Consider the following 144179-nt stretch of genomic DNA (forward strand, 5'->3'; position numbering starts at 1 on the left):
AGGACGGAGAACAAAAAATGAATGTATGAGACATTAGTTAAGTTTTCTGTATTTGTATTTTGTTTTCTTACGATGATGTACTGTCTGTCAGGTACTGTGTGCTGTGGAGGGGGGCGAACTGGTGCTCAACTGGGAATGAAAAGAAAGTGGTAGGCATCAACAACATGCTTTTATTAATGTGCGGAGTAGGAGGAGTGTAAAGGGGGAGTAGTGGTGGTCTGATATATTTGTCTCTTTTTGTTATATTCTGAAAATTGGGCTTGTTTGTTATTTGACTGTGTATATTGTTAATATTTTCAATTTTTATGTTCACAATAAAGGTCTTTTTAAAAAAAAAATGCTCTAAACACCGAGCGACAAACACAGTACGTGGTAAGCCTGATCCTGCCAAGAACACCGTTACTTTACCCTTGGTTAGCTGTTTACCAGACGCAGCAGAGCAGCTACAGAGCTGTCCTTGTGCCGCTGCCATTAGAGGTGGCAAATTGCCCGCGATCCTGGTCACAACAGTATATGTATTTTCCCCAAATTTTTTTAATGAAATTTCCGTTATAACAAAATATTTTTATGGTGTCATGAATTATGTTACAACAGGATTCCACCTGCATTGTTAATTTTAATATTTTTTTGCATTCTGCGTTATTTATAAGTTTTGTGTATTGTTTCATCTCTGGGTGTCTGTGCTTGTTGTGTTTTGTGGGCGGGGCCACCTGTGCTCAGTTAAGGGACTGGGCGGGGCCTTCTCTAAGCTGTGGACACACTCAGTCCCTTGTGGTTCACTGAATGCGCTTGGTGGTGTTGGTGAGTTTTCTTGGGAATATTGTGTTTTGTTAATTCTCTGGATATTTTGCCCTCTATGATCTCGTTTTGACTTCACTTTCTGGATTTGGGTTTTTGGGACTTGTTTGTATCGGATTGCCTTCATTTTTTAGGCTGTTTCTTCTGGGTCCTTTGTGCTCCTTGAAGCGTCTTGTTCCGCAGAACATTTTGAAAATACATTTCTTTATAAAGATTCTCTGTCTGCCCTGTCCTTCCACTTGTGGGGCTTTAATGCAACAGTTTATGGGACTTTTGTGCTAAGGAGATCCTTGTTCTTGATACTTTGTCACCATTGGCCACAACACCTTGAGCCCACTGAAGCCAATGACTGACCTTTTCATAGCAGTGTATCCATTTGGAAAAATGAATGGAGAGAAGTGCATCTTAAGACTGGATGATCACTGCATTGCCTTTTTAGTGCCCGTGATTACCATCTTCATTAACGTGTTATGTTACAGTCTGGACGTATGTGTTTTCATATTTCCTGGCTTATTATTTTGTGTTATTGTACTGCATCTTTAAATGTTCTGCCAGTCTGTGTGTTCTGTGGAGACGTCACATCTGAAGGCCCGTCCTCTACCTTTATGTTCTGGTGAGTGAGATGATTTCCCTTGGGCTGCCATTGAGTGCTGTAGGAGTCCTGTACTGTAAGTGTTGGTTTTATTGGTTTTATGAATATTTTTTTTGTCTGTTCATAGGATTCTGATGCTGATTTTTGGATTTGATTGCCTTTCCAAGCCTACCCCTTTTCACATTGTCCCCTTATTTTCTTAATTTGTGCTCCTCTTGTGACTTTTTTGTAACAGATTCTTTATTTATAAAGATTCTTGTTTTGGACTTGTCTGTTCAAGCCAGAGGTTTCGTGGCTCCTCTCTCTTGAAGGGTATTTTTGTGCATTTTAAACATTTAAGCATTTTTTGAGCTCTTAAAACCAAATCCCCATTTTTTTTAGGCCTGAGTAGGCCAGCAGGACACAGTTGGGTGTTGACTGACTTGGGGTGAGCCTCTTCTGGGCTGCTTGCTACTTAGGTTCCTGGCCTGCTTTGTGGGTTATTTGGAGGCCTCACACACTCACACACGCACACACACACACACACACACACACACACACACATCGAAAGCTGAAAGGCTCCCATGCCCAAGCTGGAAAGGACCTTCAGGTAAGCCCTGTCACACAAATTGGTGATGGAACACCATGCAGTTTACTTTGGACTGGACGTCTGCCATTAACTACGCTATGCTTGATTGGCACTACAGGCGTGACAATGAATAAAAAACAGCACCCTCAGTCTGGGTGGGCATCTGTTATGGGCTCAGGGGATGCACACTCTTTGTCACACACGTTAGCCGTATTTATTGTCATCTTTAAAAAATGAGGAAAGATTTGATTGTGTGTGGAGATTACTTTTAGACTTTTCAGACGTGTCTCTAATCATCTCCAGTCATCTAAACTAACTGTGTGCAGTGGCCGAGGATTAGACCCCATCGTGGGTACCCTCATGGGCACCACACTTATCATATATGGCTGCCTTGTGCACATCTTTGGGGTACAGGAGGAAAACCAGAGGAACTCATGAAGAAGATGGAGAAGGTCAGCAGAAGTCAAAGGCAGCCTCCCAGAGCTGTGAGGTATCCGCCTTACCCACTGTGCCACCGTTCAGCCCTCCTTCTAGGAAGGCTCTTCTCACCATAGAAGGAGTTTATTTTTAAAAATGAGAGAAACGTCATTGTCACGAATTGAAAGCTGTGAGCTAAAGAAAGCCATTCTTAGTTTTAAATTGCTTTATTGACAAAAAATAAGTACCCCAAACTAAGGTATCCCACCCAAACTCTCAACCCTTGGGCGATTAAATGGTTGGAGACCACCCATACGAGTTGTCAAACAGTGAGAGTAAAGGATGAAATGTTAGTACAGACACATGGAAAAAAAAATCAGGAGGGCCGTAGCCTTGTGTATGGAGACAGAGGTGGGACCGAGACTGAAGCCCAAGAATTCTACAAAGCATCAGCATTTAGGACAAAAGTAGGGATTTACTAGTAACACTCAGACCTCCAGTCATCAGAGAAAGGTGGCTCATGTGAAACGCAGCATCCCATGTCACTGCATTGAGGCTCCAGCGGTGCCATACCATGTTGCCATAGTCCAGAAGCCCAACAACATGGTAGAGGAAGCCCACACCTCCAACTCTTTGGTCTTCTATGACCTTCTCTTGCACTCGGAGTGTCTGACTGGTGAATGAGATGGCAACATTCAGCTGACCTGTGCAATGTGCCTCACCGCTGCACCCACACAGGGCCTAAAGTCCAATTCTGTGGCCAAAGTGGCTCACTTGACCATTTCATGGGTCGTGTCATGAATAACACATGAGATTCTCTTGATTGTGACCAAGATGAAGGTCCAGTGGTTTGTGAATTTCTGGGTGATGTATGTAGATTGTGTCCATTATTCGCCCCACCCAACTCTGGAACTAAACAAATGCAATTATTCAAATATTAAATATGACCTGGAGGAAGTTAAAGCTGAAAGAAAGGTAGATCAATGACAGAAACTGAAACAAAAAATCTTTCAAGAGTTAAAGTGATGTTTATTAAGGTAAAATGACTACAGTTGGGTGTGATGATTGCTGCTGCTCTTTAAAGAACTCGCCGTCTTCACCGTGCATCTCTTCTCATCGGCCCACGTATCTCCATCGCTGTCAACAAGGGTGCCTGGCCCAGCCCCCAAGAACAGTATTTCCAGGAATCCCCATGTGATTGTCCAAGGGATTCCTGGGAAAACTGGACCCCGAGGGCAAGGTGACTGAAAACTTGAGGAGCTGGAGACCATCTGTGGAGAAGGTTGGGAGCTCAAAAATGTGGGGGATTTTGAAAGAAATTGAAAAAAAAGAAAGGAAGGAAATTTTTACTTCAGGAAAAAGAATGGGAATGAGCAAGAATTTCAATGGATAAGCGTGGCAAAGCTGGATTGGCAACCACAGTGAAGGCTATGCTGGATTTTGATCTTTTAATTTTAAAAGAAACGAGAAGGACCAGCTTAATAAGAATGTGCAAGCTGGTGACACTCAACTGTCACGTTGGGGGTGTGCTGAGTGGCGTCACGTCCAGGGTTAGTCTGTGCCTGACGTTAAAAGTGGCCAGAATGTCACACTCAGATGGGCCTTCATATCTGAGAAGGTTTTGTGCCAATAAGAGAGTAACATCTTCACTGCTGTGCTCTGTACCCACCTATGCCCTATTATGGGGACCTTAAATGGAGAAACTGGTGCTGCCCATTTTCAACATCAATGAGGACCTTATAACGCGAAGTTTCCAAAATAAAGAAGAAATTGAAAATCTGAGAGAAGATGATCCACCCATCCATCTCAAACCTGCACAACCCAACTCTGAATTTCAAGGGCACAGTGGTCTGTCAGTTATTATCCATATAGAGAATTGGTTTTGATAAGTTGCTTTAGGAAGACTTGGGGGGGAAACAAAAAGCAAATAAAGAGCAAAATCCATCATTGAGAACTGCTAAAGCGGAAACAACTGGATGGACAGACAATCAGTCCATTAAGGAAATGCCTATGGTATGAGTCCACAGGTCTATCTATCTATCTATCTATCTATCTATCTATCTATCTATCTATCTATCTATCTATCTATCGGCCAATAATAGAGAGCTAAAATAACTCTCTATATAATAAACTCACCTGGCACATTTACTTGCATGCAGACTGTTCCTTAATTGCTTCCATCAGACAGGGCGTCCTCCATGACCCCTCAGATGAGGTACCCCCTCCCGAGCTACAGTGCTTCATCTCAGACTCCCAACTGACCAGAGATGCAGCACTGCACCGTGGGCTGAGGAACAGGAGGGCCGCATGGCAGGAGGCATGTCAAGTGGGCATCACAGCTTGGTTTTTACTGGCATTTAAATAAAAAAGGAAAAAAAATCAGCTGCTCATTGTCCTTACCTATTTAGAGAGAGCGTGTGCCAGCTATACCAGGTACCAGGCAGGAGTCTGTCATGGATGTGCACCAGTCATCTCCGGGCATAGACGGGGCAATTCAGAATTACATGTGGGAGGAAACCTGAGTCACAGACAGAAAACCCACATGACTGTGGGGTGAAAAATCAACACAGGCAGGAGCCAACCTGAGTGGGGGTATCAGGCCATCATAATACCTGCATATACACCCGGCTGGCAGGCCATCTTGGAATGAACAGGGTCATCGTGTGTACAGGGCAGCAAGAGTCTTACTAATCAACAGGCAACACGCCTTTCACATCTATCTATCTAATTATATAGTGCCTTTCACATCTATCCATCCATCCATTATCCACCCCGCTATATCCTAACTACAGGGTCACGGGGGTGTGCTGGAGCCAATCCCAGCCATCACAGGGCGCAAGGCAGGAAAGAAACCCCGGGCAGGGCGCCAGCCCACCACAGCCTTTCATTTCTATCTATATATTGTATAGTGCCTTTCACTTTTTATCTATCTATCGTGACGTTCATATCTATCTATCTATCTATCTATCTAGCCTTTCATTTTTATCTATCTATCTATCTATCTATCTATCTATCTATTATTTATTATATAGTGCCTTTCACATCTATCTATCTATCTATCTATCTATCTATCTATCTACCCTTTCATTTTTATCTATCCATCTAATTATATAGTGCCTTTCAATTTCTATTTATCTATCTATCTAGCCTTTCATTTTTATCTATCCATCTAATTATATAGTGCCTTTCACTTTCTATCTATCTATGTGATATGAGATGCTGTTCACATTCCTCTTATCTTAGTATAGTGCCTTTCTTATCTGTCTCTTATGGGTTGCCTTTCGTGTCACTCTGGCCGTTACGTAGCACACAGAGTTCGGTGTAAATCTTGTGAGGACGTGCTGACATACAACGCGCCGCCACTCTTTACATTCGGATGTGAACGTCAAACCAAGCAGATGGCCAATCTCCAGACAATCAGCCGCCTATTTTCAGATTAAAATCCAGGACGCTGGAGCTGTGACACTGTGGCACTACCCACTGCACTACCCACTGCACTACCCACTGCACTACCCACTGCACCACTGGCCAGATAAAACAACACACAACAAATCTTTGAATAAATAGAAAGAAAATGAACTATTTCAAAGAAGAACTACCTGTATGTTTGTCAATATGCCGAACAGCCTAGCTGCTCTTTTCATGTGTACACCAACGCCAGAAGCACAATCCCCAGTTTCCCCCTCAGTTCTTTTTCTAATGCACGTCAAGTGTTCACCACTAGGGGCTCAGCAGAGCCTTTTTTGGGGGGTCTGTTGTTTGACCATTCAGTTGGAGGAGAGCAGGCCTTTCAGCCCAAGATGCTCGCCCGTCCAGTCCAGATGGGTTTTCGTCGTCTTTATTATCCATCAATCGCCATTTATGCGCAGTTAACCATTAATTCGCAGAGAACATTTGAATATTTTGAAGATAATAAACTGGTGGCAAAATGGCCGATGTTTGATGACTCAGAATGGTGACTTTGAAGCTTGTGCCGTGTGGCCCTGCCATGTGAAGTCCTCCATTAGAACTTAGTGCCACCAGGCTGCGGCTCACCTGAAGAGCTCAGGCCACTCTCTGCTACGCTGATTCAAGGACGGATTTTAAATTCAGCACACACAATGAAACAATAGCTGAACAATAGCTGAGTTGTCGTCTTCTTCTTTTCCTCCCTGCCTCTCCTTCTCATAATACAAATGGATGACTCACAGGTCCGCCAAGCTAACCTGGCTGTCCTGCGCCGAGTTCCTGTGCCACCCAGCAGTGCTTGGGCACCCATCTCAGAATCTGGAAGAGCTTCTCTTAGAAACTCAGGATGTGTCATGTCTGAAATGTCTGAAATGTCTGAAATGTAAAGTTCCTCGACTGCACCATCAAATCTGCTGTTGCAGTTCCTTTCACATATGCAGCATGCAAAGGCCCACACTAGTATTACGGTTTATTATTTGGCTGCCATCTTGACCCAAGGTAACTCACGACATCTGAGACACAAATGGTTACCGTTGTGTCGTTTTTCCGATTGGAGCGCAGTCAGGTGAAGTGACGTGCTCAGGGTCACATTGTAACGGCCGACCCCTTACCCAGTAGTGTCATTAGTGGGATTTGAAACCACAACTTCAGGGTCTCAAGCCTTAACCAGTACACCGCGGGGCCTACAATGGCGAGTGCCACGTGGTATTGCACATTACGGAGGTGGACTTGCATCGCTGACCCCATGTCTGCCTTTTTCAAACACCTTCGCTATGAAAGGCGCTCTATTTTCGTCTTGCTGCTCCTCACAAGTCTGCCTATCAATCGAGCCTTTTCTTTAATGGTTTGAGTTGCCTCTGTTTCAGTTTTTGCGTCCTCCTCTGCCAACAGTAATTCCTGTGACTGCGGCGCTGCTCCCCGATTTCTCCTCTGCGCTCCTAAGAAGCAGACCACCTTCATGTGTCAAACCTTTAAAAGACAAAAGAGAAAGAGAGAGGGGATTAAGTCTTAAACGCTGAGGGGAAAAGATCCCACGCAAATTAAAAAAGAAAGCCAGGATCATCCGTGAGGCTCACTGGGGAATTCAGCCGACATCTGCGTGTGTCAAGTCAGTTGGTTAAGCGATGGGTGTGTTTGCCAGGGGGCGCTGTGGTGCTCGGGCCTGGTCAGGCTTCTCTTCTGCTACGTCTCCTCTGACACACCACAAGGATGCATGTTGGGTTACCTGGTGATGCTAAACTGGCATTAAGGAGTGACTACTGGTCTGTGCCCGAGTGTGCCTTCTGATAGAATGGTGTCAAGTTGGTGCCTGCCTTGTGTCTGATGATGCCACACTCTGGACTAAGCAGTTGGAAAATGGAAATGGAAAACTAAACCAATGAATGAACAGCATGTATCATAGCAGGATTGGGGTAAAGGGTGGGAAATGCCCACTCAACAGGGCTGTCTGACCACCCAATGAAAAAATCAGCTTGTTTTAATATTTGTGCCTCCCTACATACCCAAATCCCAACGCCAAATGACATCCTAGTACCATCGCTGTTTCATAGTGAACACCACCATCATTACAACATTCTAGACGAGAACAGGACATTCAGCCCAGCAAAGCTCGCCAGTCCTATCCACTTGTTTCTTCCAAAAAATCATCAAGTCGAGTTTTGAAAGTCCCTAAAGTCTTACAGTCTACCACACTACTTGGTAGGTTATTCCAAGTGTCTATCGTTCTCTGTGTAAAGAAAAACTTCCTAATGTTTGTGCAAAATTTACCCTTAACAAGTTTCCAACTGTGGCCCCGTGTTCTTCATGAACTCATTTTAAAATGCAAGTCTCGATCCACTGGACTAATTCCCTTCATAATTTTAAACACTTCAGTCATGTCACCTCTTAATCTTCTTTTGCTTAAACTGTAAAGGCTCAGCTCTTTTAATCTTTCCTCATAATTCAACCCCTGTAGACCTGGAATCAGCCTAGTCGCTCTTCTTTGGACCTTTTCTAGCGCTGCTATGTCCTTTTTGTAGCCTGGAGACCAAAACTGCACACAGGACTCCAGATGAGGCCTCACCAGTGCATTATAAAGGTTGAGCAGAACCTCCTGTGACTTGTACTTCACACATCAAGGCGCTATATAACCTGACGTTCTGTTAGCCTTCTTAATGGCTTCTGAACATCATGGCGGTGCAAGTGGTCCGTGCTGATAGTGGTCCGTGCTGATAGCTCGCAGCTTCTGAAAATCAGGCTCAATACTCAACCTCCACCACTGTTGTGTAGTCTGAACGTTTGTGTCCGTCCAGGTTTTGTCGTGGCAGACGTCATCGTGCTACGGCTCTGCAGTCGTCTTTTTTTAATGGGTGTGTGGGGTGAGTGTCTCATTTTCTCCCCGTTTCTCTCCATTCTGGCCGTCCTCTCTAACTTGGCGTGTGCATCTATAAAGTCACATGAGGGCACTATGATTGTGTGACCCTTTACGACAAGCGTGTTAGACTCTGGTCCTGGTGGGCCGCAGTGGCTGCAGGTTTTCATTCTCACCCTCTTCTTAATCAGTGACCAGTTTTCACTGCTAATTATCTTCTTTTCCCTTCATTTTGATAGTCCTGATTTTAAGGATTCAGTCCTCTGAATTGATTTGTTTCTTCATTAAATGGCAGCCAAAACAGAAATGAGACGTGCAAACGTGGAGGCCAAGAAAACGGTCCACCTCTTCCAATCCATCTGTTAGGGAATCCCTCCTGTAGAAACGGTCGAACGTGCAAAGAAAAGTGACGAGGAGCCCCTGGATTCTCTACCAATCCTAATTGTTGAGGTGCCACATTTCTAAATAGCAATCACCATTAACAACAAAGAAGGGCCCTGAGACTCCCTGAACACGCCACACATTCACTTTGGGAGAATATCTTTAATGCTCAACAGACACGTGTGGATTTTCACTTCCCCAAATACGGCAAAAATGAAACTTCTATAAGACAAAAAGAAAAACAAGCTAGAAACATCAAGCTTTCTAATCGTTTTTACGAATTCTTTCTATCACATATAATTGAATTTTAAATTGCACACGAACTTTATGGGCACCGTACATGACTAAAATGATACTTTTATAAATAGGGTTATTCATCCATCCATCCATCCATCCATTATCCAGCCTGCTATATCCTAACTACAGGGTCACGGGGGTCTGCTGGAGCCAATCCCAGCCAACACAGGGTGCAAGGCAGGAGCTAATCCTGGGCAGGGTGCCAACCCACCACAGGACACACACAAACACACACCAGGACCAATTTAGAATCGCCAATCCACCTAACCTGCATGTCTTTGGACTGTGGGAGGAAACCCACGCAGACACGGGGAGAACATGCAAACTCCACGCAGGGCGGACCTGGGAAGCGAACCCAGGACTCAGGCTACCCACTGTGCCGCCCAATAGGGTTATCGAGTGTTTAAAAGTAGTTTAAACTAGTGTAATCAGTTCAATATGTCACTGTGCTCTGTACAAAAACTATTTTATAAATCCACCGACATGTACAGGTAACACAAGGCCAGATTTAGCACGCAGGAGTTCACCATATAAGAACTGCTAGGTAAGCATTTTAAAATGAGACTGCAAAATGGGCATTGTACTATTTCTGTGTGTCAGAGTCAGCATGGCATTGGATCTTCTCTTTGCCTTGTTTGGATTGGCATGATTTACCAAAGTGGGGGGCCTGCACATGAAGAATGAGCATAAAGCCATGGAACAATACCCGGCACACCTTTGAAGCCAACAGACAGACAGACAGACTGGAGATAACGTCATCCGATCCTGAAAATCCTTCCAGCACAGTAACGAAAATGGCAGACTCTACACATCAGGCCCCCACTCCCGAACTGGGTTCTTGTCATGGCTTCCTTCATCTGTTATGCGACGTAAGCTGTCATTAAAGAAAGCTAAGTTATTTCTCCTATGTGATTTCTTACCGCCGTGTCACTAAGGGAGGCGTATCGCCTTTTTATATCATATCTGTGTAGATTCGGGTTATGTAACACACCGCAATTACAAAAGAACTCATTCCAACAAGGGAGCTAACGCCCTGCTGGGTAGAACACGGCACTATTAAACATTTAAAAATCAAATAAGTGTCGTGAAAACAAGTTTTAGCATCAGCACTGCAAAAAACGAAATCTAAGCAAGTGAAAAGTACTTATAAATCTTTTTTTTCCTTATTGTAAGAATTTAAATTGTATTTACAATTATTTAGCATGTTTTGAGAAATCTTGTCAAATAAATTTTGTTTACCCCATTGGTAGATTTTTTTGCTAAATAAAAGTAAAACAACTCTCATTTAAAGTTTTTTTGTCTAGTTTTTGCACATGCATTTTTTGCAGTGAGGGCCTTATACACTAATTAAAATTAGGGCTTTATGTTTGCTGACTTTAAGATTAGGATTTAAGACAGAGGTAAGACATAAAAGGACAAGGGTTTAGGACAGTAGGGACCTGAGGGGAGACGTATTTTAACCTCAGGGCCCAGTTTTAAGGTAAGGGTAGGGGATAAGGGTCGGACAGATACAACAAAAATTAAAGTCAGATTTAACATAAGGGCTCGAAGTAAAATAATTTTTACCCTCAGGGCCCAGTTTGACTAATTTTAAGATAAGGGTCTGGGGTTAGGGCTGAACAGACCCCTAATGAAAAGAGTGCTCTACACCTCAGACTGGGACGAAGGTTCACCTTCCAACAGAACAATGACCCAAAGCACAAAGCAAAGACCACACAGGAGTGGCTCAGGGACAACTCTGGGGATGTCATTGAGCGGCCCAGCCAGAGCGTGGGCTTGAACCCAATCAAACATCTCTGGAGTGCCCTGAAACGTGCTGTCTATGGTCTGTCGGTCTCCATTCATCCTAACAGAGCTTGAGAAGATCTGCAGAGACGAACAACAGAAAACGCCCAAATCCAAGTCTGGGAGACTCCGAGCTGTCACCACTTGCAAACGAGCCTCAATGAAGGACCGAGTAAAGGGGTCCGAGTATGTGCGTCAGTGCATTCAGGGGCAACTGGGCGACAGACATCTTGGCAACATCCTTTACCAGTTAGGTAATAGTTAGGTTCAAAGTGATTTTTTAATGATATTTAAATGACAATGTAGGGTGCTGGAAAATCCACAGAACCACCTGCTTTATGAGAGTCCCAATACGTTGAGAGTAAAGATATTCCTTAAGCCGTACTCGCAGGCCACCTTTTGTATTCTAAATATCGTTATCATACGACTACAATTAATATAATTTATATAAAGGATTAGCTATTTTGGTTGCAGAAGATAATGTAAGATAGAGTTTATTCCATCTGCAGAGTAAAGTTCGTTCGTCAATTATATACATTTATTTTCAACATTTTATATCACGTTGTCATTTAAATATAATTAAAAAATCTCTTTGCATGGTGGCGCAGTGGTAGCGCTGCTGCCTCGCAGTTAGGAGACCTGGGTTCACTTCTCGGGTCCTCCCTGTGTGGAGTCTGCATGTTCTCCCCGTGTCTGCGTGGGTTTCCTCCCACAGTCCAAAGACATACAGGTTAGGTGCATTGGCGATCCTAAATTGTGGGTGTGCACCCTGCGGTGGGCTGGCGTCCTGCCCGGGCTTTGTTTCCTGTTAGGATGTAGTGGGTTGGATAATGGATGGATGGATCTTTGAACCTAACTATTACCTAACTGGTAAAGGATGTCGCAGACTTGTATTTCGCCGAGGTGACTGTCGCCCAGTTGCCACCGAACCGCATCAGTGGGATAAATTTGCACTTATTTCTAAACTCTGTTTTTTCACTTTGGGGTATTGAGTGTTGCTTGACGTGAGGGGAAAAAATTAACTTGAATTTAGCACAAGACGGCAAAATAACAAGATGTGGAGAAGCAAAGGGGTCTAAACATCTCGGAAGGCACTGAAGACGTCCCTAACATGTAGTCATCTTTGTTCGCTTAATGGGTGACTTTAACTTTGTTCATTACGGCTCGGCGTGAGTTTGGGTTTGTATGCACCTTTTGATACAACGGGGTCCCGTCCAGTGTTTGCCCCTCCCTTGTACTCAATTGCCACCATTGTGACTGAGATGTCTTACTGTAAAATCAGGTAGAACGTTTGCAGTGTAACCTAACGTCAAGCTGCCAAACCCGCTTAAACTCACTAATCGTGTTGATCAGCACAATGGCCAGTAAAAATTTCACTGTGTTCTGTATTCGAGATAATAAAGACCCTCTAAACCACGGGTGTCAAACTCCGGTCCTGGTGGGCCGCAGTGGCTGCAGGTTTTCATTCTAACCATCTTCTTAATTTGTGACCAGTTTTTGCTGCTAATTGCCTTCTTTTGCCTTCATTTTACTGACCTTGACTCAGGCCCGTTAGTTGTTTCCTTTTTCTTAATTAGCAGCCAATCAATAACGAGACACAAAACAAGAATCCATATGACCAGCTCACCTGTGCCCCTCACACAGTATGTGAAATATGAAGAAAGGTGGAGGTCTCAGTAAGGCTGATCTCTCAGCTCACCAAAACATTGTGACGGTGGCCTTAGAAAAAACAGAAAAATCAACAGTTCTGGAAATGTCTGCTGTGGCAGAACGAGAGCAGCAACAAGCCATGGAATGAAAGAACGAGTTTAATTAACAGCAAGAATCGGCTTCTCATTGTGAAACTGGTTGGAGTCTGAAGCCCCGGTTTAGCTGGTCATCTGTCGGCTCGTTTCAGGCCTCATTTCTGTTTGGCTGCCATTTAATGAAGAAAGGAATCAATTCAGAGGAGTGAATCCTTAAGAAGGGCAGCACGGTGGCGCAGTGGTAGCGCTGCTGCCTCGCAGTTAGGAGACCCGGGTTCGCTTCCCGGGTTCTCCCCGTGTCTGCGTGGGTTTCCTCCCACAGTCCAAAGACATGCAGTTTAGGTGGATTGGCGATTCTAAATTGGTCCTAGTGTGTGTTTGTGTGTGTCCTGTGGTGGGTTGGCACCCTGCCCAGGATTAGTTCCTAAGTTGTGCCCTGTGTTGGCTGGGATTGGCTCCAGCAGACCCCCGTGACCCTGTGTTTGGATTCAGCGGGTTGGATAATGGATGGATGGATGAATCCTTAAGAACAGGGCTATGAAAATGAAGGGAACAGGAGTCAATTAGCAGTGAAAACTGGTCACTGATTAGGAAAAGGGTCAGAATGAGAACCTGCAGCCACTGCGGCCCACTGGACACCCCTGCTGTAAACCGATTCACAGTCAGCATTAGGCACAAGGCAGGAGCCAACCCCACCCGTGCGCTGGCCTTCCAGACGTAGCTCACCAGCCCCAGACGCCCTCCTGCGCCTCACTCGTAAGCGAACAGACGGCATCGTAAATGTTTATCCAGGAGGAGATTTGCAGCACAAATAAACCTCCACGCCCCGTAATGTCAATGCCTTATCGTCTAATTGCCCTCAATAAACATCGGCCATATGGGATCACATTTATCGAGACAGTTAGTTGCTCACTTCCGAGCGTTTTTTATTTATTTATTTTCCTGTCTTTCTTGGCTTCATTTGTAAGAAGATGTGGGAGGACACGCATCAAAATGTGCTCGCCTAAACTCCTCGAGTCCTGAAGAATCTGAAGGGGCGTCTGTCTTGAAAAGAAAAAATCCTTCTGATGCAAGAACAGCGGGGGGTCCTGCATTCTGCATATTTAAGACTCTGTGTTGAAAAATGCTCACCTCGTGCACACTGCAAATTGGCTTTTTAGATCGTGACAGCCACGTCCTGTCTGTGCTCCGCGGGGCTTCACAGCAATAACTTTATTTGGGGGGATTCGTCTTTTTGGAAATTCAGACAGTAAACGAGTGCAATCGATTTTATTAAAAAGAGAACTAATCAGTCAGTCAGTCGTTATCCAGCCTGCTATATCCTAACTACAGGGTCACAGGGTCTGCTGGAGCCAATCCCAGCCAGCACAAGGCACAAGGCAGGAAACAAACCCCGGCAGGGTGCCAGCCCACCACAGGGCACACACACACCCACACCAAGCACAATTTAGAGTTGCCAATGCCCCTAACCTGCATGTCTTTGGACTGCGGGAGGAAACCCACATGCAAACTCCACACAGGGAGGACTCGAGTCTCCTAACTGCAGCGTTTCTCAACCTTTAAGTATTTGCGACCCGAGTTTTCATAACAGTTTTAATCGCGCCCCCCCCCTAACATTTTTTTGAAATGTAGATGCATATTTTATTATACCTACTTAACTTTTATCGACATTTATCTAACTCTATATTTATTGTTCTAGAACCAGAATGTAGTTTAAGTTAACTTGTTTTGGTTTCAACAGATGTTTTTTTCATATTTTTCATTCTTGTTTTCTTTTTTTCACATCTTCGCGCCCCCCTTTTTGTTACTTCATGCCCCCCTAGGGGGTCCACCCCACAGGTTGAGAACCACTGCCTTACTGAGAAGCAGCAGCGCTACCACTGCACCACCGTGCCGCCAAGACCTAATTAAAGACTGAATATTCATTCATTCTCTGAGCAGCCCTATTGGTCCATTATAGGGTGGGGTGGGGGGAGCTTGGGCCTATCCTGACAGCACTGGCCGGAGGCTGGGAGGTCACAATAACACTTAATCATACCTGGACAATCAGATGAGACACGCACAGAAGCCCTGGGAGAACAAGAAAGGATCACTGAGATGGCGTCTGCTGTGGAATTAAAAGCTGGGGGGCAGAAAGGGGGTGCATTGGAGGAGTGGAGGTGGCAGAGAAAGAGAGAAGGAGGAGGAAGAAGAAGACGACAACAAAGAAGTAGAAGAAGAAGAAAGAAGGGACTGAGCCCCACGAGAAATAAACGTGTGTGACTTTGGACTTGTACCTCTGTGCTCTCAATACGCTCTGGTATTTCACGATATGATCAAATGATGTAACACAATAGTGAGACCACCTTCTGGTCGCCATACTACAGGAAAGGACATGTTGCACTCCGACAGACTCCTGTTTAGTCCCGAGCAGATGAGACTGCATGGGGAGCTAATGAGGTCTTCAAAACCCTGAAAGGTTTCTATAAAGTTGATCCATCCGAATTCTTTCAACTTAACGGTGAATCGCGTACTCGAGGACATCGGTGGAAATGAAGGGGAAGTGCATTTAGGACTGAAGCCTGGAAGCTCTTCTTTAAGCAAAGCAATGAAACTACCAAGGCATGGAGATGAAGCAGAAACCTTTAAGAAGAACCTGGATTAAATATCAGGGGGCAGCTTAGCTATTAGTTAAACACAACGGGCTTGATGGACTGAATGGCCTCCTCTCGCTTGTCCAATTTCTTATTTTTCTTACAACTCCCAGTGGGCTGGGGATTTGAATTCGGGTCTCGAGAGCTGTGCAGCAGCAGCAGGGCTAAACATGACACCACTGGGCTACTTTTTATGGGTGAAAGTTTCAAGCATGTTTTTGTCAATTGGGTGTTAGTTAATCCTTCATGTAGTTGTTGCCTTTTGTAATTTCACGTTTACTCTGCTTTTCCTGGTGACGTTCATGGGTGACACAACAGGCCCACTTCTTCTATACGCCACAACTTCTTCTAGTCATTTCTAGGAAGTTCCCCATTGCTCCCAGACCAGTTGAGGAGTATCATCCCTAGGGGCCCAGCAGCCCAGCCTGGTTCAGCCCACAAGGTGAGGGTCATGAGCAATGGCAGTCATGTAGCAGGCGAGAGTGGGCCAACTGTAACTAACAAAGAAAACATTACTGAGAACAGGATTCTTCCCTTTCCTTAATGACTAATGAATGTAGAAGCGGAGTGTTTTAATGTTTACTCTGCACTTGCCTTAAGAGATCCTGTAAAGGAAACGATCCATGAAATACCGAGTGACCTTCTCAGCCCCTCCGTCCAGACCCTCACATGTGAAAGCTGATCGCCGGGAACGGAAATGGTGGCTGCCTGTAAACGCGTGTTATTCTTTCCAGTGCTGCTGCCCCGGGCGCTCAGGCTGCATTCCTTAGATTTGCTTTCCCACACTCCTTACAAGTTGCCAAGTCCGTTTAGAAACGGTCTCTCATCTTGAAGTGTACAAATACAAGACTGCAGGCCGCCAGCGTCTGTGACACCACAGCTGGTACTCTGCTCTGTCTGCTCTTAACTCTTTCACTGTTGGCCGACGTGTATTTAGACAGCGTTCATGAAAAAGATCGCAAATTCCGAATCATAATAGTAGGAATAAATATGCAAAAAACGGTATGAGGTTAAATAATAAAAACATAAAAACTGCATAGGGATTAAGGAATGGAAATTGCCAGAGACTAAATGGTACCTAAGCAGACGTCTTTTCGGAGCAGATGAATTCGTTCAACATTTGGGTGAGCCATCTGTCGGTCTGAACTGCTAAACGCCAGGACATAGCGTGCCATCAAATTACATTTCTTCAGAGTTTCACCGCGCGGCCAGGAGTGGAGTTGTTATTCTGGTGAGTTAAAGACGTGTTCTATTGTTGACAACAAAGCAGAGGTTTTTAAATTGAGGCTGCGATAAATACAGTTAATCTTCTTATATAATACACTCCTGTGGCTGTCCGATTGTCTGTCCAGGATTTTAAATCACCTGTCGCTCGCAAACCATTTGAAATATTGACTTGACATTTGGTACACATATACTACGTGACGTCTACGATCTGCTTTCGGGGTGATGATTTTTATTCCTCTTTTAATTTTTATTTTATTATATTGTAGAATCAACTCTCAGCAGTGGCCAGCAGGGTGGCGGTGTGGTGCATGCGTATGGGCGCCGTTCTCATTCCCAAACACCTTCGCCATCACTTCCCCTACCTCTCAATATCTTAAATCATTTGTGAGGCAGATTGAAGACTTATGTGCCAGCTTAAGTGAAGAATTAAAAGTACTAAGTAATTACAACACAAACACTGACTTAATCAGATTTAACGTGAAAAGATGCTGACGAAAGAAGGGAAGAAGTGGGCCGCTAGGGTGGAGAAAAGAAGAGCTGCTCAGGAAGCTTCAAGCGCATCAACCTCTGAGCAAACGAATGCTAAACGTACAGAGAAAGAGGATGAACACTAGGAATGGTCAAGTCAAGTGGATTCGTGCAGCGCGTCGTTACTGGTTAGGTAATAAAACGAAATGCCTGGCTGTGACTGTTTGATGGACGCCTCAGAATGATACATGCGATGAAGCTCATTGTATTCAGTCAGGCAGCTGGAGCAAGAGGGGTCAGAAGAAAGCTATGTTGTGTCATGGCGGTGCTACATAAATCAAAGCATATGCAGTTCATTCTTGGGGTCCGTAGGGGTTATGTTCCTGAAAATCCCCATGGATATGGAAACAGTGGATACTGAAGCGTTGATCTTAATTGGAAAAAATTGTGTTAGAGGTTTGGGAGGAGGACTGGTGGCAGGAGACATTCGGCTTGGTAATGTTCCTCCAGCAGGTTCACCTATGGAAACCGTGTTATGACTTTTACTTCCTCTACATTCAAGATTGATTGTCTTCTTGATGGTCCACCGGAGACTGAGAGTGTCTGCATCAGGGCCAATCCAAGGACCTCACTAAACGCAACTGATGGCAGCGATGGGCGGTGTGTACAAAGAGAAGGGACTTGATCAGTGACCCGCACTTACTGGAAATTCCTTGTTTGTGAGAAACAATTTCAGGCGCCATTACGAATCGGGTTCAACAGCTTACCCCTCCCCTCATGGCCACCTCAACAAAACGCAGGCTCGGCGCGGGACTCGTCTTTTCCCGTCGAATGTCGGTAACTTGCTTCAAGGAAAAAAACGGGCCACGTGAACTGTGGCAGCTCAAGTACGCAGCACATCAATCAAAAGTTTTTGTTGTGTCAATCGGAATTTTAATGATGAGTTAATTAAACTTGTCGCCGATTCGTTAAATGCGTAAGTCAAGTTTTCTTCTACCTACGAAGAAATTTTCTTTCATTTTTTTTTGACATTAAGGAAATTGTGAAAATTTTTAATTTTAAATACACTGGTTTAGAAAATGAGTGAAGGTATTATAGGGTGAGGGGGTGGCTGAAATTAAATGGCACAATGGCGGCTTCACCTCTAGAACCGGGCCTGGGTAGACACAGATTGGTTCATTCAGTGTAGGCCATATAGTGAAAAATATACACTGAATGCTGCTACTTCTGCAAAGAGACCACATGTGGTCAGTTATGGAAAACTCCATGGAACAGTTAAGTTCTGTTAAATACAGTGGTGTCATGGTCATCGCTCACATAGATATATATACAGTATATAAATATGGATGTTTGCTGACTGGCTGACCAACCACAAGTGTTACCCACAAGGTAACCATCCAAATAAATCAGATTGTCAAATATAATCTTCATCCTGTCAAATAAGCAAACCAACGGCAGAGGCTTCACCTCAGGTGCTGACGTCCAAGGTTCGATGGATGCAGAAGAGCGCACACCTGATGAGCCCCAGTAAGGGAGAAACACATGTCGGTGCTCTCTGCTTTATTTGGCAGATATTGTCTAACATATCTATGATCTTCTTCTCGCAACTGAGAGGACGAGGCGGATGTTGGCATATCTAGAGCTTCCAGTGTTTTTCTGGATTTCTAGAATGGTGACAAATCTTCTTCCCTTCAGTCTCAATTGTAATTTCGGCAACAAAAGGAAGTCACAGGGCATGAGATCTGGCCAATACTGGGGATGTGAAAAAGCATTGTTTTTGGACCAAAGCTCTTTGACTGACAATGTAGTGCGGTCAGGTGTATCATCATGGAGTTCAATGCAGTTTTGAGTACGTGGCTTCTTTGGATGTTTTTTCCTGATGCTTTGTCATAGACGCCTCAGGCGCTCCATGTAATGTAATGTCGCTGATTAACAGTCTGTCCACGGGGAACAAAGTCTTTATGACCGAGTCTGTTAATGTCGGAAAATGTGATCATCATTACCTGTTGAAAATCTGGCATGGTGGTTTGGAGTAAGAAAATAAATCACCAAGTCATGTACACGATTGAAGAATAAAGACTACAAATACGCCCTCGATCAACTCAGCAGACTGATTAGCCAGACTGTAGGCATGCGAAACCTAGCGGCATATTTGATAACTACACCCTACTCCTATGCTACCAACCAATACCGGGAGTTTTTAGGTCCCTTGTATGCCGGGACTTTTTGGGTATCTCATGCATGTATATATAGGGCAGCCCCCTTGATTTCCAGTGGGGTCATGGGTCATGAGCATGGTGGCCACCGCCAGGGGGCGTACGGACATTTTCAGGGCCCTATTTGGCCACACTTCCACCACACCCAGAAGTGTGGCCAGAAGAAACTTGTTGGGCATCTGGAGACCTATAAAAAGGAGCCAGTCTCCACCGTTCTTCAGCCAGAGTCGGGAGGAAGAGGACAAAGCCTGAGAAGGAGTGGAGGCAGAAGGACTGGCGGCAAGAAAAGATTGTGTTCTGCCCTGTGATTTGTGAACTGTATTCTGTAAATAAACTGTTTGTGTGTGGCAAACTGGTGTCCTGCCTGTCTGTGGTTGGGTTGGCTTCACAATATATATATATATATATATATATATTGTCACAGATGGCTGGGGTTCTTGTCCAGCTGGGATGCCTCTTCATTCTATGGTCAGGACAGTACCTCCCCCAGAACGCTAGATGGAAGCCCCCCTGGGCTGCTTTGGGGCCAAGGGCATGGGATTTTGGAACTCAAGCCTTTTGGGGTCCATGGCCACTACCAGGGGATGCTGTAGTGGTTCTTGAGCCCATGTGGGTGGTTCTTCCGGGTGGGCTATAAAAGTTGCCAGCAGCCACCACTCTGGGAGCCAGAGTCGGGAGGAGGGAGACAAAGTTTGCCGGAGAGGAGTGGAGGTTAAAGAGAAGAAAGTATTGTTGTGCCTGTGGGAATGGGGAAGGCGTTGCCCACAGGCGTAAGAAAAGAAAAATAAACCATTTATTTGTTTTATAAGTGTGCCTCCCGTGTCTGTCTGTCTGTGTTGGGTCAGGTGCTGGTATAGTGCCTTTGTCACAATATACATATACACACACACACTGTTATGCTACAATATTTGTTCGGCACACTTGTCACTTGTGGGTAGACGCTATCAATAAATCTACTGGTGTGAGTGGCTCCGGCCCCGTACACTGGACACTGCATGCTGCTACTTCTGCAAAGAGACCACATATGGTCAGCTATGGAAAAACCCCTTGGAACAGTTAAGTTCTGTTAAATATGGTGGTGCTATGGTCAAAAGAAACATGCCTAAATCTTCAAGAATGAGTGATCAAGACTGAATTTAGGAAGCATTAACATTTGCTTTTATGTACATTTTTATTTTTTGGTATCAATTAATCCATCTGTTTGTGTGGCCATCACGCCATCTGTCCTCAAACCTGCTTATTCAGAGTGTGGGCAGCCAAACCCGGCGGCTTGAGGTGCGAGGCAGGAAACAATCATGGACATGGCTCCGACCCACTTGAACGTTTGACAGCTAATTCGCTTCATACATTTTCTGCACTGCCTGTGTGTTTTCTTTGACTCTGAGCTGTGTTATACATGGGCACTGAGCAGCTGGGCATCATCAGCCATATTTAGCTTGTGAACGCGGCAGGCCGGTGGTGCTATGACGCTCATCAGTTATACACCATCTGCTTATTTTAGTCAGTAACTGTTAGAGTAAGTGCTATGAACAGAAAGAAAACATAAGGTATGAACTCAATGAGAGCAAAATGGTGATCAGAAATGACTTTTGCCTTTCTAAGGTAAAAAAAAAAAGTCTGATGTGTACATCCCATGACTTTCCTTATGCAAATGTGTGACTTTAGCAGTCAAACAGTGCATCTTCAAACTGCACGTCAGCCTCTGCAACCTAGAAATGACGTGATGTGGTCTGCTGCCTGTTGTGGCGGACTGTCCACTGCATAGTCACAGGCTCAGTCTCCACCGCTGTGTGACCCCCACACACGTCAGTCACACTGCCACTGTCGCTGTTGTAGAAAGACAGAGAAGCGTATTTTGTAAATGCCTACACTGGACAGATAAACATTTTTTTCTGTTTTAAATTGGGAATCACTATGTGTGAGCTAATCTTATATATAAAAGTCTATGCTTGGAAGTGCGTCTATCTGTCAGGTGGAGTTGGGGTAAGGGATACACAAGCGAGACGAGCATGCCGGCAAAACGAAACCTCCGAAGAAAGACCGTCGCTTAGCCACTAATACAGAAGTGATGGGAGCACGTCAGGAAACAAATCCTCCCCAGAGAGAGACGTCCAGAGTGGTTCCTTTCAATTACCTGACATCTCTACATTTCAATTTTTTTTCTGATGATTTCAACAGTTTCTAGGACTCCATATTTTATAAAGCACGGGCTGACACAGCTAGTTTATTATAATTTTACAATATAATCTACAGTATAGGGTGCTCCATGATGTGGCTCAGTCAGGTCAGAAGAACTGAATAAGCGTCGACTTTCTACTTGCAAAGTGGACTAGCTAGACACCTGAGCACAGGGAGGTAGACCTGGGCGAAAGACCCTCACTTCATTACCGTCATTGGCCCTGGTGTGTGCTTGTTTGTGTGTGTCCTGCAGTGGGTTGGCACCCTGCCCAGGATTGGTTCCTGCCTTGTGCCCTGTGTTGGCTGGGATTGGCTCCAGCAGACCCCCGTGACCCTGTGTTCGGGTTCGGCGAGTTGGAAAATGGATGGCTGGATAGAAGGCAGTGGAGAGACCAAAGAGGGCCTGCATTTATGCTTTTACATACAGCAGCGTCATGGCTGGACCAAACATTAGCAAACACCCAAGAAGCATTCAGCCAACGGTGGTCCTGTGGTCTGAAATATAATGTTAATGAAAGAGGCACACACAGTTTGTGTCAAGTTAAGGATGGGTAACAGTCCGTAAGCTATCGACTGCAGTGGTGCTGAATGTCAGATTGTAGAATCGTACAACGAGTGGGCATGTCTGCCAACGGCACAGCGGAGCTCCTCTTCTGTGAACAGGCTAAGGAACATAAACTGTTGAATATAAATTGAGGGATATTACTTAGACCATGTCATACACCAGTGAGACCAAATCTGGAATGTTGTGTGCAGTTCTGGTCACCACGGTATGAAAGGTACATAGCAGCACTTGAAGCTGTGCAGAGGAGAGCAACCAGATGCATCTCAGGACTTGAGGACATGTCCTACTGTGACAGACTCAGAGAATCAAACCTCCTTTGTCTCGAGCAGAGGAGACTGCGTCCGTGGTGACCTCATTCTGGTCTTCAAACTTCTCAAAGACACAATTCTTATAATGTAACGGTGAATCACGTACTCGAGGGCATCATTGGAAATTATGGTGAAGTGCATTTAGGACTCAACCAGGAAGCACTTCTTTATGTAAAGAATTGTGGGAATCTGAAACAAACTACCGAGACATAGAGCTCAAGAAGAAACCTTGACCACCTTTAAGAAGGGTCTGGATGAGATACTGGGACAGCTTAGCTATTAACTAACTAAAAGGATCATGATGGACTGAGTGGTCTCCTCTCTTCTGTCAGATTTCTTATGTTCTATAACTACTGGAGATTGGTGGACCATAAAGAGGTCATCAAACCCGCTGATTCACTGATAACAGAACACAATATGTTGGAAACCTCCTGACTCCATCTTGCCAAGGGTCAACAATACACGCTTGTGTCTGTCAATTTCAACAACCTACACATCTAATTAGGGTTTTGAACATCGAGGAATCCAAAAGGAACGTTAGTTTTCAAAAAGTGAAACATATACCGTTTTTGCCGTGATAAGATATTTGTTTTGCTAAAGGAGTAGTTTGCATCGGCCATTGGCACATAAGCTATCCCAGAATCCCCTGGGAATGTGCAGTGTAAGGTTGCCATTTCCAGAGTCTCAGAGACTTGGTGGTTTTATTAATGCAACAATTACTGCAATCAAAACTTTTCCCTGATTAGTGAACCAGCTTTCGACATGTAAATCGTTGATTTTTGGTTAGCATTTGAACGTTTTACAACAGTTGGGTAACAACTATGGCTTGATTTCTGGACTAGACCCTCTTCGAATAAAACTTCTCACTATTGCATTCGGAGTCAGTGCAGCTGGTGGTGATGAAGTGACCGTTTTTTTATGTCACATATTTTGTCCCCTCATATCATCAGTGTATTTGTCTATGAATTGCCAGCACTCCATTTCCCATTTCTCGGAAAGCTACAACAACAAATTCCCCTTAATGAGTGTGTCACCAATATGCAATGCTGTCTACTCGGTTTTATTTCCTTTCTCCCATTGTGGATTTTTGCTTGAGTTACTGAAATTGGTCTGTTTTTGTTTCTGTGTGCCGCTGACCTCCACTTGATCCATGGTAATGGTTTGGTTTTGCCTTATTTTCTTTGTAACTGTTTCTTCAGGGTATTTCCAATGTTTTGTATTTCATTCTCCAGCTGGCTGTTTACTTCAGTTTATGGTTTTCCGTTCAGATGCTAACATTTCAACAAATGAATTTTGCATAACAGAAACACATTTTGCACTTGTGATGCCTCACAGACCTGAAAATCAATGCTTGACTTGACATGAATAGGAGATGAAGAACTTTGTGGGCCGAGCGTCGATTTGGAGGACATTGGTGGATTATGTGAACACCGTCTGCCTTTAAACTTCGGCCGCTTGCTAACGCTGTGTTGTAGGTGTAAATTACAAATTGTGCTGCACACATTTTTGCTTTTTTGTTAAACCGGTTGCCTGTCTGTAATGAAAATCAGCTCTTTCTTCAGATGATTTATGCAGTGGATATCTGCTAGAACTCTAAAGCTCCAGTTTCATGTAATGGCATTAAAGATTTGGACATGACAAGGCTGAAAGTCAGCCGGCCATAATGACTCTTGAACTTCATCAACAAAGCAAATTGTGACTTTCTAGAGGTGCCGCCGAGTTTCCAGGTGTCATCCATCGTTCTTCTAAAGGACATTATAACTCATAATTGCTCTTATCAGTGTCTGTGCTGCCACCTTAAGTCTCAATTGTATCAGTTGCTCCAACTAAAATGTCACACTTTAAAAATCTTAAGCTGCCCACCTGCCACTCGATGAAGCCCAATAACTGCTAAAGCCCACCTCATGTTTCATATTAACATCTTCATGTGCCTGCATGAGTCCTTGTGAATTGAGTGACGACAACATTGGTGGCTCATAAATGAAGTCATATGCAGATGTAAGCAGGACAGACCGCAGCACAAGGTTGTCACCCCACTCAACACTGCCATGCCAGGCTACCCTCAATATTTCAGACTCAGAATTGGTGACTTTTTGTTTATCTGTTTCGCCCTTCATAAACATTGTATGTCTTGTTCCTCTGATAAAGTCACATCCGGCAGCCATAGGCTAGCCCAGGTATAAAATAGTAAAATATCGAGGCGAGATTGCCAGTCTGACCTGAAGTGTGACAAACCTGGTGGGATGCACTCTAATCTTCTTCTTCTTCTTCTTCTTCCTATAAACTCAAAGGCCATCCCAGCTCCTATGAAAATCCAAGAAAACAGATAAGGAAAATCTGAGAGATGTGCTCTTGTAAAGGTCTTTGACTTTATTTATTTATTTTTTTAAACACTGATACTTAGAAAGCATTTTGGGTATTTAACTTCACCATTCAATACACAGTTTCATTAATAAGATGTTTCACTCAGTTGAACTCACTTTGAGAATTTGCATTTTTGCAAGAAAAATATAAGATTCTTACAATAAAATCAGCAGATACAGTAATGGTGTGGAGTCAAAGCAGCATGAACACTGAGACAAAGGCATTTGAATCTTTTTCAAAGATACCGTATACACTTGCATTTAAGTTCTCCCGTGGATAAGTCGGGGCTTCATTTTATCATATAATTTCTGGTATTTTATAATGTTGGTCGTATAAGTTGAATACAGAAAACTCGTACTATTGGTCCAAGAGATTATGATATGCTAGCGCCCGCCTGAGAGAGTAACCACGGAGCACACGGCCTTTCTTTTCTATGTGAGAGCGGCGATGTGCTGTACCAGCGTGTGCTCCTAACCTCCCTCTCTGTCTCTCTATTGTGCCTACGTGACCACACGATATTACCCAAACTATTCCAAAGCAACGTTTGCACTAATTTGTGTTTTTTGTATCTCACACCCTCATACACCTTCAGCATAAGAGCATCCCTTATCTATGGAGTGTTCGATCAGAAGAAAATATGAAGCTGGGTTTAAATTAAACGCCATTGAAGTAGCGAAAGACATTGGTAACTGTGCTGCTGCAACAAAATTCGATGCGTCTGAGAAACTGGTGTGAGATTGAAGGAGGCAAGAAGATGTAAAAAAAAATTTAAAATATATAAGTGAATGGCCGTATAAGTCAGGGTCTGATTTTATGATTGATTTTTCGGTTTTTAAGACCCAACGTATATGTGATGATACAGTGCATCCAGAAAGTATTCACAGTGCATGACTTTTTCCACATTTTGTTATGTTACAGCCTTATTCCAAAATGGATTAAATTCATTTTTCCTCAGAATTCTACACACAACACCCCATAATGACAACGTGAAAAAAGTTTGCTTGAGGTTTTTGCAAATTTATTAAAAATAAAAAAATTGAGGAACTACTCTCCGGATACTTTCCGGATGCACTGTATACGGTAATTTAGATTTACCTAAAAGTATATGACAGTTATTTCATTTGGTCATAATCTCTGTTTTAATTCCACCAACCACACATCAAGTAACACTTAAGGCCACGTCACATTATGTCACTTTTCCCCGCGGAGGCAGTCGATGTCGCACTCACGTGAAGGCGAGTTGTGTAATTTGACACACCCAGTGACTCAGACCAACTAATCCAAGACTCGCTACGACAAAATCTAAAAAGGTCTGAGTTTGTCTTTTGTCGTAGGCCGGGCTCTGTCTGCAGGAGATCTGATGACCAATGAGTGCCCATCTGAAAGTACAACTCATATAACAAAGAGACGAGGAATCATCTGTCTGACGGCTCGTGTTTTAGATACTACAACAGAATGGAAAAAGCCAAAAAAAGGGCAGAGTCTGCAGCCGAACCCGCCATACCCTTTGTACAACACCCGCTCTGTCAGGCAGCACACTAAAGACTGGCACCTTACGTATTTTCTGGTTTGTCTTTTGCCTCTCTGTGGCATCCTCAATGTAAACCCCATCTTCACCCAAGCACCTTTATGAAAGTGGAAGGGAAAAAAAAAAGGGCACTTTGCAATGATTTGTGGGAAGCTGCCATGGCAACGGATGCTAGTTTACAGTTAAAGAGGAGCGTGAAAAGGCAGGAGAAAGAACGATACTCAGCACAAGCTTTGTGGTGGAGGATCCAAGTGGGGACCATCCAAGGCCAGACTGGAGATCGCCTCACTTAAAGGTCGAAGTTCTTTCCAGTTTGGAGGTGACCACCTCAAAGACTTTATCGGCCAACGTGCCACAGAAAGGGACAAGAATGGGACAGTCAAGATGGTCAAGACTGGGTGAGCTTTAAACAATCTTTATTGTCCTAGGAGAGAAAAAAAGACAATAATTTCAAATATGAAGTGACTGAATTGGGTGGACTTTGTGTCAGGTGTCAAAAATATTTTCCCTTTGTGCTATTTGTACGCTCTATGTGTTGGAGTGGTGGTAGTGGGTGCAGTTATGGATCCAATTGCTGCTATTTACATTTGTGTATTTATATAATTGACATTTGTTTTCCACTTTTTCTGTTGAGCTGGGTCATTTTCTTTATAATAATTTAATAATCTTATTTAATCCGTCTATATCATAGGAAGGGGTCCGAGGATGGTTTAGGGTTGACCTGCTATCTGGATCAAATACATCACTAAAAGCAATATTGTCCGTGAAGCGGTATAACTGATGTGAGAGGCATCACCTTGGGACTGCCATCCCATCTGGAGCCGAACTGGGATCCTTACCTGACTGGGACACCAGTGTCAATGGGAGGACAGGGTAAGGCAATGTACAATGCACACACTAGAGAACAGCATCCCTGGGTTATGGCACCCCTGAGGATACACATGGGGCATCATGGGAATTGTAGTTATATTAATTTACATTCATTTATTTGGCCAATGCTTTTATCCAAAGAGACTTACAACAGTTGAAATATATTTGGTGAAACAGATATACAATTGAAGCCCAGGCAGGTGAAGCGACTTACTCAGGGTCACACAGTTTCGACATTGGGATTTGAACCCACAAACTCAAGGTTTGAAGTCCAGAGCCCACACTGCTTGCGTAGTTCTTTGGGTCAGCATTGTTGGATTCCGGGGGTGCCACCAGGGGGTGCTGAGGGGATTAGTGAGCCCTACCTGGAAGTACTCCTATGCCCCAGTCTCGGGACACCAGAAGTGCTGGTGGGTTTTATATTAAAGGAGAAGCCTGCTTCAGGACACGGTGCCAGCATCAGGAGGAGGAAGACAAAGCTTACCTGGAAGAGGAGAAGAGAGACGCAAGGATTGCCGTGAGTTTAGTTGGTGAGTCTTGGAAACGTGTGTGTGTGTGTGTGTGTGTGTGTGAGAGAAAGTTTCGGTTGTGTAAGTTGACGTGGTGTGGCGATAAGAGGAGTAACTACAGTAGGCAAATCTGACATACCCTACAACTACAAACTAAATAATGTGTTGTTGGCTTAAGGAAAAACTGTAATGATTTAATAATAAAACCCTTGGACGTGGATTTTGGACACTGGAATTTTTAAAATACTATGTTATGTTGTATGTTCCTCTCTGGAAACTGTAGGAGCTCTACAAGATGGACAGGCATCCCAGCAGGAAGTTGAGAAGATCCCTTACCCAAATGGGAGGCCCTGAAAGTACATAAAGGCATCCTGGCCTAGAAAGGGAAGGAGGTTGTGCCTGGGCAAGGCTGCTCTTAGGGATAGAAGGACATCCCAACCATAGGGTGGGAAGCCCCAAATAAATGGGGACATGTACTAAATACCTTCCCTGGCTGGGATAAAAGAGGAGGACAGGGAAGTACTGTCACAGAAGGATATTTAATTCTCCCAGGCGCTAGATGGCAGCAACCCTCCATGACGGTGCCCTTTCGGGAACCAGCAGGGAATGCCAAGAGTTGTAGTCCGACAACACAGCCCTGCTGGTGTCCGTGGGGGCCGCAAGAGGACACTAGAGGGAGATGCGCTGCAGAGTACATGGGACTTCTGTTTGACCTGGAAATACCACCATTGGACAACAGCCCTGACACTGGAAGTACTGCCAGGTCCTCAATAAAGGGACCACTGGAAGGAAGGTAACACTCAACTGGAGGTGGGCAGTTGGGAGGAGAAGTGAATTGTGGAGAAAGAGATTACTTGTGCTTTTGTCAACCTTTTAGAGGTATCGTGTTCATAAATCATCCATTATTTGAACCTGGGACTGTGCTTGTGTGATCGTGTTGGGGTTTGGGGCTCGCTGATGGCCTGGTTCCATCACAGAACACTTTCTTTTTATTTGTACTACAGTGGGTCAATGCTCTGCACGCTTAACTTTGATAATAGGTGGTGCCCTGATGTTTCTAGTGTAGGCTCTGTCACCGTCCCCATGAAGATGACATTTTCTCTCTCCGTGTCTGCATGAGTTTTTCTCGTCTTCCACCCACAGCCCAAAGATGTATGCGCGAAGCTGCTCACTTACTCTAAACTGGCCCCATGGCGCTGTGAGTGGGAACGCGGCCTGCAGGTTGAGCTCAAAGCCATTAGCGAGTCTATACACGGAATACGGGGCTTGAAACTGCAACTCCCAGCAGTCCCTGCAGTGGCTCTGATTGGTCTTCTGCTGGGGGTGCAGGGGTTGTTGGGTCCAAGGAGGCCAGCACGGCATTTAAAAGGACCAAGAAAAAATAAAAACTTATTTTATGGTTCGTGTCTGAAGTTCTTGTCTGATGCCTGTGCCGTCTCATTTTTGTCTGGGGTCTGGACTGTCTGCCGTCTGCCTGTTATGTGAGGACTGAATGTGGATTCATGGCCATCCTGTGAAGAAAGGAGCGCTCCTGAACCCGTCCACCCATCTTCACCATTTCAGGGACTACCAGTAGGACTATCTTTACATTCCCCTTCAACATGCGGATCTCTGGACTATCTACCTTCATCTTTACATTACATCAGTTGCTGTTTTTTCATGGACTTTACTGTGTGTAGTTTTTGTTTGTGGTTTGTTGTATTTAATGTATAACCGCCGTAAGGGGGACTGGGGTGGGATCTTTGTTTTCATTATTAGTGTTAATACATTCTTTATTTGCGTTGGCTTTTTGTCTCTGTTTGTGAGTGCATGCGGGTCAGGCCAAGGCTGGGTGTGTCCCTGGAGTCTCCGCTAAAAAATAAATAAATCACCGTATCTTCAGCGGTGTGAATCTTAGCGACACAGGACCGCTACAGCGATGGTTGGAAATCGGATGAGCAATAGGGTACTTTGATAAATGGGGTAAAGAAGATACAATACCTTCTTGATATTTGCTTAAATAAAACATTTAATTCAGGTCCACCTTCACCCAGCTCATCAAAATGGTGTATGAACCATCATGTTAAGTAACCACACGCCGAGAAGAAGCTGCCACAGTGAGCCAACGCAGCCAGCCGAGCTCAGCAGGAGGCTCTTACAGTGCGTCTCTGCCAAACGGTCAGTCTATAAATCTGGACGTCAAGCTGTTTCACCGGCTACAACGCCGTCATATTTTAATTTGCTATTATCATCTGCTTAACTCCCCTTTGATCTGTTCGTTAGACGTCTGAATTTATTGTAAAGGCTGCTTATTTGGTTTTATAGACTAATTAAAGGAGAGTGCCAAACAAGCCCTTTCTTTTTTACCCTTCAGCTTTGTATGTTTGCTTGGTCAAAGTCCTGGTTGCCAAGGAGGGAAAAGACCAGTCTTGGTGCAAAGGTGGCAGATAATGTCAAATGCTATGGCTGAGATAACAAACACAGGTGGAATTGGCCCATAAGGAAGAAACTTCAAAGCAACAACAATCAATACGTTTGAAAATCCAAATGTGATAACAAAACATTGCAGATACAATAATACGTTCTGAAGATGACCAAGTTCAGCACCCACTTCCAGCCCACTCAGACAGCAAGAATATGTCAGGAGAGCCCCATCTAAAGTGCTTCTTCATATATCTTTATGTTTATTTGATTAGCAGACGCTTTTATCCATCCATCCATCCATTTTCCAACCCGCTGAATCTGAATACAGGGTCACGGGGGTCTGCCGGAGCCAATCCCAGCCAACACAGGGCACGAGGCAGGAACCAATCCTGAGCAGGGTGCCAACCCACCGCAGGACACACACAAACACAACCACACACTAGGGCCAATTTAGAATTGCCAATCCACCTAACCTGCATGTCTTTGGATTGTGGGAGGAAACCGCCCAGGAAACCCACGCAGACACGGGAGAACATGCAAACTCCACGCAGGGAGGACCCGGGAAGCGAACCTGGGTCTCCTAACTGCGAGGCAGCAGCGCTACCACTGCGCCACCGTGCCGCCGCTTTTATCCAAAGCAACTTATATAATCGAGTATACATCAGACTGCGGGACTGTTTGGGAACAAGAATGGCAGAACAAGGGTACAAAAATTAATCCTTACAAGTGAAGAAAACACAAGCGAGTTATGAAACCTAACAGCTAATATCAGCAAGACAGAAATTCACCGCATGCCACTTTTGTTTGAACACACTGAGGGAGTCAGAATCCTGAATGGAAATGGACAGTGTGCTCTACCAGCAAGGAGCTACACAAGGGAAGAGTCTGGAGTGAGATTTGATGCCACACAGAGGTGGCATCACTAGACGCCATTAATCAGCAGACCTAAGTGGTCGAAAAGAAACACAGGACCTCACAAGTGTCTCCATACATATGTAGGTGCTGAACAATTGACTACTCTGTAGGCAAACATCAAGGGTTTGAACTTAATGTGTGCTTTGCTTCTACAGGGAGCCCATGGAGCGATCTGAAAACAGGAGTGACCTGTGCCCACCTTGGCTTTTTGAACACCAGATGTGTTGCTGCATTTTGAATCATCTACAGCAGGTTGGTGGCATGTGCCGGTACTCCTGGCAGCAGAGAGCTACAGTAGTCCAGATGTGACAAGGCCAAAGAATGGATCAGGAGTTATGCTGCATGCTTTGTCAGATACAGTCTGATCTTGTGGAAGTTATATGGAGTGAATCTGCAAGACCGTGAGATTGTCAATGAAGGACAGCTGGTCAATGATCACCACCCCAAGGTTGCACACAGACATGGCGAGTGTTAATGATAGTGAGATGAGCTGAACAGAGATGGGGTGCCGAATGGACAGATGAGCTGGGATAACAAGAAGATCCATCTTTGCCAGGTTTATCTGAAGATGGTGCTCCTTCATCCAGGCTGCAATGTCAGTGAGACATGCAGAAATTTTAACTGAAACGGTGTGGTCCTCTGGAGTGAATGACAGGTACTGTTGAGTATCATCAGCATAACACTGATAGGCAAAGCCATAGAACTTGATGATAGGGCAGAGTGAGGAGTAGAGCAGAGGACCCAGCACCCATTTTTGGGCACGTCTAGCCCGGTGCACCATTGAAGTCTCTCCTTGCCAGGACACACGGAAGGATCTGTCTAAGAGGTACCACTTGAATGCAGTCTGAGTGATGCCAAGGTTAGAGATGTTAGCTAGGAGGATCTAGTGGTCATTCAGGATGAAAGCAGAGGAGAATATCATATCTTAAATCATTCTTGAGGCAGATTGAAGACTTATGTGCCAGCTTAAGTGAAAAATTAAGGAAAACATACTAAGCAATTGCAACACAAAAACTAACTTAATAAGTTTTAACCCGAAAAGAAAGAAGAGAAGAAGCGGGCGCTAGGGTGGAGAAAAGAAGAGCTGCTCAGGAGGTAGCAAGGGCATCAACATCTGAGCAAACAAATGGTAAACGTACAGAGAAAGAGGATGAAAACTAGGAATACTCAAGTCAAGTGTAACGTGCAGTGTGCCATCTTCTTCTTCTTCTTTCGGCTGCTCCCTTTAGGGGTTGCCACTGTGGATCATCTTCTTCCATGTCTTCCTGTCCTCTGCATCTTGTTCTGTTACACCCATCATCTGCATGTCCTCTCTCACCACATCTATAAATCTTCTCTTTGGCCTTCCTCTTCCCTGGCAGCTCTATCCTTAGCATCCTTCTCCCAATATACTCAGCATCTCTCCTCTTCACATGTCCAAACCAACGCAATCTCGCCTCTGCCTTTGTCTCCCAATCGTCCAACCTGAGCTGACCCTCTAATATCCTCATTTCTAATCCTGTTCATCCTTGTCACACCCAGTGCAAATCTTAGCATCTTTAACTGTGCCATCCTCCAGCTCTGTCTCTTGCTTTCTGGTCAGTACCACCGTCTCCAACCCATATAACATAGCTGGTCTCACTACCGTCCTGTGTACCTTCCCTTTCACTCTTACTGATACCCGTTTGTCACAAATTACTCCTGACACTCTTCTCCACCCATTCCACCCTGCCTGCACTCTCTTCTTCACCTCTCTTCTCCACCCATTCCACCCTGCCTGCACTCACTTTTTCACCTCTCTTCCACAATCCCCATTACTCTGTACTGTTGATCCCAAGTATTTAAACTCATCCACCTTCACCAACTCTACTCCTTGGATCCTCACCATTCCACTGACCTCCCTCTCATTCACACACATGTATTCTGTCTTGTTCTTACTGACCTTCATTCTTCTCTTCTCCAGAGCATATCTCCTCCTCTCCAGGGTCTCCTCAACCTGCTCCCTACTCTCGCTACAGATCACAATGTCATCAGCAAACATCATAGTCCACGAGGACTCCTGTCTAAACTCGTCTGTCAACCTGCCCGTCACCATTGCAAATAAGAAAGGGCTCAGAGCCGATCCCTGATGTAATCTCACTTCCACCTTGAATGCATCTGTCACTCCTACCTCCTCGTCTCCACCGTTCCCTTCATCAACATGCCCATTGAAATCCGCTCCAATCACCACTTTCTGTCCCTTGGGTACACTGTTCATCACTTCATCCAACTCACTCCAAAAATCTTCTTTCTCACCCATTGCACACCCAACCTGCGGTGCATATGCACTAACAACATTCATCATCACACCTACAATTCGCAGCTTCATAATCATTACTCTGTCTGACACTCTTTTCACCTCCAAAACACTCTTGACATACTGTTCCTTCAGAATAACCCCAACTCCATTTCTACTCCCATCCACACCATGATAGAACAATTTGAATCCCCCCTCCGATCCACCTGGCCTTACTCCCCTTCCATTTAGGTCTCTTGCACACACAATATATCAACCTTCCTTCTCTCCATCATATCTGCTAACTCTCTCCCCTTACCAGTCATACTGCCAACATTCAAAGTTCCTACCCTCAGTTCCACTCTCTTTACCCCTCTTTCCTCTGGACACGTCTCCCCCCTCTTCTTTTCCTTCTTTGGCCAACAGTAGCCCAATTTCCGCAAGCACCCTGTTGGCTAACAGTACTGGTGGCGGTCGTTGTTAACCCGGGGCTCGACCGATCTGGTATGGAAATTTGTATTGCTGTCTGCATATTGATTTGGCAAAATTTTACACCGGATGCCCTTCCTGATGTAACCCTCCCTATTTATCTGGGCTCGGGACTGGCATGAAGAAACACACTGGTTTGTGCATCCCCTGTGCAGTGCGCTGTCACTGGTCTGTAATAATACAAACGTAAAATGCATCTGCAATGAAAGAAGCGAGAGAGTTGGCATGGCAGTCAACACCACACAGATTAAGTGTGTAAGTAAATTACGATTCTGAATCATTAAAATGACATTTTTGGAAATATTATTGGCTTTAAAAGTGAACAAGTTTCCTTTGAATTGCTAGTGTTATACACTCACCTAAAGGATTATTAGGAACACCTGTTCAATTTCCCATTAATGCAATTATCTAATCAACCAATCACATGGCAGTTGCTTCAATGCATTTAGGGGTGTGGTCCTGGTCAAGACAATCTCCTGAACTCCAAACTGAATGTCAGAATGGGAAAGAAAGGTGATTTAAGCAATTCTGAGCGTGGCATGGTTGTTGGTGCCAGACGGGCCGGTCTGAGTATTTCACAATCTGCTCAGTTACTGGGATTTTCACGCACAACCATTTCTAGGGTTTACAAAGAATGGTGTGAAAAGGGAAAAACATCCAGTATGCGGCAGTCCTGTAAGCGAAAATGCCTTGTTGATGCTAGAGGTCAGAGGAGAATGGGCCGACTGATTCAAGCTGATAGAAGAGCAACTTTGACTGAAATAACCACTCGTTACAACCGAGGTATGCAGCAAAGCATTTGTGAAGCCACAACATGCACAACCTTGAGGCGGATGGGCTACAACAGCAGAAGACCCCACCGGGTACCACTCATCTCAACTACAAATAGGAAAAAGAGGCTACAATTTGCATGAGCTCACCAAAATTGGACAGTTGAAGACTGGAAAAATGTTGCCTGGTCTGATGAGTCTCGATTTCTGTTGAGACATTCGAATGGTAGAGTCAGAATTTGGCGTAAACAGAATGAGAACATGGATCCATCATGCCTTGTTACCACCGTGCAGGCTGCTGGTGGTGGTGTAATGGTGTGGGGGATGTTTTCTTGGCACACTTTAGGCCCCTTAGTGCCAATTGGGCATCGTTTAAATGCCACGGGCTACCTGAGCATTGTTTCTGACCATGTCCATCCCTTCATGACCATCATGTACTCATCCTCTAATGGCTACTTCCAGCAGGATAATGCACCGTGTCACAAAGCTCGAATCATTTCAAATTGGTTTCTTGAACATGACAATGAGTTCACTGTACTAAAATGGCCCCCACAGTCACCAGATCTCAACCCAATAGAGCATCTTTGGGATGTGGTGGAACGGGAGCTTCGTGCCCTGGATGTGCATCCCACAAATCTCCATCAACTGCAAGATACTATCCTATCAATATGGGCCAACATTTCTAAAGAATGCTTTCAGCACCTTGTTGAATCAATGCCACGTAGAATTAAGGCAGTTCTGAAGACGAAAGGGGGTCAAACACCGTATTAGTATGGTGGTCCTAATAATCCTTTAGGTGAGTGTACATTATCTGAAATTGGAATAAAGGATCTGTGCAAAACTTTTTCAAAATCTGGTAGGCTCTAATTAATAACATTTTAGAATCAGCTTTTAAATTGAGGTAAGCAGATTCTCTTCCCTTTTTTTTTTTTTTACTAAATTTATTTATTTTTCCTACTATTAAAGTTTTACTCTGCTGGCCTAGCTCTCTTTCGCATGGGTGGGATTTGATTCATTTCAAACCTAGTTTTGTAAAACTTGCTTGTATGGAATGTTATTTGATTTGAATAAATTCAATAAAATAATAACAAAATAAAACTTCCAAGTTAGTGAATGCTTAATATAGGCACTGGTCAAAAAAAATACAACCATAATGACGATTACAACCGAAAATGAGGCAACGTGAAAATGTACATGCGATACGCGGCCCAACGGAGACGGACAGTCAGACCGAGTGCAGCAGCAGGAGTCGGGCCGCCCGCTCTCCGGCTGCTTCATTAGAGGGCTCCAGTGTCACCGCAGTTATCTTTGGCGTGCGACTCAACCACAGTGCACTGTTACTTGGTTAACAGTTGGCCTATTTTGGTTTGGCATCTGCTCAGTCTGAAAAGCAGTGACCTGTGGGATTCTTTTTCTTTTCTAATGAAATGGGAAAAAATGAGCTTAACTTTATAACTTATGATGTGGTGTACCAGAAGCTGATATTTTCTAATTATTCTTGTAGTGAATACCTGAGAAGGATTGGTATTTGAAAACTTACTATTGAACGGTGGAGAAAACCAGGAGATGAAAAACACCAAGTCAGGGGACAAGTGAGTAATTCAAAACTCTCCCCCAAAAATGGCCTAAGGAAGACCCAGAGAGGTTCCAGCACTTTGTTGAAGACCCTAGAGGATGTTTTGGAGTGAAGAGTGGGTCTCACCTGGGACAAAGTGACCAGTTACAGTGTGTCGACACACTTACTGCACATCATTACTGTGACATGTACAGAGTACAGCGGCATTCTGATTATTCAACATGCAACACGTCTCCACTCCCTGACGCCGCCATCAGCCATGTCATGTCCACACACACAGGCCTGGTCTCACAGGAGCACATCGATTGAGTTAAAGTTGCTGCCATCATTGCGAAACCCAACACCTCAAACACGTAACACTTCTGGCTACAGCGGATTCAGAAAGGCTTCAGAGCCCCTCACTTTATGATGCTGCAGATTTCATTTTAAATAGAAACATTTGCCACTTTCACGCCTCGATCCACACTCCATCATGCATCTCTCACTTTGACGTGGCAGCAGTAAACACATTTTATTTGTTTTTTTTGTTTTACAAAGGCTGACAAAATCCACGCCAAAGGGCTCGGAGCGGCTTGTCACAAATATTTCATTGTTAGAGCTACTCCATTATTTTTAGATTCTGCTTTATTAATAACATTTGGAAAATTGTGAAAATACATCTGTTGGACGTGACCTAAATATGAGATTTTAACCAGATGTCCCCTTAAGGGTAAATTTATTTTTGTGTTTTATCAGCAAATGCTAATATAGTGCATTTTTTTTTCCTTTTCCTGATGATTTGCCGACCGTACCTTCATTATTTGTCTGATTACTGCTTCTGTGTTTAGACAGCTGGAGTTGTAGCAGCAGCAGCAGCATGCAGAAGTCACTCACGCCTTAGCCACCATGTCAGAGAAATTCACATTTTTTTTAAATCTGCTTTCTTTTCCCAGTACGCAGTCATGGGAGGCCAGAGTGTGACCCCAGGACAATGACTACAGAAGAGAGGGTCCCCGTGGAGGGGCTTGCAGTGCATTGCAATCGCCAGTCCAGCCCTGAATTACTGAAGCACTCTAACGTCCAAAGATGGAGGCCTGGCTCCCTCGATGCTTGTCTGCTGAGCAGTCGGTGGGTCGGCACTCACTTATCTGAAGACGCCCGAGTGGTCCAGTGCTCTTCCTCGTTGCCCACTCAGGTCTGCTGCTGCCACCTCACTCCGGACTCTTTCCATGGAACGAGCTGCCCACCTCCACTCTGATTGCCTCTCTTGCTGGGTGACGATCTGTCGCTCTCATAATGGCTATTAGGTTTTAGTAACTTAGGAAATGTGACGTTTCTCTTCCAAGCTCTTCAATTTTCTCGCCGTGTCCTGTCACTTTTGTTCCCAGACTGTCCCCCCTGCTCGGTTATGTTGACCTCTTTTGTAAGTAAAAGAAGCTTTCAGGTCAACACAAAGTCTTTTTTTTAAAAATCTCAACTTACGAAAATCAGCGGACCCCCCCCACTTGTAATAATAAAACAAAAGAAATCTAATTTGAGTTGTTTACTTATATTGGTAACAAATTTAAAAGAAAAATAACCAAAGCAATATAAATGCATTCAGTTTAGTCAATGTGCACAACTAGAGACGTTCAGGGACTATCATGGCGGACTTCTGCCTTCTGGTTTGTCTGAGCGCAGATCGGCACGACAAGAGACGCGTTTAGTTTGACTTCAACATCCACTCCACTCATTGATCGCTGCTAAGGGGTGGGCAGCGTCGGTCCTGGAGGTCCTCAGTGGCCGCAGGCTTTTGTTCCAACCCAGTTTCTTACTGAGAGGTCAGTTATTGCTGGTGAAGCACCTTCTGTTCAAGTGGCATTTTAGTGGTCTCGCTTGTTAAAGTTCCCCACCCTTAACTGCTTATTTCAGTCTTAATCAGCTGCTTTCACTATTTTAATGGCTCCTTATTAGCAATAAGATGCAAACGACAAAGGAGCCAGCAGTTCTTCATCTAACTCACGGATGTCGAACTTCAGTCCTGGAGGGCCGCAGTGGCTGCAGGTTTTCATTCTAAGCACCTTCTTCATTAGTGACCAGCTTTTGCTGCTAATTAACTTCTTTGGCCTTAGTTTTAATTAACTTGACTCAGACCCCTTAGTTGTTTCTTTTTCCTTAATTACCGGCCAAACAATAACAAGACACAAAACGAGCACCACATGACCAGCTCACCTGTGCCCAGCACACAATATCAGAAAATAAAGAAAGGTGAGGGTCTCGGTAAGGCTGATCTCTCAGGTCACCAAAACATTTTGATGAATCAACAGCTTTGGAAATGTCTGCTGTGGCAGAATGAGAGCGGCAACAAGTCATAGAATTAAAGAACGGGGTTTAATTAACAGCAAGAATCGGCTTCTTATTAAGAAATTGGTTGGAGTTTAAAATCCCAGTTTAGCTGGTCATCTGTTGGCTCGCTTCACATCTGTTTGGCTGCCATTTAATGAAGAAAGAAATATACTGAAACCTTAAAAACATCCATCCATCCATCCATTATCCAACCTGCTATATCCTAGCTACAGGGTCACAGGGGTCTGTTGGAGCCAAACCCAGCCAACACAGGGAGCAAGGCAGGAAACAAACCCTGGGCGGGGCGCCAGCACACTGCAGGGCACACACACACACCAAGCACAATTTAGGATCGCCAATGCACCTAAACTACATGTCTTTGGACTGTGGAGCAGACACGGGGAGAACATGCAAACTCCATGCAGGGAGGACCCGGGAAGCGAACCCAGCAGCAGCGCTACCCACTACACCACCATGCCTCCGCCTTAAAAACATGGCCATTGAAATGAAGGGAAAGGAAGTTAATTAGCAGTGAGAACTGGTCACTGATTAGGAAAAGGGTTAGAATGAAAACCTGCAGCCACAGCGGCCCTCCAGGCCCAGAGTGCGACACCCTTGATCTAACTTGTCTCCATTTACACCACTTGTGTGTTCATCCTGCACCATTTAGTTTAATAAAACACTTAAGAGAAGAATGTGACAGACTAAAAATGATCCGTTTTAGGGTTCAGATTATTTGGATGATATCCTTGGAAACCTAACATTGCAGGCTAACAAGCCATAAAATTAAATACAGTCTAAGATTGGCTTCTAATTAAGACACCAAAAACCTGCAGCCACTGCGGCCCTCCAGCACTGACGTTGCCCACCACTGTTCTAGTAGCTACAACTCACACAAGGCATCATGACTTATGGCTCACAGAACCCCCAGAAAACAATTTAAGAAACAACACCCTTCACAAAGTATCAACTGATGTTTCACAAAGATGTAAAGAAACCTAAAACACACGCACGCCATGTTGGGTTCCCGTCGATTCACACGTCAATGCTGCCTACCGATTCTATTAACCTTTTCCCCTCCGTTTTGTTTAATGTCACACCGTATTCCAGAGAGTAGTTCAGTTATGGGAGAACGTCAAGGCCCACTTTTGAGTCTTTCTGAGCTGCCACTATTGTCACAGTCAATAACAGAAGGACTTGAGACAGACGAGATGGCTTGATTTTATCTAGCACCTTCCTAAGAAGCAGCATGAGAAATCAACGTTCAATTACCGAACGGTCATCTGATGATTCTTTGAAGTGCAACTCTTTGCTCACAAAAAAAGATGAAAGCTTAAAATGTACCTTTTGGAAAACTGATAATGAAGTCTCCATCCTTCTTGCGTGCGTTTCTTTTTGTTTTTTCTCTTGTAGGGACCCGTATGTCCATTTTCTAATGTTTCTGAAAAACAAAAGACACAAGTTAAGAGAATGCTGATGGTATGCTGTCATGAAACTGTAGAGCAGGAAGGGGAGAAGAAGACAACTGCACACCCAAGAGTCAGAATGTCACGCTAAGAAGGCACAGTTTTATCTCGAGTCGCGTCGCAGAGCACACGTTACTGTCGCTTACCAGCTCCATTATGTGTCCGGTCTCTTTAATTCCCCCAACTCCCCTGCATTTAATCTGACCCTTATCCTCATATGCCTTTGTGGACCTCATTCAAGTAACTCACAGTTCAAGAAGTGCTTTCTGATTCCAGCTGTGGAGTGGCCAGTCAGAATGAAAGAACAGAAGGAATTGCACCACCACATCCTCAACGTCAGTCGCTGCCTGAGCTTCGTCTTCACGAGCTGCTCAAGCTGTGCAGTCGTAGGCCTCAAAGGCTTTGCCCCCAAGCGCCGGTCCGTCACGACACTGTAGTTCTACATCTCTGCAGGCATTAGAGAGGTCCTTCAGGCGGCCCCACTGCTCTAAAGACTTCCCAAGTTCAGGTGTCTGCCATAGCAGCTTTGTTCCTCGGAGCCAGCAGAAACGTATCTGCTAGATGTCGACATGATCAAATCAATGATATGTTGGGTCGTTTTCAAAGGACAGCCTACTGTACCTTTTTTCTTTCTCTTTTTTTTTTTTAAATTCTATTTGTGGACATTATAATTTATTCCAGACACGGGCTCAGGGAGAGGGAAAGAGAGAGGGAGCGAGAATTCCTTTCCTATTTCCTTGACTTTGAGCCAAGACAGGCTTTAGGTTGTCTCAAATCCTTCTCCAGGAATCTGTCTTTCCCATATAAGGAATCAATTTTATTTTTGGGATAATGGAAAATGTAAGAGCGTCCTCGATAAACACTCCCTCTTGGGCTAAACAAGCAGCGATCGCAAAGCCAGATAGCCGGCCACTCGCCGGCTCTCCGTATATACATTTCCTTTTCGAGCCATTCTGCACTAAATGGGGCCATGTACACCACGCAGCGATTTTTCCTTTAAGAGTAAATCTGGCTTTGTGTAAATATGTCACATTTTTTTCAAACCGCGTTGATTGACGGTTTCCAAAAGGTTTTAACTGGAAACAGCAGAATGCTGCTTTCGTAAAGGATGCTATTAATTTCTATTTCTCACAAATACGTGTTACATCAATTCTCCGAGAAATATCCCTTTTAATAATTCATTCATTTACTGGTTCTTTCTTGTTCTATTTAAGAATCCAAGGGGCATACAGCAGAAGGAAACCTGGACAAGACATTAGCCCGTCGCATTACAGTCAGTTCAGAATGTTTCAAGACCCCTTTTGTTTTCTGCACCCTTCATTGTGTTGCAGGTAGAGAAAAGTCAAGCAAAATGACACCTTTTATTGTGTTGCAGGTTTAATTGTTAATCAATAACCCATAATACTCAAGTGAAAACACGATTCCAGAAAGGCCTGCAAGTGTATTAAAAATCAAAAACTGAAATCTATTTATTTAGACCCTTAATTGAGTGCTTTATAGAAGCCCCTTTGGAATTTGAGTCTTGCACTTCCTACCAGATCCTCTTAAGCTCTGTTGGTGTGGATGGGAATCGTCTGTAATCTGCCATCTTCAGGTGTCCCCACAAAGTTGTTCTATGGGGTTGAAGTCTGGGCCACTCAAGGACGGTCACAGACGTGTCCCAAAGCCACTATGGCATGGTCTGGGCTGTCTGCTTTGGCTCCTTGTCCTCCCAGTTCTAATGTCACATTCACTCTGGATCAGGACCTCTCTGTATTTGGCTACATTCATCCTTCCCTCACTTCTGACCAGTCTGTCTGTCCACACTGCTGAGAAGCCCCCTCACAGCTGTCACCCCCATGCTTCACTCGAGGGATGGAATTGGTCAGGTGATGAGCAGTGCCAGGCATTGTTCTTGGTGTTCTGCCCAAAGATTTATACTTTTGTTTCCTCAGAGCAGAGAATCCTCTTCCTCATCCTCTCAGAGTCCTTTAAATGCTGTTTGGTAAACCTCCACGTGAGAGTCTGATACTCTACCATAAACGCCTGACTGATTGAGTGCAGCTGAGATGGTCATCCTTCCCACACGTTCTCCCATCTCAGCACAGCACTTCTAAAGTTCTGTGAGAGAGACCCCTGGGTTCTTAGTCATCACCTTGACCAAGGCCCACCTTTCCCGGTTACTCATTTTGGCCTGACAGCCACCTCACAGTCTTGATGTTTCCAAACTGCTAGCATTTGACAATTATTGAGGGGAAAGCGGACAGCTTTAGAATTGATCTTATCGCCTTGTCCTAATGTTTGCCGCACCACAATTTGATCATCAAAGTCTACAGAGGGTTTCTTGGACTTCATGGTTTGGTTTTTGTCCTGACATGCAGTGTGAATTGTGGGACCTTCAATACGCAGGTGTGTTCCTATCTGAACTGTCCAATCCATTCAGTTTGCCACAGGTGGACTCCAGTCAAGTTCTCAACACACCTTAAGGGGAATGAAAGCTAACAGGATGCACCAGACCACCTAGCAAAGGGTCTGAATACTTACATGAATGAGAGATTTCAGTTTTTGATCTTTAATAAACCATTCTGAGAACCTGTTCTCACTTTGTCATTAGGGGTTTGTGGCCTGTGGGGAATGTTTTGACAGTCACCAAGCCCCCAAAAATGGCAAAAGAAACTACACAAATAAGAGAACAAACATTGTATTACAACTGAGTAAAGAAGGTTACAGGACTTTGGAATGCAAAGTACAACAAATGAGGCAGGAAAGCAAAAATGAAGAGACCCTTCCCACCTCCGCCTGTCTACACCTTCGGCCTTTCGCCCTTCTTCCACTCCTCGTCTTCCTCCTGCCAAGTGGACTCTCATTCACACTCCATCCAATTCCATGTTCACCGAAGCAATGGCCGCTGGTCTCTTTAATACCCGGTCACTTCTGGTCTCCTCTGGGTCAGGCCCAGCCCTACAAACCTCCAGGGGTAGCCTGCCCAGAGCTCCTTCTGGCCACCCCAGGTATCAGACTGGTGCCAGACTGCCAAAGGTTTAGAGAAGCCCACAGGGGCCTCCCATTGCCAGCAGGTACAGGCCTGGGGGGCTGTACACTATTTTATTGTGCACCCCACACTGTCCTTCCACTAAGCTTCCACTGCACCCCTTGAATAATTCATCATGTCTGACTGGTATCCCAGCCGGGGCCTCCTGTCTGGGATGTGTTCATGCATCATCTTTACAGGTTATTGAGTGCAGACTGATGGGCAAAATGACAAATTAATCCATTTAAAATTCAATCTACAACACAATATAAAGTGTGCAGAAAGAGAAGGGGTCTGAATTCTTTCTAAATCCATAGCATGAAAGACAAAATTAGAGGGTCTGCTTCACCTAACGTGTGCAACTCTAGGATGCAGGAGGAAGCTGAGGTACCCAAAGAAATGGCACACAAGTGTGGAGAGACCCTTATAGGCTGTGACTGGATTTGAACCACTGTGCTAATTATCAGCATCAGGTTGGCTTAAAGGCAAAGGAAGCCCACTCTCCTAGGCATGTACGTATTGGGCTGACACCTTGATCCAAGGCGACTTACAACATTTATGATACAGTCCTCTACATTTCTTTGGGTTTTCCAATTGGAGTACAGGCAGATCATGTGACTTGCTCAGGGACAATTATGGTGTCAGTAGTGGGATTTGAACCCACAGCCTCAGGGTTTGAAGTCCAAAGCCTTAAGCACTGGCCATTTTGTAAATTTGCTTTGAGATGCTGTGGGCTATCCCAGCAGCACTGGGCACAAGGTAGGAACTGACCTTAGATGGACGAACTCACGCACACATCGACCCATCCACCCTGAGAGCGCTTTCTCTTGAAGAAACCTCATGCAGACACCTCACAGAATCAGCTTACACTTTGTACCACCCGCTAACTCACACACTTGGCTTTTCGGGAGGTTCGGGAGAAGAGGCCAGTCCAGCAGGGAGCTCACAGAAGGCCCATGGGCTGGGTGAAGAGGGAGGCCATAGTTTGGGATGTGGGAGGAAATGTAAGCCTTAGGAGAAATTCAGGTGGACTTGGGCAGAAAGCACAAACTCCTCATGGAGGAGCTGCTCTCAGTACAAAAAAAATCAGCATTGTTCAGATCTCCATTTTAAAATACATGTGATTTTTACCCTCTTATTTCAATAACCAACTGCATTAGTGGTTGAATTCTAAGCAATCAACATAGACCTCAGCGTTAATGTCTGCAGTGCACCATTTAATGCATATGTCTCTGTTATATGCCATTTGGTATGGGAATGCACCATCTGTTAGAATGACAGAGACAGAGCGTCCAGACGGACACACAGACACTTACCCTTTTATAAAGTTGGATAATGTCTATCTGTGTATACAGAGCCTGCAGAAAGTATTCAGACCCCTTCACTGTTCTCACATTCTGTTATGTTGCAGCCTTATCTTAAAATCATTTACATGTATTTTTTTCCCTCATTAAGCAATACATAGTACCCCAAAATTCCAAAGCAAAAACAGGAGTCTTTTAGAAATGTCTGCAAAATAAAAAAGAACTGAATTGTCACATTGACGGAAGTCTTCAGACCCTTTGCTATGACACTTGAAAGTTGGCTCAGGTGCATCCCACTCTATTATCATCACTGAGGTGTTTCTACACTTTGTTTGGAGTCCACCAGTAATCAATTCAACTGATTGGACCTGATTAGGAAAGTCACACATCTGTCCAGTGAAGGTCCATAGCTGAGTAAAAAAACAAGCCATGTGGTCAAAGGACCTGCCTGCAGAACTTGATTGTGTTGAGGCCTGGAACTGGGGAAGGCTACACAAAATCCTGCAGCACTGGAAGTTCTCAAGATCAGAGTGGCCTGCGTAACTCTTAAAATGGTAAAGGTCTGGAACAATGACAGCTCTTCCTAGAGCTGGCGACCTGGCCAAACTGAGCAATCAGGGGAGTAGAGCATGGGGAAGAGAAGTGACCAAAGAACCCAATGGACACACTGAACTCCAGATAATCTGTGTGGAGATGGGAGAAACGTCCAGAAAGACATCCTTCATATCCTCATCACATGTCCATAGCACCCCAGTCTACTCTCCTGGACTTTTGTTGCACCTCTGATCTTATTTCTTCTTCTGTCTCATTTTTGTAACTTCACACATCCATCTCAACATTCTCATTTCTTCCATATCTGGATTCTTCTCCTGCGTTCCCTCTACTCCTCACATCTCATCTCAATACATCATGGCTGGCCTCACAACTGTCTTAAGAACTTCACCTTTAACCTTCACCAGTGATCACTAAACACTGCTGATACCTTCTTCCAATTTTTCCATCCACACTGCACTCTACTGGTAATCTGTGTATCCAGGTCTCCATCTTGGGCCACCACTGATCACAGATGTTTAAACGTATCCACTCTTTTCAGTGATTGTCCCTGCAGGCTAACTTCTGAATCCTGATCATCATTACGCCTCATATATTTTGTCCTCTTTCTATTTCTCTTCAGTCCTCTACCTCCCTACGCTCTTCTCCATTCTTTCAATTTCCTCTCCACTTGTTCTTTTCTGGTGCCACACAACACAACATTATCAGCAAAAAGCATCACTAGGAGGACTGGTCTTTTATTCCAATACATCCATAGCCACATCAAAGAGGTAAGGCCTTGAAGAAGACCCCTGGTGCAGACCTACTTGATCTGGGGTCTTGTCTGCTAACTCAACACGGGTCCTCACTCCCTCATACATGTCCTGGACTGTCCTCACGTGCTTCTCTGCTACTCCTTTCTCTATCATACACCAGAACAGAAAAAAGAGCAAACTCTTAAAAAGTAAGAAAAAGAACTGTCATTAATGTCACACACGCACACAGGTGCTTGCTATATTCCCCTAAAATGTAACAAAGCCATTTTGTAATTTCTGGATTTACACAAAAAAGGTAGAAACCGGAAAGCCGGGGGTCCCATTTTAAGAATAGAGTGGTGGGAATGAACACGTCCAGTTAAGGTGGTCTGCAGGACTGATCTTGAGGACCACTTGTAGCTACGCCACTGCTCCCTGTAGGCTGACGCCCACCTCCTCATAGTCGTGTCGACGCAAACCCAACGCAGACCCCCACCACTCTGATTGGCCAGTTTGGTAGCAAAGTAGTCCTGAAACGTGTTTCTGTTTGTTCTCCAGTTTGGAAATCGGTAAATGTATGAAAAAGTGGAAAAAACGTGAGGGAAAAATAAGATCACCTAGAGAAGAAAACGTGTAGCAAGAGGAGCAGTGATCTTGGAGGGTGAAAACTGACAGCATTTCAATGGATCATTCACTTTTCCTGCGGGCTACAAACACAGCCAACTAGCGTTCAGGTATCGGCCTGTGGCGCGGTGTGACGCAGAAGTCTAAACTGCCTTTGACGGTGGTGTGGCCTCGACGTAGGCTTTAGTTATCAACGATATCACAGCGAGATTTAAGCTCCGACGGGGCTCCCCATTGTAACTTTAAACTTTAACAATACTTTGACTTACTCAGTTCATTGTTTTGTCTTTTCTAGGCTCTTCCTGTTCTCCATTACTTGTCAGTGGTCTTTCATGTATTTCATTTGTTGTACCAGAACAGATGAACATAAGAAATCAGACCCTTCAGTCCCTCTAGAATCGCCTGCACAGTTAATAGCCAAGATGTCCCCGTATCTCATCCAGATTTTTTCTTTTTCAAATAGACGTCATCTACATGATTCCATAATTTGTTCCAGAATTTTACAGCCGTTTGTGTGAAGGAATTCCTCCTGGTGTCTGCCTTGAAAGTACTTCCACGAGATGTCCTGTATCATGTGTTCAAATGAAAGCACCTCATGGGGTCAGCTTGGTCGATGCCTTGGTGAAGTTTTAGGTTCTCGAGTAGACGCTAAACTCGCTACAGGTGTCTGTGTAGACCTTCTCCTCCAGCCCAGGGTGCACTTGGTTACTCCTTCTCTCCATTGCTTCTCCACATCTCATTGAGTCTTTTGGTGTTGTGCAAAGCCTGAACTTGTGTGTGTTTGTCTGGCGTGGATCACGGGGTGGGCAGTAGGGCTGAACTAAATTTGCAACAGAAAAGTTTTTGCTTCTGTCAACATTTAGCCTTTGTGCTGTTTGTGCCAAAGCAGCCTTTAATTTATGTACCGTGGCCTGAGTTGAGGATCATCAGTTTATAGGAGTAAAGTGGAAAAGGAAAAGAGTCGCGTCAGACATGCAGGCGCATTATGACCTCTGGGGTGCATTCTGAACTTGATGTTTTCCATGTGCCTGGTGAGCGCTCTTTCCTGTTGCACAGACTATAGATTTTCCGTTCACACAGTTCCACATCTTTAAATTTAAATGTGAATATGACAAACCATTACTCTATAAGAATCGTTAAAACAAGGTGGTAGAAGACAGTTCATGTCTGATTATTATTATCTTCAAGTATTAGATGTAAGAGATGGCATGCAGAGACTGGCATCCCAGGTGGGTCTGAACAGGAATTCCAACATAACGGAAGGACCAGGGAGGACAATTTCTTCCCCCCATACATTAGGTGGCAGCCTCCTTGGCTTGGGATCCCCACACAGACACCCACAGGGCATGCTGGGATTTGTAGTGCTGTAGAGCTGCCCTGTTGGGTTCCGTGGAGGCCACCAGGGGGAGCTGAAGGGATTGACAATCCCTACTTTTTTTGACTCCAAACGTGTTATGCCCCTGGCACCAGAAGTACTCCCGGATCTGAGATACCCTGCCCTGCCATATCTGGGTGAGTCAGAGCTGGGAGGAAGGAAGGAAGGAAGGAAGGAGACACGCACAGGAGGGAGATGGATGGACAGGGAGAGAAAAGAGAGAGCGAAGAGCAAGTATTCATATTGTGTAAGAGCTGTGTGCAATAAAAGTCCTTTTACTGAACCAGAGTGGTGTTGGGTCTTGTGTGTCTGAGGTTTGGGAGGCTGCAGCGCCCCCTACTGGTCACACAGAGTAATAATTCATTAACAACTGTTCATTTTATGGTAGAAGAATGGAAATGGGGAACAATATTCATTTATTCCATTTTTGAACCCACTTGGGTTTGTGTGAATTCAGTGAGAATGTCAGTATTTTCCAGGACTCCTTCCTTCCTGTTGTGAACTGTACATAATTTTTCATTAAATTTGTTGGACACGATCTTTCTGAATGTAAAAACGTCAGTTATTTTTGTTATGGGTCGGCATTGGTTAGTTGTATTTTACGGCACTGTTATCTTGTTTTGTTATGGACGTCGCATCCTCTGCAAGGAGACAGTTATGGGAGGGCTAAGTAATGGGAACCAGAGGTCGGGTTGAATGATACCATTGATGTGGCGGCTCCTCCATACATTTACCGTCTGTGGTTGACGGCCTCTTGTGTTGTGCAGGCTTAAAATAAGAAGGGAGAAGGACAATGCCAAAGGGTTCAGGCCTATGTAGGTCTCGTTTAGTAGAAACCAAATGAAGAAAATCAAATGTAAATTCCATAGAAAATAATCAGACATCCACTGGTGCCCGGACTTTGCCAGCTCTCACTACACTCTTCCCACTCCTGGCTCTTTAATGGCACTTTATGGTTCTTTACTGGGTTGTGTGGTTCTTCATTGAACCTTTACTTGACCAAATGCTGTTGCATTCTGGGAAGTGTTCTCTGCATATGAAGTTGGTTTTTCATGCTTTGAAAAACTTTCTGTGTAGATAAAAACCCACAATCTTTAATGTATGGTGGGCTACAGGACATTAAGAGATTAAGAAAAACCTGGACGTGCGCAGCGAGACCTGTTAGTCGGTCAGTCGTTGTCCAACCCTGGGTCACGGGGGTCTGCTGGAGCCAATCCCAGCCAGCACAGGACACAAGGCAGGAACAACCCCCGTGGAGGGCGCCAGCCCACCGTAGGGCACACACACACACCAAGCACAATTGTAGGATCGCCAATCCACCTAACCTTCATGTCTTTGGACTGTGGGAGGAAACCCACGCAGACACGGGGAGAACATGCAAACTCCATGCAGGGAGGACCAGGGAAGCAAACCCAGGTTTCCTTACTGCGAGGCAGCAGCGCTACCCACTGCGCCACCGTGCCACCCTAGACCTGTTAGTGTTTCACAAATCTGTTACCATCTATTTGTGGTTATTGACTGGACGGAGCCTGTTGAGGTGCTAAATAAATAAAAGTGTGTTTCTGGAACCTTCATGTGGATGGGTCTTTTGGGCACCTTCATTTTTAAGAGTGTAATTTTGCTGTTTCTCCTTGGATGTCACATAAACTGCAAATCGTAACAGCCACTTAACAACCTGGGTAGAAGCAAGGGTCCCGGGCCAGTCCGTCTCAGAGTACGCTCACGTACAGACCTGCGCTCGCTCACGCACTGCTCATTCAGCCGTCCTGGACCTGCATGTCTCTGGGGGTGTTTTAAAGAAAGGTATGGCGTAAAGGAGGAAACTCCACAGACACTGGCTGGGCCAGGATCTGAATCGAGATGTGTGTTGGCCTGCTTTAGCAACTTGAACACCTTAAATTCTGTGACGCCATTCTATATATAATGAAATACTTAACCGATACCAACAAACTCTTCCCAGCATATTGTTTCAATACGAGTGCAGGTGGGCTCTGTCACTCTCTCAGGGTCAGACAATGAGTCATAAGGAGGGGATTCAGCTGGCAGTAAAGGGGCTTACTTTCTAATGCCTTAGGCCCTGACTAGGCCATGCCACCCACCTAAGTTTTATTTGAAACAACTTGGCCATCTGCACTCACTGGAATCTCAATTAGCCCCACATATGTCCTGCACTTTTAGTTTACTTCTTATTTGTTTAGCTTAGGCTTTTATCCTATCAATTCACACAACAGCCGATGGGATCAGACTGGCAGCCTTGTGGTTTACAGTCCAGTCTGTAGCCGCTAGGCCGCACTGCTTATAAGGAGTATTTGAGACAAACAAACATTTCAAACAAATTTGACTCTATGTATGGAGGCTATCATTTCCTAACTGTATATACACTCACTGAGAAAATGATTAGGGACACCGGCTAACCCGTGCGATAATCCTGTGGCTGCAGCGCAATGCATACAATCACACAGATAAAGGTCAGGAGCTTCAGTTAATGTTCACAGCACAGCAAACACCCGAGGAGGAGAGGAAGGAGGGAAGATGCACTGATACAGCGGACTGCCGCACCCACCGCACGACGAACCACCTCAGGATCCCAAATTAGGACCTGAGTGGAGACGTGCAATGGATGACACCTCAGAACCCCACTGGTTTGAATGGAGTAGACCAGGGTGAGGTTTGTTACAGTGACTGGAGTGCCAATCCTGCCATCAACCCCTGAGTTCTCCCTGCAAGTTGGAGGATGGAGAAGAACGTGATCTCAGTGATGTGGACCGTGCCACGAGACGGGCTGGCTTGAGTATTTCTGCAACTGCTGGGGTTTTCACACACAACAGTCTCAAGAGTTTATGGTGCAAAGAAAACATTTGTGGATGGAAGACGACTTGTGGATGAGACGGGTCAGAGGAGAATGGCTAAACTGGTCGAGCTGACAGAAAGACTACAATAACTCAGATAACCGACCAACTGTGGTGATCAAGAAAACATCTCACAATACACAACACGTCAAAGCTGAGGATGCAGTGGGCACAGGCTCATCACTAAAACTGGACAGCTGAAGAGATGGAAAATCACAGCCTCATCTGACCAGTCTCAATTTGTGCTTAGACACCCAGATGACGGGTCAGAATTTGGTGCCAACAGCACAAACCCACCCACCCCACTTGCCTTGCTTGTGTCAGCCGTCCACATTGGTGCAGGTGCAGGTGGTGTGACGGTGTGGAGAATGTTTTATTGACATACTTTTGGCCAGGGATGGATTAACCATTAAGCCCAATAGGCATGTGCTTTGGGTATCAAGGGAAGGGGGGCACACAGAAAAGTTTTCATTGCCAGGTTTACCATGGACTGTGTGGGGCAAAACTGCAAATGGTGTAGCTGAACCAGGTTCCACAAAAATGGGCTCACACCTTAAATGAAAAAACACACACACACACACACGCACATACATATATATATACATACACACACACATATACATACATATATATATATATACAGACGACCCCTGAAATTCGCGAGGGTTACATTCCTAGAGCACCCATGAATTGTGGAAAACCGCAAATTTTGGTCAAAAAAATGCCTAGAAATGCCCATTTTAATAATTGAAACTCAAATATGCCCCCAAAACAGTTTCATTTCATTTCAAACTCAGCTTAATACATTACCCTAAAAAAAAGAACGTAAAAGTAAACCCGTATAGTGTACAGTACTCCATACTGCTATGTCTCCCGCAGTGCTAGAATGTAAAATACCGATGTTACCCCTGTATGTACTGTAATTCATGCAAGCGCGTTTTCTTTGGTATGCACTGTCGTTTTCTTTTGTATAAGTAGCATAAATATGTAATAATTGAATTTAATTTAATAAAAATATAGCAAAATGGATGGGTACTCACCAGTAATGAGTGATATTGATTGATGATGATGATGATGGTGAATTAGCTGTATGTAATGAAGATAATGACTGCACAGCAAGGCAGAAAATTTACAGCTCCTCGGGTGGCTACTGTGGTATAACTTTTTAGTTCCGGGAGCAAATCCAGTAGTTCAACTTTTTCCTGGAGTGTCTTAAACTCCTTCTGGCTCTTAGGTTCATTCCCAGAAGCCTTAGAAGGTGCTGGGCATTTGGGTGGCATCTTAGGGCTTTAAGAAGAACAAAACGAGAAACACGAGAACGCTCAGTGAAACACTCGAGATGGATACACGCGGTAAATTGTTACGATGCAGGAATGCTGGGCTGCATCTGCTGGAGATGTTTCATAGGGCAGCAGCCAATCAGCAGCAAGGAGAATTGAATAATGCTCTTGGATTGGCTACTTTCACCATCCCAGGCCACATTTTCCTTTATGGTTGATACAGTCTACAGTACAGTATCGCCACAAAAAAAGGCATTAAAAAAATTGCAGAGGATATTTACGGTTTCCGCTAACAATTATCAGTTAGGTTCTAAGGAAAAATCCGTGAACGACTGAGGCTGCGAACTCTGAACCGCGACTTCGCGGGGGTCTACTGTATATACATACCAGCTGTGAACAGCACGGGGGCCTAGAAAGCATTGAAATCGACAGGAAAAAATTGAAATGTAGAGATGTCAAGTAATTGAAAAGAACTACTCTGGGCGTCTCTCTCCTAGGAGGTTTTGTTTTGCCGACGTGTTCTCATCGTTTGTGCATTAGCGGCTAAGCGATTGTCTTTCTTCTGAGGTTTCGTTTTGTCGGTGTACTCGCCTCGTTTGTGTATTAGCGGCGGGAGGAAAAGTAAAACGGATACTGTTTTGCCGATGTGCTCACCTCACTTCTGTATTAGTCGCTAAGCAAGTGGCTCTTTTTTCTTCGGAGGTTTGCTGAAGTGCTGGCCTCGCTGGCGTATCCTTGAAGGAGGAGCCCTTACCCCGACTCTACCTCTCACACGCATAGAACATTTATATATAAGATACATATACATAAAAATCTGTGGTGGGCTGGCACCCTGCCCGGGGTTTGTTCCTGCCTTGCACCGTGTGCTGGCTGGGATTGGCTCCAGCAGACCCCCGTGACCCTGTGTTAGGATATAGCGGGATGGATAATCGATGGATGGATATAAATATACATACATACACATACATATACATACTGTATATTTAACATGTCGAACGTTGTGGAGGATGGGCTACAACAGCACAAGACCACTTCTATCCACCAAGAACAGAAATCTGCGGCTGCAGTGGGCTCAGGCCCACCACAACTGGGCAGTCAAAGACTGGAAAAACGAAGCCTGGTCTGATGAGTCTCGATTTCTATTGAGTCAAACAGATGGTAGGGTCAGAGTTTGGCACCAACAGCATGAATCCGCACACCCAGCTTGCATTATGTCAACAGTCCAGGCTGGTAGTGGAGGTGTGATGGTGTGGCGAATGTTTTCTTGGAACACTTTAGGCCCATCAATCATCACTTGAGTGCCTCGGCCTATTTGAGGATTTTTGCTGTCCATCTTCGAATGGCTCCTTCCAGCATGTGAAAGCACCATACCACAAAGCAAAAGTTGACCCAAACTGGTTTCATGAATGTGCCAATGAGTTCAGTGTTCTTCAGTGGCCTTCCCCAGTCACCAGGTCTGAACCCAAATGACAACCTTTGGGATGTGGCAGAACTGATGACCCACAGTGTGAGGGGTCCTTTATGGGAAAGAGGGGTCCTTTCATCGGAGCAACGTTTCAGCCGTGGCATGGCCAAATGGGGAGGCAGCTAGATGGATGAGGTCTCCAGGACTCTAAAAATATCCAAACCTAATTATGTCATATCATCTACTGTTAAACCGTACTTCTAAAATTTTTATTATTATGCTGTATTAAGGAATTGTTCTGTTCTGTGTATTGTATTGTATTGACCCCCTACTTTTGACACCCACTGCACGCCCAACCTACCTGGAAAGGGGTCTCTCTTTGAACTGCCTTTCCCGAGGTTTCTTCCATTTTCCTACAAGGTTTTTGGGAGTTTTTCCTTGTCTTCTCAGAGAGTCAAGGCTGGGGGGCTGTCATGAGGCAGGGCCTGTTAAAGCCCATTGCGGCACTTCCTGTGTGATTTTGGGCTATACAAAAATAAACTGTATTGTATTGTATTGTATAATGTGCAGCTCACAAATCTGCAGAAACTGTGTGAAGCAATCATGTGAACGTGGACCAGGATCTCAAAAAACGTATTTCCAGCACCTTGTGGAATCCATGTTTTGAGAGCACAAGGAGGCCCCTGGCCAGTATTAGTATGGTGGTCCTAGGAATTTGCTCAGTAAGTGTTGCACATAGCAGTAAGCATGGCAGGGGTTTGTCTACCAGCTGATATTGTGCTTTTATACACGGAGCGCCTCTTCGTTTTAAAGTGGCATGCAAGTCAAATGAGGTGAGTAAAACTGAAGTGGAACAAGCTGCAACGTTTCAGAGCGCTGTGCTCACTGGCCTTCAGCCAGCCTAATTGTTTCTTCTCATGCGAGTTCTGCCTGCTCTTCTGTACCTTCATGGTTGTAAAGTGGTTGGCGTCTCCTTCATTTTCATTTGTTTCTGTCACTTCAAACTGCCCTCCGATGTGCAAATACCTACTTTACATTTCCTTTGGGAAAATCGTGTGACCTGTAGAGCCCCATACCCCAGACACAGCTGCACCAAGCACAGTCTCGGGTTCAAATCTACTGAAATGCCGTTAAAAGAAAATACCTTCACACCGGCTTTTTAGCCACACATGGCTCTCCCTTCCTGCCTCTGCCTTCACTCCAGGTGAACTTTATCTTCTACTTCCTGACGTCAACCCCCCTAATGAGGCGGATTCTAGACGGGGAGTACTTGTGAAAACAGTGTAGTGTAGCAATTAAAGCTCTGGACCTCAAACACTGAGGTTGTGGGTTCAAATGCCGCCAGTGACACCGTGTGACCCCGAACAAGTCACTTCACCTGCCTGGGCTCCGATTGGAAGAACAAAAGAAATGTCACCTATTGTATCTCACAGCGGTAGCCAAGCATCATGGAGAACAGGGATCGCTTCCCGGGTCCTCCCTGTGTGGAGTTTGCATGTTCTCCCCGTGTCTGCGTGGGTTTCCTCCCACAGTCCAAAGACATGCAGGTTAGGTACATTGGTGGTCCTACATTGCCCCTAGTGTGTGATTGGTGTGTATGAGTGTGTGTGTTTGCCCTGTGATAGACTGGCACCCTGTCCTTTGATTTGTTCCTGCCCTAAGCCTTTTGCTAACTGGGATAGGCTCCAGCAGACCCCAGAGACCCTGTTCAGGACTAACCAAAATGACTGGCTGACTGCACCTCGAATATTGAAAGTTGGCTTGGATAAAGGCTGCAGTACTGGACTGTTGAACTGGAAATTAGGAAATATTATCCCATTATAAGGGCAGCACAGTGGCGCAGTGGTAGTGCTGCTGCCTTGCAGTAAGGAGACCCGGGTTCACTTCACGGGTCCTCCCTGTGTGGAGTTTGCATGTCCTCCCACAGCCCAAAGACATGCAGGTTAGGTGCATTGGCGATCCTAAATTGTCCCTAGTGTTTGCTAAGTGTGTGTGTGTGTGCCCTGTGGTGGGCTGGCACCCTGCCCAGGGTTTCTTCCTGCCTTGCACCATGTGCTGGCTGGGATTGGCTCCAGCAGACCCCCGTGACCGTGTGTTAGTATATAGTGGGTTGGATGGATATCCTATTATATATGTCTGTAGTACTAGAGTGTTGCACCGCGTGAACCATTATGGATGTAATGAAAAGTCAAGCAAAATGACACCTTTGATTGGCTAACTAAAAAGATTACTATATAGTAGTTGAGCTTTCAAGGCAATTCAGGCAACCCTTCTTGCATATTTGAGCCAATAAAAGGTGTCATTTTGCTTGACTTCACATTTTTTAGATAAAAGCGTCAATGAGTAAATGAGAAACATACATTCTGCGTCAAGGGGGAGTCCCAACTAAGAATAAGGGAAGCCTCTCTTCAGCAGCTCCCCCTGTTGGCACCCACAGAAACCAGCACTGGAACCACAGGTCCCATACAGAGCTGTGGGAGTCCGAAGGGGAGCATCATGAGAGGAATGCTGCGACCCAGCGTACTGGGGGGATATACGCAGCCCCCCACTGACCATCCAGACAGGGAAACTGCATTCGGCACTGACGGGCTGCCAGTCCATTCCTGTCTGTCACGTTAGCCTGTTTGGACGATGCGTAACTCTGTCATTCAACTTGAATTAGTGACACATTATGTTTAATCAGATCAGTAATAACATGGTGACTGGATGCTGATTTTTGTGCTTCATCTCTTCAGAGGATCGTAACATTTCTGCAGTTTTTTCGCTGCCAGACATTTGTCAGCCTTTTTATATTTTATCATTTTAACAGAATGCACCTTCACAGCGTTTTTGAAAGCACCAAGAAAGCTCTGGAAAGGCCTGTTTGGCGTATCATTTCATCGTATGTGCACATTTCTTCTCTGACTGCCGTCAATATAAGGTGCCGAGTTAACTCATTACGCTCTTCTGTGTTTTGTGGAAAGATCAGCAGCCTCGACGTCTCCATTGCAAATGACAAATGTGCCACACTGAGTAGACGTACACAGTACCTCCTTATGTCGTTTCAAACTTACGTGACTTTTCCAGTTTCAAACTACAGCTTGAATTTATTTCCACAAAGAATTGCCTCAGCATTCTCCCTCCATAGTGTGTTAAACTTAATTAGCTTTTTATGTCTTCAGTTTCCATCAGCAAAGACTTCAGACAAACATACAGCATCGGAGTGCGGAAATGTCTGTTGAAGTCGGTGACGTTGAAAACTAAACTTTGGTTTAATTTGATTTACGTTATTCACCTCCTAGCCTTCCACTTTCACTTGCAATAATCCCGAAAGTCTATACGTCTTTGGACAGGTTTGCTCTTGTACTCGTCCTTCTAAAAGACTAAGAGTTATGCCTTTGGATTGTCTTTTGAGGAGACATGTTACGTTTGGGTTGTGTACCCATCTGATGTAAAACACCTTTGGATCTGGCTGGCAGTTCCTGTTGCCTACCAGACATCTTAGTTTTGTTGAACAACTGCACGTTTGTCCTTTCTGTCCATTAATTGGGTTAGGGATTGAACCCGTGTCTCTAGAGATCCTTATGGTTTGTGCATCCAGGACTGCGTAGCTGTTTGGTGGAACGGATGTGAAGACGAATTACACAGCCGTCTCGTGCCATCGTCTAGATTCGGCGATGTTATCCACAATGACAATGACGTTCGATTGCTTTTAAAGTAAGCAAGCAAATGCTGCTGTGTTTTATTGCTTCAGATCTGCAGAATTAATTTACTCATCTGTTTGTAATAAAAGAGCATGGATGTTTTACATCTGGAAACATCTGCTTCATATTTAGATGCCAGCTTTTGTTTAATGTCGTTCATCTAAAACAAATTCAGCCTAGATGAGCAGAGATAGAGTGACATCATTACAGCAACACGTCGCACGTACCCGCTGACACTGCCGGAGCCCCCAACAGACCCGGTCCAACCTTTTTATAGAAAACATAACATCCACAAGCTAATGACAAATACGCAAAACACATGCAAATAAAACATCCACCACTTCCTGGACTCTGCATACTCTCCTGATGGCTTTTCAAACCCTAAAGATCTGCAGGTGAGTGTAACTGGCAACTCCAAATGAACGCGTTATGACTGAGTGCTGGTGTTTGAGTGAATGGTCATATTAAATTAACATGCATGTGTTTGAATTGTGGGGGGAAACTGGAACACCCTGTGAAAAAGCTAAGCAGGCACAGAGACGATACGGTTAAGTACGGTTTATATATTTATATTGTGGCAGATGGTCAGGCACCTTACCCGGCTGGGACGCCTGTGTAATGGAAGGAGAAGGAGAAAGGATACATACGGGGCATTATTTCCCCCGTAGAGTTAGATGGCACCCCCACAGACTACCATGGGAGTCGGAATTCAGCACAGCCCTGTTGGGTGCTATGGGTGCCACCAGGGGATGCTGCAGGGACCACGGAGCCCTGCTTTGTTGGGCTTCCGCACCATGCAGGCTACAAGGAGCCCACTGCCACTGCACCAAGAGCCAGAGCCACAAGGAAGAAGATGAACCTTGCTGGGAGAAGTGGAGGCCAAAGGAGAGACAACAAGAAAAAAGAGAGAAGAAAAGCATACTTTTGTGCTGTGTATTGTGCCTCTGAACTGTGCTGAGCAGGTGAGAGACGAGGGAAAGAGAAAAATAAAAATATGTGTGTGCTGAACTCGTGCCCTGAGTCTGTCTGCATTGGGCTTGGGGAACTGGGCATGCCCTGCAGACCACTATGTATATATAGTTCTAGTCAGTCAGTCATTTTCTAACCCGCTAAATCCTAACTACAGGGTCACGGGGGTCTGGTGGAGCCAATCCCAGCCAGCACAGGGCGCAAGGCAGGAACAATCCCCGGGCAGGGCGCCAGCCCACCGCAGGGCACACAAAGGCACCCTCACACCAAGCACACACTAGGGTACAATTTAGGATCACCAAACCACCTAACCTTCATGTCTTTGGACTGTGGGAGGAAACCGGAGCACCCGGAGGAAACCCACACAGACACGGGGAGAACATGCAAACTCCACGCAGGGAGGACCCAGGAAGCGAACCCGGGTCTCCTTACTGCGAGGCAGCAGCGTATATAGTTTTAATTCAGAACTATTTGTTTCATGTATTAACCTATTCTCACATATATATACTGTACATGCATAACATACAATATATATATATATATTTATAGTCACACATGTGCATTAAGGAGACAGTTTATAGGCTCAAATAGATGCAGTTACCCACTGAACCAGGGCTTGGCGCTTCCCTTCCCTCTAACTCTTTTTCCTCTCTACCCTGCAGAACAACTGAAGAATCCACACGATAACATAGCTGCCAGTTTCAACCCTCAAGATCCCACCTCTTCATGCCGTCACTCCCAGTTCCAGAATGCCTTTCACCCATGACATCACTTCCTGTAACCTACTATATATGTTGCCTCCATTTCTCTTTTTGTCCATTTGTTCCACTTTGAAAACCTTCACACCTCCCAAAAGTCTGTTTAGTCAGTTACTGCAAAACGGCCTGAGAATCGAATCTTAGTGTCAGTTTTTCAAAACGGTATGTAAATCGCAGTGTTCCTGTTTCGCTCATTAATAGAAATGACTTTTCCTTTACACAGTGAAATCTGTGACCAGAGGCCTAACAAACTGGAGGGTCATGGGAGTGTTACTCAGCCAAAATCACAACAGTCACCCCATGAACACAGCTTGCTTTGGCTAAAAGCTAAACTCGCTAGTTCAGAAATTAATAGGGAGTGCTTGTCGGACCGAGCCGAGGAGAAGATGCAAGTTCTTTTTTGGACAGACAGCATCTTGAGGGTCTCCTGTTGATGGGCCCCTGCATTAGACCTTCGCAAATAGTAACATTCATATCATTTAGCATCTTACACAGTGAATGCTCTCCTAAAGTTCCTACGGTCTGTGTAGTACAGGGTGAGTCAAAATTGAATGGAGGAAATAATTTATTCACAAAACATACTTCATAGGTGCAAGATGATTTACAGGAATGTCTCCACCTGTTTGCCATCATGTTCAACACACAAAAACCAACGAGCGACAGTACCATTTAATGTCCGGACACACATTTTGAGATGAATAGATGATACCACAGTCCGTATTCTGTTCTTCAGGTCATTGATATCATGAACTTTACTGCTATCCACGCACTCCTTCATCATACCCCATAACCAGAAATCACAGGATGTCAAATCAGGGGAGTGTGGAGGCCATGGCAATGGTCCACCATGACCTATTCATCCACCTGGAAAGGTGTGGTCGAGATCAAAATAATCCATTAGTGTTAACATAATTTTGACTCAACTCTGTATATGTGACTCACTCAGGGTCACACAGTGGCCTTGACCTGGTGACCTTATTCTTTGCGATTTGTTGCCCTTGACCGTTAGAGGCTAAGATGTGTCAAGTGGAGAAGAACAAGCAGTTTTATGATTGATGCTTCATAGTATGCCTTGTTTGTGCTGTTTGCCGTCTAACAATGCTAACGTCGTACAGACAGAACCATTTATTAAGCACTGTGTCGATGTATTTGGAGGGGTCACTGCTGCTGACGTAAACTGAACATCCACAACATGGCAGCATTTAACCCCTTAAGTCCTCCAGAAGCACACCACGTACCTTGGGATTTGCATGTGAATTTGCAGATTTTTGCCGTGTACATCAGAGGCAAAAATTGTTTTCTGGTGGAACTAATGAAATCTGGTGTTCCGGTACTCGATCGAGACAGCTCCAAGCAGTCCTGTGAAGACACGCGACATGAATTCCTCTGCGGCTCAGTTAGCAATTAGCTGCAATGGCGTTTAATGGAAAAGAAAGGCTGTTGATGCACATGGTCACCCAAACCGAGGTATGTGATGTTGAAAACTACACAAATAAGCAATTACAAAAGAGCCAAGCTAACCATTAACTAAAATGGCAAACGCAAAAACAAAAGATCAATTAGGGTTTACTTTACATAATGTGGCATCCATCGTACAGCACTCCATGACATGTACACTGATGCTTATTTGATTAGCAGAGGATTTTATCCAAAGCGACTTACTAAAGACATTAACATAATCGAGTGAACATCAGTCAGTGGGACTCCTTGAGACCTCAGAACAAAACACAAGTGAGCTTCACTTCCTTGGAAACAAAATCTAACAGCTGATATCAGAGAGACAAAAATTCACCAAACAAGAGAGTCTTCAAACGCTTCTTCAACACCTTGAGGGAGTCAGAATTTCACATGGAGGTGGGCGGCTCGTTCCACCACCTGGGAGTGACACGTGAATAGAGTCTGCACTGAGACTTGATGCCACCTCTCAGGCACCATTCATCGGTGGTTGAGAAGGAGCAGAGGACCTCACAAGTGTCTCCATATAAATAGGTGCTGACCCATTGACTACTCTGTAGGCAAGCACCAAGGATGTGAACTTAATAAGTGCCACTGCAGGGAACCAATGTAATCATGTGAGAAGATGAGTGACCTGTGCCTGCCTTGGCTGGCTGAACACCAGATGTGTCACTGCATTTTGAACCCTCTGCAGTAGCTTGGTGACACACGCCAATATTCCTGTCAGAAGTCCAGACTTGACATGATAAAATCTGGACCAGGAGTTGTGCTCAATACTCTGTCAGATACGCTCTGATCTTGATTATGTTGTGTAGAGTGAACCTACAAGACCAAGAGACAGTTGCAACATGGTCAGTGATGGACAGCTGGCCATCGATCCTCACCCCAAAGCTGCTTATAGACTTGGTGGATATTAATGATACTGAGTGCTGAATAGACAAACAAACTCGGATAACAAGAAGGTCCATCTTTGCCAGGTTCAGCTGGAGATGTTCCTCCACCCAGGTTTCAATATCAGTGAGACATGCAAAGATTCTAGCCGCTACCTTGTGGTCCTATGGAGGGAACGTTTAGGAATAGCTGATAAGAGAAACCAGAGGTTTTGAGAGGTCCTGGTGTGGAAATGTTCAGAGAGAAGAAGAATGAACCCAAGCACTGGTTCTTAGGACATCCTCATGCTTGCCTGGTTCACTCTTGACATCTGTCCTCACTGGGATCTGCCCAAAAAGTACAACTCAAAGCATCATGAGGGCAGTTTCAGTGATGCCAAGACCAGAGAGTGTGGCAAGGAGGATCTGGTGGTTGACTGAATCAAAGGCTGAGGAAAGATCTGGAAAGATTAGGGGACAAGTGACATGTTGGTAGCTCTAGTCAGGTGTAACACATCTACAACAGTAAGTACAGCCACCTCAGTGGATGCTTTACAAAGCTGACAAACAGTAGCTGATCATTCCCTACATGCTCATTTAACTTTGAAGAGCCTACACAAGTGAAAAGGACCAATAGCCCATGGGAGGAGAGAGAATGACAGCCGGCACAGTGGAGCCCGAATCAGCGCAGAAGAGACAGAAGGGACAATTAGAGATAGGAGTGACAGGGTAGGTCGATGACACAAAAATGAGTTTGTAAGTATGATTTGTACACAGTGACCTTAGAAAAGAATTCCAAGAAGTAAACTGAGCTAATGAGGACATAATGACGAGCAACTCAAAGGTTAAGCAGCACAGCTTTATGGGGAGAATGTCAGATCATGAGTAGACTGGAGGGGACAGCTCAGCGGCCTTGCATTAGAATTTTGAATTGGAGTAAACAGACACAAGTTTGTAGGGAGAAAACCATCCCACGTGAAAAACACGTGAAATGAAATCAGTTCATCTGAATTCAATGGGCTAGGCAGATCAAAGGTGGCCTTTACTGTCATTGGTGAAACAAAAGTAAAGACGATTGTGCTGCTTTGAACTGCGTCCTTATGTGCATTGTAAAGTGCCTTGTGACAGGCCTTCCTGTGAGAGCGGCAGTACACATTCAGGATCAATTGATTTTTTAATGAAGCATGAACAGCATTTTTTTTTTACTAGCAGTTATGCTGGAGAGCAGATACAGAAGGTCACACAGTCAGCTCTGCCTTTAAGCGAAAGGACAATGAGCTCAGTTGTGCCAGTTCATCCTGCGTCACACACCATTGAAACTCTTTAGTTATTACTTAATCCTATCCTAATTACTGAACCTGTTTGATCAGATTTTTATGATCACTTGTGTTTGTTCTGCCTTTACTGGAATAAAGTTTCTATCGCTTGGAAAACCCTGAGTGCTCCTGTGCAACTTTGTGACCCAAGCGTGACAAGTAAAACACTCTGAATATTAGAGGTTCCCTTCTCTCCAGGACACTTATAACACACAGAGATGTTTCCAGAGAAGAAGAGCAGACCCAGCCCTGGGTCTCTAGACACCCTCATGCTTGCCTGGTGCACTCTTGACATCTCTCCTTGCCAGGATCTGCCCAAGAGGTAGACCTCAAACCATCTGAGGGAACATCCAGTGATGCCAAGTTCAGAGAGGGTGGCAAAGAGGACCTGGTGGTTGACCAAATCAAAGTGCTGAGGATAGATCTAGTAGGATGAGGGGACAAGTGACATGATGGTAGCTCTAGTCAGGTGTAACACATCTTCAATGGTAAGCAGAGACATCTTTAGAAAGGCAACAGGATTGTTAAAGACCTCGGCCATCCTACATGGCCACTTTTCTAGGTCCTTACTTCTGGCCACATGTACACTCGCTGCTGTGGATTCTGTTTCTACTCACAAGTCGTGAGGCTACTGATCAGCCAATCATAATGAACACTGTGTGCGTTCTTGTGTTTGCCCAAGTCAAGTCAAGTTGAGTTGAGGAGAATTCACAGACACAGCGCGTTGCCACACCAACTACACGACGAAACAACTCGGGATCCCGGTTTGCAACCCTCCAGGTAGACATGCGGTCCAGTCCCACCCTCCAGAAATGACCCTCTATCTGCCGCGTGTTACGTGTGTGACCCCTTGGCCTGATCCAGCCACTCGGGTTCTCAACAATGATCTTACAAACAGGATCACCCTCTGGGAAACACACCACATGGCCGTAGTGCCGTAACTGACGCTCCCTCACAATGCAGGTCATGTGCCTCATTCGGGACTCCATGAGCAACACAAAGTCAAACCAACGGTACCCAAGGATTTTCCGGAGAGATACAGTACTAAAGGAGTCCAGTCTTCGTCTCAGGTCACTGGATAGCATCCATGTCTCGCAACCATATAGTGTTTGTCCAGTGCCTATTAAAAGTGTCCACCCCTTGGAGGTTGTCACATTTTATTGTTATACAACATTGAGTCACAGAGGATTAAAGTTTAGCTTTTTTGACTCTGATCAAGAGAAAACGTGAGAGTTAGAGTCAGAGTGAGAACAGATCTTCTGCAAAGTCGTCCACATTAATGACAACTATAAAACACAAAATAATCGATTGCGTAAGTATTTAATAAGGACACCCCTAAATCAGCACTGGGGCAGGTGGATAAAGAAGCCATTGAATTAGTTTAATGGTGGTCAGCTGTTTGAGGTTTCAATTGATTGCTGTCTAAATGCACCTTATGTGAAAGGGCCAGCTAGTTGTGAATCAGTATGGTGGTCTAACCTACACAATAACGACAAAGGAACACTCCAAGCAACTCTGTGAAGAGGGGATTGAGAATGGAGACAAGAAAATATCTAACCCACAGAATAAGCCTTGGAGTCCACTTAAATCAATCATCAAGGAATGGCAGAGGTGGAGCAGGCCAGATGGCTGAGGGAGGCCACCAAGAGACCTATGAGAAATCTGAAGAAGCTACAGTGACTCAGACCAGAGAGACAGCGCAGACAACAACCTGTTCACCCATTGCAGCTTTATGGGAGAAGGGCAAAGAGAAGGTGTCAGTTGAAACGCTTGGCTAGAGTTTGTCAGAAATCACACAGGAGACTCAGAAGAAGGCTCTATGGTTCGAGGAGACTACAATCAAGCCTTTTGGCCATCAGACTAAACAAACACATCATCTCCACCTTGAAGCGTGGCGGTGGCAGCTTCATGCTATGGGGTTGTTTTTCAGTGGCACTGGTTGGGATGCTAGAGAGGACCAAGTGGAAGCTGAATGGAGAAAAGCAGGGAGATATCCTTAATGAAATTCTGCTCCAGACTGCTCTCTGGACCTCAGGTCCTTCCAACAGGACAATGAGCTTGAGCACAAAGCAAAGACAATACAGGTGAGGCTTAGATACAACTCTGGGAATACCCTTTAGTAGACCAGATTTGGACGTCTCTGGAGTGAGCTGAAGATAGCTCATCCATCGATGGTCTCCATCCAACCTGACAGAGCTTGAGAGGATCAATGGGAAGAATGGAAGAAAATCCCCAAAATCCAGGAGTGCAAAGCTTGTCAAGTCAAACCCAGGGAGACTCCAGGCTGGAATCGCTGCCAAAGTGGCTTCAATGAAATACTGAGTATAGGGTCTGAAGACTTGTCTCAAGGTCATATTTCAGTTTTTTATTTTTAATAAACATGCAAAAATTTTGAAAATCCTGTTTTTGCTTTTCATTCCGGTGAGTTCAATGAGTATTTAAATGATTTTATTACAGGTCTGCAACACCATGAAAAGTGAAAAAGTGAAGGCACTGGATGTACAGCAACCGCACTGGAAGCTCTCGCACCAACCAACTTTCCTTCATCCGGAGGCCAAAGTGGTGAAAACATGAGGAGCAACAAATAGACAGAGAAAGAACAGAGAAGTAAAACGCAGGCCTGTTGCCACTCTGGGCCCAACTATTCAGAATTTGAACCCGTGTTTACCTGCTGGGATGGCTTACTCACTCGCTCCCCTTCAAAGTCACTCCAGGGAGTCTCCTATCCCTTCCAACCTCTCCCCTTACACTTTCTTGCCATCCTGGCTTTTCTTGCACCTTCTAGTTCAGCCTTTTCCATGACCCTCTTATTTCATCCGTTCTTCTGTTTATGTCGGCGGTCTCAGGGAAGTTGGAGTGGTCTCAGGTAGCAAAAAGTGTAAAGCAGCGCCTCCTTGAGGTGGTCCGTGGCCTGGTCGCGGCTTTTGGCCCAGCTGTTTCATTTCTTCTACATGCCCACTTTTGCCCACCACCCAGACTTTGTGGCGCCCAGGTCGTCCTGTCAGGTATGCCCAGCCAGGGCCCACAGACAGTACCTGGCATGGCTCATTTCAGGACTTTTTCTTTTTTGTTTTTGTTTTTCTCTTTTCATAGCAGGGTCTGCTTTTTCTTAATGAGTGCTTCAGGACAAAGTGATCTCGATGAAATGAGTCAGCCACCCGCAGACATTTCCTTGTAAGGCCTTTCTCTTGGAGTCTGCCGCTTCTTACTTGCTTTTCTCTTTTACTCTGACGTGATGTCGTAAGAGAGGCAGTGGGCCCCTCTCTGCTTCTCACTTCTCTCTTGACATTAGAAGCCAATTAATCCAGATGTTCAGGTCTCATTCCCGTAAACATTCACCTTTGTCTGTCTGCTGCCATCTGAAAGACTCCACGCTCACGTGTGCAGTAATGTATGGTGGGCCCGCTGACCCCTTATCGCTCAGATCAGCAAACTCCCAGTACTTGGGAGCTGCTTGCTAGTAGACTAACCTCCTCCAGCTCCTTCGGGGGAATTCCCAGACAGCACCACCAGGCAAACGAAGGGGCAAAATTCCTCCAGGGTGCCCTCTCTTGTTGGGCTGTGCCAGTACATTTCCCAGGTTTGTTAGTCAGTTCATATGAGGGTGAGTCAGAAATGATCTGCACTCCGGTTTATATTAAAATTTCAGTTGGCAGCACGGTCTTATCAGTGCTGGTCCCTGTCCCCCCCAGTCACTGCTGTGTCACGTCAGATCATTTGTCACTGCAGTGCAAGAAACAATGGCTGCTCCACTTGTGATCTGAATGAAAGAAGAGCAACGTGCAGTGATTCGTTTTTGGTGGTCTGAGGCTGTGCCTGGTGTGGATATTTATTGAAGACTTTGTGCACAGCATGGAGAAAGTGTTGTGTTGTGAAGAAGTCTGTATGAATGGATAGAGAAGTTCAAGGAAGGTTGCGCAAGTGTCAGCCATGAAGAAGGAGCTGGATGCTCGTCCACCTCCATGACTGATGACAACATTGAGTGTGCATGTGAATTGACAAGTGACAGTAGATGATGGGGCAAATCAGCCATGGCTCTGCCTATGCAGACTTACAAGCCCTACGAGGACAGAGAGTCACGTCTGATGAAGAGGTGAAGACAGCGGTGTATTCGTGGCTCACAGTTCAGACTAAAACATTTTTAAATGAAGGAATATGAAAGCTTGTTGACCTATGGACAAAGCGTATTGAAAAGCAGGGCGATTGTGTCGAAAAATGATGTATCTGTCTGTTCTGAAAGTTGGTCAAAATAAATTCTACATTCTATTTTTGACTGGGAGGCCCATGTAAACCAGAGGAAGGCCGCAAGGCAAGAGAAAGATGGTACCGGGCCTCTAAACGTCTGCATTAAAGGAATTCTCCACCCAGAAATGACTTGTGAATATGTTACTGACTGATTTAGTTTGAAGTGAAGGCCGAGAAAATGTTTTAATCTCATAGAGCAGACATGAAGTTTCTGATAGAAAAGGAGCCGATGGTGACAAACGCTGGACAACAGCAAATGGTATCAAAACATCCATGAAAAAAATCTTACATTACTCACGTTGCATAATCTACACATTGAGTCATCCCGTTGTGCACTCACTACGAGAAAACCCACGTTGGTTTTACTAAATAACTCGGGGGAAAATGAAAGCATTCTAACAACATCATGACCGTTCACACTGGCTCGGGCTTTGGAATCGAAGTCCCGTCTCTCCTGCTCATTCATCAGTCAAGGGTCCTGTCTTCAGCAATTGGAGTCGCCAAGTTTGACATCCCCTCTAAGTAAATGTTGTGTAATGTGGCATCAGCTGAAGTCTGGAAAAGGGGACGTGGAGAGAGCGCAGCACTAATACACTTGGGATTTGCACTAAAGAAGAGCAATGTGCCTGGTGCTGATATTTATCGAAGACTTCACTCTGGAAAGCGCAGCACTAACACGCTGTTGTATTTCAGTCAGGGCTCGTCTTCTGGCTGGGGCTGAAATGCCCATTTTTGTCTATCTTGTTCATTTTTGTTTCCTTTGTTTATGTTAATATTGTCGGCCTTTTAGTTTCAATGTTTCTTCCTTTATGTTTCGTGTGTTTTGTGGATGGTCCGTCAAGAGGTGAGGACACCCACCCAACACTGTCATGGGTCTGTCCACGGCCCTTGAAAGGCAGAGGAAAGCCTACAGTCCCTTGCGGTTCATTGTGAATTGGAGTTGGTGAGTTCCTACTGTGCTTTTCCGATTGCCGTATATACTCACAGATAATTTCTCCCGCGGATAAGTCAGGACTTGATTTTACTGTATAATTTCTGGTATTTTATAATGTCGGTCGTATAAGTCAAATGTGGAAAACTCACGCTATTGGTCCAAGAGATTATGATATGCTAATGCCCACCTGAGAGAGTAACCACGGAGCACATGACCTTATTTTTCTATGTGGGTGCGGCATGTATCAGTGTACCAGCGTGTGTTCCTAACCTCTCTCTCTCTATTGTGCCGACGTGACCACACGTTAATACCCAAACTACTCCGAAGCAACGTTTGCACTGATTTGTGTTTTTTGTATCTCACACTCTCATATAACTTTATCGAAAGAGCATCCCTTATCTACGACGATGGAATGTTCGATTAGAAGAAAATATGTAGCTGGTTTTAAATGAAATGTTTGTGAAGTAGCAAAGAAATTGGTAACTGCACTGCTGCAACAAAATTCAATGTGTCTGAGAAACTGATGTGAGATTGGAGGAGTCAAGAAGGTGTAAATTCAAAAAAATTAAGTGTTGTATTTTTGAACAGGCGTACAAGTCGGGGTCTGATTTTATGATCCATTTTTCGGGTTTCAAGATCTGACTTATACGGCAATATATACCTGGGGTGGGCAGAGTCAGTCCTGGAGGGCCGCAGTGGCTGCAGGTTTTTGTTCCACCCCAGTTGCCTAATTGGAAAACAATCCTTGCCAATAATTTAATTTCATGGCTTGTTAGTGCATTAAATCTGCCATGTCAGGTCATAGATTTTTTTGTCCTTTCTAAGGATATCACTCAAATGATTTGAAGTCTAAAACGTAATTCTCAGTCCTTTACTTTTTTTTCTCTTCACTTCACTTTCAAGTATTTAATTAAACAAAACAGGTGTAAATGGAAACAAGCTAAATGGAGAAATGCTGGTTTCTTTTTATCATATCTTGCCTGAAGAAGGGGCCTGAGTTGCCTCGAAAGCTTGCATATTGTAATCTTATTAGTTAGCCAATAAAAGGGGTCATTTTGCTTGGCTTTTCTCTACATCTTATTGCTAATAAGGAGCAATTAAAAACCAAAATACAGCTGTTTAAGACTAAAGCAGGCAATAAGGGTTCAAAATCTTAACGCGCGAGACAATTAAAGTGAAGCAGAAATGTCACTTGAGCAATAACTGCTTCTTATTAAGTAACTGGGTTGGAACAAAAACCTGCAGCCACTGCGGCCCTCCAGGACTAACGCTGCCCACCCCGGTATATACGGTTTCTGTATTTTTGACTTCCACTCTTTGCGAATTGTCTATTCTGAAGGCATTGACTCCTGTGCCTTTGTTTTCTTTGGACTTTTTTGTTTCAAAGTATTTTTTGTAAAATAAGCCTTTCCATTTATAAAGATTCTTTGTTGCCATTTGTGTAACTAGCCGGGTTTTGTCAGTTTTACCCCCTCTAGTGGAAACTTAGCATATTTCTGGCACGTTCTTTTATTTTAATTCATACAACACACAATAGCAACGAGATAACTTTTATCACTGACTGCAAAATAAAAGCACAGAGATAACGATGCCTCTGATTCAGCTTCAAAAGTACCTGCGAGCGCCCTACACTTTACACCTCAGCCACTTCTTATGTTCCAGCCCTATAGGACCCTAACCCTGCTCAGACTCAGTGTAATGTTTTCAAAAGACATCTTCACCCAATCTGACGCAGACACTTTAGAGCACAGAGTGACACTTTATAGTATCTTGGGAAGAGCAGTTCCTGACATTTTGTGCATTCTTTCAATGTACATCAGCCTGGAGCAACAACAGCAGGCAGTCACACTTACATTTTCTGGTTTTTCTCAATTGACAAGTTCAGGAGGTCACCTCTGGTTAAACAACATTTTTACTGTTGGCTAAAATGACCAGTGGCCACCGGCACTGACAGGCAGAGTAGCTGAGGGTGAAATATGAAACAATCAGACTGTAGGCTCAGATCTCACCCATGTGTTTGTTTCACTAAATCTGAAGGTGTTCTGCATCAGTGAGGATGTATTAACACTCCAAACAGTGCTAAGAGGGGCTTTGACCAGCGGCAGTTCTTACACTGTGGAAAGTGCTGGACAAAAGGTTTGTACTCCTCTGTGACCCCAAAACCAACTACTGGGAAGCAGATTTAGAAAATCAGCAAAACAATTAATGCATTTGCCAAAACTCTTAAAATCCTGCTCTTGATTTGTCATTTGTGAGTGCAGCTTCATGAGAAAAGTAGCAGGGTGGTTGTACCGTGTGAGCCATTATGGATGTAATGAGAAGACAAGCAAAATGACACCATTGATTGGCTAGCTAAACAGATTACAATATGCAAGCTTTTGAGGCAACTCAGGCGCCTTCTACATGCAAAACGTAATACAGAAGGGGTCTGAAATGCTTCTAAAGATTGCATATTGTAATCTTTACAGGTGGCCAATAAAAAGTGTCATTTGACTTGACTTCTCACTGATGAAAAAATGAACTTAAAAGATTTTAGCACAAGGCTGCAACTGCAAAGTGAAGAGGTCTGAATACTTTCTGAATCCACTGTAGATAAATCTATAAATCGAGAGATATGAAAAGGCACTATACAAGAAAGACAGATAGACATAAATGAAAGGCACTATATAACTGGTAGACAAATAGATATATATGAAAGGTGCTATATGATAGATAGATAGATAGATAGATAGATAGATAGATAGATAGATAGATGTGAAAGGTGCTACAAAACATAGATAGATAGACAGACAGAAATGAGAGGCACTACAAAACATAGATAGATAGACAGACAGAAATGAGAGGCACTATATAACTAATAGACAGATAGATAGATATGAAAGGTGCTATAAAACATAGATAGATAGATAGATAGATAGATACATAGATAGATAGATAGATAGATAGATATGAAAGGTGCTATAAAACGTAGATAGATAGATAGATAGATAGATATGAAAGGCGCTATAAAACATAAATAGATATGAAAGGCGCTATATAACTAATAGATAGATAGATAGATAGATAGATAGATAGATATGAAAGGCGTTATAAAACATAGATAGATAGATAGATAGATATGAAAGGTGCTATAAAACGTAGATAGATAGATAGATAGATAGATATGAAAGGCGCTATAAAACATAAATAGATATGAAAGGCACTACATAACTAATAGATAGATAGATAGATAGATAGATATGAATGGCACCATAGATAGATAGATAGATAGATAGATAGATAGATAGATAGATAGATTTATTAATCCTGAAGAAAACTGCAGGATTACAGCAGCACAAAAAAGCAAGGCACAAATCCACTGTGACCACTAGGGGACGCTAGCAGCACCCCCCAAATTCCAAACACAACTACACAAACACAGTCCCAGGTTCAAATACAAGATGTTATTATATACAACAATACCTTAACAGGCTTCCAAATCCTCACGTCCACACAACACAGTATAACAACATGCTTTTCCTCTCGTTATTTCTTTCCACACTTCCCAGAAAGACACATCCACCTCCTCCCAGCTCTGACTAATGAGGTAGTAAAACCAGCTTCTTTTATGCCAGACATGGGAATATTTCTGGTGTCACAGACTTGCACATCAAAAACACTTCCGGGTCAGGCCAAATCTCTTTAACGAAGGTGTAATGTTTCCCTGCAGCTCCCCCTAGTGGCACCCGAGAACCCCAAAAGGGCTGTTCTACAGGACTGCCATTCTCAGACTGCCCTGTGGGTATCCATATGGGAGTTCCACCAGTGTGATGCTGCCATTGTTTGCATAGAGGAAGAACACAGCCCCAGGAAGCAGTCACCCACTGTCCTTCCAATGCAAGGAATCAACACCCATCCCAATCCGTAATGCCAGTTCACCGTCATCCTTCCATTATGGCCTCCCTTCCTGGCAATGAACCCATTTCAATCCCAGTCTGGATGCCAGTCCATCCCTCTGCTCTCATTACAGACTCTTTTCCTGGCCAGGAACCAGCTTTTATTTCGGTAGGGATGCCAGACCATCCAGCATGGCACTCATAATATATATTATGTTAATTCTTATTATGCATATATTTGTGCTCTTTATGTCTACTGCTGTAATAACTTGCATTTTATGCCACCAAGGTGCAAAATGCCATTATTGTCCATTTTTAAATTTTATGTCAACATTTTAAACTATAATTACTGTTAATCAGCATTCATTAAAAAAAGGAACTCTTAAGAAGATAAGTGAATAAATGCCCTTTTATTTTGTAATAGTAATAAGGGCTCTCTGCACCAGACATAATGTTCCACTGTTTGTTTCCAGGAACTTTACTTTTTCATGGAATAAAAGGCTGCAATTGTCTTATTTGTCACCTGGTCACAATAAAACTGCCAGTGATTGGCGTCCTGTGGCATGAATATGAAATATGATAAGTGTTTTTGGGCACCTGTTACCCACCCATTGACATTTTGCCAGCAGTAAGGCTGCTGATATTGAACTGAGCTCATGCAAAGTTCACACCAATGGTAAAATCAATGATGGTGTCAATGGTCACTCAACCTTTTATAACTTTGAAAAAGTAGTATTTTCACACTTAAAGAACCGCAGAGTGGCAAAGTGATGAAGGCTTTGCAGGTTGTGGGTTCAGACTGTGCGACCACGAGCAGGTCACTTCACCCACTTGTGCTCTTATTTGAATGAACAAAAGAAATGTCAGCAGTCAGCTTGGATAAGAAACGTCAGCCTAGTAAGTCAGTGAGCTTTGGCTCCCCAGCATGCAGATCCTTTGCTGTTGGGAAGCCAAAATCACATTGAGGTTAAGCGCCATTCTCAGTTTTACTGAGTTTTTGCACACTTTTGTGTTTCCTGATAATCTTGGGGCCTGAGGCTTCATTGCATTATGGGGCATCCGGCTTTCTGGATTTATCAGCTTAATTTCAGTACTTTGTCTATCCCCATCTCAAATGTCAGCTTATTAGCTTGTCAGGAAGTGCTTTATTTGATTAACAAATATCCCACAGAATAAAGACATTCTATACTGCAGATGGGCATCACCTTTCAGAGATCCCAAAGTGCTTTTTCAGAGCAAATCAAATCACACAAGACGACGCATCAAATAATAGAGCAGCAAGCAACAGACAGGAAAGTCAAAAGAAGAAGACGTCCAGGATGAAACAATGGCCGCCGGGTTAAGTTTCAGCAGCTTTAAGGGCGGCAGACTAGAGCTGGGTTTGTAACCCATGATGGGGCCTGAGGAGCTTCACAGACGGACATCGGGGCACCACAAGGCCAAATGAATATTTGTTGAATTGTGGGATTGCAGGAATGGAAAAACTAAAAATGGACTGAATGTCTGGGAAGGGGTTGTGATCAAAATGACTGGGCTGACTTGGCTTTCTGACCTTTTTACATAAGAAAGAAGACCAATCCATCCATTTGTCTCTTTTGTTTAGCTATTAGCTAAGCTGATCTCATGCAGCTCCTTCTTAAAGGTTGTCGAGATTTCCGCTTCAACTCCATGTCTCAGTAGTTTGTTCCAGAGTCCCACAGCTCTCTGCATAAAGAAGTTCTCCCTGGCTTCAGTCCTAAATGCACCTTCCTGTTAATTTCCACCGATGTCCTCGAGTACGTAACTCACCCTTAAACTGAAAGAATTCTGCCTTTCAATGAGGATTTTAAAGACCTGGATTAGGCCTCCATGCCGCTCTCCTCTGCTTGAGTCTGTCACAGTAGGACATGTCCTCAAGTCCCAGGATGCACTTGGTGCACATCTTATAAATGCTTTCTTACTTCTTTACTTTCTCGTATACAAAATATAGGGAAAGTATTGTAATTGTCCAAAGATTCGATGTCGAGATTTTGATGAATCTCGATGTTTTAGACCTCCCTGACTTTCCTGTATATCCGAAGTGTAGGGAAAGTATTGGAATCCTCCAAAAACTTCATTTCGAGATTTTGATGAATCTCGATGTTTTAGACCTTACTGAGTGTGAAAATACCATTTTTGGCATTACGTGTGTGTGTGTGTGTGTGTGTGTGTGTGTGTGTGTGTTGTGAACACAATAACTTGAGTACGCTTTTACTTCGGTCAACCAAATTTTGCATGCAAGTATTACGTATGAAACGTAGGTTTCTATCAACTTTTGGGCTATTTCCACTAACCGGAAGTGGTACTTTAGCTTTTATTCATGCAGCTGTACAGTCTGATTTACTTGACTTTACTTTTATAATAATTGTTCAATATATTATTTATTTGAATTGTTGTTGATGGTTCTTTAATGTACATAATATATACAGTAAATATAAGGTTTAAGGTTTCTTTATTTAGTCATGTTTACACAAGAAAACATGAAATTTGCCTTCTCAGTTGCATCTAATAACAGACAGAATGAAATAAAACAGACAAAGAGAAACAAGAAAGGTTAAGGTAAGGCAGTTAGATAATACATATTTAGATAAAAAAAGGTTACAGGATATATATCAAAACCTTAATCATTATCTCCGATATTTCTTATTGAAAAGTCATATGGCACTAGGAAGACAGGAGTTCCTGGAGCGATTTGTGTGGGTTTTCCAGGCGACTATCCTTCCTGATTTACTGAACTTTAGTTCTGCATATAATCATTGTCTCGCAGTTTACTTCTCAAATATCCATCCCCATATCTGAGTATACGAGAAGGTGGAGGTCCCGATGTTTTGTAGTGTGGTGAGCAGAGCTTCACGCAGTCCTCCAGAGGGGGTCTCACTAGTGCTCGTGCATATCGTCTGAGCGTAACACCCCTCAATTCATACTCAAAGGTCGCTCGGTTTAGAGTCGTTTTGCATAAGTTGATGTCAGTTCATAACTTTTCTGAGAAGTCTGACCTGGAGCGGTAAAGGTCAGGCTGTGGAGAGCCATAGTTTGAAATTCCTCTTTAGGTGGTTCAAAAAACCACCAGGATTAGCACCATGGAGAATGAATGTGTCATGATGGCAGGGCAATCATTTCAAGATTAGAAAGTGGAACAATGAGAGGGAGACATTAGTGATGAAGGTTTACCTGGGATAGTATGGGCTTGGCTGTTTCGCTTGTAACGTCCATGTAGGCAGCACAATGCTATACTCGGTAGTGCCACCTCAAGGGTTGGAATCTTGGCCTGCTCTCTTTGTGGGTGGTCCCATTTCTACCTGAGTTTTCTCCGTTTCCAAAAATTTTTTATGTGAAAATCTAAAATCGGCTGAATCTAAATCCATTTTTAACTGCTTATCCTGTTCCAGGCCGCTGGGTCAGTGGTCTAAATAAAGATGACCAGATGTCCCTTTTCCTTGCTACTTCCTCCAATTCCTCCGGGGGGCATACTGAGGCATTCCCAGGCCAGCTGAGGGGTCCGAGATGTGCCCCGAGGTCTCCTCCTAGTTGGACATGCCTGTAACGCCTCCTGTGAGGCGTCCTAATCTGATGTCAGGACCATGTCAACTGGCTCTGTGCGAGGCCGAGGAGCAGCAGCTCTACTCGAATGCCTGCTCTCCTCATCTTATCTCTAAGGAATCTAAATCAAATTATCATTTTATTTTAATCTGTGCCCTGTGACGGACTGGTGGCCCATTCACAGATGCTGTCACCTCAGGCTCATCATCTCTTTGATACTTACATAGACTGAGCAAATTTAGAAAATGGATAGATAAATAGATTGTCTTGGCTAGAAAGCTGAAATCTGAGACGGTTATGTTGGGACTGCCCACCGCATCAATTCCAAAACCAAATTCTGACATTACAGGGCAAATTCCTATGGCATTATTTTTCCAGTGCTTTTCTCATCGGAAATATTTAGAACACATCAATAACAAAAAGAGTATCAGAGGGCCTTTGGGGAATTCTAAAATGGGAATCTGACTTTGCCGAATTAGAAACGGTGGAGCCCTGTGTTCCAAAATGTCTCTCCCTACAGTATGCTAGGAATGTACACGTTCATTTGACATCAGTGATGAGTATCAGATGCCTTGTTTTGGGGGTCAACAGCTTCAAAGAGGCGAGGTACTGGGACCCTGAATTAAATTCTAATAAGAAACATGGGACTAAGAAATGGTCAGGTAAGTTTTATAATCTTCATAATCTGAACTCAACCACAACTTCTGAAGTTCTTGCCACGATCAGTTAGGCCATTAAACGCTAGTAGCCTGGTAGTCAAACGGCTGGGGGTAAAGATGGACAAAGGACGTCAGTTTCCCCCTGCAGTCCAAAGACATTTTGATAAACTCATGTGGGTGTACCTTATGATGGTCCGGTACCCCATCTTGGGTTACTTCCTGCCCCCCTGACCCTTACTGCCTCTATTCACTTTGATTTAAAAAGCCTTTGATACAAGGATTCATTCTAAAACTAGAAGCTGGGGGCAGCAGAATCAGGCCAGAAAGACCCCGACAAGCTTTGAAAGTGCGACAACACCTGGAAAATGGAGTTTAATGTGGAAAAGTGCAAAGTGCTACACGTGGGCAATAGGAACGCAATTATAAATACAAGATGGGAGACACCGTCATGCAGGAGGCAACCTCTGGAAAGGATTTAGGGGTTTATGTTGACACAACATCTTAGCAAAGGACAATAAAATGTTAGGTTATATTGTGAGAACCGTTGACTATAAATCGAGGGCCGCACTAGTGAGACCTCGTCTGGAGTACTGTGTGCAGTTCTGGTCACCACGCTACAAGAAAGACATAGCAGCACTTGAAGCTGTGCAGAGGAAAGCAACCACATGTACTGCAGGACTTGAGGACGCGTCCTCCGAGAATGACATCTTTTTAGTCTGCATGGGGACCTAATGCACGTCTTCAAAATCCTCAATGGCAATGATAAAGAAAATCCAGTTGCAATCTTTCAACAGCATGGTTGATAACATACTCGAGGACATCAGTGGAAATGAAGAGGAAATGCATTTAAAACTGAAGCCAGGAAGCACTTCTTTACGCAAAGAGTTGTGGGAATCTGGAACAAACTACTGAGACATGACGTTGAAGCAGAAACCTCGACAACCTTTAAGAAGGGCCTGGGTGAGATATTGGGGACAGCTTGGCTATTAGCTACACAAAGGGGCTTGATGGATTGAATGGTCTCCTCGTGTTGGTCAAACTTCTTATGTTCTTATGATTCCTCATAGACATTTGCCAGGTTTAGACATCGATGGACTCCATTAATAATAATAGCTGTATGGCGGTTGTCACTCAGCCTCGTCTTTGGTTGCTGATGTTTCATTTTATACAGTAATGTGACCTCCTAGGCCAAGTGTGAAAGGTGCTACAGCATAAAGAGTGAATCACACTGTTACACTTTACAAGATGTAAAAAATCCCTTTTAGATTTATCTAATCTATTAAATCTATCTATATATTAATCTAATAAATAATATCTATTTATTTATCTAATCTTTATGGAAAAAAAAATCACACCCGTTTCACACAGTCATTTCTGAATTCAATTCATGACTAGAAGTGTTTCCTCCCTCTGGGGAGCCGGTGGAGGGGATTCATGGAGATGACCTCTGCTAATCTGGCTTCTTGGGAAGAACGTCCAACCAAATCCTGTGAAATGATCCCTGGGAACGAACTCTTTATCATTCTTGGGAGAGAACGGGAATGACGGGCAGAGCTGCGCACAGGGAGAGACCCTTGACCGCTGAGGGGTAGCATGGGGTCATGGGAAAGCAGGCAAGCGTCACAGAACTTTTAACACAAACCATCTAAAAGGCGAGCCGGGTGCCTCGAGATAGAGAGATTCCTTATAAGGGAAATGCTGGAGAGGCCGTGGAGCGGCCATTTGTTTTAGCTGGGTACGTGCTGCTGCCACCTTGAGCTGTTGTCTTATCACACTCCGTAAGCCGTGCTGCGTGCGTCAGGATGGCAAATAATAACGAATATATTTTTACAAGTAGAGTGGCTGAGGGGGGCGGACATGAGACGGGCTTTCATTTAGTGACTGCTTATGCGAGCTTCCAACATCCATGGGTTGTTATCTCTTGTTTAACCTCGAAGTCTGTTTCAGTTCAAACTTAATGAAATGAAAAATGTTCTTTTTAAGACGTGGTGCATTGACCTGGGGAGATATTATTACTTGGCTGACACTTTTACCCATGATCACTTGCAACATTTGAGACACAAGTGGCGACATCTCTTTTGTGGTGGAGCGCAGACTTCCTCAGGGTCACACGGCGTCAGCAGCAGGATTTGAACCCCCCTCCACCTGAACCACTACACTGCACCTCCTGCGATCAGCTGTATTAACACGAACGGCAAAGCCAAGCGGGCCAGAGATGGTCCACCGTTGACTCTCACGCACCGAGCTTTACTGGTCAAACTTCTTCCTTAAGCCGCCGCTTCATTTGCTGATATGAGCTCTCACGCTACTTGTCAGCACTTTTTATGTGATTTAAACGTTAAACGCATTCTTTCACAGGAGGTGGATATTTCTGTCCCAACAGCTGGCCACATCTGCTGCCTAGCTGGAAGGAGGAGGTCTACAGATAACGTCTACTGAGAACGGTGCAGCACCAAAAGCTACTAACGAAAATACATTTGCACACAAATCACAACTGAACGGCTGGAAAGGAAACAAATGTCTGAAAGAAAATCTGTATTTGTGTTTTTAATGAGTTAAGTGTCATGGAGGGGTCATCCGCTTCGAGAATGCATTAAAAAAGTCACTTTATGGACATAAACCATATGTGCGTTTTTGTCTTAAAAATCTCGGAAAATACCCTAAGCCCAATGAATCGGAAGGAGAAATTCTCGATAAATGCTCAGTACAGGTGACGCACGCCACAGGAGATCAGGGTTTTTATTGTCGGTTTGTCCATTGAAACGCCGGTGCTCTCACAACACTTGACCCTCAGGCTTGGGTCAGCCTAAAACACACTGCGTCCTGAGGTTGGCGATGTGAGCCTCTACTGGGAATTCACCAGTGGGGTCTTCGCTAACCAGTTTCATACGGAGAACTGCACGGCGGCGCAGTGGTCAGCATCTCCAGGACACTGCATGTCTGCCTGGGCTTCTCTTTGTGTATTTCAGGCCTCATCAAAAAATGTGCCAGTTATGACAACTGGCAACTCTTGGCCATGGGATGAACCGGGATCCCTCAAAAAGGTCAATGTGGTGACCCTGAATGGGATTAAACAGCCTTAGTAGGACATGGTGGGATTTCATTAATGTGCAGCCCCACGCAGACCTCCCGTCTCCCACAGTGCATGAACACTGAGCAGGACTGCTGCATGATGGGAAAGAAATCAGGTCTTTGTCTGTGATGAAATCTGAATAATCTTCAGAGTTACAGATGGTAAGGAAACCGATGTCTCTTAACAGTGGGCTTACAAAGTATTCAGACCCCTTCACGGTCTGCTCACTTTGCTGTGTTGTAGGCTTTTTAAACAGATAGATTGGACATTTTGGCCCATCAGTCTCCTTATTGCAGGGGGGCGGCACCACCTCTGTGCCCCCCTAAAGGGTTAGCAGCATAGGGATGACCATTTACAAGTACTTCAGTGTTCATGAACGATTATCTGTTAAGTGTTACGTAACGTTTGTTAACAGCCCAATAATGACATTTATGATCAACTATTACCAGTATTTACGAGTTATTATATAATAACTATTCAAATGTACAGTTTGTGAACTAATAAATAATTTGATAAGCAGTATGAAATGTATTATAACATATTACCAATATAGGAGTTAGAACATAACTATTTGAATTTACAGTATGTGGACTTATTAATAAATAATCAGCTAAGCAGTATATACCGTTTGTTAAGGCCAAAACAATGAAATTTATTACAAAATATGAAATGCATTTATTATAAAATAATATATAAATTGTAATATAGTAACTACTTGAATGTAAGTGAACTACTTAATAGTCAACTAAGCAGTATATAGTGTTTGTTAGGGACAAAATAATGCAAGTTATTATAAAATATTAGCAATACATGAATTATAATATAATAAATATTTCAATGTACAGTATGTGAATGAATCCATAATCACCGTATATAATCCGTAATTATTAGATAATGTTTGTTAAAAGTTATTAATATAAATTATAATAAAATAAATTATTTGAACTAATTAATAATCTTCGAAGCAATATATCATGTTTGTTAAGGAGGCATTAATGCAATGTATTGTAAAATGTTGCTAATTAGTCAGTCAGTCAGTCAGTCAGTCATTATCCAACTCAGTCTATCCTAACTACAGGGTTACGGGGGTCTGCTGGAGCCAATCCCAGCATGCCACCCCTAAACAATATTCATAAACTTTTGTAGACACTAAATGTGATGTTTTAAAGGACTATGTACAGTCAATTCCTGCTTTTGGTAGCTTTTATTTTTTTTTTTGTTGTTCAATACAAATGTTCTTATTTGCACACCTATTATAAACTTTTATATAATTTAGAATATATAAATTATAAAGTCACATTTCACATCTGCTAAAGGTAAGGCTTATAGCTACTACCTGCATGGGAACATGGTGCATAAGATGTCACGAGCAACAATCAAACTAAACAAAAGACCCCACACTTATTTAAAAGGAGTGCCGTGATCTTCTGTACCCTCTTCCATGGCTACCCTCACACAAACCCAAACAGCTCTGTAAGCAACTAAACCAACAGGCAGCCCGATGGCGACTCACACAAATCAGCAGCACTGCCATGCAATTTGAAGCAGACGGATGAACATTTTAAGGAGACTCAATTTCTCTCTCAATGCGATGGCTTGATCTGTGCGGTGAAGGGACTGCTGAGCGGACACAGCCTGGTGGAATTTCTCTTCTGTCCCACTTATTCCGGTTCACAGTAACAAAGGCAAAGGGCAGAAAGCGGGCTTTGCAGAACATCAGTCCACCGTATGCACTGGCGCCCAAATCAAGCCACCAAATAACCAGAAATAGATGAGGTATTAGCGCAAAAATTCAGACGTGAGCGTCAGTAGGCTTTGCGGCCTTAGAGACCAAGTTACCTGAAATATTCAGTAACATTTCAATAATTATTTACTGCCCTGATGTTGAGCTTTCTCATCATGAAGTTGGTCATTATGATAGCAATTGACAGTTAAACTGCAGCATTCCGGTATTTGAGGGTTGCTCTCGAGTGACTCTTTCTCTTTCACGGTTTGGCTCATAAACTAATCAGCACATCGACATCTCGTAACAGGCTTACATTTCGAGTTTGGTATTTTTCCTTCCACCCATTTTAGCTCTCAACTGTCCTCAAGAATCGGTGACACACAAAAAACACCCATCATTGACATATCAATTGTTTTGGTATCAGAGGTCCCTAAAACGTCGAGATCTGTTGTGAACCGGAGACCGACATTTTTGACGAATCTAAAGCTTTCTCTTCTCCCCCATAAACGACTGGTTACGGCAGTGGGGCGTGCAAAGAAAAAAAACCAACTACATGGACACAAGGAGGGCCGGCAGTTCCACACACAGACGCTGAGCAGCCCCCTCGTGCTGTGACCAGCCATGTATGCTGAATACTGTACAGTAAGCAGAGTAGCCTATCTCTATATATCTCCATACGCTGTTTTGTGCAGTAGAATAACATAACCAAGTCAAAAGACGTATGGCAGAGTTAACGTTTAAAGAAGTTACATTACAGGACGAATGGAGGAACGAGACATTAGGGTCTTAGAGTCTAAAAGACTAGCAACAAAGTGAGCAGAGCTGAGCTGAAGCCCCAGTCAACAGATGGCACAATGGACACGTCAAATAGTAAATGCTGCACAATGGAGAGTACAGACAGGCACGTTAATAGACGCATTCGCTGTTGACAGGTTAATTCCCAGAGGCGTGAAACAATTCGAGGAACAATCCAACTAAAAAGCAAACCCAATGCGTGACATGTTCGGCTCACGGTCCTGTCAGGAGGTACGAATGGCCGCTCTCTTACTCCGCTCCAGTTATGGCAAAAATCTTTCTTTAGTTTAATTGGGTTATCTGTCCACCTTTGGTAATAGTGACACTACTTCTACTACTAGAGGTCAACATGAAATGAAGCCGTCAAGTGCCGAGTTTTCACTGTACTCTCACGACTTGCCTCAGATCAACATGGTGGTTGTGCTGCTGTATGCCAGGTATAGAGGAGATGAATCGGTTATACATGGGCAGTGTTATACGTGTGGCGTAGTGGTGAAGGCTGTGGGTTCAAATCCCGCTGCTCACACTGTGTGACCCTGAGCAGGTCACGTGACCTGCCTGTGCTCCAATGGGAAAACCCAAAGAAATACAATACAATACAATTGATTTTTGTGTAGCCCGAAATCACACAAGAAGTGCCACAATGGGCTTTAACAGGCCCTGCCTGCCATTCTTGACAGCCCCCCAGCCTTGACTCTCTAAGAAGACAAGGAAAAACTCCCCCCCCCCCAAAAAAAATCTTTGTAGGGAAACAATGGAAGAAACCTTGGGAAAGGCGGTTCAAAGAGAGACCCCTTTCCAGGTAGGTTGGGAGTACAGCGAGTGTCAAAAAGAAGGGGGTCAATACAATATAATACAATACACAGAACAGAACAAATCCTCAATACAATATAAAAATAAAAAATTTAGAAGGACGGAGTAGAAATGTCACCAATTGTATCATAGAAGTCACCTTGGATGATAGTGTCAGCCAAATAAGTAAACTGATGAGACGCAGAAGCAGACGAGTTCAGCAGCAGCTCAGTAAAGGCCAGTGTAGTGTAGTGACGGAGATGATGGCCGCCTCTTCTATTCCCAGCTGACTCCCTGCTTGACTTGTCAGTGCTCCCGTTGTAAAAACAAACAACTGCAATTGATTTGAAAAGTGAGCGTTCACTATGGAAGGCACTATACAGCTTCACAGGGGGACCAGTTCCTTTCCTTTGTGAGTCACCTAATCTGCTAGAAGATGTTATGCTGTGCTTGATCAGAGCCCTGGGTAGTATACAATATGGACGTCATTATAGGAAGCCTCGGGCACAGAGAATCAGCCACTCGGGTGAGTCTTTTAATCCACCAGAACTCGCGTGGTACAAAAATAAAGCAATTTTAATGCACATACTGTATAAAGTACCCTGACAATGAAAGACACTTCGTCAAAGTCACAGATTCAATGCCCCCCCGTGTGCCACCAGACCAGGTCACTTAGTCTGCCTGGAGTAGTTGGTGAATTCAGACCAAAACATTCCTCAAAGTAAGGGTCTCCATCTCTGGTCCTGGAGGGCTGCAGGTTTTCATTCTAACCCTTTTGTTAATTTGTGACCAGTTTTTGCTGTTAATTGACTCTTTGGAGTCGGACCCCTTCATTATTTTTTATTTTCCCTTCATTAGCAGTCAAACAAAAATGAGATACAATTGAGGCAACACAGGACTGGCTAACCCGTGTCCATCTTACATCTGAAAATAAAGAAAGGCGAAGGCCTCAGGAATGTCTGATCTGCTCAGGCCCACAAAACCCTTTCATGGTGCCCTTTGGCAAAGTCTGAGCAGCAACAGGCCATGGAATTAAAGAACGCGTTTATTTAACGTCAAGGATCGGCTTCAAATGAAGAGACTGGCTGGAGTGGAATTGGTTGGCATTGAGGCCTCGACTTAGCTGGTCACGTGTTGGCTCACTTCACCTCTCAGCTCTGTTTGGCTGCCATTTAAGGACATAAAGAAGCAATTGTGACGAGAGAGTCTCAAAAAACAAGGCAATTAAAAGGAAGGGAAAAGAAGTCAATTAACGGCAGAAATCGATCACTGATGAAGAAAGTGGCAGGAAGGAAGAGCTGCAGCCTGCAGCCACTGCGGCCCCCCTCAGGAGTGGAGCTGGACACCCCTGTCACGTAACACTCACAGACGGTATTTTAGCATGTGGAACAAAATGGAAGAATCACATCCTGCTTAAAAAAAAATGATCTTCTTCTTAACTAATTGTGATGCAATTGGGGCAGAAATACCAAAAATGCAGACTTGTTATCTCAGTAGAGCAAAGCCGAGACGCACACGTTAGCTTCCAGCACATCACAAGACTAATAAGTGGGCCGAGTCTCAGTTAGACGTTTGGTGTTATCGAAAGTCCAAGACTCACATGCCGATGGAGACACACACACACATTCAGAGAAATCAATCGGAAAAGTGGGCCTTAATTCACGGTGAGAGGAACTCTAGGAGGTCTCAGAGGAAAACATTTAAACTCTTTGTGGAACTCTGAACAATGGCAGGCACGACATTCATGTCAGGGGCATCCATTTAAACCCAACCACTGACTCCCTGCCAGGTCTCATGACACAGAAATATGCCAAGTCACAGTCAGACTGAATGATTACGTTTGGTGTTCCCGTATTCCAAAACACACAGAGAAATCACTTGGTGAGAGGCGCTATAGCAGGTCTCAGAGGCAAACCCGGCCACTCAGTCTTCATGGAACTCTGAACACGTAACTTCAAATCTGCGCAGTCTCACAGCAACACAGAACGATCTGTGCGATGGATTCCTGGTTTGTTAACTAACTAGTATAACTAGCTAAACAAATAAATAAATGCAGAAAACACACTCCGCTCAAGTGAAGACACACAGCGGTGCCGTTTACAATTAAAAATGTTCTCATTTTAATTTCACCAATAATCTCACTTTGAATTTCGTAAAATTTAAAACTCATAGTTGTGCAATTCCTCCAGCTTATGCCGCATGTGCAGCATTCAGGTTATGGACAGTGAAGTCATTGCCGACGTTATTCAGGAGTCACTCAGACTAACGACAGTCTCGTTGAGCGCAACTTACTGAGGCGTTTCCTTTCGCTGCTCAGCAGAGTATGAAGAGATGTGGAGCAGTGTGACCAAGTGGAGGGGCTGGCCACCCGAGTTAGTCCTGTTCATGTACACTGATCATCTGGAGTCAGCCCACCTTACCTCTCCATAATATCACTTCACACAAGGCAGATATCTCAACAGACAAGGACGCCCGCCATGTGCAATGACTGACATCCTGTACTGTGCATGTCTAACCACTTTACACTCGGGCAGTTACCGGCACTTTGTTCATTTATTTAGAGGTTATTTTTCTTTTATGTGTATCTGTACCTTGCTAGCATACTTAAGATTATGACACTTCATGTTAAATGTATACTGTATTTAGGCTGCTGTAACCCTGAAATTGTCTTTGGGATTAGCAAGGTGTCTATCTATCTATAGAGCAGGGCAATATTTGTGAAATGCACTATATAATGTATATATATATATATATATATATATATATATTAAAGACACTAAGATAGATATGAAAGGCACTATGATAGACAGAATGATATAAAAGGCTCTGTATCAGGGGTGTGCAGTGTCGGTCCTGGAGAGCCGCAGCGGCTGCAGGCTTTCATTGCAACCCAATTTCTGAATGACAAACCAATCCTTGCCAATCTCAGGCCGTATTTAATTGTATGGCTTGTTAGTCTGCAATGTAATGTTGTTATATCATTGATTTTTTTTTTCCTTTCCAAGGACATCCTCCAAATGATCTGAAACCTAAAATGGATAATTTTTCTCTTAAGTGTTATATTAAACCAGATAGTGCATGATGAACACACACAGAGGTGTAAATGGAAACAAGTTAGATGGAGAACTCCTGGCTCCTTTGTCGTTTGTATCTTATTACTAATAAGGAGCCATTAACAGTGAATGCAGCTCATTAAGAAGGACACAAGCAAATAAGGGTGGGGAACCTGAACAAGCGAGACCACTAAAGTGAAGCATCAAAATGTCACTTGAGCAATAAGTGCTTCTTCATCAGCAATAATTGACTTCTTATTAAGAAACGGGGTTGGAACAAAAGCCTGCAGCCACTGCGGCCCTCCAGGACCAACACTGCACACCCCTGATACAGAGCCTTTTATATCATTCTGTCTATCATAGTGCCTTTCATATCTATCTTAGTGTCTTTCATATCTATCTATCTATCCATAATATAGTGCATTTCACATTTATCTATCTATCTATTATATAGTTCCTCTCACATCTATCTATTATATATTGCCTTTTATGTCTATCTATCCATTATATAGTGCATTTCACATTTATCTGTTATATAGTTCCTCTCATATCTATTATTAAGTGCCTTTTTTATCTATCAATCATCTATCTATCTATTCATTATATATTGCATTTCACATTTACCAATCTATTATATAGTATTATATTTCTCTCATATCTATCAATCATCCATTTATCTATCTATTATATAGTTCCTCTCATATCTCTCTGTCTATCAATCAACTATTATATAGTTCCTTTCCCCCATCTGTCTCTTATATAGTGCCTTTCATATCTATCTATCTATCTATCTATCTATCTATCTATCTATCTATCTATATATCCATTATATAGTGCATTTCACATTTATCTATTATATAGTTCCTCTCATATCTATTATTAAGTGCCTTTTTTTATCTATCAATCATCTATCTATTTATTCATTATATATTGCATTTCACATTTACCAATCTATTATATAGTATTATATTTCTCTCATATCTATCAATCATCTTTTTATCTATCTATTAAATAGTTCCTCTCATATCTATCTGTCTATCAATCAACTATTATATAGTTCCTTTCATATCTATCTACCTATTTATTATATAGTGCCTCATTTTCTATTGCGGTCCACATGTCAAGGCTCTAAATCTAAAAATCGAACTTTCAAACTGTACGTCTCGTTGCTCACATTGCATAGGAAAGCAGCTCGTCTCTAACGCGTTGAATGGCGCCCTTTATTAAAGCACAGCTTGCGCTGACCGAGTGTGTCACGAATTTGCATGAACAGACGCGACTGTAAAATCTTCACAACTAAAAGGGCAGGCGTGTTTATTTCTGTTGATGATGGACCCACCAGTTCATGGAGCATCACGCTGATGATTTGCAGAGTATACATTTAAAGAGTGAGGGCAACATTGCCTATCCTTTTTTATTTCCAATAAATGGCAGTTTGATCAAATTCATTAATATAGGATGTTAAACCAGGAAGAGATTAATAAAATAGCATTTGTATAACCCGTACTTACTGTATAGAAATGGCCTTGCATCATAATGTTTTCATTTTAAATTGTTCTCACTTGTTTTTCCATAGAGCACTTTATGAAATAAAGCTCGATTGCACATTTTATCTCTTGTGTTTCACTTGCTTTTGTCCCTAACTTTGATGGCTCGTCCTCCTTTGCTTGGGGACAGTGTACCATGTGCAGGACAGCGTGCAAAGTCCACAAATAAAAATTCACCTGCAGACACAGCATTTGAAACTTTTCAGACAAAGTCAGTTGCTTCAGCGAGAGGAAAGCAGCAGTAGGTGCCCTTAATTCTCCCACACTTCTGCCTCTAAGACCTGTAGGGTGGAGAAGCCTCCAACCTCGAGGTCCTACATTGTGTTCTCTGATGTCTAATGTCTTTATGTGGACAGCTAAACCAGCGACATGATAGCAACAAAAAAAACACCTCCATAAAGAGACCTACCTTTGCTTCTGTGCCACCTGTCTGCTCCAGGTGTGCAGTCGAGGGTGAAGACACCTGGGGGCACCGTTGCACTGGGCTGTCTGCCAAATGGACCAGACCAAGAAGCCTCTGATTCGGGACATTTTTTTTTTCCTGACGGGACGTCTTTTTCAAGCCCAGCCAGCTTTCTTTTACCTTATATGCGTTCAGAGGCAGGCCAGGCTATGGAGTGGCACTTTTGGGAAAACCCACCGTGGGATCTGATTGGTTGCCTGGGCTAAACAGCCCCCCCCAACAGTGACCTTAGTCTGCGACCTGAGAAATGGGGAAGGCGGGGGGTGCTTTACTCTTGCAAAGGAAGCCGCCTTTGACGATTTTCATATTTCTTCTAAATTTGGAGATTTCTGTCTGCACTGGGAGGCTTGGCTGCTTACTCCAGATGTCCATGTGGAAACCATTAAAGATTGAAGGCTATGCGATTCCTGGCAGCTACAGTCCTGGGAGCATGAGAGGATCGCTCTGGCACAGTTATTTGGAATAATTAACTTCCTCTCCTGGTCTGAATGCCCCATATGGGAAAGCATTTGTGAAAGGCAGACTGGAAACAATGTATGAAATAAGGGTGAAAAAAATAAAAAGGAGCCAGGGTGAAATAAAAGTGAAGCCAGTCTCCTAATTTTACTGTTTTAAGAAAGCTCTGCCGAGTTTGAGATTTAAGGAGCCGTTCTGGGTCGCCCTTTAATTAGTCCTTATCACTATGCCCAATATTGTATCGATCTCAGTTCATTCACAGAATGCAGCGTAGCAGAACCTTGGAGGACTACGAGAGCCTCGCAAAATGTGCAAAACTGGCAGGGTGGTTTGGTTAAAAGTCCTTCTAGCCGGGGTAGTGAATTTAACTTACATGCTGCAAAACCCTCCTTCTACGGATAAACACAATAACACAATAAGATTAAATATGGGCTCAGTTTGGGGTAGGGGAGCGGAGACCAAAGTGACCAGAACACCACCTGGCAGGCTTGTGTGACGGGTTAGGGTGAGGGGCAAAGGGCCAGTCGGGGGCTTGTTACACAGCGCAGTCCAGCGCAATCAGTTTGTGGGCATCACCTTTATGGAGTACATCAGGCAAGCAGATGGGTCATCCTTAGTCAATAAATATAGTCGTTAAAAGAAGTGGCATATTTTAAAACATTCTTGTTTATCATGGAGCCAGGGAGTGGCAAAATATTGCATATTGATAGACAGACAGATAGATATAAAAGGCACTATATAATAGACAGACAGATAGATATAAAAGGCACTATATAATAGATAGAAAAGGCACTATATGAAAGATAGACAGATAGATAGATAGATAGAAATGGCACTATAGAACAGATAGATATAAAAGGCACTCTATGATAAATAGACAGATATGAAGGCACTATATAACAAATGGATACAGTAGATAGATAGATGATAGATAGATACAAAAGGCACTATATGATAGATTGATAGATAGCTCTGAGGCTAAAGATCCGTGCTGGCAAAAGATTCCCAGTTCAAATCCCATAAACTCCAGAGGTGATTCCACTCCACTGGGCCTTTCAGTAGGCCCTTAACCTGCAGTCGCTCCATCCCGGGTTTGATGTTAATCCTCATCCAGCCCTACAAGCAGGTCCTTCAACTCACAGGGAAAATGTGGTTGAGGTTTGGGTGGCAGGATTGGCACCCCAGCCACTGTAACAAATCTCATCCTGTTCCACTTTATTCAAACTACTGTGGTGCTGAGGTGTCACCCATTACACAACAACACTCGGGTCCTCATTTGGGATCGTGAGGTGGTTCATCGTGTGTATCAGCGCATGCTCCCAACTTCTACCTCCTAGAGGGGAACAGGGGTAAAAAGATGATGGCAAGGGTGAGTTGGGTCTTTCACAGTGCTGCTGGCTTTGTGAGGTCACTGTGATCTAAACATGTCTTCTAGTGAGGGAACATGGTGTCCAATTATTTTCTGTGCAGAGTTTACTACTCACTGTAGAGCGTTTCTGCCTGCAGCCATACAGGTCGCTTTTACTCTTTTTCGATTCTGTTGTAGTACATAAAGCGCGAGACATCAGACAGACGAGCTGCTCTTCTGTTTGTGAGGTCTAAAACACTTGAATTCCTTATTCTTCGTCACTGCATTCTTTGCATTGTACTTTCCAGAATGGCTCCTATGGTAGTTCTCATGCACACACAGTCCGTCCCTCAGTGTGTACATCAAACTATAAGACCAGCAGTCATGGGAGTTTGCCGCAAATGCCTCCAATTTGCTAAGGTTATGTAAATGTAAGTCTGTGACTAAAAATCTTATTACTGCAGAATCTGTGAGTTGAGGCAATATGACAACCATGATTGCAGCAAGACACATTCTTAGTCCTTGCAGATTGGAGGAAACACTTTTATGTGTTTCCTGACTCTAATGTGTTTACCACTGGGTGACTGAAAGCCAGAAACAATCGCAGGAGCATCAGTGGTGAGAGTGACATAGTAAGTAATCCATACAGGAGGGTAGTTTGACGTGGGTCATACACTTGTGCTCACTCACAGCAGGCCCATTTAGAATCCCAGAGATGTGGACTTTCCTAGTATAGACTGGAATGGAATTTAAACCCAAGCTGTGAGGCAGCCTTAAGAACAGACCATCCACCTGAAGCTGCACTGGAAAATTCAACGTAACATATACAGAAGGAATTGTAGCTGTGTTTCTCCAGAATTACCAAAGTTCAGCAGCTTTAGCTTAAAAATGTGATTCAACAAAAGCCTGATGTACTGAAATAATTACACAGTCAAATATCTTCATTTTTAAAAGTTTTAGTTAAAATTCAAAGTAAAACAGTTCACACAAAAAAGAAAAAAATGTAAATAGCAAAAAAAAGAAGAAAAATTCTTGTTAAGAAAAGTTCTGTTCAAAGCTTAAATCTTGTTACATTTCAAATCGTTACAAATCACTTCAAAAACTTTTCAGAACCATTTCAAAACGGTCAGAAAACTGTATGCCTATCCCATATCTCTGTTCAAAATGGGTCTTTCAAGACCCTGTTAACTGGGACCACCTATTCTAAACAACAACCGACACAATTAAAACACTGTATCTCAGTTAGAGCAAGAAAGTTCTATCTCTTACTAACTTACAGTATAGGCGGAGAAGACAATACCATTGTCTAGGAGTATAAAAGAAAATGATATTCTATTCAAATTAAGCAAACACTAATATGAGTTTAACTCAAAGCTTTAACTTTCTATGATTGGCTCTTACAGGAATCGTAAAACACAAAAGCAGCAAACGCCACGCCACGCTCGCTCTGAAAAGCACCCGCTGTCAAGATATGTTAATGTTAAAATGCACACACAGAAGCACAGCTGCGGTACTCTGCTCCTGAAACTGTCAAACCACACCCAGAGGCGGAGTTTACAACCTCCTATTAAGGAGAGGGGCGGCACCGGGTTTACACATTGGGAACAGTTACTCCAGGTGGGCTCACTGCACTACTCCGAAGACTCGGCTCCTCTGGTGTAGGAATTCTCCTCGTTTCCTGTCAGTGTTTACTGTTATCTTCTTCTGGCAGGCCCTCTGTGTGTGTGGTTGAGTTATTCAGTTGTATACAAGGTGTTCCACTTGATCATATGTGCCCGGAACTTTGACTTTTATTTCTACATTTTTTTAAGCTGAGATCTACATTAAGCTGTCTGGTTGCCCCTACCTTGGCTGGTCACCTCTATAATTTGAAACTGTTTAAACTTCACCAATATACAACAATTATTATCTTAAAAACTAGAGGGCTTTGCTTGCCAGACCCCGTTTTGTTTTTCTGGATACACACTTTTAAGATTTTCTTTTTCTTTGATTTGTTGCTATTTCATTAGTTTCACTTTAATTTCAGAACTTCTGTAAAAACAATATTTGGAGTCTTTCGAGTCCCAATATGCTGAATCTTTTTAATGAGGTCAGTGAGACTTGTGTTTAATGACTTTGTACCATAATTTTAGGATACGTTTCTCTGTTTGGAATTTCAGCACAGACAAAGCGATCTTCATCATCAGCAGTTAATAATTTTTTTTTGCAAAGTAACCAATAAATGCATGTGAAGTAAACTCCGTTTTTGAAATTCTCTTGACTAGAACTTCAAAGCCTTACAATATTTACATACTTCAGACATGTCACCTGTGTCCATATATTCGATCTCTATTCGCCTTTTCATTAATTCTCCGAGTAATAATTTCTCTTTCTTTGCGCTAATGCGATGTTCACTTTGTTTTGAAACTGTCGTTTTTTTCTGCTTTCATATTCTGTATCTTGCTCTGCATGTGTTTCGCGCCTACGTTTTTTTTGAGTCTTTTGAATTCCAGCTTTCATTATCTTTAACCTGCTCTGCATGTGTATAGCACCAATGTTTGTGAACGTCTTTATGAAGTTCTACTTTGTCGTTTACTCTGTCTTTAAATCCTGAGCCCGATTGGACGTGCTTTTCTTTCAATTCCACTTGTTCCTGGCTGATAATTACTTTCCTTATTTTCTGAATTTGCAGCAAGATTATTCTTTTTCCTTTTTGTCTCTCCAACGCTTTTGAGTCTCTTTTCTCCGTGCTGCTTTCTTCTTCGCTTAGTCGTCTACGTTTCATTTATAACATATTGTCCTTATATGCTTTATATGCGCGGAGAGCCCTGGATCTGTATGTGCTCAAAGCCAAAACACGACTGAGTGTGTTGCTGCCAGTGCTCTTATTTGGTTATAAGTATGGCGTGTCTTGCAAGAATCTCATGTTCTACGTCTCGCGGGATGGTCCTGGGTCAATCTCTGGCACAAAGTCTCATGTTTAAGGTCCCCGCGAGACGCTCCGTGGCCAATCTCTTTAGTCTCGCGGGTCTTTTAAGTGTCTTCAGTGATCTTAACGTGAAGGTCACTTCGTCGCCCTAATGTTTCTCTCCAGGATTTTTTTTTTTTTTTAGAACAGAGAGATGGGAAAGGCTCAATATAAATAAAATGAATTATTATTATTATTAAATTGGTTGATTTACTGTAATTATTGGTGTTTTACAAGTAACTGTGCCCTCAATAGGGTTATGAAACTTTTTACATCCCAGAAGAAGGACTTCCACACGTTATGGCTGTACATCTGTGGATTTGCTACTCCACTGGGACTGCTGATTTGGACAGGGGTCACGGAATTGATTCTTATTGGTTTGCGGTGCATACCCCAAAGATTTTTAGTAATAAAATGCAATGCATTTGTCATTCCAACAGATGACTCAGATCACAAACATTAACACTGTTTTTACGAATCCCATAGCAAATAGCATATAACAGAGACACATGCACCTCAAATGGTAATGGTGAGGTCTACATTACTTAGATTTCAGCCCATAACACAGGGTAACACAGCTAGTGCATTATATTATATAGATACCTCTCTCTTTCTATATATATATATATATATGTATACAGTGCATCCACAAAGTATTCACAGCGCATCACTTTTACCACATTTTGTTATGTTACAGCCTTATTCCAAAATGGATTAAATTCATTTTTTTCCTCAGAATTCTACACACAACACCCCATAATGACAATGTGAAAAAAGTTTACTTGAGGTTTTTGCAAATTTATTAAAAATAAAAACTGAGAAATCCCATGTACATAAGTATTCACAGCCTTTGCTCAATACTTTGTCGATGCACCTTTGGCAGCAATTACAGCCTCAAGTCTTTTTGAATATGATGCCACAACCTTGGCACACCTATCCTTGGCCAGTTTCCCATTCCTCTTTGCAGCACCTCTCAAGCTCCATCAGGTTGGATGGGAAGCGTGGTGCACAGACATTTTGAGATCTCTCCAGAGATGTTCAATTGATACAAGTCTGGGCTCTGGCTGGGCCACTCAAGGACATTCACAGAGTTGTCCTGAAGCCACTCCTTTGATATCTTGGCTGTGTGCTTAGGGTCGTTGTCCTGCTGAAATATGAACAGTCGCCCCAGTCTGAGGTCAAGAGCGCTCTGGAGCAGGTTCTCATCCAGGTTGTCTCTGTACATTGCTGCAGTCATCTTTCCTTTTATCCTGACTAATCTCCCAGTTCCTGCCGCTGAAAAACATCCCCACAGCATGATGCTGCCACCACCATGCTTCACTGTAGGGATGGTATTGGCCTGGTGATGAGCGGTGCCTGGTTTCCTCCAAACGTGACGCCTGGCATTCACACCAAAGAGTTCAATCTTTGTCTCATCAGACCAGAGAATTTTGTTTCTCATGGTCTGGGAGTCCTTCAGGTGCCTTTTGGCAAACTCCAGGCCGGCTGCCATGTGCCTTTTACTAAAGAGTGGCTTCCGTCTGGCCACTCTAGCATACAGGCCTAATTGGTGGATTGCTGCAGAGATGGTTGTCCTTCTGGAAGGTTCTCTGGAGCTCTGACAGAGTGACCATCGGGTTCTTGGTCACCTCCCTGACTAAGGCCCTTCTCCCCCGATCGCTCAGTTTAGATGGCCGGCCAGCTCTAGGAAGAGTCCTGGTGGTTTCGAACTTCTTCCACTTACGGATGACGGAGGCCACTGTGCTCATTGGGACCTTCAAAGCAGCAGAAATTTTTCTGTAACCTTCCCCAGATTTGTGCAATTTAGACTCCCTTACAGTATATTAGGCCAGGACAGCAGCATTACCAATCCACATAAAGTACGCTGTACATATAACAGACATGTACTGAACAGGAGAACACCTTGTCACGTCTGGGTGAGTTGTTCTTCACGTACTCCTGTTCCCTTACACAGTCAGGCTAACTGATGAATGTCAGCTATGCTGATGTTTGTGGCCGTGGCCTGCAACTAACGGACATTCCTTCCAGAGCTAAATCCTCTGTTGCAGCCATATTGAACTGGTGTAAGCAGACTTGGAAAATGAATGGATGGATGCTCACCAGGTTGCAAATCTGCAATACTACTTGAAATGAACTAATAGAATAGGGACTATTTTAGTAGCTCATATACAAACTACCTTTTGACAGAACTTGTTGGTTCTCTTTGGTGATGGCCACAGCAGACGGATGGCTTTACTCACATGCTGGTGGTGCCTCTTATGCTCTTTAGTTCAAGTCAGTGCACAAGGACCCAGAAAGGTTTCCTGACAGCCCCTCTCAACTCCACTGCTTACTGTGTTCCACCTCATTAGCTACTGAATGAGGTTTTTCCTGTGCTTAAATCCAGAATTCCAGTTATTTTTTTAAGTATCAATGGAAGTGATTTAAAAAAAAACCATGTAATCATACTTTAGAAACATGCAGGAAATCATAAAATGCAGTTGTTAGTTTCATTAAATGGGTGCTTTTTCATTTCTTTGGCTCAGGCTTTATGCCGTTTGACTTAAACTAAGTGACTTTAGATGCTGAATTGATGCCGTTCCACTTCAGCGCTTTCTTTATGATTTTGTGGAGGCCTTAAAATCTGTAAACTTTACTGTTTGATGAAGCCCTATTATGCTTTTTCTGATGTGCATGTCTGACTTGCATGTCACTTACACAAACACTTGTGCTGGACAATTTAGTGTCGTCGCTTTACTTGATATAATGTGTTCTTAGCTCATTGTGTATATAGATAATACAAAAGAAAAAACAGTCACAACAGAAAAGAGTGGCAGTAGTACACAAATACTGGAACAATTCTATTCTAAGAAAAGTGACATTCATCATCTAAAACCCGCTTTATGAAATCGATGCAAAAGAAAAAAACCAATATGGTACATCCATACAGTTTAGAGCTAGTGACTATACATTATATGTGCATCGAAGACACAAAAATGTGCAAAAACATAACAGGGCTATAATAAAATTAAATAAACAAAGGTAACTTAGGAAGTGTCAAAAGGGATAAATAAAACAGAAGTAGAGACAAGGGACCAAGAAGGTGGCCTACTCTTAAAAAAACAGTACCACTCTCCGCAAGGACAGAAGGGGCACACCAGATACGGAAACTTCTAGGAGCAGAGATATGGTAACAAAACATACTACATAATCGTAGCAGTTTTAAATTTTTTAATTAAAAAGCATTCATTATGTGAACCCACTAATTCTAAAAGAGCATCATGGGAAGCTAGAGTCTATGTCTACACCATGTGGTGTTTGTCAGGACTGGGTTTCTAGACTCTTAAGGCCGATCACATTACATGATTTTTCAGTGACAGGCTACACTTCTATACCCTTAGCGAGTCAAAGCAGCCGCAATTCTCTCCCGTGACCTCAAGTCACGTAGCCAGAAACGTTCAGTGACTGAGTCCAGCTAGCCTGAGGCTGATGGTGACAAACGGGTTTGACTTTGTCTTTAGTTGTAGGTGTGACTCCGTCAGCACGAGAGCTGACAAACAGTGAATGCTTACCCAGAAGTACACTGCACACAATGCACTGAGGAGGAATAAGGAATGCAGGTGATTTGGACCTGGCAAACAAAAGAGCAGCTTGACTGTCTGATGTTTTATGAACCTGTAGAACCTTTGCACAAGCATCAGCACCCCCATTGTTTGGAAATGTGAAACTGTGCTGGAAAGTCTTTATGTAGTCACCTAATCTGACATGCCCTGAAATTTTAAATCTTGTAATCTGAGTACTTAGGCAACAAGTGCAGCAACTGCAGTTGTCAAGTCTGACATTCTCTCCAACTAGAAGTTGTATAATGTGACATCAGATTTATAATATTTATTCATTAATTGAGCTTCTCCCCGTGAACCTGTGCTAGGATATAGCAGGTTGGAAATGACTGACTGACTTGAGCTTCTGTATAAAGCGAAATCTTAGTATAAATAAAGTATTATCTACCTACCAATCTGCAATGGAAAGACCGTGCCTATTTCAGCATCACTGGGCCCACATGAGAACCAACCCTAAATTTGTCATCAGTCCATCAAAGGGCAAACACACATCCACAGATACTGTAGTCACACAGGGCCAGATGACAGTTACCAATTAGTCTAATTTTCATGTGTTTGGGTGGGAAAAAATTTGACAAGAAGAGGCCATTTAGTCCAATTAAGCTTGCCAATCAATCCATCCATCCATCCAGTTTCCAACCCACTGAATCCGAACACAGGGTCACGGGGGTCTGCTGGAGCCAATCCCAGCCAACACAGGGCGCAAGGCAGAAACCAATCCCGGGCAGGGTGCCAACCCACCACAGAGCTTGCCAATCCTCTCATGTTAACTCCTCTGAAATAACATCAAGTCGTGTTTTGAAGGTTCCTAAAGTCCTACTATCTACCACAATACTTGGCAGCTTATTCCAAGTGGCTCTGGTTCTCTGTGTGATGAAAAACTTTCTAATGTTTGTGTGAAATGTACTCTTAAGTTTCCAACTGTGTCCCCGTGTTCTTGTTGATCTCCTGTTACAGTCTTGATACACTGGATAATTCCTGTCATGACCTAAAAACCATCAAACACATCTGCTTTTAATGTCTGTTTGTTTTAACTGAAAAGATTCAATTCCTTCAACTCTTCTTCATAACTCATCCCCTGTAGCCCTGGAATCAGCCTAGTCACTCTTCTCTTTACCTTTTCTAGCGCTGCTATGTCCTCTTATTTTTTTAGCCTGGAGACCAAATCTGCACACAGGACTCCAGATGAGACCTCACCAGTGTGGTATAAAGCTTGAGCAGATCCTCCTTGGACTTGTACGCCACACGTCATGGCGCTATATAACCCGACATTCTGTTAGCCTTCTTAATGGCTTCTGAACACCAGCGGGAACTTGATAGCTTAGAGTCCACTACGACTCCTAAATCTGCCCAAGCCTGTATGCGGTCCAAGTCTCTCTGTAATCATTAAACAGGTTCCAGATTATCTGCTAATCCATCTATCTTGGTATCAACTGCAAACTTAACCAGCTTGTTACTTATATTCCTATCTAAATCATTTCTATATATAATAGCCAACCCGCGGCGTACCATACGCCGCATAATCAGGCCGGTTTTTTAATTATTTTTAAGCACAGGGAAAAAATTAACATTTGAAAAATCAGTAATATAATAAATCAGCAAGAAAAGCAACATTGTAACAATGCACGGAACAGACCAACACACAATCGTCCGTGACTGAAAACTGGCAGACCCTCATCGCGTCTTCTCCTGCCAGACGGAGGGATGGGGTGCACTGCGCTCAGGCGCGGAGTGTGGAACGGCAGGAGAGGAGAAGGACGTCCATTCAGCTCCCTCCATCATGCTAGTCTGCCAATTTCTCGTTCAGTATGCACTGCCCGCTCATGTGCCCACCTCCAACTCGTCACTGGAGTCACCGTCGTTTTTACACAGTCCAGATGTACCTGTGACTGACGTAGACGTTTCATTGCTCTGTGCGGTTCTGGCTGCTTTTCTAAATATAATCCACCAAGACACCCGACCATGGTAGTAGCGAGGTGGGAGAGGGGTGTGCACAAAGGGTAGGGACCCAACCAGTGGGAGCGTATGAGTCGCACTTAGTGGGAATTCCACGGTTTGCAGCCCAAATGGGGTTCAACGGCTTACACACGCCTCTCTGCGTCGGGTAGACACACGGTCAATCTCATGCATAATTATTTATTGAATTCTAAACACTTATGGAAAGACACGGTTGTCTAAAACGGGTTGGTGTGAGAATACAACAGTAATTGAATGAAAAGATGGAACTCTGGAGAGAGCAAAATACAACACAATAGTGAATCCCCGCCATAACAAACGCTGCATAATTATTCATTGATGGTTGAACACTTCTGGAAAGACACAGTAGTCTAAAAAGGGAGGGTTTGAGGATACAACAGAAAGTGAATGAAAAGATGGAACTCTGGAGAGAGCAACATATAATTGTCTATGAGTGAAGAAGACGCATGTTTATCGCGGATGTGAATTGCTGTATTTAGCGTGTAAAACAGTTTGCTATGGTGCACGCGGTCGTACGTCGTAACCGAAAACTCGTTTTTTAAGGACTGCTTACTTCATTGTTTTTTAACCTCAGTTGTAAAGGAATGTTTTAAGGGGATACTCCTCGCAAACCGTTTTACACGCTGCATATGGCGACTCACCTCCACGAGAAACTTGCCTCTATGAACAGTCAACATGGCTCGGAGGTACATGAGGCCTCCACGACAGACGGATATAAATGTGTCATCGCGTCTGAGTTGGTGGGTGTGGCTTTGCGAGTTGTCTTCCTATCCAATGGTCTTGGAGTTGGGGGGCATGGCTCCTCCCTGCGTGCGCCATTGGTGTTTTACTTGTTGGCGGCTTAGTGAATCCACGCCCCTTCCGGCGTGCTTTCCATGGGTGTCTTGCCTTAGTGAATATATACATATTAAATGTAAAAGGCCCCCTTCTTACATATTATAATCTTTTTATAAAAGGTGTCATTTTGCTTGACTTCTCACTACATCCATAATGGCTAACACGGTTCAACATCCTACTACTACAGATGTATATAAGAGGATAATATTTCCTAATTTCCAGTTCTGAAGGACTTCCCTGGTGTGCAATGACTTTTGAGCAAAGAGGATGTAGGCACAGAGAAAACATGCAAACTGTGAATCCAGAGTGGTGAGGTGAATGTAGCATAGCTCTGAAAATTTGCGGTCTCACATAAACTGTTAAAATGTAAATATTTCAATGATCAGAAATATGAAAGTAAGAATTTCACTGTACTCTGGAGTCATGACAATACTGCCACTACTAGTTTAATGGTACAACTCTGGCAAACATGGAGCTGTATTCTAATTAAAAAGAGTTCAAATCAAATCAATATTCAATTGAGGTTAAAGAAGAAAACAAGAGCCACAAAAATCAGGAGACAACACGCACAGAGAAGAGGAGAATGGGGTAATCAGCGGAGTCTGTCCTTGGACCATCTCTTTTTCCGATTTATATATTTTGGTGTAGTTTGTAATCTTGTGAACTTTGCAGATGACCCCAAAATTAAAAGAATGACAAGACACTGAGGAGGCAGAAAAAAAGAACTGAAAATTCTAATTTGGCAAACTCTTGGAAAATGTTGTTTAAAGTACAAAAGTGTTGAGTGCTACAGTATGCATGGCGTGGAGTTGTATTGTACTTAAAAGGGTTCAAATCAATCTGTCTTCCATCCATCCATTATCCAACCCGCTATATCCTAACACAGGGTCATGGGGGTCTGCCGGAGCCAATCCCAGCCAACACAGGGCACAAGGCAGGAAACAAACCCCGGGCAGGGCGGCAGCCCACCGCTGGGCGCGCACACACACCAAGCACACACTACGGACAATTTAGGATCACCAATCTACCTAACCTGCATGTCTTTGGACTGTGGGAGGAAACCCACGCAGACACGGGGAGAACATGCAGACTCCACACAGGGAGGACCCGGGAAGCGAACCTCAATATATCTTTTTACATCAAATATTTACTGAATTTAAAAAAGAAAGCAAGAGCCACAAAAATTAATATCAGTCAAAAATTAACAATCAGGAGAAGCGTCCTGGACAGGAACATTTGAGGCACACGGGTGACACCTGCAGGATCAGCTGCCAAATGCTTAGCGTCAAGTATCCGAGGAGTAAGGTGTAGGCGAGGTGCAAATGTGTCCCGAACACGTGAATAATTTGACAAAAATGAGAAACGTTATTGAGCACATTTGTCTGCAAGAGGAGGAAAGAGAAGGAAGGTCAAAATCAATCAATCAATCAATCAATCAACCAATCAATTAATCTTAAAGCAGAAACACAAAGCAAAAGGACCATAAATTACAGTCACAATAGCAGTTAAAATATACTAACAATCAGTTTTTACTCCAAAAATGTTAAGTTGTTTGGTGTAATGCTATTTCTGACTTTGCAAAAATTTCCAAAATAAAATGTGAAGTGAGGTTAATGGTACATTTAGTTGACTTCTTGTTTTTGAATATTACCACATATATTCGTGTATAAGTCGGGTCTTGAAACCCGAAGAATCGATCATAAAATCAGACCTCGACTTATACGCCTGTTCAAAAATACGACACTTAATTGCCTCCTCCAATCTCACACCAGTTCCTCAGACACATTGAATTTTGTGGCAGCAACAGAGTTACCAATTTCTTTCGCTACTTCAATGACTTTTAACTTAAAACCAGCTTCATATTTTCTTCTGCTCGAACGTTCCATCGTAGATAAGGAATGATCTTACAATAAAGGTGTATGGATGGATTACCATGTGGTCACGTAGGCACAATACATAGAAAAATAAGGCCGTGTGCTGCATGGTTACTCTCTCAGGTGGGCGTTAGCATATCATAATCTCTTTGACCAATAGCGTGAGTTTTCCGCTTATACGACCGACATTATAAAATACCAGAAATACTAAGGTAAAATCAAGCCCCACCTTAGCCGCGGGAGAACTTTAACGTGAGTAAATACGGTACTCACAAGGCACACTACAGAAAAAGAAGAAGGCCGAAGAAATAAAATACACACACTGGAGGATAACGATCAACAAACAAACATGGTGCTGTTCTGGATCCAATCAAACCAGTGATATACGCTCATTAACAGAGTAAGTGTGGGTGTCAAAGGGTCCCCGAGATCAGACATGCCTGTTTTAATCATGTTCATATAATTCACTTGCAGTGAAAGACGCAGACTGTCTCGTAACAACGGCACCGGTCACGGTCAGGGGTACGTTAGACAGTAAACTGACATCACGCACTCAGGGGTCACTGTGTTGAATACAAAAGATATGGGTGGGTGTAAAGGCCTGAGTGACTCTGATGAGGGTCCTCGCACCATCGCCCACAGCTCTCTGTGCCTAAGCCAATTCTGCACCCATCTACACACATTACCCTGAACTGGCACTTCTTTTAGTTTGATACCCAGCCGCTCGTGTGGCACCTTATCAAATGCTTCCTGAAAGCCCAGATTAATAATATTATAAGCTCCACTTTGATCACACCTTTTGTGTCTTCCTCATAGAATTTCAGCACGATATTAAAGCACGACCTCCTTCATCTAAACCCAAGCTGACTGTTGAGTAAAACTCCTGTGCTTGCCATGTTTGCTCAGTCTTCTCCTTAATTATTCCTCCCATCAATTTACGTCCCATTTGAAGCGACTGACATTGACTGTCTCGTAACAATGACACATTCCTCTTTATCGTCTACTACTCCTGTTAAATGTGCTGTTCCTCAGGGATCCATTTTGGGTTCTGTTTAATTTTCTATATATCTTCATGTTCCAGGAGTTATTTTCAGGAAATTTTACTTCTCTTTTCATTGTTATGCTGATGATACACAGGGTTATATTCCTTTTTGTAACTCTGCAATTAATCGGCTACACAATTATCTTTTTGAACTAAGATCCCGGAGTGTTGACAATTTTCTTGATCTCAATCCAAATAAAACGAAAGTGCTGATAGCTGGTCCCCCTGCCAAAGCTCAAATTGGTTTCAAACTTCTTGGCTGTTTCGCTGACTTTTTCAAACCTCAAGCCCGTAATTTGGTGTCATTTTTGTCAGTAACCTCTTTTTTGAGAGACAGATTAACTCTGTAGTCAAGAGTGGCTTTTTCCAGCATTCGTCTTTTAGCCAAGGTTACGCCTTTTTTACCTTCTCATATACAGTACATACTATAGAGAAAGTATAGGAATCCTGAAAAAATTCGACCTCGAGAATTTGATGACGTTTTAGACCTTCCCGAATCCTAAAGTACCAGTTTTGAAATTATATCTGTCTGTGTGTAAACACAATAACTCGAAAACGCTTTGACCGCAGTCAGTGAGATTATGTACACCTGTTTTATATCAAAAATAAGGAATCCTATCGGCAACCTGGAAGTGGTATTTTAACTGAATACTTTTTTCAAGTAAACTGTGGCTATAATTACAGATTACATAATTCAAGTTTTCCATAGAGATATTTATAATGATAAAAAGCAAACAGATATGAAATTTGAGAAAAATTACACAAACGGAAGTAGTATTTTATTTAAACAACCATCTGAATTTTTTGTATCATGGAAATTTAAATGTGTACACGATATTAAAAACTGTATTCAATATAACACATTCTTTCAATAACTATTATTAATTCTACTTTAATTTCATCATCATCAGTTTAACAATAAAGTGTAAACATTGCCATGTAAATATAAAGATGTAATGGGAACAATAAGCTGCTACGTCCCCTTTGTATTCCAGGTAACACATTTCATTTTATGAATTTTTTTATTTCTGCTGTCATTATACTAATTAAATGTAGTTAAATGCAGTTTAACCTAGAGCAATTTAATGCAACAAATATTATATAATACTAACACTTTTTCTATGTGGTTTGGTGACTATTACTCTTTTTACTTTGCATGTAATCTTGGTAACGCATATGTTATCATGAAAAAATTCCGCCACCGTTTTCAACCTCCCTAAGTGCGAAAATATTTTAATACAAAGTTTGATTATAAATAGAGATAAAGGATTGTGTATCAATATTATCCATTAGTTATAATTAGAAACAAAGAAATATGATATTTGGAAGTGGTTTTGCTGACCTTTTCCTCTGTCTCAGTTTATGAGAAAGTCGAGGGGAGCGGACTCCCGATTTTTATCTCCTAGGCGTCTGGAGAAAGCCACTCCTGCTTTTATCTTTTCTTGGCTTGATTACTGCAACTTGTTTTATTCTGGGATGAGCAAATCTCTCATATGACAGTTTGACATCCGTGGCAGAGCGACGGGCGCTGAGCAGGCTCCTGTCAATCCTGGAGAATCCACTGCATCCACTGAACAGAATCATCTCCAGACAGAGGAGCAGCTTCACGACAGACTGCTGTCACCGTCCTGCTCCACTGACAGACTGAGGAGATCATTCCTCCCCCACACTGTGCGACTCTTCAATACTACCCGGGGTAGGGTTTAGGGCGTCATTGACATTATACAAAGTTATTGTCTGTTTTACCTACATTTTTATCACTCTTTAATTTAATATTGTTTTTCATCAGTATGCTGCTGCTGGAGTATGTGAATTTCCCCTTGGGATTAATAAAGTATCTATCTATATGCAGGTTGCAGTTCATCCAGAATGCTGCTCCCCATTTTTCGGTCAGGACAAGAAAGTTTGATTCTGTTTCTCCAGTATTAGCCTCTTTACACTGGGTGCCTGTTATTTTCAGAATCAATTTTAAAATGTTGCTGGTTTTTAAATCAATCATGGGTGTGCTCCCACTTATTTATCTGAATTGTGTGTTATACACCTGCCATCCAGAGAGCTTAGCTACACCAGTCAGTTATCTCTTGTTGTCCCTCATACTAAGTGCAAAACTAAGGAGGTCAGGGCTTGTGCTGCTGCTGCCCCTCGTCTGTGGAAGTCGTCACTTAATTACATGAAGGAGTCATCCTCAACTGAACGGTTTAAAATGAGGTTGAAGATGCATTTCTATTCTTTAGTTTTCCATGTCCTTCACTGATACTGATGGTTTCCCTACTCTTAATCAGCTTCGTTCTTTTTCTTTAACTCACTGCTGGCTGTATTTTGTTTTTATTGTACTTTATGTTCATTGTATGTTTTAATGTAAAGCACTTTGGCTACAGCATCATTAATATTGTTTTAAATGTGCTCTATAAATAAACTGACACTGACATGTCATGGTCAAGGATGCATTAGACAGTAACCTGACATTAGATGTGTGGACTACAGGAGATGTGGCCAGGTGTGAACTTTAACAAGGCCAAATTGTTATGGCCAGACGACAGAGCATTTCAGAAATGACGAGGCTTGTGGGGAGCTCATGGTCAGCACTGGTGAGTACCTACTAACAGTGGTCTGAGGAGGGAGAAACGATGAAGCGCCAAAAACACAGACAGCCAAGACCTCAGGGCCTTTTTAACGCATGGGCGCTGGCTGGTAGCCCACCATGTTTCTGATACCTGTGTATGTTTCTGTTTTGCTATCAAAACAGGCGCCCTAGCGCACTACTTTGTCTTGGGGGCCTAAGATGCTGTTAAGGCAGCCCGGTGCAAGACTCATTGATGTGAGAGGTCAACAAAGAGTATTTTGTCTGGTATGCCCCAGCACTTGAGTCCATGGCGAGGTGTGTCAGGTTCCATTAATGTATTGTGACTTTTAAACCTCCACAGAGCACTTGTTTTCATCATTGAAATTACTGATGGACTTCTTTAACAACTACACTGCATGGCATTTTCTAACCTGCTTAACCCAGACCAGGGTAGTTGGGAGACTGGAGTCTATCCCAGGTAGCAAAAGGCACAAGACAGTAACAAACCCTGGACAAGAAGCCAGTCTCCAACACAGGGTAAATACACCCCAAACACACACTAGGCCCAATTTAGTGTCACAAATGCACCTAACCTGCATGTCTTTGGAGAGTGGGAGGAAACTATAGCACCTGGTGGAAACCCATGGAGACACGGGGAGAACATGCAAACTCCACACAGGAAGGACCCGGGGCATGAACCTGGGTCTCCTTACTGAGAGGCAGCAGCGCCAACACCGCGCCACTCCACTTTGAACTCTGATTATTGTACCGTATATAAGTTCTCCCATGGATAAGTCAGGGCTTGAATTAACCATGTAATTTCCTGTGTTTTATAATGTTGGTCGTATAAGTTGAATACAGAAAACTCATGCTATTGGTCCAAGAGATTACGATATGCTAATGCCCACCTGAGAGAGTAACCACGGAGCACACTGTCGTTTTTTTCTATTTATTGTGCCTACGTCCCCACACGGTAATACCAGAACTATTCCAAAGCTATATTTGCACTGTTTTGGGTTTGTTGTGTATCTCACACCCTCATACACCTTTATTGTATGAGCCTCCCTCATCTATGATGGAGCGTTCGATCAGAAGAAAATGTGAAGCTGGTTTTAAATTAAAAGTCGTTGCAGTAGCAAAAGAAATTGGTAACTGTGCTGCTACCACAAAATTCGATGTGTCTGAGAAACTGGTGAAAGATTGGAGGAAGTAAGAAGATATAAACAAAAAATTAAAATAAAACAAGTGTCATATTTTTGAACGGGCTTATAAGTCGGGGTCTGATTTTATGATCGATTTTTCGGGTTTCAAGACACGTCTTATACGCAAGTAATTAAAGGCATTGAGCACTTGTTACACCTGACCCTTGCTTGTTATGTGTCCTCACAACACAGCTCATCCTGGTCATGTTATCAACGGTCCCTGGTGCAAGTTGTGTTAGAGCTGCCAGAGCCAAGCCAGACTGGCACATTTTGGTGTTCGCTGTCAAAAGCACCCACAATGGGCAATTAGCATCAGAACCAGACTTTGGATCAATGGTAGAAAGTTGCCTGGTCCAATGAATCCCATTTTGTGCAGCAGCATACGGATGGCTGGGTATGGGTGTATAATTTACCTGAGGAAGAGATGGCACCAGCCAGTGGAGGGAATGGGATCCCCTGGAGGATTTTTTGCTGGGAAACCTTGGGTCTGGCCATTCCTGTGGATGTCAATTTGACATGTACCACCAACCTAAACATCGCAGTAGACCAAGTACACCCTGAGAGAAATTGTACCTTTAAGCAGGACAATCAGCCCTGTCACACTTCAAAAATGGGTTGAGGAACATGGTGAAGAATTCAAGATAGGTTGTCCTGATTTCCAAATTCCCCAGATCTCAATCCAGTTGAACATCTGTTGGGATGTGGCACAACAAGTCTGATCCATGGCTTCAGTGCACAAGTCAGGAGTTAGAGGATCTGCTGCTAACATGCTGGTGCTAGATATCACAGGAGTCATTCAGAGATCTCGCAGAGTCCATGCCTCGGCAGGTCGGAGCTGTTTCAGCAGGTCACAGAGGGGCAACAGCATATTGGGAACACAGTCATAATACTTTTGGTTCATTAATGTGTGAGTGTATACATATAGTTCCAAGTGTGATAAATGAAACATGGGGAAGAATTTGAGGGTTACACTTCAGCATAACTCTTTCCAGTTAGCCCGTTTCACACTTTTGGCACGGACTGAAAGACTAGACAGGGTTGAGGGAAAATCTGAACAGAACAAAGTACAGAGATATCCTAAAACCTCCTCCGGAACACACTGGACTACATCTTCCAAAACGACAGTGACCTTAAGCACAAAGCTAAGCCAACACACTGGCCCAGCCACAGCCTGGACCTGATCTTAATTGAACATCTCTGGATGAGGAGGAGGTTGGGAGCATGCACTGATTACAGCATGTTGCCCCACCGACCACATGATGAACAGCCGTGCAATGGGTGACACCTCAGCACCACACTGGAACAGAGCAAGTTTTTTTTACGGTGGCCGGAGTACCAATCATGCCACCAACCTTCCCGAGTTTTCTCTGCCAGTTGGAGGACCTTCTTGCAGGGCTGGATGCAGGTTAACATCATACCCAGAACAGGTTAAGGGCTTTGCTCAAGGGACCAACAGAGTAGAGTCACTTCTGGCGTTTATGGGACCTGAAAAAAAGATGTCTACCAACGGTCTCCATTCACTCTGCAAGAGCTGGAGATGATCCACGTGGAAGAATGGCAGAAACGTCCCAAATCCCGATTGTGGAGAGCTGGTCCTGTCACATCCAAGAAGACTCCAGGCAGGAATCGTTGCAAAGGTGCTTCAACTAAGTACTGCATAAAGAATCTGAATACTCATGACAATCTCATATTTCAGGTTTTTGTTTTTAATAAATTTCCAAAAATGACTAACATCCTGTTACCGCATTGTCATGCTGGTGAATTGAGTGAAACGAATTCAAATGATTTTAGCACAAGGCTGCAACAGAACAAAATGTGAAAAGTGAAGTGTTCAAATACACGCGCGGTACACACATATTATCACAATTAATTTTATATCCTTTAGCAGTCCAACAAAGTATTCAGCCATTAAGTTACAAAGCTAAGGCTTGGCCGAGTTTACTACACAAATTGCTCACTAGATAGGTTTGGGTTAACCACATACAGTTTTGCAGTGTTGTGTATGAACGAATTCAAAAGAGTGCGTTCATTGAAGAAGCTCATTTTCCTAAGAACGGTGAACTTAACGTAACGTATGTGCAAGTGAAGAACTTGAACGAGAGCTACTTCAGTTTTATCTGACATTCTGGATCTGGTGTAGGTCCAGATTAAACATTGTAATGTGGGGGTGGAGGAGAATCCGAATACAGTATTTGGATAAGCACAAATAGTGGATTTTTACAAAGGTTTATTTTTGTATGAATTTTTTGCCATTCGTAATTGGAAAAAATAACATCAAATAGGCACTGTCTGTGTAATAGGTTAGTTCACCATTTATGTTACACAATTGGAAATAGAGCAGTAATTTATATGGATACTTGCATCGATTTCATTTCTTTTTTGACCCGGAGGATATTAGAATATATGGTTATATGTGTTTGTTGCTGGGTGTAACTCAATAAAGAGTATTTAAATAAAAAAAAGTCTTCATAATTATTGTAATTTATTCAAGAACACTGTAATAGCCTAATATAAGGCAGGCAAAACTGAAAAAAGTAAACTCATGGGTCATTTATTCTCACTCCTTAAAAAATCCAAACTGAACTGAACGAGTTCAAAATTGAATTGGTGAACTACGAATGTGAATTTATTCATTTTAATCTGTGTGAACTGAACTTTGAGCGAGTTCTTGGAAGGTGTGAACTTGACAACACTGCAGTTTTGTGACTTTTCCACTCACATCAGAAACCAGAATGAGGTCAAAGACCAGCATCCAGAAGGTCTTCCATTACAAGCAAGGTCCCTGAAGAGGGTCTTACCTGCACTCCGACGACATTAAACAGTTATCTGTGTCCGTATCCACTTAGCCGATCTGCAGGATGCTGCTGCAGGGATCATTTTTAGCTCAAAACCACCCAACGCTCACTTTCTTGTCGACAAAGTTGTTATCATTATCGCATTATCTTTTTTAAATAACAACCACCACCGGCTTCAGTGGCGGGGTCTGGGTATGACGTGAAAGCATCCCCTACATGTCAAAGGTTTGTTTTTTCCTTTTTGAAAGTGAGACACAACAAACGCACTTCATTTTATGTAGTGTCTATTCATTTCTATTCATCCGCTATTACATCTTGTTAATCCATTTGTGTTTGAATGGCGTTAGGTGGCACAAGGCAGACCCCAGATCTGGAAAGAGCACTGGCGCACCTAAGGGGACATTCATGGACACAAACCACACTGCCAGACACACTTAAAGTCTCCAATTATATTAAGCTGAACATTTTCAGGATGTGGGATGAAAACCTGAATAATCATCACGTAACAAGATCTTCCATTTATCTATCTTGTGAACAAAAACTATAAAAAAAAAAAAAAAAAAGCAAAGCCTCAACAAAACAAAACTATGGGCGGCATGGCGGCTCAGTGGCTGCTGCTTCTGCCTCACACATCCACAATGTTCCTCCTGGCTGTTGTCTGCATAGCTCTGCATGTCTCTCCAACTCCTGTTGTTATTCTGGTCTTCTTTGCCCGTCCTCAAAGACCCTCATACTAGATGGACTGAGATCTGTGACAGACTGCTGCCCCCTGTCTTGGCTTGGCTTCCCTAAGCTTCTGTCCCCCTTGACCCTGAACAGGACTGAGAGGTTTTGGGAATGTATGCATAAATTACATGATAAGGAGGAACACATGTGGCATTTTTTACAAAAAAAAAAAAAAAAAAGGGAGCAGAATAATAATAAAAACAGAGAAGGAGTCTGTCTGGTGAACATTTCTTTCTTAAAATAAACATCTTCTTATAAGGCCATGATGCAGAGGGTGGCGGGTTTGTAATAACTCGTATTCCACAAACAGATCAGCGGTAGAAGTTGGTAATGAAAACAACTGAAGAAAAACAAAAAATAGAATTATCAACACTAAATAAAATAAAGCAGCTGAACAGCGACCAGGTCATCATGCAAATCAGAAAACAAGGAAAAAATAACTCATGAGTGACGTTCTTGCAGTGGCTAAGCTGCCTTTCCAATTTAAATAAACAAATGTGGTTGCCATGTTGTCCAATGTCTACACGCATCTCAGCCTACCACTGACTTTTCCTGGAGTTTTCCCTTGAGAAGAACTGTGTGAATCATTTCAAATTGTTGGGAATCTGGTCTGGGGAAGAAACAACATGCGTCCACCAAGCGACAGTGAGGCTTACTGTGGGAAAGTGGCCGTCAGCGGGGACGCCGATGCAGCCGATGGAGAGGGTGGGAGCATGGCAGGGTAGCTCAGTGCTAATCCAAGCTTTGGAATGTCACCCCTTTGGATGGACCCTCCATGCTACTGGTCTCAGAACGCGGACCACGGTGGGCAGCAGTGGCTTCTAACTGAAATCCTTTCTTAAATGAAGGCAGTCCAGCTCAGGCTGCTATCTGCCCAGAGATACTCACAAACGAGAAGCCTCATCCTGCCATTTTAATGAACCCTCTTTTTAATTAGACTACTTGTTTCTTTCTTCTCATGTTGGTGGGCACAGAAAAAGTCAGTAGCTCAGGACTGTAGTGTAATTTCATAAAGATGTGTCCCTGTATCATGAATACTGCCATTTGGGACACTACATTGAGTGTCCTGTGACAATAAACAAATAATAACAAAATGAGAGGCGAGCATAAATAAATAAATGATTTGCGAAATATGTTGGGCAGCATGGTTAACAATTCCAGCTAGGTTAAAGAATTATTTATATACAGTGGTGTGAAAAACTATTTGCCCCCTTCCTGATTTCTTCTTCTTTTGCATGTTTGTCACACAAAATGTTTCTGATCATCAAACACATTTAACCATTAGTCAAATATAACACAAGTAAACACAAAATGCAGTTTTTAAATGATGGTTTTATTATTTAGGGAGAAAAAAATCCAAACCTACATGGCACTGTGTGAAAAAGTAATTGCCCCCTGAACCTAATAACTGGTTGGGCCACCCTTAGCAGCAATAACTGCAATCAAGCGTTTGCGATCAACTTGCTTGTGGACTGATGAGACAAAAGTTGAACTTTTTGGAAGGCAAATGTCCCGTTACATCTGGCGTAAAAGGAACACAGCATTTCAGAAAAAGAACATCATACCAACAGTAAAATATGGTGGTGGTAGTGTGATGGTCTGGGGTTGTTTTGCTGCTTCAGGACCTGGAAGGCTTGCTGTGATAGATGGAACCATGAATTCTACTGTCTACCAAAAAATCCTGAAGGAGAATGTCCGGCCATCTGTTCGTCAACTGAAGCTGAAGCGATCTTGGGTGCTGCAACAGGACAATGACCCAAAACACACCAGCAAATCCACCTCTGAATGGCTGAAGAAAAACAAAATGAAGACTTTGGAGTGGCCTAGTCAAAGTCCTGACCTGAATCCAATTGAGATGCTATGGCATGACCTTAAAAAGGCGGTTCATGCTAGAAAACCCTCAGATAAAGCTGAATTACAACAATTCTGCAAAGATGAGTGGGCCAAAATTCCTCCAGAGCGCTGTAAAAGACTCATTGCAAGTTATCGAAATGCTTGATTGCAGTTATTGCTGCTAAGGGTGGCCCAACCAGTTATTAGGTTCAGGGGCAATTACTTTTTCACACAGGGCCATGTAGGTTTGGATTTTTTCTCCCTAAATAATAAAACCATCATTTAAAAACTGCATTTTGTGTTTACTTGTGTTATATTTGACTAATGGTTAAATGTGTTTGATGATCAGAAACATTTTGTGTGACAAACATGCAAAAGAATAAGAAATCAGGAAGGGGGCAAATACAGTGGTGTGAAAAACTATATATATATATATATATATATATATATATATATATATATATATATATATATATATATATATATATATATATATATATATATATATATATATATATATATATATATATATATATATATAAAAAATATAAAACAAAACAAAAAAAAAACAGTCAATCCAGAAAAGGGAGCGGAAGAACAGAATTTAAGAATCCTATAAACAATTACACTCCAAATTTAACCTTCCAGCAACACATTTCTTTCACTATCTTCAAATTAGAAAATTTGCTAAACAAAACTTGCCCAACTTTCCTCACCTCCCACCTACTTCTACTCCAGAAAAAATATTGATCAGTCTTGAGGACTCGGACAGCATTTCTGTAATATATAAAACCAATTTACATTCCCTCCCTTTCAAAGATCCAAGAGTACAGTGGGAAAAGGATCTCTCAGTCAACATCTCAGAAAAGGAGTGGAAAGTAGCAATGCAGAGAATTCACTCGAGCTCCATATGCGCAAAGCATGCAATTATTCAACTTAAAATTATACATCGAGCACATCTGTTTCACTTAAAATTGTCCAAAATGTTTCCAGAGCAAGATCCTACCTGTGAACGTTGTAATTGAGCTCCTGCCTCACTGGGCCACATGTTTTGGGCCTGCACCAAATTAACATCATTTTGGACCAAAATCTTTAAATGCCTTTCAGACAGCCTTGGTGTCACAATCCCTCCTAACCCACTAACAGCTGTGTATGGTGGGCTCACAGAGGGGCTTAAAGTGGAGAAGAACAAACAAACTGTGATCGCCTTTACTACACTGTTGGCACGTAGACTTATCTTGCTCAGCTGGATGAATCCTAACTCTCCTATTCTGAGTCAGTAGCTAACTGATGTTATATACTATTTGAAATTGGAAAATAAATTCTCACTTAGAGGACCTGTGCAAAACATTTTTAAAACCTGGCAGGATCTAATCTATACTAATAAAAGGCAAAGCCCTCACTCACTGACTGACTGACTCATCACTAATTCTTCAACCTCCCGTGTAGGTAGAAGGCTGAAATTTGGCAGGCTCATTCCTTATAGCTTAAAGTTAGGCAGGTTTCATTTCGAAATTCTACGCATTAATGGTCATAACTGGAACCTACTTACGTACATATATATGGCCATAGCCTGCAGGTCGGTCGCCGTGTGAGGTGGAGTTGCAGTCCCGCATCATCACGCCTCCCACGTAATCGAGTGCCTGCCCATATAAGGCCGTCCATTGGCAGCAATCCAATAGACACACTGCCGCTAAATATTCGCAGGTGAAGGACTGTGTTTATGCAAATGAAGATGAGATGGTCAGGGATAGACTGGCGTTTGGCACAAACACGGCAAAAGTGCGAGAGAAATTTTTAAGTGCCGGGTCTTAGCTAACATTAAATAAAGCCGTAATCATTGCAAGATTGCACGAGATACCACAAGCACAGCTGAGAACCTTCGATGCGTGTACTCCGAGCGGCTCACATGAACTGACTGTGAACGCAGTACACAGAGAACAAGCAAGAGCTCCAAAGAGCGCTGAACAAAAAACGCATTATACAATTGAGAAGGCAGCAAAAGAATATGAAGCGAGTGACGCATACAAGCATATTCATAAGTGCAGCTACTGCGGAAACAAAGCACAGTGTAAACCGTAAGTTTAAATTAAGTTCATAGACACGCTGCCGCTGGCGTTTGTCATGCCTACGACGAATACGATATTCGCGAGATACAAGTTTAATGAGAAGACGCATTGCCAGGTCTGAGCGAACATCGCACGAGATAGCACAAGCACAGCTGAGAACCTTCGATGCATGTACTCCGAGCGGCTCACATGAACTGACTGTGAACGCGAATGCGAGACAACAAGCAAGAGCTCCAAAGAGCGCTGAACAAAAAACGCATTACACAATTGAGAAGGCAGCAAAAGAATATAAAGCGAGTGACGCATATAAGCATATTCATAAGTAAAGCTACTGCTGAAACAATGCACACGGTGGAAAAAGTCAATGTCCAGCTAAAGGAAGACAGTGTCAAAAAAACCTGTGCATGCAGTGTGTGATGTCTCAAATAAACAGGAAGACGAGCTGTTTATTGATGCAGTAAGAAAGAAATTGATGAATGAAACCTGTTATCTTTACAACGATTGACAAACACGGAATGTAACTTGAACACAACACATCCTACAAATACGAACCTGATTGAAAGAAATAATGATAATCAAATCCTTGATGACAGCAACACTCATAACAGTCACAAAACAATTACATTGACAATCATGTTACGTTATTTTTAAAATGTTTCCTTTTCTTTTTCATAAATTCTTTAACACACTACTTCTCCACTGTGAAGCGCGGGTATTTTGATATTATCATATCTTGGTCTCATCAGACCAGAGAATCTTATTTCTCACCATCTCAGAGTCCTTCAGGTGTCTTTTAGCAAACTCCGTGCGGGCTGTCATGTGTCTTGCCTCTTCTCAGTGTGTGGAGACAACCAGGCACTGCTCATCACTTGCCCAATACAGTCCCCACAGTGAAGCATGGCGGTGGCAGCATCATGCTGTGGGGGTGTTTTTCAGCTGCAGGGACAGGACGACTGGTTGCAATCGAGGGAAAGATGAATGTGGCCAAGTCCAGGGATATCCTGCACAAAAACGTTCTCCAGAATGCTAAGGACCTCAGACTGGGCCAAAGGTTTACCTTCCAACAAGACAATGACCCTAAGCACACAGCTAAAATAATGAAGGAGTGGCTTCACAACAACTCTGACTATTCTTGAATGGCCCAGCCAGAGCCCTGACTTAAACCCAATTGAGCATCTCTGGAGAGACCTAAAAATGGCTGTCCACCAACGTTTACCATCCAACCTGACAGAACTGGAGAGGATAAGGAAGGAGGAATGGCAGAGGATCCCCAAATCCAGGGGTGAAAAACGTGTTGCATCTTTCCCAAGAAGACTCATGGCTGTATTAGCTCAAAAGGGTGCTTCTACTAAATACTGAGCAAAGGGTCTGAATACTTAGGACCATGTGATATTTCAGTTTTTCTTTTTTAATAAATCTGCAACAATTTCAAAGATTCTTTTTTTTGTCTGTCAATATGGGGTGCTGTGTGTACATTAATAAGGAAAAAAAATAATTTAAATGATTTTAGCAAATGGCTGCAATATAACAAAGAGTGAAGAATTTAATGGGGTCTGAATACTTTCCGTACCCACTGTATATATATGTATATACAGTACAGTATGTATATATGTGTGGATGTATGTGTATATATACTGTATAGATATATATATGTTCATATGTGTGTGTATGTATATACAGTATATATGTATGTGTGTGTGTGTGTGGTATATATGTAGATATATATATATATATATATATATATATATATATATATATATATATATATATATATATATATATACAGTACAGGGCAAAAGTTTGGACACACCTGCTCATTCAATGTGTTTTCTTTATTTTCATGACCATTTACAGCACTCAATCGCTCTCCTTCTTGGTCAAATAGCCCTTACACAGCCTGGAGGTGTGTTTGGGGTCATTGTCCTGTTGAAAAATAAATGATCGTCCAACTAACCTGACTTCTGCACAACACAACTGCTGGTCCCAACCCCATTGATAAAGCAAGAAATTCCACTAAATAACCCCGATAAGGCACAACTGTGAAGTGAAACCATTTCAGGTGACTACCTGTTGAAGCTCATCGAGAGAATGCCAAGAGTGTGCAAAGCAGTAATCAGAGCAAAGGGTGGCTATTTTGAAGAAACTAGAATATAAAACATGTTTTCAGTTATTTCACCTTTTTTGTTAAGTACATAACTCCACATGTGTTCATTCATAGTTTTGATGCCTTCAGTGAGAATCTACCAATGTAAATGGTCATGAAAATAAAGAAAACACATTAAATGAGGAGGTGTGTCCAATCTTTTGGCCTGTACTGTATGTATGTATATATATATATATATATATATATATATATATATAGTATATATATATGACAGCAACACTCATAACAGTAACAAAACAATTACATTGACAATCATGTTAAGTTATTTTTAAAATGTTTCCTTTTCTTTTTCATTACTTCTTTAACACACTTCTTCTCCGCAGCAAAGCGCGGGTATTTTGCTAGTGAATAATATTTTAGAATAAGCATTTATATTGAGGAAGAAGATTCTCTTCCCCTTTTTATTGTATTTATTTACTTACTTGTCTTTTCTACTTTTAAAATGTCACTGTGCTGGCCTAGCTCTCTTCTCATGGGTGGAGGTTGACTTGATTTGAACCTGGTCTTGTAAAACTTGATTTGCTTGTATGAAATGTTATTTGACTTTAATAAATTCAATAAAAAAAAAAAAGAACAGAATTTAAACAGAAAAAATGGAAGAGCACCCTAAGAAAGAACACTGAGGGGAATGCAGATTAGTAACACAGCAGACAGCTTGAGCTCAAAAAGACAAACCCCGCATGGCTTAAGCCGAGGTCACATCAGGCAACTTCTAGTTTTAGGGTGTGCCAGACTTACCGACCGCCATTGCCGATCTCGTCGCAGGACCACTACTCTCCAGCACAGTCGCGTTCACCCCAGTAACATGCCGCCTGACGGAGCCGCTGCTGTACTAAGGAGTAACAGGAATGGCGAGTTTGCTGCCCTTTCCTTCCTTTCTATTAGGAAACAGAAAACACAAGACGTCAGGCAGATGACAGCCTGTTCTGTTTGTAAGGTCCATTCTTAGTCACTGCGTTTCTATGAATTATAAGGAGTGTATCTCATTGTATGTCATTAGTGGTCAGTTCTCACATACACAGCGCCCACCCCAGTGACTAAAGACAAAGGGAGGCGAGTTGTTGGACTAAGTGAAACCGCAGTGCCCTGTGCTGCACTGAGGTGAAGAGCACAGCTCTCATTCATGTGCAATGGAAATCTCTATTAACTGCCATTTTTTTCAAAATTGAGTTTTTTTAGTATTTGGTGTTACCGAGTCTTTCCTGATGTTATAAGGTAGCCGTGATGGCCAAATTTGTCTTCATTGCGGTCACAGCGATTCACATTCACATCACAGGGTAAGCGCCCCCTGCTGGACTCACCAACACCTCTTCCAGCAGCAGCCTAAGCTTTTCCTTGATGGTCTTCCATTGAAATACTTGCTGGGCATGAAGGTGCTTAGCTTAGAGGTGGATGACCTCTTCTGAAACCCATGTGATTTGGCCGCTTGTTTACCTTGTAAAAGCCTCCGGATCCCTGCAGGAGAGTTGGAGGAGGTGACAGGACGAAGGGACGTCTGTGCATCTTTGCTATGGCTGCTGCCCCTGCAACCCACATCCGGATAAATGGCAGAAATTGTACGGATAGAACTTCATCTTGAAAAATATCAAACTTATCCTTTAGCTTGCCCATCAATAAATAAATAAAACCATGGAGACAGCAATGAGTGTGCAAACTTCAAAATGACAACGGACAACCTGAATGCTGGGACATGAAGATGTGACATACATACAGAGCGTGGCCTCAATGTGAAGTGTAAGCACCTTATGATAATGTTTTAACTTTTTTGATTACTCAGCTTTGTGAAGCACCTCTGTCTGTTAGCTCTTTGTTTAAAAACTGTTACTGTACTGAGCTGCCAGATTTTTGAAATCCAAGAAAACTAAATTTAGCCAAGATGGAGGTGTTGAGGGTGGAGGTGGGAGGCTTTGGTGTAAAATGACAGTAAAACAAATGAAGGAAAGTTAATAAAACGGCTGGTTTGCTGGCCCACCCTTTAAGCTCACTGAAGCAGAAAGCTCAAACCTCTCTCTACCCAAAAAGCCTTAAAAAGGCAATGTTTGGGGAAGATGCTCTGTTTAGATCTCATCCATACCAGAACGTTAAGAACGGCAGCCAAACGGTGCCTCCAAAAATGCTAGCACAAGGGCCTCTCTTGCTTATGATCTGTATGAGTATATGTGGGAAACGGGTTTTCTCTCTTTGCACTGAAGCTTAAATTCGACATTCAGGAGGTGGCATGTCTCACTCTCTGCACTGATAGAATAAGGGTGGCACATTACCTTAGCTAACAAAATGGCTTTGCAAAACCTAAGGTTGAATGAATTGTGACAAAATCTAATAACCCCCATCCAGGGGTCTTAACTAGAAAATCCAAATGACTCCAAATAAATAAATAAATAATAAAAAAATGAAGCAAGAATTGACAATCAATCAATTTGCTAAAGATGAAGTGAGAATCTCAGCTTCTCCTTTTGTACTGCTACGGGCAGGGGGCACCGCTTCCTTGGGCTCTACATACAGGAGGCAGGGGAAATGACAATAACAAAGACACTAATACATACATACCATGTAAGCATCAAACAAAATTACATAATAACTAATTAACAAACAATGCAATTTCAAATAAATAAAACACAGAAAGAACAAAATAAATAAAATCACACTGTACAAAATTACCCTCATGGTGCGAATCATTAGGCACACCAGTACACCCTGCTTATCCTTGCGCTTATCTAATCAGCCAATCACGTGGCAGCAGCGCAGTGCATGAACTCCTGCAGGTGCAGGTCAGGAGCTTCACTTAAGTTCACATCAAACACTAGAATGGGGGAAAAAAATGTGAGCTCAGTGATTTGGGCCGTGGCATGAGATGGGCTGGTTTGAGTATTTCTGTAACTGCTGATCTCCTGGGATTTTCATGCACAACAGTCTCTACAGTTTACTCAGAATTATTTGGTTGACGACATTTACGATGCAGTCAGTTCAATTTCTTTTGGTTTTCCAATTTGAGCACAGGCAGGTCATGTGACTTGCTCAGGGTCACACGGTGCCACTAGAGGGCTTTGAACCCACAACCTGAGGGTTTGAAGTACAAGGCTTTAACCACTTCACCACACTGCCTGCCTAATTTCATGTTACAACTAATACATTTTACTGTTTTTTTCCATAAACAAACACTTATTTTGCTTTTTATACTTTCAACATCTCTCTACTACTATAAAAGAAAATCTTGAGACAATTGCCAAGAGATTTTTTTCAAGTCACACCCTCCTCTCAACCATTTACAGTTAATGGCCCACGCCCAGGGTCCTCTCACCTCTCATTCGTGTGAATGCTTTTGACAGACACAGTTCCTGTGCTCTCAGCTCTTACAAATTTTTACATTTTCCTCACTTTAAGTTCCCAATTAAAGAAGACATATGTCCAAATCTTATTGCAGAATTTCATCCCGAAGGGTTATCAACAGAAGAAATGAGTACACGGGCAATCCTAGCACCGAGAAACTATGAAATCACACGGATTAATATGAAAATTGTTGATTGGTTACACAGCAAATTGGTAAATGGGTATCAATAGACTGTTCTGAAACAGTTAGTGGTGATGGTGCGGAACATAAAAACATGAACTTACAATATCATGAAGAATAAGTACAACCATTAACACCATCCGGTCTTCCACCAACTGAATTACTGTTGAAAGAAGAATGTATTGTAATGTTATTGCATAATTTATGTCTGAGTGATGGGCTATGCAATAGGACAAGATTAGTTGTATTCAAAATTAGTCAAACAATTCTGACATGCAAAATTTTAACAGGTGACAAGAAAGGTAATGTAGTACATCTTCCACGGATGACGTTAGACACCAAAGGAGATCTTGATATGCCATTCGTATTAAAACGTTTACAGTTTCCCGTTAGAATAGCTTTTGCTATGACAATTAAATCACAGGGACAAACATTCGAAAAAGTAAGTTTATTAATTAGAGAGAAAGAAACAAAATTCAGTCACGAGCAAGTATACGTTGCATTTTCACGATGCAAGTCCAAACATGGACATGGACTCGGACATAAATTATGCAATAATATTACGATACATCCTTCTTTCAACAGTAATTTGGGCGGTGGAAGACCAGACGGTGTTAATGGTTGTAGATATTCTACATGATGTAAGTTGATGTTTTCATTTTCTGCACCATTACCACCAACTCTTTCAGCAAACTCTATTGATATGCACTTAACTAATTTGCCATATAACCAATCGACATTTTTGGCGTTAATTCGTTTGACTTTGTCGTTTCTCAGTGCTAGGATTGCCCGTGTACTCATTTCTTCTGTTGAGATAACCTTCGAGATGAAATTCTTCAATAAGATTTGGACATCATAAGTCTTCTTTTATTGGAAACTTAAGGTGAAGAAAACATAAAAAAATGTTATAAGAGCTGAGAGCGCAGGAACTGTGGCTGACAAAAGCATTCACACGAATGAGAGGCGAGAGGACCGTGGGCATGGGCCGTTAACCATAAATGGTTGAGAGGAGGGCAGGACTTGATAAAATCTCTTGGCAATAGTCTTGTCTCGTGGGACTTGAAAAAATCTCTTGGAAATAGTCTCGTAGAAAATAGATGTATTTATTTTTTTCATAATCGAGAGACATGGTGCATATTTTCCCACACGAAGAGCCACTAAAACACATCTTCAGGAAAATCTCACTAAACGGGAGATTTCTAAAGTGGTTAATAGGGGGCAGCAGCAAGTCCACTGAGTAAATGACATGAATTAACAGCATTAAGTAGCTTTTCACTAAAAATGTGGTTAGCTAATAGGGGCATACCAAAATTATTAAATAAAAGAATTATAGAATGAAAATTAAGAGGAAATATCACTCACAGAACATGCAGGACAGAAAAGCTGTTTAAAAATATTAGACACTTTCACAAAAGATATTGTGCCACCCGGAAACAATTCTCAAGTGTGTATGAAAGCCACCTTGGGAGGTCAGCAAGGCCAAGGATGGAAATGCCTCGGTTTGCCTATTTGTTGAGCTCATGTCCAAAGGGCTGGGTATTTAAAGTCAACAATCACAAGCTGGTTAACCGTCAGGAGACAAAGAGTACACTAGTTGTGGGGTGGGGTCCCTTCTTGGATGTTCACGTGAGCTGTGCATGGATGAGAAATTGAAGAGCGGGTGGTCCTCATTGGGATTCTTGTGAGTCGGACACAACTGTCAAACTGAAGAACAGGATGCAGTGGGGATAGTTTTAGGGAAAATCACCAGCTGGGTGGCAAACATCATCAGAAGTCACACATTTTTAGCGTCACTTGCTACACCCTATGGCGGATGGCCAGGACCCTTGCCTGGCTGGGACACCATAATGGAAATCCTAGGGGAGAGAACAGATACAGGGCTTTATCTCCCCTGGAATGCTAGACAGCAGCCCCCCTGGGTTGCAGTGGTGCCTCAGACTCCCACAGGGAAACAAGAGGACTGGAGTTTGGCGCAGCCCTGTTGGGTTCTGCATGTGCTGCCAGGGGGTGCTGCAGGGCCTGCAGAGCCCTACCATTCTCGGCTTCCACCTCACCCATCATGCTAATGGGCCATCAGAAGTGCTCCAGGGTGTGGCAAAAAAACAGCCCGCTGCCACTGCTCTTGGAGCCAGAGGAGGTGGACTACACTTGCTAGAGGAGGAGTGGAGGCAGATAAAGAAGAGGGGGAGAGAGACAGAGAGAGAAGACAAAGTGCTGTATTTATTGTATTACTGCTGCTTTCTGTAATGTTTTTGGTGCTGGTGGGAAAGGTTTTCCACTGAATAAAAGCCTTGTGTGTGTGCAGGCCTTGGGCCTGTTTGTGTTGGGTTTGGGGAGCCGATGCGCTTAATTGCCTTGCATACTCAAAATGAGAGTCGTCTGGTGGCATGGTGATTAGTGCTGTTGTCTGACACTCCCAATCAGGGCCTTTTCATGGCATAATCAAGCTAAGCAACCGGTTATGGCCCCTCAGCCCACATACATAAAAAGGGATGAGATCCCAAAACAGGAACAATAGAAAGGGCCAAAGCACCAGAGTTCAACTCTGTTTGGAGTTTGCTCATTGACTTTATGCTTCCTTGGGTTTTCTCTACTGTCCTTAAAGTCCTTCCACATCCTTAACATACGAGTGCCAGAAAAATTAATCCATCCATTTTGTAATGTGCACTTCCAATTAGGATCTACTAGAAGATGGCACACTACTGGCCTCAACATAAGGAACCAGCAGGGGCCCCTTACTCACCACATGAGGCCGGCACAGTCACCAATTAACCTAACCTACACGAGCTTGGGATGTGGCCGGAAAATCCACAAAGATGCTGAGAGAAGGTGCCAAGGATGGGCCTGGAATTGAAATAGTGGGATATGGACTTGTGGGGGCAGTGGGGTTAGATGAACGGGCATTTTAGTAATTTGGATAGATTGTGCTCGTTTTACAACACAGTGTGAAAATAAAAGGATGTGGAAGGACATCAGCCATTCACAAGTCTAGTGCACATCCTGCGGATTTGTCATCACTGGCTCTGTGCCCACGTCTTAAGCATAACCTTCAACCATTTACTTCACTGAAGGAATAATTTGACTTTCTGTCCACACTTGCAATATAAAATTTACTTGGAAAGCCTTGTCATCAAATGGCTATAAGCTTTATGCTGCCATCCCCCCCTTCTGAAGTGAGCTCCCCCTGTATTTACCTTCTGCATGTCTGTATGAAAATGTCCAAACATCACATCCTCTTAAACGTTGCTCTGTCAGGAAAAGCCTGACAGGCTTGTTTGCTTCCCCGTTCCCTGAGCCTAATCCTCACTCCATATTTGGACACGGCGCTCTGTGTCGGTCAGATGCCCAAGCCCCCCCAATTCATATGCCTGGATTCTTAGCTCTGCTCCTAACTGCTATCTGCTTTCTTTGTGCCTTTGCAGTCAGTATCACCTTAACCCCTGCAAGTGGCTTTATGTTTTGGCCTGATTTTGGGTCACTCAGCTAAAATTGGCCCATTAAGGACATGCAAGGGGACATCTTAGGCGTGTTAAGCACTTTTGATTTCTAACAGCTTCAGACAACCTAAATAAACTCTCAGTATAATAAATAACTGCAGCTGGCATCTTTTCAGTGTATTTCTAAACTGTACTTTTCTTTATTGGTCTGCGCCAACACCGGCCTCACTCCACTTGAGAACTGTTTTTTCTTTTCTTCCACCATATAAGGTGCTTCTGCAACGTCGGATCCCTTACTAAATGCAGTCCCTCTACTCAGTTTGCTTTTTTCTATAAAAGGGAAGGACCACCCTGTCTATACCATTTAGCACCCCCCCCCCATGTTTACAGCTGATTATGGTGGCATGTAAAGAGTGAAGTAAATAGAGCACAGCAGGAGTTCACATGCATCAAATATCAGGACACAGAATGACACCGAAGGGCACTGTATAACAGAATGATAGATAGACAAGCAAAGGCACTATATAAGAGACAGACACACAGAGAAGGAAAGGCACTATATAATATATAGACAGACAGACAGACAAGCAAAGACATCATATAATAGATATACAGACAGACAGACAGACAGGGAAAGGCACTATACAATAGACAGATAGACAGGCAAAGGCACTGTATACATGACAGGCAGAAAAGGAAAGGCACTATAAAATAGACAGATAGACAGACAAAGTCACTACATAAATGACAGACAAGGAAAGATACTATATAATAGATATACAGACAGACAGACAGGCAAAGGCACTATACAATAGACAGATAGATCTATCTGACATAGCTAATATGCAATCACTCGATACACTTCTAAAGAGGAGGCTCACAGATACACCTTAGTCTTTCTCAGATTCTTTTCCAGTTTGCCTACCAGTCTCACTTTCCTTCTTCTGTTGCATAGCCATTTGGTGGGCATCAAGACTCACGCGAGGCTCCTGTCTGCAGACTTCTCATCAGGTTTTACTACCATCCAGATGCAGAGCTTCTTAAAGATTTTATTTTGGAATTCAATTAAGTAGAGCGGCTGACTGAATTTTTAACCGACAGGACTCAAAGAAGTGAACGTGAATGGTTGTCTGTCTGACATGATGTCCTCACCCCCGGGGTTCCCTCAGGCTGTGTTCTTTCACCTCTTTTGTACATTCTCCACATTAATGGCTGTGGCAGTAAATTTGAAAACAGGTTCAGTTTAAAATATGCTGCTACCTCAGTGATGACAAGCCTACTGAATGGGAATGAAACGAGGCCTGGTACAGTGGTAGATGATTTTGTTAACTGGTATGACAAGTCTTATCTACACCTAAACTTTACCAAAACTAAGGAACAAATAATCGATTTTAGAAGAAACATCATTCACCCACAAGGAACAATCAGCAAAGACCAGAGATTGTGGAGATTATAGACAGTAATACATATCTGGGGAAAATCAGAGACTCAAAATGGACTTTTAACGAAAATACAGACAACGTCTGCAAAAAGGTACAGCTGCACCTCTGCTGTCTATGGAAGCTGAGTTGTTTTAGTGTGAATTCTACCAGGCTGTTACTCTTTTATAAATCTTGTACTGAGTCTGTCTTTACTTATGTTCTGCTGGCCTTTTTTGGGAATAGTAATGGCAATAACAAAAACCGAATAAATCAAATTGTAAAATGGAGCAGTAAAACAAATAAAATCTCCACACTGCAGTCTCACAGACCTGCTTAACAGGCAAATGTTACAGAAAGGAGAGGGTCTTCTGTCAGACAGGAATCACCTGCCACATTCTCAACTCCAGTGGCTGTCGAGGGTCCGAGGATAAAAAGCAACCTGGTCAAATACTCATTCATTCCAATGACTGTAACTGTTCTTAAAAAGATTTATTGTAATAAACATCCACAGGCTTAAACCATAAGATGCACCAATCACTAGTCAAGTCTTAATGTAGGTTTAATATTATGTGATAGATAGATAGATAGATAGATGTTAAGTGTACTTAAGTATCAGAAGTGCAAGAAAGCACAACTCAAAATTATATATCGAGCACATCTGTCTCGACTAAAACTCTCCAAAATGTTTCCAGGACATGATCCAACCTGCGAACGTTGCAACCAAGTCCCAGCCTCACTAGGTCACATGTTCTGGGCCTGCTCCAAATTAACATTATTCTGGACCAACATTTTTAATTATCTTTCAGACAGCCTTGGACTCACAATCCCTCCTAACCCATTAACAGCTGTGTTTGGGGTTCTTCCAGAGGGGTTTAAAGTGGAGAAGGACAAACAAATCGTGATTGCATTCACTACACTCTTGGCACGCAGACTCATTCTGATAAACTGGAAGAACCCAAACTCTCCTCTTTTAAGTCAGTGGGAAACCGATGTGTTATACTATTTGAAATTGGAAAAAATCAAATACTCAGTTAGAGGATCTGTATAGACTTTTTTCAAAACATGGCAGGATCTAATCAGTAATATTTTAAAATAAGTTCATAAAGCACAGAGAATTTTTTTTAAATTAGGTATGTTTACAAGCCTTAAATTTAACATTATTTGGCTTGCTCTCTCTCTCAGGGGTGGGGATCGATCTGTTCTTAACTCAATTTTTCTTTTTGTAAAATCTTGATTGCTTTGTATGGATTGTAATAAAATTAATAAAAAAAAAGTGCAAGAAAGCAGTAGGATGCCACTCTATTTTATACAGAGTCAAAGTTCTTACAACCATAAAATAACACTGTGTTTGTGGCGTGTGATTTGTATTACAAGGAGTAACGAATGAGCCAAGCAGCTGCAATGTGAAGCAGTGACATTTAGCACAAGCCTTACATCTCCATGATTGTACCCCAATTCAGTGGGGTGGCCGCTAATAGGAGAGGCATGCAGGTTTACCCACAGTAAGAAGGGAGTTAATCCGTTCTTGTAAACCCCTACCTAAAGTCAACTTTCTTAAGGCAAACAGCTAATTACAATTAATCTAAGAATGAAAGATTCTTAAGCATTCCCTGAACCTAAAACAGACCTCCATGTTTGTTCAAATACTGCTGAGCTATGTGAAAATTGATGAAATGAATGTAATAATAACATGAAGCTCCAAAACAAACCCCAATATGGCATTGCCCTTCTTTAAATAACTTTTCATAAAGTGCCTTACCTAGACTTTCTCACTTCTAGTCCCACATTCAAAGGAATGGTCTCGCCATTCTTCTTAGGCTCTTTCAACTGATCTGTTTTGGAAGAAGTGAAGCCCAGCATAATGTGAGAAGCCATGCCAGCCCTACATGTACCAAGGTAAGAGTAGCACAACTTGGCACGTCACAAGTTCACTTTGCCACATTCAGAATCAATCCCAGCCCCCTTCAGTGGACATACGAGTTTGAATGCAGAGTGGAATTGGGCATCTTTCATGTTCAGACCCAACCCAAACATCTGGTACTCCACACTGAGGGTCTCTGAACCAAATCAGCGTCAGCCCTGAGAATAACCGAGGCTATGTCCACTCTACTACATTTTCATTTAAAACCAGTGTTTTTAGACCAAAAAAAATATGTTATGGTTCTGGCTCTACAAAAAGAGCAAAAGAGTAAGGTATCTAAAAAGCCCACAGAACAGATCTCACCCAAGTCAAGCCTGGCTCAGGCAAATGGGAGGCTTAAAGCTCCAGTAGGCCTCAAACAGAAAATAAGCCTTAAAGTTTAAAAAACAAAAAAGATAATCTTTTGAAAATGTCTCTCTAGGGGAGAAACCCTAAAAGCTCTGGCTGGGGTTACAGACAAGTCCACAAGAATCTTTGTATAATTAAACATTTATTAACAAAAAAAAAAAAAATGAAAATGAACAAAAGCTCAAAAGAGCAGAAAAGGCAAAAAAGGAGTTGCCTAACCAGTTCCCAAAACATAAATCCCAAGTCAAAATCCTTAAACAGAGCAAAAAATGTCAAAAAAACAGAAACACAAAGAATCGAAATAGCAAAACAGGGGGCGGGGAAACTCACCAAACCACGAGGGGAAACACAATGAAGCACAGAGGGACTGCAAATCCCATGAGCCTCTTTATAGGGCAGGGAGCCGCCCCTCAGCCGTGATTGACAGGTGGCCCCACCACTTGGGAACCACCCACCAAATACAAGGAACATAAAGGCATTTAAAGAAACGATATATAAACATTGTTAAACATGACAAAAGTGACAATTCATTACACAAATGACAAATGAACAAAAAAGACAAGGAAAATTAACAGAAATGCAAGTCAGGAAGGAACTCAACAAAAACGGTCTCCATCAACACTGGGATTTGAATTTTTTTAAGAAAGTATTTCTGGCTGCAATAAAATGACTAAAAATGCATATGGTGTAGCCGTTCACCTAAACTGGGTACGCGCGCATCAGCAGAAAAGCCCTTGAAGGAACGGTAATGCCGTCAGTCATGGGATTTATCGTAGCAACTGGTACTTGATTTGCCTTTTGTGCATTTATGCAGCACTCAAAGTGTACAAAATGCAGTTTACATCCATACAGGTCACCACCACAACTAAAGTATTGTGACTTAGGTGTCCAAAGCACATAAGTTCCAAAAAGCACTTCCAAAAATGTCCACTAGAGGAAACAATTCTTTAAACCTGGCTAGTAACAATGGCAAAAAGTTGGGCTTTTTATTTCTACAAAAATGCCCTGTCAAGCAGAAGAGCACACTTTTTAATAATTCATTCTTTTTAATAATCCTTTTGCATTTATATAGCGCTTTTCTCACTACTCAAAGCGCTCAGCAATTGCAGGTTAAGGGCCTTGCTCAAGGGCCCAACAGAGCAGAGTCCCTTTTGGCATTTACAGGATTCGAACCCGCAATACAATAAGGAAATCCCAAGCAAACACAGCCCCAAAAATCACAAATCTGAAGTGAGGTCAAAACACAGAACAGAAGGTCCAAATTCGAGAGACATCAAAAAGCACAGCAGAAACAAAGAGACACACCAAAACTCCACAAAGCATCTGAGTGAACTGCCAGGACCTGTGAGAGACCCTGAGGATTTATTTATAGGCTAGAGGGCAGCAATAATTGGCAAGTGGGCCTGCCTCTTAAGAGACCACCTTCAAGACACAAGGAACATACCTAAGGCATTCATACACAGACAAATTAAAAAACAAACAATACAAATTATAAACAAAAGAATCAAAAATGGACAGAAATACATAAAACTAAGATGTGAACCCCAACCAAGAAAAGAATATGAACTGAAACATAACAAGCGACTCCTCTATGTCCGCAATGTTGGGGTATGGCTGTCTTCCATGACAGGGGACCAATCAGGGAATGAGACGTTGTAATGAGCAGCATGCAGTCGCAGAAGGGCCACATAACAAACATGAATGCATCAGAGTGCAACTGGAGTCTCAATTTTCACCTATTATGGTGCCCCCATGTGCAAAGCCACGGGATTCACCTGTTTTCGAGGATATCGATAGACATAAACCGAGAAAAGACCAAGTCGAGTGAGCAGACAAGACAAACTTTACTTATCAAAAGTATATCAGAAGTTATTGAAATGGTGAGAATTAAAGTGTACAAAACACAGCAAACACAGTGCAATTCAATAAAAAACTTTAAAATCGTGCCATTACAAACCAATCAGTGTCTTTGGGTGAAAATAAATCACCTTCCAATAAATCAAGAAATACTTTTAAAATCATCAGAAGGTATTCCCCTTTCTGGATGTCCGCTGTGGATGCCCTTTTGTACAGCTTGCTGGATCCCCAACCTGCCACCTCAGCCAGTCACAATTAATAATAATAATCATCATCTTTACATTTTTATGGTGCATTTCTCATTACTAAAAGTGCTGTAGTGAATGGAGTGCCACTTCAACCACCACTAATGCACCAGTATCCTCACCACACATTAGCTGTTAGGTTGTGAAGTGATGAGAGACAGTTAGTCAGTAGTGATGGGTCGTTCTTGAACGATTCGTTCATTTTGAACGAATCTTTAATGTGACTCGGGAAGAACGAGTCGTCTCGTGGGAGTGATTCGTTCAGTCGCGCATGCATTTGCGCAACTTCCTATAGTTTCTGTATTGGAATTGATTCACTTGTTTCGAGTCTTCGGGTTTTGTGAGTCATTCGTTCATCACGTGACAGCCCCATAAGCTTAACCTATGCAGCCGGAGCCAGAAACAGAATTGAACGAAATAACTCGAAAAATGATTCGTTCATTTTGCTGAATGAGACTCAAAGGTCCGAGTCGGTAAAATGATCCGAACTTCCCATCACTATTAGCCAGTCGGACACAGAGGATGATTAGGACACCAGAATGACTCGCCCATGGACAGCAATTTAGCCCCACCGTTGATGAAGGATCAGGACGTCTATTTTACATCTCATCCGAAGGGTTGCTCCATTTTTACAGCTCAGTGTTCCTGTCACTGCACTGGGGCATTGGGGTCCACATTCAGGCCACACGGTAAGCACCCCCTGCTGGCCTCACCAACACCTCATCCAGAAACAACCTTGCAAAACAAGCTTTTAATGGAAGATCTGCCATCCAAATACTGGCCAGGCCCAAACATGCTTATTGCTGTGTATTTCTGTGTGTGACAACAAATGTGGAGCTGGGGTCAAATGAGAAGCTGCGCTGCGTGCAGGACAACATCAGTCCGTTGCATTTCGATGGAGGGGCTTGTCATACACACATGCCCTCATTCATTGGTCTTACCAGTACAAGCACAGAGAGATCGTACCAAACTCCATACAAACGGGAATTGTTGTGATTAACAACAGACAAAAAGGTGAAAGAGGGTGCACGCCCAAAATACACAAAGACCAGACTAGGACTTCACTGGTCAGTCTCACCCCAGGCAGCCATACCCCCAAACTCAAAAGGCAAGCTTTGAGGCTTAAACTGCCCAAAATGCATCACTGGCTTTAAATGTTCAAGAATACATTTAAATGTGCCAAAAATACAACAATGCCTTTCGAGGGACAGGATGACCATAAACCTTCTGGCATGTAGGACAATGACGGCGATTTTTTTTTCAGCAAGACAAAATGTTAACACATGTAACAGAAACATGTAAATACCAAAATGTGCACATAAATACATCAGAAAAGGTATGTCTAGTATACACTGCTCTGCTGATGCAGATTTGGTACACGCCTTTTGGGCGACATGCTTTGAAACAATCACCGATGTTGCAATCAGGACAGAAGAAGTGTGTTTCTTTGTGCATGTTTCTTATATTTTTTTCTGCTACTGGCGCATGAGAGTGTAGAATGTCTGCAGCCACCCTAAAAAAACAAACCCACACTGTTCCAGTGTTTTGCTGAGATGTCACCTGCTGCACTCGAGTCCCAATCCAGGTGGTTTATCACGGGCATGCTCCCACCCTCTTACACCACTTTCATCAATTTATGAGAGCAGGTCATATCACAGACTGGCACAGCTGTAGTGCTGCTGCCTCACAAAAAGGAAACTGGGGGATTATGTCCCGAGTCATCTCTGTGGGGTGTTTTGCATGGTCTCCCCATGTCCATGTGGGTTTCTTCTGGGTGCTTCGATTTCCTCCCTTAGTCCAAAGACATGCAGCTTAGGTGGACCGGTAAACCTAAATTAGCCCTAAATTGTGCCTGTGTGTTCACCCTGCGATGTCCAAGAATTCTTGCCCCTTATGCTTGCTGGGATGGCTCCAGCTGTCCTGAGACCCTGCTCAGGATGAAGAGGCTTTAAAAGATGTTATTGATCATAACATCAGTGACACCAGTGTCATGCTAAGCCCCTTTGGCCCTGCTCGCTCTTCCTGATGTTCCGACAGCTTCAGCTGCTGACACGTTGACTTTGGTTTTAGTCTGCTGGTTGCTGGCCTTCCCTAAATGTCTTGTGTTCTCTTTGTCTGTCCATTTCTGATCCTGCCCTTTGGTACGAGTGGCAGCCCATGGGTAGAGGTCCTGCAACCTGGCCCAATCTGACACCAAGAGCAGCTGTAAAGGTCAATGAACAAAGCTCACAGGCCAGGGATTAATAGGCCGTCAAATGGAGGAGAGCTAAAACTTAGAAACAACAAACTGCTACTGCTGCCACCACCTTACATCCTGGGGAGACCACTGAACCAGAAAGCCACAGCGCAAGTAGCTACCAAGGAAATGAAAGGCCCCAAAATTCCTTACTTGTGTTTCTTGAAGTTATTTTTTTTTTCTAAATCAAGTTTATATTTATTAGCCCTTTTGTAATTCAAGTGAACCGTGTGCATTGCTAATGACTCAAATACTTTCTACTTGATGTAATTCCCCAGGCGCTCCCTGTTTTTCCAATCAAAGCCAAAGCACCAATGCAGGAAGCTCCAATCGCTCAACTTGTTTTCCTTTTCTCAAGTTTTCCCAGCAGACATCTACACAATGCATGTCAAGAACATGGAAGATATCAGAAGAAGCAAGGCCAAGCGATAGCATCCACATCATGAGCGCCGCTGATGCAGAGAAGAGTGTTGAAATGGCTTTAAAAATGGGACTGGGTATTTAGATTCTTCACTTCATTGGCAAAATGAAGATGGCATTTATATTGGTCCTGTGACACAAAGTGCACCATAGGCAACTGCCTATACCACTTAAGCCATGGCAGAGAGAAAAAACTTCATGCACCTAGTATTGGTAATCTGGTAGTGAATAAAATAAAATATACAGTATTACATTGTCAGTCCAATTCATGGTTAAGATATAATATAGGATGGAACATTCTAGGAGCCACTTAAGGCTGATTTATAGTTCTGCATTGAACTTATGCCATCAAGAGCAGCTTATACTCTGCGTTGCGCTGTGCTGAACGTATGTGCCTGAATGTCAGTCGTTGGTGTTTGTAACATGCAAGATAAAAGTGAATGATCCATTAAAATGGAGGTAGTTTTTGTCCTCTAGGACCACCACTCCTTTGCTACACGTTTTCTTCTGTGCCCTTTCCGCATTTTCCCACTTTTCATACCTTCACCAACCTCCAAACGGTGGGCAGTGGGTGACACCTCAGCACCACATTGGAACAGTGTGAGGTTTGATATAGTGGCTGGAGTGCCAATCCTGCCACCAACCCCCAAGGTGCCTGCAAGTTTGAAGACCTGCTTGCAGGGCTGGATGCAGACTAACGTCATACCCAGGATGGAGGATTCGCAGGTTAAGGGCTCAACAGAGTAGAGTCACTTCTGGTGTTTCCGGGATTTGAACCTTCTGATTGCTAGCACCGATCTCTAGCCTTAGAACCACCAGACCAGGCTCAAATGTATCTGTAAATCTTCCAGCTGGTTCTCAGCATGGAGGTGGCACCTCCTGAACGCTCATGTGCATTTTCTCCAGGCTCTCTGTTTTTTTATTCCTCTTACCTCCTGGAGTTGATTGTGTTTTGGGTTATTATGGACTCTGAAGAGACCAAGTGCGAGTTTGCTGTTCTATCCAGGACTGGTTCCTGCCTTTATCCTCATGCTGTTCAGACAGGCCACAGCCCCACCAACTCTCTAATGGAATACGAGCCTCAGAAGGTTCATGGATATGTCTGTTTCTTTTGTATTCTTCTGGAAATTTTACAGTAATAACACGTAGGCCCTCACAACAACTACCGCAAAACTACAAAACAATATAAATAATCCGCTTACTGGGAAATGATAAGTAAGCAGAACCAAGAAAAGAGTACATATATGTATTTTAAAAGTATAAAAAGAATGAACTTTGTCACAGTATATAATTCTACTCAATATGTTTTAAATAAAGGAATAAATTATAGAATGCAGTAATACACATAAAAACAAAAACTATTACACAAAAAGTAACCATATAGAAAATCAGAATGTTCCATCGAAAAAATATTACAGACCCAAATTTAATATCCCCCATGTAATACAACAAAGTATGGTGTTAACGACTCACTGGACTGGGCGTGTTTTTTGTGATATTAAACCCCAAACTCCTTGAGTGTCTACATCCTGTTGCTTTCACTTCCGGTCAGACAGATACAGACGTCTATGTTATGTGGAGTGTGTGAGGTACACAAGTTCTCATTTCTTCCGTTGTGTAATGCATGCTGTCTTTCCAGTCTTGCTTTGTCACACCCATCACCTGCATGTCTTCCCTCACAACATCCATAAACCTTCTGTTAAGCCTTCCTCTATTCCTCTTCCCTGGCAGCTCTATCTTTAACATCCTTCTCCCAATATACCCAGCATCTCTCCACTGCGCATGTATAAACCAACGCAATCTCGCCTCTCTGATTTTGTCTCCCAACCGTCCAACCTGAGCTCACCCTCTAATGTCCTCATTTCTAATCCTATCCATCCTCGTCACACCCAGTGCAAATCTTAGCATCTTTAACTCTGCCACCTCCAGCTCTGTCTCCTGCTTTCTGGTCAGTGCCACCGTCTCCAACCCATATAACATAGCTGGTCTCTCTACCGTCCTGTAGACCTTCCCTTTCACTCTTGCTGATACCCATCTGTCACAAATTACTCCTGACACTCTTCTCCACCCATTCCACCCTGCCTGCACTCTCTTCTTCACCTCTCTTCCACAATCCCTGTTACTCTGTACTGTTGATTCGAAGTATTTAAACTCATCCACCTTCTCCAATGTTTGCTGATGACATGTTGAGGAGACCCTGGAGAGGTGGAGATATGATCTAGAGAGGAGAAGAATGAAGGTCAGTAGGAACAAAACAGAATACATGTGCGTAAATGATATTTTGCATCATCAATTTTTTGCATTATCCACAGACATGTACAGAATATTTCTTTTGAGTTTTGTTTTGCCGAGTGTATGTACTTTGTTGTATTACATGTGGGATATCAAATTTGGGTCTGTATTATTTCTCTGGACGTGCAGCCACAAGTCAAAGCAGCAGGTGAACACAGCCATTTGCCGAAGCCATCATTGTAGTAAAGTGTGTGCTATCGGAGACGTCCCCAGACATCTCGCCACATCTGACGCAGGCTTTTTTAAATGCGTTTTTTAATTACTTTCCAGAGCACATGTAAATGTGAGCGTCAATGAGCTCCCGAGAGCACTCGGCCCTGAGTACACTTCACGTGGAGGGCTCCAGAGTGTCTGTTGGCCTTTATTTATAGAGCTGAAGTCATCAAAAATTGTCTTGCAAGTTGTTCAAATTGGATGTTACGGGTAACAGACACTCAACTGTAAAAGCGCACGTACTTATAAACGTTTGAACTTGCCAGCCTGTCTGATGCAGCTGATATTTGGAAGGATAAATCTTGAGCTGATAAAGCATCTTTCGCAGAGTTCTCCATCATGAGGCTAAAGTGAACAGAATCAAGAGTGGAGAGCAAAGCAATTCAAACAGAGGATAAATCACAGGAAACAACATGGAAAGTCCACTAAAAAATAGAAAACAAATATCACATACAGTGTTCACTAAACATAATCACCCCCTAGAAGTTTTTATATTGTATTGTTATACAACATAGTGGAGCAGTGGTAGTGTAAAGTAGAAACGATCTTCTAGGGTGCAGTGTCTTGACCATCCTGTGATTTTAAGCAAATTCACTTGTGATCATCATGGTATTTGACATTTTGGTAGATTGTCTCTCTCTATTGGAGATTATCCTTCACATTTTCTGTAATGGATTTAGTCAGCTGACAGTAGTAGGACGGCACAAAGGTGCCAACAAGGCATCAGTGTAAACAGACCAGGGTTCATGTCATGTATGCACCTGGTGTGCAGTTTGCATGTTCTCTCTGTGTTTGCATTAAGTTTCCTCCCTCACTCCAAGGACATGCAGGTTAGTGTGGTGTTATGGGTCCACAGCTCGTTGAGCAAAGGCCATTCATTTTAAATAATCACCGCACCCGAGGCGGCTTCGTGAGGGGAGCGTTGTTGTAGCGAGCCGCAGGGCAGTCGTCGATGTGGGCGTTTCTCACCGTGTGCACAGGTGAGGAACTGTCCACATTCGTGATTGCTTCCGTGGCTAATGCTACAGCTGTGATGGCCCCTCACGTTTTAAAAGAAGCGCGAGTCGGTTTTGTGGGATGTGAAAGAAACGATCAGAGAGAAAAAAATGGAGAGAGGATGAAAAGGGGAAGAAGGAAAAAAATGGAGAGAGGAGAAAGGAGATGAGGAAAGAGGACGGAGGTTACAGGGAGCGAGGAAGCATGCGGTGCAAGAGAGACGGACAGGCGGTGTGTGCGTGTGGTGAGCGCACGATCGTGGGCAGCTGCGAGGAAGCTGGGTGTTAGGCCAACACCCAGACGTTTGAGTTGATGTTGCTCCCGCTGAGTGACCAGGTAGCGGGAGTGCCTAGAGGAAAGCGACGAGCCGCAGAAGGCCGTGGAAAGGCAGCGGAAGTCAGGAGGCTTGGTGGTGGAGTCCCCAATGTGTGCGTCCTGGTCATTGGTGGACATCAAGTCTCGGGGACTGGGATGAGTGCCAGACCGAAGCCAGGGATCGGGAGGTCTCCAGTCTCGCGTGTGTTGTAGGAGGGCAGCTGCAGAGAGCGTCTTGCCTGCTGCTTGGCCCAAACGGGATAAGCAGGTGAGACGCTAATAAACGATGCACCGGATTTGTTGTTGTTTTAAAGACTGCTTCCTAGAGAAGATTTTAACCTCTGGTTTTAAAGGATGGTTTTTTCTATTGATTTTTAACCTCCACGTGTTCTTTTTATGGATTATTTATTTACTGAACTTTTGAATGGACTGCACTTTATGAACACTTTTGTTTTGATGGACCGTTTTTTAATAAAAGCACTTTTTACCTTCCCCTTGCTGGAATTATTTGCCTCCACTGACTAGCTCACTCGGTAACATTATCGACGGTGTTGGGTTCAAGGGTTCCCAAACATCAAAAGGAGCGTGGAGCCAGAACCCACATCTTCACAGTTAGGTGGACTGACCACCCAAAACTGGCCCTGTGTGTGTGTGTGTGTGTTCACCTTGTGATGGAATGGCACCCCGGGTCCAGAGGTTATTCCTGTCTTGTGCCCTCTGCTTACTGGGATAAGCCCATTCAGCTGTCCCCCTGACTCTGCTCAGGGTAAGCAGGTCCACCCCCACTTATTTTCAGCAAAGCTCTTCATGTCCAATGATCATGGGGGTCTCCACATGCCTTTTTGAACCTTCGTGGGCTTTAAAAGTGTAATGTGACCCTTGGAGGGGTTTGTAGGGATCAGTGGACTCGTGTGACATTTTTCTGTCAGTCACTCATCCATCCTCACTTAGCTTCAGGGAAAGATGCTGGCGACCACAGTATAGTTTGCACCCAAGACCACCTGTCTATTGATGCTGTGATAGTGCTTGGGGCCCACATATGCGAGCTCATACACACTTGATTGACAGGAATGCAGCTTGCTTTAACATTAACTCTTCATTGTCTTTGAACCCCAATCCACCCCAGCCCCCCTAACTGAAGATGCTATCTGCTGGATTCAATTTTTCAACCAGCCATCGAGTTTACTAAAGTGGGAGTAAACATCTGTTTATGAACGCACAGGGGAATACAAAGAACTAGGATTCATGGATGTGACCCTGCAAGATGTTATCACAATTATGGAATCCAAACATACAAAGAACAAATTCTGCGGTTCACGAGAGCAGAGAAACTAATGGAGATGGGGCAAATGACAAAAGAATCAACAATTAAAAAGCACAATTTGCTTTCTTACTATAAGTCTTTATAAGAAATGCCGGGCACTTCAGGCCATCTACTACAGTTCTCCGATTGGAACCTTGGAATGTTAAAGGCTGTAAATGGCACTATGTAAAGTAAAAAGTGAATCGATTGAAGACATCTGAAATAAGTTGACACTTGTTCACCACCACAGCCTGGCACTGCCAAGTGCTATCCTATAGCTACACTGTATTACACCCAATGCAAAGCACAATGGGACAGTGCTCATGATATGCAAGTGCTATATAAAACTTCTGCTTTTTAAGTTCTGAAAGAATTTATTGAACCAACACAATGTAAACACTGTCACGAAGTGCTGGAGAAGAAACATGAACTCAAACAGTTCTGCGGCCATCACTTCAAAAGCAGAGCAGCCCTGACTATTCCATATGCCAAGAAGGGATGAGACACACCGCAGCCGCGCCAGATGGCAGGACGTTGTCCCATCAGGATATAAACAACGGTGCTGATCCTTTTATTAACAAAAGCTTGTGGCAGGCGCATGCTTTCCATTCAGCTTTCAGCACTCACTCCTGCCTAATGTCTCTCTAGAGAGTGCACCCACCTGGGTCACCTCAGTCATGTCAAGAAGACGGTGCAGACTAATAAAACGTGACGATTTAGGCCGGGTCAACTTTATAATTCTTAAAGCCATCATTCCTGCAATGTACCAAATAAGGAAGGGGATTCTTGGGAGGACAGAAAAGCAAATGTCAAATCTGTCACCTATGCCCACCTTAGTCGCTTTCTGTATGAGCGTTATTGTGTATTTAATTAATACTGCCATAGTGAAAAAATGAGCATTCATTTAGTAAAATCTCTCTATTATAAAAGAGAATCCTTGGACGAGACTTTCTCTGAGGTAATTTCAGGTCCCTCGAGACGAGACTTTTTGCCAAGAGATTTGGACAAGTCCCACCCTCCTCTCAAACATTTACAACCATGTGCCTGGTCCACTCACTTCTCTATCGTGTGAATGCTATTGTCAGACTCAGATCCTGCGCTGTCAGCTCCAAGCAGGATCAGAAATAAATGACATAGAGTAGAAGACAAAGTAGAATGTCGTAAAAAGGTTCAAAAACGTTGGCGTGATACACATGCAGAGCAGGTTAGAAATTACAAAAGGACTAAAATTCAAAAGTCTCTAATAGTAAAGATCACATTAGTGCTAACAAATAGAAATTATTACTCGGTGATATAACGGAACATTGAAAAGAGATCGAATATATGGACATAGGTGATATGACATACAGTGGTGTGAAAAACTATTTGCCCCCTTCCTGATTTCTTATTCTTTTGCATGTTTGTCACACAAAATGTTTCTGATCATCAAACACATTTAACCATTAGTCAAATATAACACAAGTAAACACAAAATGCAGTTTTAAAATGATGGTTTTATTATTTAGGGAGAAAAAATCCAAACCTACATGGCCCTGTGTGAAAAGTAATTGCCCCTTGTTAAAAATAACCTAACTGTGATGTATCACACCTGAGTTCAATTTCCGTAGCCACCCCAGGCCTGATTACTGCCACACCTGTTTCAATCAAGAAATCACTTAAATAGGAGCTGCCTGACACAGAGAAGTAGACCAAAAGCACCTCAAAAGCCAGACATCATGCCAAGATCCAAAGAAATTCAGGAACAAATGAGAGCAGAAGTAACTGAGATCTATCAGTCTGGTAAAGGTTATAAAGCCATTTCTAAAGCTTTGGGACTCCAGTGAACCACAGTGAGATCCATTATCCACAAATGGCAAAAACATGGAACAGTGGTGAACCTTCCCAGGAGTGGCCGGCCGACCAAAATTACCCCAAGAGCTCAGAGACGACTCATCCGAGAGGTCACAAAAGACCCCAGGACAACGTCTAAAGAACTGCAGGCCTCACTTGCCTCAATTAAGGTCAGTGTTCACGACTCCACCATAAGAAAGAGACTGGGCAAAAACGGCCTGCGTGGCAGATGTCCAAGATGCAAGCCATTGTTAAGCAAAAAGAACATTAGGGCTCGTCTCAATTTTGCCAAGAAACATCTCAATGATTGCCAAGACTTTTGGGAAAATACCTTGTGGACTGATGAGACAAAAGTTGAACTTTTTGGAAGGCAAATGTCCCGTTACATCTGGGCAAAAGGAACACAGCATTTCAGAAAAAGAACATCATACCAACAGTAAAATATGGTGGTGGTAGTGTGATGGTCTGGGGTTGTTTTGCTGCTTCAGGACCTGGAAGGCTTGCTGTGATAGATGGAACCATGAATTCTACTGTCTACCAAAAAATCCTGAAGGAGAATGTCCGGCCATCTGTTCGTCAACTCAAGCTGAAGCGATCTTGGGTGCTGCAACAGGACAATGACCCAAAACACACCAGCAAATCCACCTCTGAATGGCTGAAGAAAAACAAAATGAAGACTTTGGAGTGGCCTAGTCAAAGTCCTGACCTGAATCCAATTGAGATGCTATGGCATGACCTTAAAAAGGCGGTTCATGCTAAAAAACCCTCAAATAAAGCCGAATTACAACAATTCTGCAAAGATGAGTGGGCCAAAATTCCTCCAGAGCGCTGTAAAAGACTCATTGCAAGTTATCGCAAATGCTTGATTGCAGTTATTGCTGCTAAGGGTGGCCCAACCAGTTATTAGGTTCAGGGGCAATTACTTTTCACACAGGGCCATGTAGGTTTGGATTTTTTCTCCCTAAATAATAAAACCATCATTTAAAAACTGCATTTTGTGTTTACTTGTGTTATATTTGACTAATGGTTAAATGTGTTTGATGATCGGAAACATTTTGTGTGACAAACATGCAAAAGAATAAGGAATCAGGAAGGGGGCAAATAGTTTTTCACACCATTGTAAGTATGTAGATATTGTTTGGCTTTAAACTTTAAGTCGGAGACTTGTAGACCTTCTAATTTGTGTTACCAACAGGGGAAAGTATTGTTTCTTACCAATGAAGGGGCCTATCGGCCAGAATTAAAAGATTTGTTGTTTGGTGAAAGTGAAATCCACATATGTGAGTGGCAGAGATGCGAGGTGGCTGGGGCGTAGTGTTGGCGAGCAAAGCCCCCTAGTATTTCAATAATAAAATTTTACAAATCAGTGACTTTCTGGTCCATTCCTTTGAGCCGATGTGCAGGTTAGGCTGACTGACACCTCCAAATTCTCCATCAATATACCAGTGTGGACTGGTGCAGTGACTGGCACAGAAGCCTCATGGATCTCTCCATCTGTGAATTTAGTTGTTTCTGTTGGTTTAAATGTCCCCCTTGTGTTTGGGTGGGTTTTCCTCCCGTCTTCTAAAAACATGTAATTAATATTTAATGGAAATGCAAGTCCTGAATGTGCACCTCACCATACCCTGAACTGGAAATAAAATGGATTGAGAGTCTAGCTTCTGGATTGCATGGTGGGACAGCAGTTAGTGCTTCAGGCACCTGGGTTCGATGCCTGTGTCACATCATGGTTCACTCCCCACATTACACTCGCCTACTTGAAATATGCATACTGGGATCAACCTTAAACCAGCCTGGTGTAAATGAGTGTCACTGGATGCACCCTGCAATGTGATGGTGCCCTGTTGAGGTCTACCTTGGCACTTCGCTGCACTGTTCTAACAGTTTTCTTCAGACGCAGACCTCATTCATGTGATCTTAGTCAGTCGTAAACAGTCACAGTACGTGCCCGTTACTGTCAGTTGTGTAGTCTGACATCCCCAGCGACTCACCCCAACAAAATTAAACACAATTTGTCTTAAGTGGTATGGGCAGCTCAGTGTGTGTGTGTGCGTGTGAGTGTGTCAGAGAGATGAAAACCAATGAGTGCTCAGCTGGAATACGATGGAAAAACAACACAGCGACAAAGAATAAGGAACGAGGGGGTTTAGGACTAGACAAACAGAAGGATTGTCACGGGCTTTAAGTGCCATAACAGAATGGAGAAAAAGGGTGAACTCACCGTACCTGTAGACGGGGCCGGATTAAGGTGGGTGCTATTGATGCTGCAGCATTAGGCCCATTCCTGAAATAGGCCCAGATGAAAACAGATGAGAATTTTCCGGAAGCTGGACATTTTTCCTTTGCTATATTAACCTCAAAATAATTCTTAGAATGAAATTTGGAATCCGACTTTCGGACGTCTAGACACAGCGTTACTTATTATACAGTCACTATTGTTCTTTGCGCTGTGATGTAACTATAACGTTGTTAACCGAAGATTTCAAGTTAATGCTATCAATTTTACTTTAAACAGTTTACTTTGTAATTTAGATGCGTTTTTTTCAATATCTTGGGGATTCTTGCCACTTTATTATTGTTCGGTACGTGCCGCGTAGTAAATTTTTCACCTTGAAAGTTAGTTGTACAGTAAAAATTGATGGCTATTTAAATGGTTATCTGTAAAAGTAAAACTAAAAGCTGGCCCACGGGCCTAGCATGGATTTTTAGAATTTTTAAAGTTCTCGACAGGATTCTGGTCTATTATGAAATTTAAATCGTGGACAAATTTTTACCCTCAAGAGCCTGAACTGAGTCACTTTGACCAAATGTCTCTGCCAATTCATTTTTTCTTACTCTGTTTCGTAAGAGAATTGCGAAATTTTGTGTATTTCATTTTTAGGTTTTCTGCACTATGTTCAGTTTTCAGACAATTGCTATTGAATGTTGATGTTACATAGTTTGATGTTAATCTCTAGTTGTTACGATACTATGTCGTTATTATTATTCATGTTCAATAAAGGCTGGCTGGTTGCGTCGCAAGCAATTAAGGCTCCTTGGTCGGTCTGAGTGCGCATGTATGGTGAGTGTCGAATGCAGAAGCAACAATGCTGAGACAAAATGGGCCTTTTTTGCGCTGGAGCATCAGGCCCAATTTCGTCTTAACCTGGCCCAGCCTGTAGACCCTTCACTCGATCTCCCAACTCCATCAGGTGTAATCCAAAACATTATGGTAACATATTAAGAGCAATAATACTGAGGGAATTCAACTACTTGCATATTTAAGTAATGCCAATTTATAACTGATATTGTGGTCAAGTGACGGAACTAAAAAAGTCACCACTGGAAACTGTTGGGGCACCAAACAGATCGGCCCCATTTAATTCCATCAAAAATATTCACTTTAGAACAGACACAAAGTAGGGCCGCTATGCACACACACAGAGAGCTTCTACAGAAGACTGCTGTTAGGCTAAGTAATGACAAAGTTCTCAGGAAGGAACTCCATCCTGTCTTGGGCTCGGTGCAAAACTGGACACCTTAAACATGCACACGTACCGGTCCCGGTACATAACTACACTTGGACGACGTCACAGCCATGTGTGCAAGCCCCTCTGTCATGCACTTCGACATACTACACATCAAATGAAACCTCAAAGTCTCGTCTTTCCGATGATATAAACCATTTTGACACACAACAACCACAGCACTGACACTAAATCATTTTTTACAGAGAAGTAAATACTTTTAAGAGTTGACTTTTCCTACCTTTGAAGGCTCTCTGCAAGTCAAACATCAATTTTCCAAGCAATATTGGTCTCATTCTGTCCGTAAGGCTCCAGGGAATATAATCCAGTAAAACAATTAGGTCCAAAACACACGATAGATCCTCAAAGGGACAAAAACTCCAGAAAACGTTTCTTAACTTGAGACTAGCTCCGACATTTTTTTTCATTTCTATTGGTCATATCAGACGTAATTTGTTTCTGTCGGCAATAACCATGCTAAAGCATGTTACATGGAAGTGTTAGCTTCTGATTGACACCTAAGTTGGCCAATATGGAGGGGTATGGGGGGTGACTGGAGCCTCATATAGCCAACGAGTGTCACAGACAGCTGAACGATGACGCACAACTCCAAACCCTGGTAGAATCTACCAGTTTGATTGGACGCTGTGAGTGACACTCCAAACTTACAGCCAATGAGCAGCTGAGCACGCCGATGTGTAACTTGCCATGCCAACTTGTAAACAAAACCGAAGGGAGCTGTGCGAAGCTGGCATTTGTGCCAGTCTGCAGACTTGGTGCGTGTGTGTTGTTTATTGTGATTTCACCAAGTTTTTTCGCATTTTAAATATGGATAAACGTACAGATAAACGTAAATACACTCTCGATGAAGTAGTAGAGGCATGTACACGGCGTCACAGTGATCAATCGGACAATAGATATGTCTGAGGCAGAGAGCGACATGTGACATGCCCTTGTGCTTTCTGCCTGCTAACGATTGCTACAATCAGTGGCACATGGAAAAACGCTGAGCTGTGTTGTAACAGTTTGTAAAAAATGTATATAGTTTGTGTGCATTTTATTAAAAAAAAATATATATATATTTTTTTGGCCCATAAGACTTGTTTTGACTATTTTTATATTGAAATGTGTATTTTTTATTGTTTTTATTATGGAATATGAATTTCCATAACTAATAGAGTGACACTGTGTGTAGATATAGATTCCTTTAGGTGTAAGCTTTCAGTAGAGCCCTCATTGATATATGTGGGTTGAAGCATTCAAAAGTTATTACACTTTTTCCATACGTTCCAAAATGTGGATAATGGTCCCTCTAAAAAGCCCCTGGGCATGCCCCCATAAAAACTGGTGTAAAAAATGTCATTTTTACAGGTATTCTTTTCAAATTTGAAATGTGAGTAGTCAACAAGTTATTCTGTTGGTACATAGTGTGTTTCTGTCCCCACCTACCTACTGCAGCTATAGAGGCCTTTATTTTCACAAAAAAACTTAGGCGAGAACAAACAAATTAATTTTTTCTGTGAATTCTAATGTGCATAACTTTTGATCAGTCACACCTACAGAGATTCTGACTACTAAGGGTGAAACTAGAGAATGTTACCTTTACAAAGAGACCAAACATGTGTTTATACTCCAGATAGTTCAATAACAGCAATGATTCTAATTTGGAGAGGTCGAATTACAAGCGATTTAGCAAAAATGACCCCACTTGATAAGGGGTTTTAACTTATCAGCAGCAGGATTTTTCGCTAGGGGACCTGAAGGGGAGGAGTCAGTTGCCGTCATTAGTTGTCTTCTCTGACAGTGGGAAGAAGAGGGGGTGGAGTCAGTTGCCCTCAATGGGCGTCTTCTCTGACATACAGTTCAGTGAACTGTAAGGTGTGTATTAAAATCTGTGAACTAGAAGAGGAACCAGTTTGAAGACCACCATGGTTGAAATGGTTCTTTTGTGGAGTCCTGAAACAAATTGCAAACACAAGTTACAAGAAATGGATTTATGGAATTTTCTCCAAGAACGTGATATTTCGTAGTCAGTGGTGGAAATGTAAATAAAAGTTTAAACTAGCCGATAATGGCACTGAACGGCGTAGAATAGACAGAAACTACTGACTGGCTATACTCTTCCAGGTCACTAAACTACATACCAGAACAAATAAATAGCTACTGACATAAAAATAAACTGTTCAAATGAATTACGAAATTTGTTTGAAGGGAAATTTTTTTATTTTTGCTTCCCACCTACGGGGCTCTGTAGATAACAGCTCGATGGTCTAAATTATTAAGTGTGCGAGTCGTCATTTAGTAGGTTTGTCTGCATTCCCCTACCTGATCAGGGTTGTCTTCATTTCCCAGTTTCTCCGTAATGTTGCATACGCATGGCTCAGAATTGATGTTCATATACACATGTTTCCCTGTCAAGTTTTCCTTTTTCAAATCCCACCATTTTTGTGAGAAGTCATGATGAGGCCCGAGGTCTCTCATTATTTTTCTGCTTGTTAAAGAAAAAAAATAAAACATGAAATAATTAAAATGCAAGACAATCTAAATCAAGGCAACACGGACTGCTCCATTAGCAGTATACTTTGTCACAAATTGAGAAAGTGGATGAGCCAAAAACCAGGAGGTGCCGCGGCCCTTCAAAAACTGCACTTACCACCCCATGTTCGAAGACTCAGATCTCACCTCACATGGACCTTCATCATCATCATCATCATCTCCTCTCTCGCACAGAGTCAGTGTCGCTGTGTTTAGACCAAACAGAGGAAGCCAAAAGCACCACAACGGGAAGTCAGAAAAGAGAAAGAACAATGAGAAGTACCTGGAAAAATGAAACATGAATAATAACAGCTGTCAGCAGATGGAATCTGTCAAAGTAAATGTAAAGCTTAAAATATACAATTACAAGCCACAGTTTTACTTTGTAACAATAAGTAGGCGTTTGGTAGTTTGTTTTTTAAATATCCGCCTTATACTCTTACGGAAGCGTATTAGTGCCACAGAGAAAATTTAATCTCATAGTTAATCTTATACATAAATGTGTACATGTGGAAGTGTGTGTCTGGCCCAGAAGTGTGAGGCTCCAGCATGAAGTTCAAAGAGTCGGCAAGTCAGCCCCAAGTTAGCGAGTCGGAAGAAGAAAGAAGTGCGAGGCCACAGCATGAAACTGAAAGAAAGCGACTCTGTCACCAAAGTGAAACCGCTGACGAAAGACAATCTTGCTTAGCCGCTAATACACAAGCGAGGCGAGCACGTCGGCTAAACAAAACCTTCAAGGAAAGAGAAACTCACTTAGCTGCTGATAGTCAAGGGGGCGGGCACCGTCCGCAAAATGAAAATGCATTTCAATAGTTTCTAGGAGCCCGGGCTTTTTACAGCACAGGCTTACAGTGCTAGCTTCATTGCAAAAGACGAAAGGTTAACTTTAATTGCGAAATGGGCCTTTTATTCATCTCTGTGGCCCTAATACAAGTATCTTAACAAGAGGGGAGTGTGGCGGAGTGCTTTGGGTGCTGAGCAGTAAACTGGCCATTGTAGGAAATGCTCAACTCATAGGTGTCTGCCACATAATTAGTAATCCCGAAACGTCTGTCTGACAGATCAGAAACAGTCTTCGGGGGCAGATGTGTGTGTGTCAGACGACAATCTGCAGAAAACTCCATGGACAGAAATGCAGAGGCCACACTGCAAGATGTAAACCATTAGTTAGTCACAAAAACAGGATGGCCAGATTAGAGTTTACCTGTAGAATTCTGGATGAACCTTTAATGGCAAGAGTACAGTGTGGAGTTAAACAGGAACTACCTAAGATCTAAAGCAGACCACCTCATCTGTTAAACATGGTGGTGGAGGCGTTATGGCAGCCACAGGTCCTGGCACACTTCTCTTCACGGATGATGGAACTGCTGACGGCAGTGGTGGAGTGAATTCTAAGGTGTAGGGAAACATCTGATCTGCTCAAGGTCCAGTAAATGTCTCCAAACTCATTGGATGGCATTTCATCCTATAACAAGATAATGAGCCAAATATACTGCTGAGACAGCACAGGAGTTTTTCAAAGCAAAGAGAAATAGAA

General features: G+C 43.0%; 1 long non-coding RNA gene across 2 annotated transcripts; it reads right to left on the reverse strand.

Annotated features, from left to right (window-relative positions):
• Positions 1-5935: 5935 nt before the first annotated feature.
• Positions 5936-86939, reverse strand: LOC120542328. Of its 2 annotated transcripts, none has more exons than XR_005636175.1 (4): positions 86774-86939; positions 39803-39899; positions 24712-24780; positions 5936-7292 (listed from the first exon to the last, which is right to left on the reverse strand). It is a non-coding gene; the product is annotated as an uncharacterized LOC120542328 (long non-coding RNA). The 2 variants fall into 2 exon arrangements; XR_005636176.1 differs by having other exon boundaries at positions 24696-24780.
• Between the last annotated feature and the right edge of the window lie 57240 nt (positions 86940-144179).

Source organism: Polypterus senegalus, chromosome 13 (genome assembly GCF_016835505.1).
Source record: "Polypterus senegalus isolate Bchr_013 chromosome 13, ASM1683550v1, whole genome shotgun sequence".
Classification (NCBI taxonomy): domain Eukaryota; kingdom Metazoa; phylum Chordata; class Cladistia; order Polypteriformes; family Polypteridae; genus Polypterus; species Polypterus senegalus.